The sequence below is a fragment of the Zootoca vivipara genome, chromosome 4, assembly GCF_965207765.1.
Source record: "Zootoca vivipara chromosome 4, rZooViv2.hap1.1, whole genome shotgun sequence".
NCBI lineage: Eukaryota > Metazoa > Chordata > Lepidosauria > Squamata > Lacertidae > Zootoca > Zootoca vivipara.
Window position 1 is genome coordinate 69,383,018 of NC_142587.1, and position 144,179 is coordinate 69,527,196.

Below are 144,179 nucleotides of genomic sequence, written 5' to 3' on the forward strand. Positions count from 1 at the left end.
TTGATTGGAATGGAAGCTGGTTAACAACAAAAAAAACCCCACCATTAAGTAGACGATGAGAATAAATGAATAGTTCTCACAATGGAAGGAAATAAGCAGTGGAGACCCCCAAGGATCAATAGTGAGACTTGTGCTATTTATTTTAATGATCCTGAGTCAGAAGTAATAAGTGAGGTAGGCAACTTTGTGGGTGACACCAAACTATTCAGGACTGCAAAGAGCTCCAAGAGACCTTGGCCAACTGTATCAATTGGCAACAAAATAGCAGGTGAGATTTAATCTATGAGATTTAATGTGTGTAAAGTGATGCAGGCTGGGGAGCAAGAGATCCCAATTTCACAAATATACTACTGATTGGATCTAAACTGACAGTGGATGTCCAGGAAAGAGATCTTGTGGTGATTAAATGAATGAAAACATCCTGTGAGGGTGCAGAAGTAGTGAAAAAGACTAATTCTATATCAGGGTTTATTAGGAGAAAGGTCACAAATTATATAGCCATTGAAATTCTGCATATAAATTCACACTGCCTTTTTGGGGGCTTGGTTTTTAAGAACAATTTTGCCAAGTTTTCTACTCAGTGAATTCCACAGCTGGCCCAAGTCAGGAGTTTAAACGAGACTGTGTAGCTTTGTGTAGGTGTAATCTTCTGTGGAATAAGCAAGCGGCTAAGACTAATCTCACTTTAGACCAGAGGACCTCCAACTCTATTTGAGAGGTGATAGGCCAGTCCATTAGTCAATTGCACCATCCATGGGGTTAAGAGAGATAAATTATAGTCCATGACACGAGAGAGCACCAGCTGGATCAAGGACATTTCTGTCCATTTTGGCTCATTAGAGGTAGGACAACGAGGTCAGCTATATTAAATTTAATCACTATCTCCACAAGGCTTCCCGGAGGGTATGACAAATATGTTGGTGTGTTTTTCATACAATACTTTACAACCTGTAATTTAAAAAGTGCCCATTTGCATTTTATATGCAACCTTGCTCCTATTGCAGTTATTACATTCAAGAGAGACAGTGGTGTGTGAGGGGGGTTAGGCATAAAGCATATGATTGTATATGGATCACGGTGCTTTTCTTAAAATAATGGTTCAAATTCAAAGCTGTTTTCACCCACCTTTGGAAAGAATGAAAACACAAAAGCTGTGGTTCATTCAAAAGAGTATAGCATTCTAAAGGAAATATAAAATGGACAGGTGACAATCAGTAGTGCTTCTTTTCAAATCTGGGCATATAGAATCAGTAGATAATCCATTGTAATGCCATACCTTTTCTGGTATCAGTGTGTGGTATCAAGCTGACTGCTCAGTACTTACCTGGGTCTTTTCCCCTTTTGGAGACAAAATATGCCTACTTCAAATTTGCAGGGACCTTGCCTGTTCTCTAGCCCTGGACCCAATAATCCATCTCCTCTTCCTGCCGTATCCCCAATATTTTTGACATCCTTTAAGAGTGTACAGATTTATTGAGCTTCCAGAGAAAGTACTGTTTGAATAACTCCTCTCTGTTCAGTTTAGTAATGGGGATATATTTAGTATCAGGGGGAAATCGGGGGGGGGGGTAGCATTTTATTTTGTTTTAAAGACTTTTACTGTACACTTTCTCATAATGTTAGCTCCAAATCTCATCTGGTTTTTATTTTATTTTTTAATCTAAGCCCTGGACACCAATGTCAGCTGAAACTGAGCTAAGTAAATACCCCTAGGCAAATCTGCATTCCGAATGGGGTAATTATGCATTTCAGTGACAACACTAAAGAGAAGTCCAGCTGCCAAACACAAGTCTTTTATGGCTCAACTCCCAGAGCCACTATGCTAAGAGTGCAATGCTCAAGGTGAGATGCAGCTATGAGATATGCTGGGATTGTGTTGAGGCACGAAATATTGCTCTATCTTATTATTTGTGTAAGAGGCCAGGACGATACAGTTTGATGGACTGGTGCAGTTGTGCTACCATCTCACACTGTCAACTTTTTTTGGTGTGATACTGCTTCATACAACCATTGTATCACTGGACAATTGGTGGAAAGTAGAAACAGGACATACTGGGAGTGTGATGGGGAACATCTGTGGATAACTCAGCTTTATGAAAATTGGAGCAAAGCAAAGCTTTGTGCCAGTTCAGCTTTTTAAAAGGATGCTGCTGGGCTATATTGGCACAATCTAGCTGTGTGTTCTATCACATTTATATACACTAATTTGGAATATCTGTAGTGAACAAAAGTAGATGTGTTTTACAGTCTTATGAACTGAGATATTACAGTTAGCAAAACATGCATATCTGATCACACACAGTGGGAGATGAACCAGCACTGATTCAGTACAATGTAATTTATTTGCTGAACTTTTCACATTACCTTTCAACAACTCTCTGGGTTTTCAACAGATGTTTCCAATCAAAAATGACTTTGTAACTGCAAAGAACTTTGATATCTCTTAAAGCTGGAAAGGAAAGAAACACACTAAGCTGCATTCCTGAGCAGGATATGTTCATAAACTCCCCCTGTCCACAATTGGAAAAAGACAAAAGGAATGCATTTTCAGAGCAGTTGATGAATACCATCGTGCTTTCGTTTTTTGTTTTTTTTAATATTACCTTGGTGGTGTTGTATAGTTCAGTGCATTTTCTAATATTGGGCATAACTATTCTGCACAGCCTTTTTTGTGTGTATGTGTGTGTGTGGGGGATTCAGCAAGGTGATCCCTTTCAAGAGAGCACCACACTTTCTGATGGAGGTGTACTTACTTGTCAATGATGTGGCCAATGTTTTATTTTTAAAACAAGAATAAACAACAACAATAGATAAGTCTCTGCTCCAAGCATTGACTTGGATGCGCTCCACAGCCTGTCTGAGCTGCCATTCAAAAAGAAGGTCAGAATGCTTCTGGGAATGATGTGATGTCATTTATTTTATGACATTGATATCCCATCTTTCTTCTGCAATGGTATCCCAGGCATCATTCATGTGGTTCCCTGATGGTCATCCATCCAGGCACTGACCAGATCCAGACCTGCGGAATTTCAGCAAGGTGATGGCTTCCTGTGCCTTCGCAGTATTATCAACATCATTTATGGTCCAACCAGAGTTCTCCTGAGCAGCTCAAACAAGAAGGACAACATTTTAAAAGTCAATGACCATAAAACAATAAGTTTGATACAGCATAAAAATACAAGAGAGTAAAAACCACTTAAAGCCAAAACACACACACACACACACACACACACACACACACACACCATATATATATATACCATAACCACATAACCACAGCCTGCCAGTGACCCATCTAGTCCAGCATCCTGTTCTCATAGTGGCCAATGAGATACCTTTGGTATCTTCCAGCGACTGGAATCCAGAACCATTGCTGCCTCTCACTGTGGAGGCAGAGCATAGCCATCATGGCTAGTAGCCCTCAATAGTCCTCTCCTCCTTGAATTCGTCTAATCCTCTTCACTGGCACCAAAATGACAATGGAGTGGAGCTGGGCGAATCTCTCTGGGAAGGGCATTCTGTTCATCTAGCTCCTCAATCAAAAAGGCAGTCTCTCCCTAGCCACAAATTTCACCTCACTTGGCAAGCCCACCTGGAGAAGAAGCTTTAAAGAAGATCTCAGTCTCCTGGTAGGAAAGAAATAACATATACCTTCAGGTATATGCTAATGACTGAATTTGCCGTTCCCAGCCAGAGAGTATATGGGGAGAGGGGGCATAGCACTGGATTTGTAATGCAGTGCGTCATGAGCTGGACCATCTTCGTCTCCAGCAACAAACACTGCTCACTTTTTGCCTCTGGCCGCCCTCATGTTTTAAAGCTGGGTGCTTTTGTGTATTGCACACAAACCAATTACAACCATTAACACCATCATGGATTAACAGCACTGAGATTTTGATCTGAGAAAAGCTGAAGGATTCGATGGCTAAACTAATAAATAGTAGTTTGGGATTTTGAAGGTAAAATGAAAAGAAGGAAAGACAGGATTGGAGGTGGACTTACCCTGGTCCCATCCCTACAAATTGGCCAGACACCCATTATTCTTTCTGCTGTTTTCTTTGATTGCTTCATAGAACGTTGCAGGAAGGAAAGGACCTCATATGCCGGCCTGTTTCCTTCTCTGTGTGAGAACAGACTTGCCAGTAGGCCATGAGATTGGAGTGTGTTACTATAAGGGCCTCTGTGTTTAATTTTAAAACGCTGTGGGTGATTCTGAAGTAAAAGTTGGGGTTATTCCAAAAATTTCAAAAAAAAAGCATTCCATATATATCTACATTTCAGTAGCATGAACTCCTGTTTGCCTCACAGAAAAAACCTCACCACAACCTCGGTGTCATGGTCCATTCCCCATTGTGTTACACTTTGAGGCTGTTATAGCAGAATTCCACCTCCCTCCTTTTTTATAGGCTATTAGTTTTAGTTCAGTTTTTCTAAGGGTCTCACTGTGAGGTGCTTTGCTGTGTTGACATGCTTATAGAGGGATGCTTTGGTTTTCATTTAACATTCCAGCTGGGTTCTTAGGGCATCCTTTTAATCACAGTATCCCCTCAGGAACAGTGAATACATAACTTTCATATATATATTTTAGAATTCTCCTTTCCTTTCAACCAAGCTCACTTATTTATCAACTGCCAATGCCTTTCTCCATGAGTGACTTCTTTGCTCCTTTTTGATGTGAACACAGAAAGGACAAAAACAAAAAAAGAGCTAAAGATTTGGGGGAGAGATAAATATCCCAGTTGGACTGTTGTTTTTGCTAAAACCTAAGAACATTAGGCAGACCTCAGACTAAAATACAGAAACACAGCAAAGAAGGAGGGAAAAGATAGGAAAAAGCTGGTACATAAGGACAATGCTGGGGGAAACAATTTGACCACCACAACTTAGTAGGCACTATCATTGAGACTTGTGTAAGCCATACTAAAGACTAGTGCCTATACACATCTCTCTCCAGTTGAGGTTGGCCCACTAGTGCAAATGAGGCACTGCCCCACCAGCCTTAGTTTGCCCTTAGCCAGCAACTACCTGCTTGTCTTTTTATAAAACCAGTCAGTGGGTGGCTTTGCCTGTCATTGGCTCTGGCTCCACCTAGTTGGTCTCCTGGCCTTCTGACCTGCCATTTCCATTGGTCACCAGCCACCACTGCCTCTGTACTCCATCCAGAGAAGAAAGAGGCATTATCAGAGTTCAAGGTCACATTACAGACACTTTGGAGACAGTGAGAGGAGTGGCCTAGGGAGAATTCTTACAGCCAGATAGAAAAGGATGGGGCAGGGGGGCACATTTGGCACCAGACCTGAAGTTTCCCAACCCTGCATTAGATATGAATCCTTTTCAAAGAAGGGCTCTGGTGGATTGCAGCCTTTCCATCTTCACTGAAACGGTCTTGCTAAGTAGGCTTTTATAATTCTCATTGAATAGCCAGGAACCTGAGCCCTTGTTGAAATTATTTTCCTGGAGGCTGTAAGTGAATCTTTCAGCTAATAGGATTTGAAGAATCTACATGGATCAATTCCAAGTTCAGTGCTTATACCATAGTGACTTTGCAGAGTTGTAGCTTTGTCCCATTCACTTATCATTTGTTCATTTGACATTAAGAACATAAGAGGGGTCAGATCAAAGGCTTGTGATCTCCTGCTTGTGATCCCCAGTAGCTGGTATTCGGAGGCATACGTCTGATATTCTGATGACCTGCATTCAGAGGAACAATATTGTAGAGCCACAGATATATTTGATGAGCCAGTTTCAGGCAAAGTCAGCTGAGGCAAAGCCAAACTGAAGCTAGTTGCTGAGCGTTTTGTTGAATAATCAGTTTAAAGCATTGATTGTCTAAAAGAAACACGCATAATTTATTTCTTAGCATCAGCAGATTGTTTTAAAATGTACAATTATTTTAAAACAATTGCTTTAAAAAACTGCAGATTTCAGAAACCAACTTAAAAAGGCATGACCTTCGTGCATGAGATGGCACTTTCAGTTACATATGAATGAATGAATATATTAGTTAAAAACACAGAATGAATCAAATAGAATAAATTAGTCATGACTAACTCGAGTCCCATTGATTTCAAAGGAGGTTAGGTATTACCACCAAGGCCCATGAGTATTTTGCAGTCTTGTTCAATAGGTAAATCACTTGCAAGCCCTAAATTATTTTACTTTTAATTAGGGAGTGCTGAAATGGAACTCACAACAGTCAGTATAAAAGGTCATGAATAAAACGGTCTATTGCCAACTTTTAAAGCAATACACTGCTGCTGCTAAACTATGTAGTGCACTTTTTACTGCTAAATCTAAATACATGATGCAAAAAATAAAAGGAAAACATGTCACTATTGCTTTGATGGGATTGATGGAATGGCATTATATGGCTACTCTGAATCACTCTGACATATCTCTTAAGGAAATTGTTTTTTGTCAGCCCACTACACTTTGCTGAAAAGAACGGTGGCTTCTATATTTACAACATCATTCCCAAATCCAGGTCTGCCCATGCCTCTATTTAGAACATGGCTGGGGAGCCTTTTATTAGCCGGCGTGGCCAGAAACAAATGTGAGCGAAGCAACAGATGTGATTCTTGCCTTTCTGCATCAGGCTGCTTTCCGGCCATATGTATGGGAAGACCAATTGTATATTGAGGAGGTAGTGATTCTAACATGATTACCCTTCAAATGAAAAGTGAATGGGACAAAGCTGAGTGTTTATTAATCTTAAAACACTTGGTGACTTCAGATGTAAGATTAAGGGTTACACTTCCTGCCTCCCTGGCAGCTGTTAAGTTTTTGAAGGTGTGAGAACCTTCTCTGATGTCCTAATCAGTTGGGAGGAGGAGAAGCCCCCCCCCCTCAAGCTGCCTTAATCATTCTGGGAGGTTAGTGCTGGGATCCTTCTTTAGTGTTGGAAATTGTTGTTGGAGGGTGGGGCATTGAAAGGAGTTAGCTATCTATAAAATCAGATGGTTTAAGCAGAGTGATTTAGAAGCTCGTGCATGGACTGATTACCCGCATGGCTGTGCAAACGGAGGCTACCTGGGGGAATCGCTTTGCCGCTTCTTGAGGGCTCCCAAGTGGCAGATAGAAGCGCATGCCTGGTATTGCTTGCTGTTAAGGAATAAAATCTTCTTCTCACTCACTTGTGATTGTATTGCCTCTGAATCTTTCACAAGAACCACCTTGCATTTGGCAAGACGCCATATAAAAAAAAGGTGTGTCTACATACCCACACACTCCTCTCAATCCAGATAAGCAAGAGGCATAATCATATCTGATGACTTGTTTTAGCTAGGCAAAAGCACTCCAGGAGCGTGTGGAGCAGAGTCATTGAATGATGTGGTCTGGGAAGGACCATGTCCTAAGAAGAGTCATTCAGCTCCTGGTCGGAAGTTCCCACACACATGATATAGGACAATGACTTTTTCTGCCATTCTGTTCCTTCATGAATTCATATTTCTGTGAGGGAGAGTGGGAGCATGCCCTCCAGGACATCACCTTTATCAACAGAGGGAGGAGTGACGGAAGATCCAAAGGAGATTAAGAAAACCTTTCAAAAATTCTATAAGGATTTGTATTGCAAAAAGAAAGAAGATGAGAAGAAGATCAGTGAGTATCTAGGAAAATATGGCTTGAAACCAATTCCAGAAGAAAAGAGGAAGAAGCTAAATAACAGGATAACGACACAAGAATTACAACAAGCAATAGGGAGAATGAAACAAGGTAAAGCTCCAGGACCAGATGGTTTAACGGCGAAATATTATAAAGTACTGAATGAACTGTTGGTTCCAGTTTTAGAGGAAATGATGAATGATATTCTGTTGGGGGGAAAGATCCCAAATACATGGAAAGAGGCATATATAACATTGATCCCAAAGCCGGATACGGATGGCTTAGAAGTCAAAAATTATAGACCAATCTCATTATTGAATAATGATTATAAACTTTTCGCAGATATAATGTCCAAGAGATTGAAAGAAGTTTTAAATCAAATAATACATAAGGATCAGGCTGGTTTTCTTCCTGGTAGACAGTTAAAGGATAATGTAAGACACATAATAGACGTAATAGAATATCTGGAGACCAAGATAGATAAACCAGCTGTTTTGATGTTTGTAGATGCTGAGAAAGCTTTTGACAATATATCTTGGCAATTTATGAAGAGGAATTTGGAATCAATGGTTGGGAAGAATACATTCGTGAATGGGATCGAGGCGATTTATTCAGAGCAAAAGGCAAGATTGATAATTAATAACACCCTAACAGAATATTTTGAAATCACAAAAGGAACTAGACAGGGCTGCCCTTTATCACCGTTATTGTTCATCATGGTCCTGGAAATATTATTGATCAGATTAAGAGACCTATCTACAATTAGAGGTATTAAGGTAGGTGCAAAGCAATTTAAAGTGAAAGCCTTCGCAGACGATTTAGTTTTAACATTGGAAAATCCAAAGGAAAGTGTTGCAGAAGCTATAGAAGTAATGGAGAAATTTGGCCAATTGGCAGGATTCAAATTAAATAGACAAAAAACCAAGGTTATAGCAATGAATATGACGAAAGAAGAAAAACAGGAATTACAGTTAAAACATGGACTCGACGTGGCTAAAAAGGTAAAATATCTGGGAATATGGATGACAGCAAAGAATATTAATCTTTATAGTGATAATTACGAACAAGTATGGAAGAAAATAAAGAAAGACCTGGAAAGATGGACTAATATGAAAATGTCATTCTTAGGAAGAATCGCAACAATAAAGATGAATGTATTACCTAAGATGTTATTCCTATTTCAAACTATACCTGTGGTTAAAGGTACGAGGCAATTCCAAGAGTGGCAAAAGATTTTATCAAGATTTGTCTGGCAGGGGAAAAAACCTAGAATAAAACATAAAATTTTGGTAGATAAGAAAGAAAGAGGTGGATTCGCCCTGCCAGACTTGAGACTTTATTATGAAGCGTCTTGTATCTGTTGGATAAAAGAATGGATAACTCTAGAGAATACGGACTTGTTAGATTTAGAAGGTTTTAACAATAGATTTGGATGGCATGCATATTTATGTTATGACAAAAAGAAATCACATACCGGGTTTACGAATCATGTGATAAGAAGATCTCTGTACGAGGTGTGGGAAAGAAATAAAAGGCTGTTAGAGACTAAAACACCCTGGTGGGTCTCACCAGCAGAGGTATTAACAGTTAAGAAAGTAAATATGGAGAAGAGGCGGGCCACGTATGAGGAAATCTTGACGAAAACTGAAAAAGGATGGAGTTTAAAACCTTTTGAGGACATTAAAGGAGTGTTAACAGGATGGATAGAATACCATCAAATAAATGATGTGCTTAAAGAAGATAGAAAAATAGGTTTTGAGGATAAAAGATCCAAATTTCAAATAGAAGTGCTAGAAGGCAAAACAAAGCTTTTGGCAAAGATGTATGATTTGTTGTTGGAGTGGTATACAAAAGATGAGTTGACAAAAGAAGTGATGATTAAATGGGCAAAAGATTTGGGGCATAATATTGAATATGATGCGTGGTTGAAATTATGGAATCAAACCTTAAGATTTACAGCATGTACTGCCTTGAAAGAAAATGTATATAAGATGATGTACAGATGGTATTTAACTCCGGTTAAATTAGCTAAAATGTATAGAATGAGTGACAAAAGTTGCTGGAAATGTAAAGAGAAAGATGGTGAATTTTATCATATGTGGTGGACATGCGAAAAAGTTAAAAGATTTTGGGAAAGTTTATATAACGAATTGAAAAAGATGTTTAGATATACTTTTCCAAAAAAAACCAGAAGCATTTTTGTTAGGAATAATGGGAGGAGAGATTAGAAAAGAAGATCAAACACTGTTTATGTATGCAACAACCGCGGCTAGGACTTTGTTAGCCCAAAAATGGAAATTACAGGAATTACCTACAATTGTGGAGTGGCAGATAAAAATGATGGACTATGCTGAACTTGCTAGATTGACATGCAAGATTCGTGACCAGGGGGAGACAAGGTTTCAAAAGGACTGGAGTAAATATGTGGACTATATGGAGAAAAACTGTAGATCATTAAAAACTCTCGCAGGATTAAAATAAACCTTACGAATTGACCAATATGTCAAAAAAGGAACTGCAAAAAAGGGAATTAACAAGAAACCCACATGAAGGGAGGGGGGGAAGTCATAGCTCGGCGGAGCAAGGTAAAAGATGTGAATATAAGATTTTGTATAAAAGATTGGTTTTGTTAATTTGTTGAATTTGGAAAATTGGAATAAAATGTATTTTTTTTTTTAAAAAAAAGGACATCACCTTTATCAGGTTTATGGACCTCCATGAAATAGGGAGCCTGCTTCTCAGTTAGGGTGGAGAAAGACTCCTGCATGGAACCCTGGAGAGCTTCTGCCAGTCAGTGTAGACAATACAGAGCTAGATAGACGAGAGGTGTGATTCAATATAAAGCATCTTCCTGTGTCCTTAAGAGTAGGATGTATAATGACAATATAATAAATCTACACAAGATTTGCTTAATGCATTGATACGATGTTGGGAAGGAGGAGGAGCCATACATTTTTCCTGAATTAAATCAGAATGCATGACTATTTATTTAAAACATATATCTCCTTTTTGCTGTAGTTATCTTTTTCCACTATAACCCTGAAGTTTGTTTTCTCTCAATAAGCATTTCAGTACATACTCAAAACAGCAAAACTGCTGCATGGCTCCAGGGGGCAGAAATATTTCCCACCCCTTTCAGGAAGCTGGCAACAGTAGAGGTAACTCAGCAACTCAACTATACACTTGAAGAGATCTTGCGGCATCCTTAACCCTCCCTCTCAAATGCCACCTCCCAATGTTCAAGGTAAGAGTGGTAATTCTCATCCCCTATCATCACTGCAGTCACCACAGTTTCACCAAGTAAACTACCCTGCCAACTTCGGAACAAGTCAGGTGGAATTAGAGAATGAGTTACACAGAGAAGGCCCTGTCTTTAAGAGCCACTTACCTCACTTTGGGCACTGGACTTTGATGAGAGGTTGCACTTAAAGGTGCATCAACAGAAGTATAGTGTCCAGATCAAGGGAAGTAATAGTACCACTCTATTCTGCCTTAGTCAGACTACACTTGGAATACTGTGTCCAGTTCTGGGCACCACAATTTAACAAGGATGTTGACAAGCTGGAATGTGTGCAGAGGAGGGCAACCAAGATGATAAAGAGTCTGGAAAGTAAGCCGTATGAGGAGCGCTTGAAGGAGGTCGGTATGTTTAGCCTGGAAAAGAGGAGACTGAGAGGAGATATGATAGCCATCCTCAAATATTTTAAGAGCTGTCACATGGCGGAGGGAGCATGCTTGTTTTCTCCTGCTCTGGAAGGTAGGACTCGGGGCAATGGCTTCAAGTTGCAAGAAAGGAGATTCCAACTAAACATCTGGAAAAAAACTTTATGACAGTAAGAGCTGTTCAGCAGTGGAACAGACTCCCAAGAGAGGTGATGGACTCTCCTTCTTTGGTGGTTTCTAAACAGGCGTTTGATGGCCATCTGTCATGGATGCTTTAGCTGAGATTCCTGCATTGCAGGGGGTTGGACTAGATGACCCTTGGGGGTTCCTCCCAACTCTAAGATTCAATGATCAGTTTGTCAGGATCATGCACCAATCCTCATGTGTCCTTTCAATTGTTGAATTATTTGTTTGAAACCCTTAATCTTACATCTGAAGTCACCAAGTGTTTTAAGATTGATAAACACTCAGATACATCTATTCCCTCTGCATGAGTCACTGATCTGGACTTTCCTGACAACTGGAAGGAGGCCACCCAAGAGCAATGATCCATGCAGAGATAAGATTCCTGCTGAGGCAGGTAATTCTGCTGCATCTCTGCCTTTTGAGAGAATGAACGATCCCATCGCCTCGGCTGCAAGGCAATGCAGCAACATAATCTGCCTTCTGAGATGCTTAATTGACCCAAGGCAAGAAGAGTGAATTATGCAGGAGTGAGAAATAGTAACATAGGAAACTGCTTTATACTGAATCAGACCATTAATCCATCTAGCTCAGTATTATTTCACTTACTGGCAGTAGGTCACTAGGGTTTTAGACAGGGTTTTATTCAGAGACCTACTAATAACTGCTATGCGGGTCTTTTTGCATAAAAATATGCATCCTTCCTCTGAGTCATTCTTCTTAGAGCAAAATTTCCTTTGTGGTACTTTGAGCTCCCATAAGCCTCTGTATTGTTTTTGGGGTTGTTCTTTTTTAAATAACTTTATTGATAATAGTACACTTCACAACACAAAAGTTTGGGAATTATTTGTGAAGATTGTAAACTCTCTGGGCAGCTGCTTCTTTGTTCTGCCTACCACTATTGGTATGAATAAAAATATAGTCAAAATTGTTATGTGACCTTTGATGTACCCCCCTATAGGGATAAAGGTGAGTTGCCTGAGTATATCCTGGAAGACATTCTACCATGTAGTGTTCAGATTTCGATCTCCTGGGACTCACATTTGGCTTGAACTTGGGTCAAAACATTTGAGGAACTATGTCAAGCGTTTCTTTTTTTTTAAAAAAAAAGACTTTTGTAGATTTTGTGGATCTTTGTCTTGTCTCTATATCCATTACACAATCTCACTATCAATTGAAATATCTCTAGTATGACAGATAAACAAACTTTTCCACTGCCGCAAATTTTCCTACCAAAAAAGGGAAACATGGAGGACATTATCCATAGTTTTGCTGATTCCACTGTCCATATGCATTCATATTCCTTATGTGCAGCTATACTATGCATATATCTTTTGCTTTTGATCATGTTTACCTTGCATGCCATTTAAAGAAATACTTTCGCTAGCATTTCACTCTCTTCAGTTCCTTTCTTTAAATCGCCACAATCAACCCTGTCAACTTGATCACTTTCTTGCTCAACAAAATCGTTGAGGACTGTTGTTTTGATTTGACCTGATGTACAGAAGCACCCAATTACAAATAGCATGAATTCCAGTGACAGAACAGTGGCTCTGAATATTCTTAAAGGAAGATCAATAGAAATTATAAGCAACATTTCAGAAATCATTCCCTTTCCCTTCCTCCCCTCCCCTCTGCCACCCCACCGCACCCTGAGATGCCAGGGAAAGCTTGGGTGTGCAGCTTTCTTGACTTCTTTTTTTAAAAAAGTTTGTGTACTCAGACTTTTTCCAGTGTTTAATATTGGGAGGTCAATCAATAGTGCCTTTTGAGTTACCAGCTGCATTTCCCCCTAGATATTATGATTATTGTCTGCATTGTTTTACTGTTTTAACATATTTGCTATTCATCTGCTGCATCCTTGAGATGGATTCTAATTGGAGTATGTAAATATTTCTGTAAACAGATAAAATAATGAGAGTACAACCTTCAGTCAGGGAGTAGTCAGATTTGGAAAGAAGATGAGTGACAGTGGCCCTACATGTCCATACCCTGCAAATGTTCTGGAAAAAAATTGGGGCAGCCCATTTTCCCCTGTGAGAGCATGGCAGGCATTTGGGTCGCTGTGATTTAGCATGATTTCATGCTGAGATATCTCTCTCTCTCAAAAAAAAGCCCTTTTTGAGTGTCATGAGAGCACAACCCCACCCAACCATGTCTTTTGGCTCCATGATCTCCCAGAGCACTGTGTGTGGGAGCACAGGCGGGAAGACATATATCTCGGTTTGGGGACTCAGCATGTGGGAGGGTATGCACATCTTCCATGTTAAGGAGGAGATGGGAATGCTGACAGGAATGAAACAAGCAAAAATGGAAGAGAGAAGAAACAGGAGGCCTAATGAAGGCATCCAAGACAGAGCAGCAGAGCACCTGAAATGTACATTGCAATGATTTAAATTGTAAGCTACTTCTTTCTCTCTGTGAGTGGTTCTTTCCGGAACCAAAAACATTTTCTTGGAATGGGATAACAAAGAAAAGAAACTGTCACAGGCGTTGGTGGCGACTACTCTAGAGTAACGACTCTCCAGACCTTTGCCTTTTCATGCTTTTATTGAATGCAGGCTATTTACAGTGCTAGAGCTATACAGGATACATCCGCTCAGTCTGACCCAGAACCTTGGAATGGCGCGCTCCGCATCTTCTTCCAACATAAGAGTCTGGGCACCCCAAATCTCCTCCCGCGTTTCCTCCTGCGTAATTCCGGAACCGGAGGGAAAAAGGGTCTCCTTTCCATGTTTTCCTTCTCCCCCTCTTCCCCCTCTCTCTCTTCCTCTCCCATGTGCAGCAGGGGCTCTCCTATGCTGCCAGAGCCCCATCCCCACCTTCCTCCTTCCTCACTGGACTCTTTCCCCTCCCCGCTGGCGCCGCTGCTGGTGGAGGAGCTGCTCCTCAGGATGGGGGGGGGCTCTCTGTACTCTTTCCCCCTCACAGAAACGTTTATGGTTGGATCCCAAAGGCCATAAAAGGCTTTTGACCCGAGTGGGGGAAAGCTGGTGGTGGGGAGGCAACTTTTGGTTGTTTCCCTTCCTCCTGCAACCCTCAGTAACACTCTGACACTGTTCCAGAGTTCTGATACAAGCATTGAACTCATGCAAGGCAGGTTTTGTGCAGGGCCCAAAGAGTTTTGATGTTGCTTCAGCAAGAACCAGACTGCAACTGAGTCTTAAACAAGAGCATCCACTTTCTCTGCATTGTCATCTCTGCCTTTACTGAGAGGTGTCTCTTTAATTAAAGAGATGTGCGCTACTCTAGCAGTGGGAAAGGCTCTGGTTTAATTAGGACAGATGCCCCCCCCCCCCCGCTGTGCCAAAGGACTACATTGCACCATCCTTGAGCCAGAGAGCCACTGCCCCATGGCCTCATCTTACAGATGCTTTTCTGGGACTAGCCCCACATGCAATTCCTGTTCTGACTCTTCAATCTCATATCCCGATGAAAGGGGATTCAAATCAGGGTCATGACATGCAGTTTTGAAAGTGCTGCTGGGGGGGGGGAGTGGAAAAAGTCCTCTTTCTCCTCCACCAGAAGGCATGTCCCCTGAGCAGAATTTGGCTGGGGGGCATGCACCTGCAGGCAGGACTGGAGTCTGGCTCCAACCCCCATAATCGTGAAAACCCACAGAGAAGAAACAACAGAAAAGGAAGTCATCATTGAAAGAACATCTGCAAGCAGAGAAAATCAAGACTCAAAAGGCCTTACAGCATTCTCATATAAGAGGGGCCACTCAAGATTTTAGCTCTGATATTTTGGGGACCCAACGCGGCAGGCAAGTAGCCTGATAGATGCTGAAACTAGAACAGATGTTTTACGTTATAACAACTATTGAGAACATGCCACTCTCCTTCCCATGATGTGGTAAACTCTAAGCTGTAATCAGGTGCCGCTTCATCCTATCCTTTAACTGAATTTCTCCTCCCTGACACATCTGGCATCTGATACTTGAATGATTTTATTCTCTCTCCTTTTAATTTTTTTAAATGTGAAATTAAGATACTGCTGATCTCAACAATGTGACGAAAATAGGTTCCTCTTTCTCAGAAGGCAATCAGTGTTTCGAACTCTCCCAAGAGGCACAGAAATAACCAAGGCTGAACATTTCAGGTCTATGCAAATAAGGAAGGGCAGGCAGAGATCATGGAGAGAGCCCCCCTGGGCTTGAGCTATAATGTCCTAATCAGAGGAAATATCATGGGCAATTTGGAATAGTCTCCTTATAGCAGAAGAATGAAGCATACTAAATGGAACTAAATCTCAGAAAGGAGATCAGGTGTCTCTGTGTGACTCTGAACTTTCCAAAGCAGGAAACTTTTGGGTGTTCCCCCCCCCTTAATGAGACAAGCATGGGAAAAAAAATAAAGGACAAAAATGGTGTTTGGTTATAGACCAATGACACAGATAGAATATTGGAACTTTACCAGATCTCAAAATTGCCTTAGCATGATGGGGTGAGAATTATGGGGCCTCCTGCTGCTGCCACCATGTGATTTCTGTTCTCATCCTGAAGCAAAGTTCTTAACCTGAGGTACTATTTCTGGGTTAGCGGAGTCTGTAATCTGAAGCGTTTGTAACCTGAGGTGCCACTGTATTGTAAATATCTTTGAACATGCAAGTTGAAAAGGAAAAAGATAGAAAGCTGGTTTATACCAAGTCAGATCATTCATGTGTCTAGTTCAGTGCTGCCTACATGGCGGCAGATTTAAGAGGTCTCTCCCTACCTGGAAATGTCTCCAGGAATTGAATCTGGGACCTTTTGCATGTGAAATGTGCATGTTATCACTTAAGGTAAAGGTAAAGGGGACCCCTGACCATTAGGTCCAGTTGTCACCGACTCTGGGGTTGCGGCGCTCATCTCGCGTTATTGGCCGAGGGAGCCGGCGTACAGCTTCCAGGTCATGTGGCCAGCGTGAGAAAGCCGCTTCTGGCGAACCAGAGCAGCACACAGAAACGCCGTTTACCTTACCTATTTATCTACTTGCACTTTGACGTGCTTTCGAACTGCTAGGTTGGCAGGAGCTGGGACTGAGCAGCGGGAGCTCACCCCATCGCGGGGATTCGAACCACCAACCTTCTGATTGGCAAGCCCTAGCCTCTGTGGTTTAACCCACAGCGCCACCCGCATCCCAACATGTTATCACTTAGCTATGGCCCATTTCTCCTCTTTTCATTGCTCATACTGTGTAGCTACACTGAGTCCAAAATGGATAACAAAGAGTTAATTTTACAACTGCCACAAACAAAACCAGGGATTATTTTGAGTGCTTACTTCTAATGTAATGTACAAAGTGGAAAGTTCCACAGCTCATGATGAGTTCTGGAAGATGCATCTCACTAGTGTGATATTCCAGTGAGATTAGATGTTGTGTGAAAAACAGGAATTCAGAAGCATGAGTCATCTATGCTTCTTCTATAGTGCCAAGGCTTCAGATATATCACTATTTAGATATTAAGACCATGAAGATAAATGAGGTGGACTTAAAGTAATTCAGTTCATGGCTCCGATATTCAGAGATTATTTAGATTTTATGTATCTCCAAAGCCCGTTATTTAGGATGTTTAAGGCATAATGATTACTTTCTTTAAGCTAACTGTAGAACATGGGTGCATCAGCTCAATTATTCTTTAGTTTTGCAGTTATTGGATACTAGTGGTATGTGACATAGTCTTTCTGTTCTTCTATTTAGGGTTGAAGGAAGAATAAATTTAAATGGATTTATTCATGCAATTTGAGGGTTCAACTTCTGACTCAATTGAACTTTGTCCCTATCAAAGGACAAACTTAGCTCCCACTTATGTTTTAGCTGCTTGTGCATTTCCCCCCTTTAAAATACTAATTACATGGAAAAATGATACCCAAAAATACATACATTATGTACTTAGTCATAGTGAATTTTAAGTGTATCAGACTAGGACCTGGGAGACCAGGATTCAGAACCCCACCCAGCCATAAAACTCACTGGATGGCCTTAGGACAGTCATTCTCTCATCCTAACCTACCCCTCAAGTTTGTGGTGAGGATAAAGGGTTACGATGGAGGGGAGATAGAGATCATGTACACCACAAATTCGTTACAATATTGCCTATTTCATAGGCATAAAGTAATTGGGTTCTCAGAAAAGAAATCTAAATTACAAGGAATGTTGATAGAAAACTTGAATAAACCATTAGCAAAATTATATAAATATATCTTAGAATGGGAACTCAAAGATGAAGTAGCAAAGACTACGATGATAAAATGGGCACAGGATATAGGGAGGCCCTTATACAGCAACCAGTGGGATAAATTGTGGAGGGAGGGGATGAGATTCACAGCATGCGCAGGAATAAAAGAGAATGCTTAAATTAGTTTATAGGTGGCACCTGACTCCAGAAAAAAATGCCAAAATATATAAGAGTAATTAGAACAAGTGCTAGAAGTGTCAAGAAAAAATTGGGAGTTATTATCATTGCTGGTGGCAATGCATCAAAATTTATGAATTCTGGAATAAAATATATGAAAAATTAAAGAAGATGCTAAAAATAACATTTATAAAGAAACCAGAAATATTTTTATTGAGCATGGTACCAGATGATTTCCCAGAAGACAGGAAAAATATACTCTTGTACGCCTGCGCAGCAGCTAGGCTTCTCATTGCCCAGAACTGGAAGGGTGAAAAAATTCCAACAATCCTCGAATGGCAAGAAAAACTAGTAGAGTTTATGAACCTCGCCAAAATGACTGCTGCAATTAGGAATACCCCCAAACAGAAGTGTAAAGCAGAATGGAAGTATGTTGAGGACTATTTGATTAAAGAGGATATAAATATTGAATTGGTGATTTGCTTGAATTGAAAGAGAAGTAGGGAAATATAGAGAATCTATGTAAATAATAACTTAGATAAAGCAAGATAAAGGAAGCTAAACAAAGAGAAGCGGTGTACAAACTTTAGGGAGTCAAGTTTAATTCTTGTTTGTATTATGTTTTGTCTTATATGTTTGGTTTTTTTCTTTCTTTCTTGGCTCCTATGTATTATTTGTTAAGGGTATTGGATTGGAATTTAATGTTCTATATGTTTATGTTTTCGTTATTATTCTTTACTTTTTTGTATGTCTTCTTTCGATTATTGATTGTATTTTGTTTTATTTTAAAAAACATATAAAGAGTTTTAATTAAAAGAGAGAGAGAGATCATGTACACCACAACTTGAGCATCTTCGAATACAGGTGAGATATAAATGTAATAATAAATAAGTAAAGAGGGAGAATTTATATTCTTTTCTTCTTTTGGTGATGTGGGAAAAATTCCAGTTTTGGTTCTAAGCCCGTAACAACAGATTTCCAATGAAAATCTCCCTGCTGTCTCCTATTTTAGGCCATTCTTTCTACCTATTTGCTGAAGACTTGAAAGCCCTGCATCATTCCTGTGTACTCATTGTGTGTGCAATGGAGTTCAAGTTTAAGGGGTCTGTCAACACCTCCCCACCCTTTTTTTAAAAAAGGGTATCAGAAATCTGTTGAGAGTGAAATTTCTCTCTTAAGGAATTCCAAAGCAAAACTAAATTACAAGTTCTAGTTACACTGGGCACAGGCGTATGAAAGTCCCTTGTAGAGTCTATCCATTTCTCCTTGACGTTTGAAGTCCATAGAATGATGTGCTAATGAAGACCTCATGGCTTAGGGATATAATGCTTCTCTATTATGGACATGCACACTCTGGTATCAGGGGGAAGGGAAGTTCTTGTTATCAAAATGCACAGACCTAATTCAATTTTCTACAAAGCAATGCTCTCAGGAGTGAGCAAATACTGTTCTGCTTTCTGCAGTGTGTAATTATCAGGCAACGGGAGTGAGAACATGATGGGAGATGTTTTTTAAAGAACCTCACTATAAATTACGCTATAGGGAATGTGTGCCCTGACCCTCCACCAGAAAATATGGAGAATAGGGAAACTAGCAGAGAATTACACGCATCAGGATTAAACAATTAATTTGCAGTGAAACAAACGCCTCTGTGAGCAGTTCCTTCACCAGAAGGCATCAATGTACAGTGAGAGACCACAAAAATAATAAAAAAATAAGGAGCTGGGGGCAGAATTACATCCATTCACGTTGTGCTAGCCTTTCGTTGTTATGTACACACATTCAAAAGAAAATGTTTCTTCCCCCAGTGGAAGTATTTACTATGATAAGAGACCACAGTCATTGGTAGTAAACGATGCACACTTTTTTCCTGATTGGTGCTGGCTGCTAATATCTCAAGTCCATACCTTTTCTTCATTGGATTGGGAGTAAAACTTGATTGTGAAAAAATAAATACATATTTCATTCTCTTAGCTATTATCACACATTGCATGGTCTAACCATTATGAATACTTACCAGACCATCATTAAGGCTATTGCTTCCTTGTTTGCCTATAGAAACAATGGCAAAATATTTATTCTCCCCACGCTTAAGAGAAGCACTCACTCACAAACAGGGAACAAGAAAAGCAATCACTAATGCCTTGTTTCCCTCCCACCCAGAACTATATAGGCCTTCCCACTGTTGACATACTTACTTCCTTTCTGATCACAGAGCCAAGGCCTTGGAAGTATTGAAAGAGAGGCTTTCTCTACTAAGGTGACGATATTGATCCAGATGAATTGTTTAGAACAAGGTAGCAGAGGTGCAATTCACCGGCTTAGACATTTTTGTCTTTATGCAAATATCCTTTCACCTTAAAAAGTCTTTAAATCTACTACTAATTTTCAGACTAGAATGAATATCCTTTGTTTCCCCCCCCCTTGACCCTTCACTCCTGCTCCCCAAAACCAAAAACTTTCCATTTACTTTGAAATTTCTCCTGTGTTTATAGGTAACAATCCAGCACAGGAAGGTATATGTAAACCCATTTGATGCCTCATTCTGTAGTGAATTGTTTCTAATATCTATGTTTGATTACAATCCTATCAGCAGAAAGCTTACCAAATGCACTTTGTCATAAAGTACCTCATTCTCCTTTCAGGAAACAATGTAGTTTTAAAAAATGAATACTAAAAAGAACTGAAATTATATCCCCCTTGATGACTATGTATCTTTAATCTCACTCTTCCCCACATAAATCATACAGATTTCTGGATATCTCCTCTTATATGGCAGCTGCTACAAAGTTCTTGAGGACGGTTTGGAAACGGCAGCTAGGGCAGAATGCTAGAGTGTTAAACCACCTATATGCATGAGATCACATAACATAAATTATCAAAGGTTCACACTGGCTGGCTGTTTGGCACGAGACCCCAATTAAATATGTTAGGATTTATTTACAAAGAAGTTTAGGGGTGGCCCATAATGGGCCTGACGGGAGGAATGTCCACGGCACCCCCAAGCTTGAGATATTTCCCTGGTAGGAATCTGCATACCCTAATGCAAAGCCTTTTAACACTATTTTTTTTTACTGATATATGCATTTCTGTAATATTAATTGGCTGGAAAACTGAACCGCAAAATTCAGGGAAATGTGAATGTTGAAGAATGGCTGTATTTCAGTCTGTGAATTGTTTTGAAAAGTGTGAGCTAGCTAGGTTTGCTTTTAAATGGAGACTGAATCTAATATCTTTCCCATCCTTGCTGGTATTAATATACCAGGATGGCTTTCTCCTATTTGTGAGCTTCCCAGGATATAGCTGGCTGGTTGAGACAGATTGCTAGACTAGTGCAACCTTTTGCCTGATCTAGCAAGGCAGTTCTTAATTGTTGCACAGGAAAACGTATAGACAAAATCCCATACATGTCTACAGATGCTAAGAAATATTGAGTGACTCAACACTACAAGTCTCAACCCTGCACTTCTCTTTCAGATAAAACTCCAACTGAATGCCCATCTTTTTCTGCCCCTCTCTATTGAGTGATATATCTTTGTGTTTATGCTGCTATAAAAGCCTCACCATTTTTGGAACTCAATCAAGTCTTGGCTCATGGGCATAATCCATTTTTGCAATGATCAATCACACTTTAAGGAACCAAAAGATGCAACTTTGTACATAAAGGAAAAACAAAGGGAAATAACCTAGAGAAAACTGCAGTTGTGGGCACAAGGTGGGACTATGTCTTAACGATGGGAGAAAAAGCCAGAATGCAATGATGTCTTGTTTGCCACAGAGCTCGATATTGGTGGACAGTATATATTAACAGGAAAGTTGCATTTTTTTAAAATAGAAAAGATACATTGTGTGTGTGACACACACAGAGAGAGAACCACAGAGCCAGTCTCTTAAGTGGTGAATGACAATTAGCTATGCATTTCCTGATTCAGGATATTCTTAGAAGTTTTAATTTGCTCCACACCAACCCATTATTTTGAAGATATGTTAGTAAATGGAGGAGGATGCTTCAAGCTGAATAGTTTTGCCTGTGGCAAATGAAAGCAGCTCTTCATGGAGGAAAGAGAGTTTTCCTTTATCTCTTGAATTAATCATTGAGACTTGATGTAATGAAGAGCAGCTGAAAAGCTGTAGCACCAAAATCCCTTCCCATTTTTTGTTGTTCTCTTTTCAATTAATTATCTTGCAACACAATCAACTTAGCAGCTTGCCTTTAGAAATCCCTTCACCGTAGCGCTTTACTGCAAAGGAGACAGTTTAACTAGATGATTTTATTAAGAATGCAATTAACAGATCCCAAAAAGCAGCTAATCCATCTTCTTGTTTAACCCAAATGAGCATACTCTGCAACAGGTTTCTGTGATAAAGTCAGTCTTCCCCCTTTAAGTGTTTCTGACAAGAGTAGGCAACTGAAGTCAGTTGTGGTTTCTGAGCAGAACGTTATCAACCTATTTAGTAACTAGAGGAAAGAAGAGGCGCCCATAATTTAACTTCTGCTAACATGGAACTGGTAAACTGTGAATTATATAGATTCTGGGATCATTGGTTATGAATTTCAGTTGTACATAACATGCAGAATGGATTCATTCAGAAGAGGCTGTGTGAGATTTAGCTGGACCAATATCATCTAGAATATTAACTTAGAACCAATAATGAAAAGTAACCATGATAGGAATTTTTTTTCAGCGTTAACATGCTTAGAATAGTGTTAGGAAATTATCCATGGGTGGTAAAATGTCATACTTAACATCATCTTTAAAATGGTACAGTTGTTCTGGCCACAATAAATAGCAATTGTAAGACACAGGATCACTTCTCGTTTTGTTTTTATTTTATTTTTTGACAGAACTCATGTTTCTATTGATTTGGTTGTCTTTGAAGACAACCAAGGCAGTTTCAGTGCTAAGAAATTAGCATGAAATGTCTGATCAGAATGGATCTATTTTTTAACATGGTTTCATTCATGGTAGTTTGACATTTCATCTAATTTTTTGACCAAAATTAATTAAAGCTTCCTGGTAGTTGCATCCCTTCCAACGATCTATGTAAGTCCTAATTACATGCTTGATGATGTTTAACCATTGGCTGAGGTTGACAAATTGCATCACTTCTATCAAATATCTAACCCTTTAGAACAATGCCATTCCTCTAGCACTGTGGTCGTTCTACCTCAATAACAAGCAACATTAAAGAATCTGTTTTACTGACAGTTTCAGGGTAGTAAATTAGAACAAATTGTAAAACAAGAAGCAAAGCTTTCCCTTCATAAGAGCAGGCTCCTGCTCTAATTATATGGTCCTCATCAGATGCTTGGATGTAAGGTCACATTCACACCATACATTTACAGCACTGTTGCAACAATCTTGGCTTCCCTCAAAGAATCCTGAGACCTGTAGCTTGTTAAGGGTGCTGATCACACAGAGCTACAATTCCCAGGATCCTTAAGAAACTGCAGTTCCCAGGATTCTCCACAGGATTCTCCATTTTCTTAGAGTTTAGAGATCTCCAGGAGTTTGAGGACAAATGTCTGAAACTGAGAGAGGCTCCCCACATGATCTACGACTGATTATGCAGGGTTCTAAGTCAGGCTTCCTCAACCTCGGCCCTCCAGATGTTTTGAGACTACAATTCCCATCATTCCTGACCACTAGCTAGGGATCATGGGAGTTGTAGGCCAAAAACATCTGGAGGGCCAAGGTTGAGGAAACCTGCTCTAAGTCAAGTAGATAGCCATAAGGAGAAACCTTTGTCCTCAAACTCCTATACAGCTGTAAACCTGGCCAAGCTGACATGCTGAAGACGAGAGGGCTTGGTAAAACACAATCACTTGCCTTCATCTGCTTTCTTACCTTCAAGCAAAAATAATGCTTGAGTAGGATTGGGTAAATGAATATTTCTGGCAAGGCATACTTTGAGCGTCATGAATCTTATCAGCAGACAGCCATGGTTCTAACAGGATACAGTGTGCTGTGTGTTCCTTCCAAGAACACAAGCAGAAAAGTTGTTTGTTCTTCCTCCCTAGCTCAGTAGAGAGTGTCCCCAGCTGCTCCTGTGGTTTCCCTTTATGACATTGTCGCCACTGAAGTCACCCTTGCAGGATCCTAACTCTCTTCCTGACCTCCCCTCTGCAAACTTCCATCAGGCTGGGCCATTTTAAAACTACCCACATGAGACTTTGTTAAAACCGCTACATTGATTTGACTGAGTACTTCAGGTCAGACTTCAAACTGTTCTTTAATTCAGGCAACCATGATTTATAAGGCCTGCCACCCCTCCTCCTTCTCTACACAAGGCTTGGCCTCAGAAGCCAGATACTTAATGCTCGGTAAATGATGTATGTCCATTTGGTCCCTTCACATTATCAGAGGCCAATTGATTCAATTACATTATAGCCACTGGAAACAAAGCAGCCATATGGTGAGCAATGCACCTTGAAATAAATGGCTCCCTACAACCCCTGAACTCAGATTTCACAGCATCTTCCCTGCCCTTAGATCATGTGCCTTGGATAAACAACTTTTTTCCCCATGACAGGGGGAACCTCAGAGTTCAAGGTAGGTTCAGAGAAGCATCTAAAGTTAAGATGCTCATCGCAAGCTTTGCCAAGCCACCAGGAGCTTTCTAATCTGCAGATAAATGTCATCACATTTTCATGACAAAAATATGATGGAGGCCGAGGGACCTTTTATCTTGCTACCCCCACTATTCTTATTTTTTTTTAATTTTAAACCCATAAAACAACAACAATAACAAATAATAATAATTTATTATTTATACCCCACTCATCTGGCTGGGCTTCCCCAGTCACTCTGGGCAGCTTCCAACATAACATTAAAATACAGTAATCCATCAAACATTAAAAGCTTCCCTAAACAGGGCTGCCTTCAGATGTCTTCTAAAAGTCTGGTGGTAGTTGTTCTCTTTGACATCTGGTGGAAGGGTGTTCCACAGGGTGGGTGCCACTACCGAGAAGGCCCTCTGCCTGGTTCCCTGTAACTTGGCTTCTCACAGTGAGGGAACTGCCAGAAGGCCCTCAGAGCTGGACCTCAGTGTCTGGGCTGGATGATGGGGGTGGAGACGCTCCTTCAGGTATACTGGACTGAGGCTGTTTAGGGCTTTAAAGGTCACACAGAATGATGTGCTCTATATGCTAGTCTGTGGCATGGACGAATAAATAAATAACCAAGCATATACACATTTGATAATTTAAAGAAAGATCACAGAAAACCAACTGAGGCATTCGTTAGTTGAAGAGATTTCAAACTGATGAATTAACTCAGTTTATTTGTTGCTTCTGTGATACCAGGGGTTCATATGAAATGCGCTTATTCTGAGCCAGACCAGTGGTTTATCTAGTCCAGGAATGCCTAATCTCATTGGCTGTAGCCCCTTGATGCCTTAGGAGAAGGTTTTTCCCTCCATCCTTACAACCTGAGCACCATTTCCATCCTTGCAACTGGCCTCCACTGCTAGAGAGAGTATGCTCCGAATGCCAGTTGCTGGGGAACATGACTGGGTAGAGTGCTCTAGTCCCCGTGGCCTGCTTTTGGGTTTCTCACAGACATCTGGTTGACCACTGTGAGAACAGGATGCTGGATTATATGGGCCATTGGCCTGATCCAAACAGCTCTTCTTATGTTCTTTATTGCCAGATGGAATCTGGGACCTTCTGTGCAGAAGGTGGTGGCAGCTTTCCCCTGTGAAGAACACTGTTCTGGTATGCAGTACCAGCACCTTCCCCCCCACCCCACCCCACCCATGTTAAAAGTGTGGTACTTTCTGTAACAACTTCATGGTGACTACCGGCACCTTTTTTCTAAAAATAAAAAGGACTGGTTATGTCTAATTTCACCTTATGAAATATAATCACACCCTTGTGGTTGGGCACAGAACATTGTGCACTAGCAAAGAACACATCCATTAATCTGCTGGGGATTAGCTGTTGTGAAGGAGATACACAGTTACAACTCCATTAAAAATGGTGGTTTATCTGCTTTGATTACAGAACTGTTCAAGCTTGTCAGTTTTGCCTCCACTGAATAGATTTGTTTCAACAAAGCCCACATGATACAAGTGTACTTCCTTATACCATACTTATATTTACTTAATACAGGAAATGCCTTGAATGCTACTAATGCTGAGTTGAAAGTTCCAAGAGTTGACATGTGGGTCTCAGAGAATGGTGAGAAAACAGCAATCACTTTTATGTGACCAGTTTCTGTTTGCAAAGTATTCACGCAGTGGATGGATGACAGAATGTCTCTGTCCACCATGCTTTTTGCTGTACAGTATCATTCAGGATTCCAAAGTTTCTTCAAACAGAGCTGCTATTTGGACTTGGGAAGTGGGAGATGGGCTTATTTTCAGTTTCTGAACTTGCTATTATAGTGCAAATTTTGGATGCAGAGGAATGAGTAAGGTGCAGAGAGGAAATGTGAGCCTACACAGGATTTGTAAGGGTTCAGCAGGGAGAGATCAAATGGCATGGTCCAAAGTAGGCAACGGTCAAGTCAAACAGAAGCAATTGAGGGTCCAAAGGGCCAAAGACAAGCAAACTGGTTAGAGACAGGTCAGCTGCCAAGTTCTATAAAGACAAAGATCAGACGAAGGCCAGAATCAAATGACATGTTCTGAGATTAGGATAGTTTAGTAGGTCTGGTTCCAGAGCAGGAACAAGCATGGTGGTGCCAGGTGGCATTAGCAGGCAAACTACTGCAGGATGCCGCCTCTCTTACAGCTGTATACTACCTAGTTCTTTAAATATGTGCTGTGGGCCTGGCTTTAAAATAAAGTTTGTTAAACTGATTTGATTTAAAAGGTTGTATTAGTTGTCAGATGCGGGGGGGGGGGGCTTTCCCTAAAAACGGGAGCCAAAATAGATCCAATCAATCAAATGCAACAACCTATATTTCTGAGCTGAACTTCTGGTGTTGAATCCTTGTACTTCACTGTAAATATATTCTTTTGCTCATCAATGGAATTCTAAAAATATCTTAAAATAACATCTTGAGCAATGCATTGTATTATTAATGCCTTGGAGGTTTAGGTTCTCTTTCTTTTCCTGAGCACCATTTCTAAACCTTCTAATGCTTGGTTTCTGCTGCTGCACAGCTGAGGCCTCTTGCATTATACTAAACCATTCTACATCCTGACGGTTTCTTTCTTGCTGCTTGTTAAAAAATATATGTTGAATTAAGCATAATTTCATTGTATCCTTGAGTATGAAATTCCTTTCTTGAAAGACTTGATGCAATACTGTACTGAAAATGAGTTTTAATAGCATTCAATCAATTGCCTAAACAAATTGGAAGGTGGTGGACTCTCCTTCATTGAAAGTTTTTAAGATGGAAGGGTAACTATTTTGGATGCTTTAGTTGAGATCCCTGCATTGAAGGGGATTAGATGAGCTGGCCCTCATGGTTCCTCCCAACTCTACAATCTATGATTCTATGAATAGCCTTGTGCATAAGCCACACATGCATTAGTCCAGGGGTCAGCAAACTTTTTCAGCAGGGGGCCAGTCCACTGTCCCTCAGACCTTGTGGGGAGCCAGACTATATTTTGAAAAATAATAATAATGAATGAATTCCTATGCCCCACAAATAACCCAGAGATGCATTTTAAATAAAAGCACACATTCTACTCATGTAAAAACACGCTGATTCACAGATAGTCTGCGAGCCAGATTTAGAAGGCGATTGGGCCGAATCCGGCTCCCGGGCCTTAGTTTGTCTCCCTATGAATTAGTCCTATTAAACTCAATGGGATTCCAATGATGATAGAGTTCGCCCTACAAAAAGGCTGCATTGTGTCACGCTTCTCAGACACAAACATTGCAATATAATCAGGCATGCTCCCACGAAAAGGACCATACTGTGTCTTAAATACATTAAAAGTTTTGCATTTTTTGGAAAGGAAAAAAAGGTGGGAAATCTGAAGAGAGAGGGAGAGGGAGAGGGAGAGGGAGAGGGAGAGGGAGAGAGAGAGAGAGAGAGAGAGAGAGAGAGAGAGAGAGAGAGAGAGAGAGAGAGAGAGAGAGAAGTCAGAGTTATATAATTGTTTCCTTCATAAAATATGGTACTACAGCACTGAGGGGGGGGGGGATGTGCATCTTGTGATTTATGTGATCATTATGTTTTGCTATGTTGTAGGATTGGGAGGGGGGAGGGAATGTCTTGCAGCTATAATCAACACAAAGCCAGCTTTCAATCTTTCAAGTCAGAATGAAAATGTGTATGGTAATATCTAAACTGATGCAGAAGCAACAGGTTAATCTGAAGCTCATTCCTTATCCCAATATGTGAACCAAGGAAAATGCTTCTAATTTCTTGGGTAATTGAAAGCCTGGTTCCAAATAAGATTTATGAATCAAGGCAAAACTGTCTTTTTACAGCTTCTTCCCAGTGTGTAAGCATTGTCTGCTGCAAGAATTTGCAGTATTAGTAGGGCTTAGTAGGGCTGCTAGTTACTTTATAATTATAAGCACAGTAGTGGTGGACCTTGGGGTTTCAAATTTCAATGTACGACGCCAAAAATAACCCTCTCAAATGTTATTGTTCCAGTTTCCAGCCAGCTAGCCATGCCTTCTTTCAGAAGGAGCGTCTCCACCCCCGTCGTTCTGCCCGGACACTGAGGTCCAGTGCCAAGGGCCTTCTGACGGTTTCCTCATTGCGAGAAGCCAAGTTGCAGGGAACCAGGCAGAGGGCCTTCTCAGTGGTGGCGCCCGCCCTGTGGAACGCCCTCCCATCAGATGTCAAAGAGAAAAAGAGCTACCAGATTTTTAGAAGACACCTGACGGCAGCCCTGTTTAGGAAGGCTTTTAATGTTTAATAGATTATTTTATTTCATTTTTCTTTTGAAAAGTGGCTGGGTAAACCCAGCCAGATGGGTGGGGTATAAATGATAAATTATTATTATTATTATTATTATTATTATTATTATTATTATTATTATTATTAAATACTCCTATTTTCCTTTCTTTTTCACCACTCAACGCTCATGCTCAGTCTTCATACCTTCCTATTTTTCTTAATTCCCCCATTTCGCATACATAGCCAGTGACTTTCAGAACCCAAGTTCACTATATATATGTAATGAATACTTTGCCCAAGGAGCCACCAACCCCCCAACTGCTTTTTTCACTGGAGGAAACAAATCAAAAAAGTGTGTTAAGGGTGTGGCACTTTCTTTTATAAATTGGCAAAAAAATCAGGTATTATTTGCTACCTCAGTGCTTCAAAGAGTAAATCCATAGTCTGATTTACTACTTGACAATGAATTACATCTAGTAAACAAAGTAGTCTGGCTGGTTTACAAATAGTAGCCTAAGCTTGCCATTAAAGGAAGAAGCGAATCCATCATTTCATGCAACTATTTCCCCATTTTCAGTTCACTTCCTTCTCTGAAAGAGCACCTTTAGTCAGATGGGGTTTGCTTAATGCAATATTTTGGAAAGGCATTTTATATAATAGAGCTTTATTTTCTCTTTATTCTGTTTCTTAGGAAGGAAATAGGTCTCAAAAGTGTCAGATGAGAATTAAAGTGAAAATAATGGAAACAACATTTTACTTCAAGATTTTTTCCTCTCTCTCTCATTTTAAACATTTTACCACAAAGCAAACTACCATCTACTTGGCCCACATTTCAGTGCTTGCTGGAAGCAGAAGGGGAAAAAAGGCTGAAAAAACTCTTTGACTCAGTGGAAATCCTATTCCAGAGTATTCTTATTAATGTTACTGCTTCAGCGGAACAAGGGAAAAATAAAACAGAGTTGTGGCATGAAGGAAAGCTTACATCTAATAAGCCAAAATGTATGTGCGAGAGAGAAAATGACGAGTAAAGAGGGGAAGAAAAATTAATTATGTACTACTACATGATTTAGAGTCCCCTTGGACCTCTCAATGGTTTTCTGTTACTGATTATGGAAATTTTTGGACCAGAATTTATTTGAATAAAAAAAAAAACCTGCTACAGTTTTATGTACAGTGGTGAATAAAAATTTCCGCTGCTTAATAATATCAATAAATATCAAGCACCAGCCCCACATTTGGCCTCAGTCCAGTGAAAATAAGTCATGCTTGAGTCTCATCAAATGGGGGGGGGGGAAATAGGCACTTTATTTCAATGGGGCTTAACTGTATCTAACTTTGCCGTGATCTGGACTATTATGTAAGGTGTATTTAGGGATATGTTTCTCACTTAATATTCAAGAGAGCCTCTGTAGATACATCTATGTGAATGGGGAGAAGAAGGTTGTGCCTTCAGGATAGGGTACGCAGGGGTGAAGGAAGCTTACCTTCCATGTCCCGGACTGCAGAATCCGGGACCGGCAGCTGTGTGACACCGGAAGTTGCGTCGACGTAACTTCTGGTGTCGCTTTGCCCTTCTATGGGCACCAAAAATGGCCACCGCCGACACTGGAAGTCGCGTCTATGCACTTCCAGACATGCGTAGATGTGACTTTTGAAGCCTGCAGCGGCCATTTTTGGTGCCCATAGAAGGGCAAATTGGAAAGAAAAAAAATGGCCACTGGCAGGAGAAAATAATGGAGAAAAACGGGAGATGAAGTGATACGGGGGACCACCGGGAAAAGGTAAGTAAAAACGAGGGTTTCCCAGGGAAAACGGGGTACTTGGCAGCTATGGAAGGAAGGCGTTGTGCCACCCGGGGTGGGCATCACTACATAGGGCGCATGTGTGGTGTCACTACATACAACGCATGTGTCGTACGTAGCGATGCCGCACATGCGCTGTATAGTGGTTTGCCACCGTTGCTGCTCCAGTGCTGTACGGATGGTGCCGGGATCCCTCCATCGCTGCTACAGCCACGAACGGAGGATCCTCCGTTCGTGGCTGCAGCCGCAAGCAGAGGATTCCGGCATCATCTGTATGGCGCTGGAGCGGCACTGGCGGCAAACCGCTATACAGCACATGTGCGGCATCGCTATGTACAGCGCATGCATGCACTTTACTTGATGGCTTGCCACTGGCTCTGGGATCCTCTGCTTATGGCTATAGCCGCGAACAGAGGATCCTTCACATGCGGCTGTGGCAGCGAGATGGCTGCTCACGCAAACACGAGCCCCCGCGGGGTGACTTCTTGTCAGCCCTGCAGACCTGGAACCCGGGTCGCCTCCCCGCCCCCCGTTGCAATGCCACTTGGGGTATGTAGCACAGGGACAGAGCACCTGTTTTTTTATGCAGGAGATCTCAGGTTTAAGTCCTTGCAACTAAGTATCAGCAGATGTGAAAGACCACTGCGGGCAGTCAGAGCTGACAACATTGGGGCAGATAGACAAAGAGCATAACCCTGATATAGGACAGCTTCCTATAATCCTCATTCTTTCTCTTTCCTGCCTATTTTTTCTCTGTCTTTCCTAATTTAGATCTTTTCAGGGCTGCTGCACACTTGACTAATTTGCGCGAGAATGGAATATTAGAGCCTAGCTATAAATTATCCAGTGCAATGGGTTTCATGGAGAATTCAATATTTTAAACTTAGATCTCACCACAGATTATTTTTTTAAAAAACCATAATGGAATCACACCTGCATGTAAAGAAACATTTGCCACTGCCCCTGGCCTACATATCTTACTGGATGAGCAAGAGTTGAGCACATGGATAGTATATGTCACCACTTCAAGGATCATGTCCACATCTTTGAGCTGTACAAATTGATGGCAAGTGGGCACGGGAGCCAAGGGTGCATCAAGTGGACCAGTACTTATCGTGGAATCCAAACTGGCATAAATGCAACGGGCTGTCAAGTGGTCTTCATCACCACATGGGCCAAGATGTAACAGCCCATGACCATTCCAAAAGCTCTGGTGGACAACTCTGTGCAGATTCAATTATTTCTTTGCTCCCATCACTGCCAAACAGTGAGCCTTATATCAGGTTCTATCCCATGTTTGGTAGGCTTGTCCTTTGTCTTCTGCCAGATTTACTCTAGCTGTTCCAATTTTTTTTATTATGCCCAATGCCCACCCCCTCAAAAATAGGCAAACAAGAAAACAAACAAACAAGAACACCTAGTGAGCTTGAATGGCTCACACTCTCTTGAATGGGAGATGGCACTCAGGAGCTATTTTATGAATTGGCTGTGCTACTTCCATTTCATTTGTTGACCAGGACTTCAACAGAAGAACCTGCCCAGGTGACAGGGAAATCCCCAAGGCCTGTCAGGAAACCAACCATATTTTAATATGTTCCACCATCCCTACAGAGGCTTGGTGTCCCAGTAAGCCTAAACCCTACCAGGTAGTGAGATGTCAACAACAGAATTATATAATGTTTCCCTAGACCCAGACCCAGGTGAATGTCATGCCAAAAGCTCATGCCTCCAGTGTAGGTTTCAGGAGGGGAGGGGAAATACTCTTCTTCCACCCTCCCATTCAATATCAAATATGGGATTTGGAGGTGAAATAGCAACAGGAAAAAATAAATTATACATGAATTTCAAACTAGACAGCATCTTAAAAAGCAGAGACATCACCTTCCCGACAAAGGTCCATATAGTTAAAGCTATGGTTTTCCCAGTAGTGATGTATGGAAGTGAGAGCTGGACCATAAAGAAGGCTGATCACCAAAGAATTGATGCTTTTGAATTATGGTGCTGGAGGAGACTCTTGAGAGTCCCGTGGACTGCAAGAAGATCAAACCTATCCATTCTGAAGGAAATCAGCCCTGAGTGCTCACTGGAAGGACAGATCGTGAAGCTGAGGCTCCAATACTTTGGCCACCTCATGAGAAGAGAAGACTCCCTGGAAAAGACCCTGGTGTTGGGAAAGATTGAGGGCACAAGGAGAAGGGGATGACAGAGGACAAGATGGTTGGACAGTGTCCTTGAAGCTACCAACATGAGTTTGACCAAACTGCAGGAGGCAGTGGAAGTCAGGAGTAGGGCCGTCACAAATAGGTCGGGCACCCTGGCACCGTGGCGCGGAGATCGCTCTGGCACCCCCGCCCTGGTGGACGGGCGCAGCATGGCTTCCATGTGACTTTGCCGCACAGCGCCCACCTGCTGGCCCGGCGCTCCGCGCCACCAAGACTACCCCTAGAGCCGGGCCTGGACAGGAGTGCCTGGCGGGCCCTGGTCCATGGGGTCACGAAGAGTCGGACACAACTAAACAACAACAACATTTGTTTTCAAGTATCCACACACAATCCACATCTATTGATTTGTTTCAATGATCAAGGTCTATTTTCATTGCAGGCATCTATTTTAGTGTTTCTAAAGCTACAAAGGATTTTAAGATTGTGTTTCAATACTTTATTGATATTGGTCTTGCTTTATTGATCTGTGATCCAGGTTAGATCTGTGTTTTAGAGAAAGGCACACACACCATGGTTTTACGGAAGCCATAGGCTATAATTACAGACTTCTCAGGTAGCATCCAACTATCTATTTCAGAAGAATCATGTCACTCTGATGCTCTAAGATTAATTTCCTTTGCCAACTTGTCTTGGAGTTCCAACTAAATGGTTCTCTTAAAAAATAGCAGATCCTTTTTGCTTATCAAGTGCCCTCAGTGATCACGAAATTTCAGAGCTAAGGAGACACATGATGTTAGAAGCATTTATTTAAACTGGCCATGTAGAGGAATATTACCCATGTGTTTGTAAATTAGATAGTTGTTCCAGTAGAATGTCTGCATTAAACAGAAATCTTGAGGATACTTATTTGAAATATTGCCTTTGAAATCAATGGGCTTCATCTCCAAGTGAATGTGTTTAGGGAAAAAAATGTTGTTTTTTAATATGTACTGTTAGAAATAATAGAAGAATCTCTTGGCAGGAGCATTTTCTCTGGCTGCAAAAAGACATTTTTGCATTTTAACCAGTCAGAGATCTACCGTGGCAGATCATGAACCATGGGAGATAATTGCTATCTTGTTTCTAGTGATCTGTAAAGAATAGAGGCAAAACCTTTATGGTGTGCTCCATCCCCAGAGGGCTCATTGAATCCCACCCCTCCTCCGCTCCTCCCTGGTCCATCCTTCCCTCTCTACTCTCTGCTCATGTAAGGAAGACAGGGAGTGTTGGCTGGTAATGTGGGATGTGTGTCTCTGATTTGCCATGATTCACTGCCTGTGAAGGAGAAGAAGAATAAAATGGCTTTGTGGAGTCTCATGAGACTTCACGCATTGGTGCTGTGTCTGCATAGCAACAGCTCATAGCTATGGTTATATTATTTAAAAACAAGAAATTCATAATGGAAAACTGAACTAAGGTGAAAACATCAAGGGTCAAGTCATGCATGACCCGCTCGGACAACATTTTATGTAAACATCATTTTTTTTACAGTTAAGTGGTAGACAAATTCGGCTTAATTTGTCTACCACAAATTAAGGCTGATCGCCGAAGAATTGATGCTTTTGAATTATGGTGCTGGAGGAGACTCTTGAGAGTCCCATGGACTGCAAGAAGATCAAACCTATCCATTCTTAAGGAAATCAGCCCTGAGTGCTCCCTGGAAGGACAGATCGTGAAGCTGAGGCTCCAATACTTTGGCCACCTCATGAGAAGAGAAGAATCCTTGGAAAAGACCCTGATGTTGGGAAAGATTGAGGGCACTAGGAGAAGGGGACGACAGAGGACAAGATGGTTGGACAGTGTTCTCGAAGCTACGAACATGAGTTTGACCAAACTGCGGGAGGCAGTGCAAGACAGAAGTGCCTGGTGTGCTCTGGTCCATGGGGTCACGAAGAGTCGGACACGACTAAACGACTAAACAACAACAAATGTAATAAGCAAATTCATTTATTTCCTCTAGCTGATCATTTTTAATTTTAAAAAGCTCTTAAGGGCAACATAGAATACTTATTGTAAATGGCATCTGTGTCCTCTATAACCAAAGAAGAACTGAAAATTGTGATAAAGAAATTTTGGACTTTCTATTTTCTGACTTTCCAGTTACCTTTAAATTCAAAAATATATATCCCATCTCATACAGTCTTTTGTTTTTCTTGTTTAAAAACATGATCCTATTGTTCCACATAGTCTTTTCCAACACCAGTTTAAGCTTCTTTCTGTGTTTTGAGGATTTAGATTCAAAATTACTTTCCCTTTAAGCTAATACAGGCATCCATCACCAGGAAGGAAGAACTATACTCACCTTACCTAAATGGCATGCATCTTACCATTGAATGGGAATTTGGGGAGAAATTTGGGGAGAAATAGTTGCAGATACCAAGTTGGGCAAGAGAAAGCACAAGATATGGAAGCAATGTGAAATGTGAACTATTGAGTGGGTTTGATTTTTGTCTTCAACCAGAAACCCATCTTGGAAAATCAGTTTGAGCTTGTTGTAGCATGCTCTGTCTTAACTTTTCTAAGCAAATGAATTTGCCATCAGGCTATCCATTGGAAAGAACAGAAACATACATTTCAGAAAGGTATGGTGTTGTTCTTTTGCTATTGTTTTAAATGAAAAGGAAGATGTAAGGATTTCCATTTAATGCAGCTTGATCCCCCCAAAATGTAGTGTGATGCACATCTGGATTTGTGTTCCGGTTTAGATCTCTAATATTTGGCTCCATGGATTCTCTAGCCTTCCCATTTCTTGCTGATGGATACTGCACTATTGGTTGCTGAACATGCTCATGAAGAACCTGCCATGAACCTGCCATTTGAAAACTCAGGTAGACTTTGTAGCTGAGGGGGCCCCAAGTTCCACACTGGAGGGGGTGACCCTCGGCACCCCCCCCCCACACAAGTAAAAAGCCTTGCTCGGCGGCTGGCTGCTCGCTCACTTGCTCGGCTGGCATGCTTTGCTTTTTCCTGCTGGGGTGGAGGCAAGGGGTGGGCCAGAGAGGGGCGTCAGTGGCCACTGACACCCCTCCCTGGCCCGCCCCTCGCCTCTGCCCCAGCAGGAAAAAGCAAAGCGTGAGCCGAGCAGGTGAGCGAGCAAGCTGCAGAGCAAGGCTATTGAAAAAACCTCGTTCCGCTGCTTGGCTGCTTGCTCGCGGTTTGCCGGCACCGCTGCTCTAGCATCGGGATCCTCGAGGATCATGGCACTGGAGCACTGCCCCCGGCAACCTGCTCCATAGTGTACATGCACAGCATTGCTATGGAGCAATGCATGCGTCGTTATGTAGCAATGTTACGTGCGTGTGCGCACTACAGAGCGGGTTGTCGCCCTGGGTGACCAAGAGGCTCTGTATGCCACTGACCAAAAGCATTTCCATTTGGAACCTTGGATTTAGATGTGGGCTCAGTCGTAGCCGGAGCCATGCACACAAAACTAGTGAGAACTGCAGGAGCTCTACAATATCGCTCAAGCTATTAGAAAGGCAAACAAAGGGTTTCCTCTACCCAAATCATCATTGATAGATAATCGTCCTATTTCTTTTTGTGAAATCATCAAAGGAAGGGAAGGGCAGCTTTGTCCCTGGGCAATGTTTCCCTTGTCCAGCCATTGCACTTTGTGGACATTTCCTGCCTTGATCAGCTGCATTTTCTTTCAAAAGAGAAATGGATGGTTCAGCACTAAGGTGATCTTTTCCATTAATATTATTCTCATTCTCCCTTGATTTTTTTGTTCCTTGCAGCAAGGTTCTACAAAATGGACTTGGTTGCTTCCCAAGTGTCTCTCTTTTTACCTGTTTCCACTACTTTGTTTCTGTCTGTGATATCCTTCCTTAGTCATAATAAATAAATAAATAAATAGATTCTCTTAATTATTAAGAACAAAACACTTCTCAGCATTGACTCTCCCAATCTGCCTGTGCTTCTCCAATCATGTTTGATCTTGAGATACCGGTAGATGCTGAATAGTACAGGGGACCATCTTACTTTGGGTTTCTCCTGTTGTAAGGCCTCCAGTGTCATGGTTTGCAGTGCTCTGTCATTTTTTGGCAGTTCAGAGGGAGGAGGAATAGTTTCGATCTCAGATACTAAAGAGTGTTTTTTCTCTGCCAAGTCATATTGACTTTGTATCAGTTTACTTCCCATATCTTCCTCCAAAGAATTCTGGTAACTGCAGTACAGTGGAAGGGTTCAGAATTCTGTTAAAGCCCTCCTGAATTTCAGTTCTCAAGGTTCTCTTGGAAGATCAAATTATTGTTAAGCCATTTTAAGTCCACTTTGCATGCCAACCCCCCCCCCCTTCAATCCCCAACATTTCCAGTTAGGGCTGGGAATTGAAACCTAGGACAGCAGACATTTTTACCCTGTTTCTCATATTTTAAGACATACCCATAAAATAAGCCATAGCAGGATTTTTAAGCATTCAAGGAATATAAGCCATACCCCGAAAATAAGACATAGTGATAGGCGCAGCAGCAATGCCAGCCGCGGCAGGAGGAGGAGGAAAAAAATAAGACATCCCTTGAAAATAAGCCATAGTGTGTTTTTTTGAGGAAAAAATAAATATAAGACATGTCTTATAATATGAGAAACACGGTAGTTCATTGATAGTATGCATCAAATAAAGTTTGTTTGCTCCCGCTTTAGTTTCCTCTGGAACCATAATTTTATGAGGTTTCCAGCAGCAAATATCTCACAGAGTGAGAGAGAATAAGATGTAAACGTGGCAGAAATCGTTATGATTTCATAGAAGATATTTGACACTGCACTTACGGTAGATCAGGCATCCCCAAACTTCGGCCCTCCAGATGTTTAGGACTCCAATCCCCATCATCCCTGACCACTGGTCCTGTTAGCTAGGGATCATGGGAGTTGTAGGCCAAAACATCTGGAGGGCCGCAGTTTGGGGATGCCTGTGGTAGATCTAACACACTTCCCCCCCAACCATTTTGCTATTAGTACAGTGGTACCTCAGGTTACAAACTTAATTCGTTCCAGAGGCCTGTTCTTAACCCGAAACCGTTCTTAACCTGAGGCGCACTTTTGCTAATGGGGCCTCCCACTGCCTCACGATTTCCGTTCTCATCCTGGGGCAAAGTTCTCAACCCGAGGTACTACTTCCGGTTTAGTGGCCTTTGTAACCCAGAGTGTTTGTAACCTGAAGCTTTTTAAGGTACCACTTTATATCATTCTCCAACTTGTGGTATATAACTGTCAGAAATATGGACCTTCTTGTACTCATGAGGTGCTCCCTGCACATTTCATAATAAAAGACCTGGGGAACGTCTCTGAGTATATGAGGCTGCCTGCTTAAGACTGACACCTTCAGCAGGGTGACAGGGATTATGAAGAAGGAGTGGAGCTAGTGTGGTCATGTCTGCTGTCCCCTCACATGTTTTCTGAATGCCAAATGGTAATGGCTGGATGGCGCTAGGGCCTGTGTTTCTGAAAACATGTTAGGTACTAAGATTTTAGTTTTATTTCAATATGGAATAGTATGAGCTTCAGTGCAACCCATCTAGGTAAAGAAGTAAAATCATTGGGCCAGGTTTTGAGGTATGTTTGCAAGCTGTATCCTCTCCCCACTTGTTTCACTTGGGTAGTTTCCCCTAAACTCTGAAAGGGGAACTTTTGACTGTGGCCACCTTGGGCTCTTTAAAAGATCTGCTTCCTAAATGGCATTGCACAGCAGTCCTTGAAATGTTATCATTAGCATTTTGACTCAAGTCGAAGGTCTAACATCAAACAGCTAATTGTAACTGCCGCAACTGACCGGAAATAGCAATTAACTTCCCAATATGCTGGGGGAGGCTGCCTGGATGTGTATTCTCTTCCCACACCTGCATTAGCCCAGACCACCAGGCTGTGAAGCCTTTTGAAGTCATTCAGCCATTTATGAGAATGAAAGCACATTAAACACTTCTCTATATTACCATTTTACTAGATCTGCTACCTTTTACCTACCTCTGTGACCTTGTATCTATATCTGTATTATCTATGTCTATTAACAGTGTTTATCTACTTTAATTCCTATTAAAGTATTCTACTTGCTAATATGTTGTGGAATAATAATAGTAATAAAAAAAAGGTAAAAGACCCCTGAACGGTTAAGTCAAGTCAAAGGTGACTATGGGGTTGCAGCACTCATCTCGCTTTCAGGCCAAGGGAGCCGGTGTTTGCCTACAGACCATAGCTGCCAAGTTATCCCTTTTTTTAAAGGGATTTTCCCTTATGCTGAATAGGCTTCCTCGCGAGAAAAGGGGAAACTTGGCAGCTATGCTACAGACAGCTTTCTGGGTCATGTGGTCAGCATGATTAAACTGTTTCTGGTGCAATGGAACACTGTGACAGAAACCAGAGAGCATGGACACGGCGTTTACCTTCCCACCACAGTGATATCTATTTATCTACTTGCACTGGCTTGCTTTCGAACTGCTAGGTAGGCAGGAGCTGGGACCGAGCAACAGGAGCTCACCCCGTTGTGCGGATTCAAGCTGCCAAGCTTCTGATTGGCAAGCCCAAGAGGCTCCGTGGTTTAGACCACAGCACCACCCGCATCCCTAACAATAATAATGTTATTACTATAGCACACACACAAAAACATTTTAGATACATAGATATAGATATCTCCATTAATTAATATTGCTACAAAAATTACATACCTACAAGATGTAATATTTGTTAGGGAGGGGGGAATACTTAAAAAAATTACATAACTGTCCAAAAATTTACATTTGACAACACAAAGGCCATCTCCTATCCAGCACTGACCAGATTCAGACCTGCTTATTCAGATCATGCCCTGGTACTGATAGGCAACAATTGGTCAAAGCTGTACTAAAATAGCTCTCACTAGTTCACCCTCCCATCCATGCACCCACACAATGTCTTTTCCATGTACCTGCTGTTCTTTGTTTCAAAGTGAGGGTGCCATCCTTAGACTCTGACACCAGCACACAGCCCATCATTAAGCATCATGCTGTATAATGCATGTTAGATGTAACTAGCTGCTGAGGAACACCCAACAGTTTTTACAGAAGCAGTAGGAATGATTGCAGTAGCAATGGAGGCAATAGGAAAGTATCATCAGGAGAGAGATAAGCAGCAGGGGGGCTGTGAGAACGGATCACCAACAGGAACCACTGTGAGCACAGATTTGAGGAAAATGGTTCCTGACCAATTCTGAATTATCTTTGGAATTTGGCGGGAATTGCATTATGGTGCTGCTGAAAACATATTTTTCTCCAAAACCTTCCTCTTTTGCCCCCAAATACAAACTTCATTAACACAGCCTTATAGTTTATAGTTGTTCTTTGCTGGTTCATGTGTAATGGATTAAAGTTAAGCAGTTTTAATGGTTCCATCATTAGTGAGAGCTAACTACAGTTTCTTTTAAGATGAACCAGGGAAGAATAAAACTGGGTTTTTTTTTATGCACAAAACAGCAGGAGACTGTAAAGAAAAAGCACCAGGATTTTGGGATTTGGAGGGGATAGATAGCCGTTGTTGCTCTGGTGTTTAGATAAATTCAAACCAGAGGTTTGATTATCACATTGATCAGCTGATTAAAATCACCCGTCTGGAACTTGGCATTCCCTGCCATGCAGAACTGCAAGAGGTATTGTCTGAAGCAAGAAGCATGAAAGGTTATATTGAATCTCAAATCTTAACTCCATCCTTAGACGATAGCGATGCCATTTACAAAATAGCAGGACTGGTATATTTGAATGAACCACATGTTCTGTATGGCTGCATGTGTTGTTGATTTAGTCAGGGCCATTGGATATGAACACTTTGGAAACGGCAGCAGTGTATGAGATATAAGTTATGTACAGTCAGGTAGAAAACTTGCTCTTGGATGATTTCAAGCCCAATTATGCAGACTCAAGAGATTTCGATAAGCTTCTCACATTATGTAACCTGAACTTTGGGTCCTTATCTGAACAGCACCAAGGAAAGGATTACTATGTGTTGTTGTTGTTGTTGTTGTTGTTGTTGTTGTTGTTGTTGTTGTTGTTGTTGTCGCCGTCGTCGTTATTGCTGCTGCTGCTGGAAGCTAAAATTGAATTTTTAACTACTGCCACTTAGCCATTTTTCTAAGTAGGCAGAAAAAAGTCAATGATTGCCCAGGATTTGGGTTATTGCCCAATAGTGAGAGCAGACCAACATTTTGTGAATCCTCATTTTCATTAACATCCATTGCAACCGACTCAGAAGAGGAAAAAACCTACCTTGATTGTAAAGTCGCAAGGCAGTGTGCAAAATGAAATATGTTCCTCAACATCAGGCATCCCCAAACTTCGGCCCTCCAGATGTTTTGGACTACAATTCCCATCTTCCCCGACCACTGTTCCTGTTAGCTAGGGATCATGGGAGTTGTAGGCCAAAACATCTGGAGGGCCGCAGTTTGGGGATGCCTGCTCAACATCCTGGGGGGGGGGGAACAGTGATAAGTGGAGTGCCACAGGGTTCTGTCCTGGGCCTGTTGTTGTTCAACATCTTTATAAATGACTTGGATGAAACTATTGAGGGGATGCTCATCAAATTTGTAGATGACACCCAACTGGGAGGGCCACTGTGATAACGAGATGCTGGACTGTATTAGTCATTACCCAGCAGGGCTTTTCTTATGTTCCCTTTTTTTTTTTTTTTTGGGATGGATCAAACACCTGAACTATCCAGAACTCATGGAAACAGGGAAGGGATGTGGCTACTTCCTAACTGAATAGCTATTGATTTTGGGTAACATACAAGAGTGTTATCCACTTACAGAACATATCAAGCAGTGTATGAATTTTATGAAATAAATAAATATTAAATAAATATGGAGAGCTGCAGGTAGGGACGAGAGGAAAGGGAAGTCCCATTGTACCCACTTGTGCAATGCTAAATATCACCCTTCTTTTAGATCAGAGAACCCATATCTGATCTATATATAATGGAGAAGAGCAGGACAGGGTTGAGTCATCCTATGTCTCCCTAAGTCCTGACTGACCTTTGTTCTACACATTTATTTTGCCTATGGGTCACCTCTCTGAGATACTTGTGTTGGGCTGCCAACCCTACATTTAATTTTCAGAAGTGGGTTTCCCTTTTGGGATTTCAAAACAAGACTTGCTTTTCCTAATTCACTAAATGCAAGGGTAATAAGGTTCCGTACTTGAGTTCAGAGATACAAGCTAGATGCAAATCAAAACCTTGTCTAGTGGATGTCACTTTATTGTATTAATGAAAGCAGTTATTGCTACTGAGTCATTTAGCTTTTGGGGGGTCCTAATCTCCATGCATCAATTGCAACCACTTAAAAGAATAGGTAAGAAAAATTCCATAGGGTCTCCTGTTTGCTTTCTGTAAGTACTAAGCAAACATCGACACTGAACTACAAACATCTATCTTTTAAAGATGTGACATTTCCCCAAAAGCTTGATCTTAAATGGGATACTATCTAACTACAATAATGGAAGTAATTTACCAGATTGGTCTGGATGTATGCGCAGGCAGTATCGCAACCATGCCCTGCATCGTTGATAATGTTATCCATGCACTTCATAGTCCATTAGCAGAGTGATTTGTCTGAAAGACTTGGAAACCATAAAGGGCAGTCCAGTCTTTTATACTTATTGACATGTACACAAAACAGATCTCTCAGGCTATCTGGGCCTTGACCCAACATACAGTGATTGAATTATTGGGCAGGGGGGCTTAAAGAAATCCACATGCCCTACTGCTGAACTCTGTCCCCGCCACACACACATTTTAGCCCAGTCTTTCCTCTTATGGTCTTCTAACTACAGTACCCAACAGAGCCACACAAAATAGCAAGGCCTGTTCTGGTACTCTGTACAGTCGTACCTTGGATCTCAAATGCCTTGGCTCCTGAACAAATTGGCTCCTGAAAGGCTGAAACCCGGAAGTGAGTGTTCTGGTTTTTGAATGATTTTTGGAAGCCAACATTCAGCATGGCTTCTGTAGCTTCCGATTGGCTGCAGGACACTCCTGCAGACAATCTGAAGCCGCACCTTTATTTTCAAATGGTTCTGGGAGTTGAATGGACTCCCAGAATGCATTCAGTTCGAAAACCAAGGTACGACTGTAATTTGAACAGCATTCAGTCAGCGTGGTGTAGTGGTTAAGAGCGGTGGACTCATAATCTGGTGAACCGGGTTCACATCCCTGCTCCTCCACATGCAGCTGCCGCATGTGGGGGCTAGTCACACTTCTCTGAAGTCTCTCAGCCTCATTCACCTCACAGAGTGTTTGTTGTGGGGAAGGAAGGGAAAGGAGATTGTTAGCCACTTTGAGACTCCTGAAGGGGAGTAGTCCAAACTCCTCCTCCTCCTCCTCCTCCTCCTCCTCCTCCTCCTCCTCCTCCTCCTCCTCCTCCTCCTCTTGATATCAGTGGGGTTAAGCACGCATAACTCTGTGCAGGATTGTGCCCTGTTCTTTTTCTTGCCATACCTGTTGCTTGCATTGACTTGAGGGACAATCAGAGGTCATTAAAAATATGGAATGCATTTACCATTTTCTTAGAAGTGTGACTTAAATGTATATCTTTCCCAAGGCCCCCCATTATAAAAGGTGTGATTCATAAGCACAGCACTTGTCTGGGAGGTAGTTCAAGGAAAATGTGGTCCTTTGAACCATCGAACGGATAACCTGATATGGTAAGTATGTACGATTCAATAACTTAATATAGAGCGGAATATTTAAGGACAAAGGTGATATGTACAGAAAATGACAGGAATGGACAGGAGAACTTGGTTTGCTGCATCCATGGATCTAACTGTGTGGTTTGAAGGTACATGAAGCTACTACCTTGCTGAAGCTAAGCAGGCCTGTGTCTGCTCCAGTACCCAGGAGCAATTGGCAGGGAGGGCTGATGCCACAAACTCAAATCATTGCCGCTGCATTCAGGGCCTGTACATCTGGCCCACACACATGGATGGCCCTGACCTCCCTGTTTCCCAGCTTCACCATTGGCCTGTTCAATATGGCAGTGATGGTGCTGCTGGGAGGCCACCACTTTCCACCAAGTGCCATATCTGGACAGATGACTGCCTGGGAATCATGGGGATGCTGCCTTGGGTTCCTTGATGGAAGGAAAGTGGGGTATAAATATAATGATATGGAAAAAATGAATAAAAATGAATGGTGGCCTAAGAAAAAAATGATACATTTTCAGATAATTTAGACTCATGGGCACCTTCTGTTAGAATTAGACCACAGATCCCTACATTAGCTTCACTACAACCTCGGCTAGATTGGGATTTACTAGCCTGCTTTTCCTGGGTAGGGTTTTAAATTTGTAAAAGCACAGAAGGAAAGGATGAACCCCCATCCTCTGGCTAGGGCTGGGCCTTGGGTGGAAGTCTGAGATCAACCAGAATCTGGAAACTGGTAGCCATGTGTGATGAGACCAGTAGCCGGGAACTCATTAGGCAGACCTGAACAATGTATTACTTTAGCCATACCACATTTCTGTATCAACAGGATAAAAAAGGCAAGATTACCATAGGACAGGGAAGGGGACCTGTGACCCTCTAGATGCTACCTTTATCCCTGAACATTGGCCATCATGGCTGGGGCTGATGGGAGCTGGTTCCCCATTGCTGACATAAGGATTATTAAACTAATGTACATGAATAACTTTATGAGCTTAGGAAAAGAGCTGCATGCATTATTGTAAGCTTAATTATTTTCTCTCTCTCTCTTGCCACTTTAATATGGTGCCAATTATTTTTCACACTATCTCTGTCAGCAGTACTAACTCAAAGATGGTGTTTTAGGGAAGAGTCTTTTTTTTTTTATTACTGTACTTACATACATGGATTTAACTAAAGCTTTAGAAAACGTAGATGACAAACTTATGGCAACTGGGTTGAATTTTATTGTACTGAAACACCATAGCTGACAGTATAGGAGGGTAAGGAGTGGCCAGGTGTCTCCTCTGAAAAATGACTTGGCCTTCTACTGCAAAGTACTCCTTTCCTAACACTTCATATGCCAGATGGAATTTGTTCCCTCACACATACATAGGAACCAGTATGGTGCAGTTCAGCAGTCTTCAATCCTTTCAGACCCGACCCACCAGTTGAAGGCCAGTGGTGTAGTAGTTAGAGTGTTGGAGTAGGACCTGGAAGACCAGGGTTCAAATCCCTACTCAGCCCTGAAGCTCACTGAGATTTGAACTTGGGCCAGTCACTATCTAACCTACCTCACAGGGTTGTTGTGGGGATGAGAATCATGTTTTCCATGGGGTGGGAGGGATGCAAATACAAGAAAATAAATAAAATAAATAAACATAGAAGTCAGATCATTGGTCTATCTTGCTCAGTGTTATCTACCCTGACTGGCAGCATTCTCCAGGGTTTTGACAGGGGACCTTTCTGGCACTATTTGGAGATGCTGATGATTGAACCTGAGACATTATGTGTGAAAAGCAGGTGTCTTGGCACTAAGCCATGGCTAGGGATGAGTGTATTTTCCCAATTGTGTTTACCTCAGTTTCTCATTTTTTCAAATCTTGAGTTCATTTATCTACCTTTTCACATCAATCCCCACAATAATTTGTTGGAATGTTGCTGCACATTTTTCGTAGCATACATGAATTGGTTTGCACTTCTGTTTCATATGCACATTTTTGCAAAGCCTAATATGCACTCCCATGTAGACTTTACTGTTCTTTACAGGCACACATTTCTACAGCACTTTGGGACACATCACTTGGCTGAAATACCACATCTGCAAAATTTGGAGATGTGTGGATTTTGAAAGATGGCTCTCTTTAGGTTCTCATGTTGTTTCAGAAAGTATGAATTAGGGAGGTTCACATTTAAAATAAAAGTGAATCAAATTAATCCTCCATACCTAGGTATGTCCCTTACCGATGCAGGTGGCACTGTGGTCTAAACCACTGAGCCTCTTGGGCTTGCCGATCAGAAGGTTGGTGGTTCAAATCCACATGGCGGGGTGAGCTCCCATTGCTCTGTCCCAGCTCCTGCCAGCCTAACAGTTTGAAAGCACACTAGTGCAAGTAGATAAATAGGTACCACTGCAGGGGGAAGGTAAACAGTGTTTCCGTGTGCTCTGGTTTAGTCATGCTGGCCACATGACTCATAAAGCTGTCTGTGGACAAACACTGGATCCCTCGTCCTGAAAGCGAAATGAGCGCCACAACTTCATGGTCGTCTTTGACTGCAGTTAACCTTCCAGGGGTCCTTTACCGTACCGTTTTACCTTTTTGTGTCCCTTATCCTAAGGAAAAAAGGATGAGGAACACCTGACACTAGGAACACAGGAAGCTGCATTGCATTGAGTCACACCATTGACCTAGCTCAATATTGTCTGCACTGACTGGCAGAGTCTGTCCAGGGTTTCAGACATGGGACATTTCAAGCCCTACTTGGAGATGCTGGGGACTGAACCTGGATCCTTCTTCAAGAAAAGCAGGTGCTCTACCGCTGAGCTACATCCATCCTCTGCTCAATTTGCACTTATTTTCCCTCTCAAATATTTATCCAGTGCTCACTGTCATACACAGTCTAGATGCTCTGGTTACATGATAGCCGAATATCCTCTAGATATACTTACAGAAAATGTCGATCAGGCTATGTAATTCATTTGCTTAGCTCTTATCGGGGAAACTGGAGACCTGCTGGCAGGGAAATTATGGCATAATCGGTTTCATAATTTTCTAAATATCTCTGGCTTCCAGAATTGGAGGATGAGAGCAAACAGAGCAACTGCAGTTTTAAGCTGAGGATATGCTGTTAATTGTGCTTTGTCACTTTTGAGACCAAAGGCCTGCCACTCTGATTGGCTATCTGGCTTACCACTCGACAAATTCATTCTTGGCACAAGGTTGATATAAAGCTGATATTCCCAGGGAGTTGGAAAACATTTCTTCCCCAAATTTTAACATATCAGTCTGAATTGCTCTCTCATCTCTTCAGGAACATAGAAGATAATCATTGGTACTGTGACTCAGTTTTATGGACTTTTTCATTGGCAAATAAAAAAATGTGGAGAAGAGCTTGTTCACACATTACACTGAACACAGGTACAAGCTGTGTCCACACGTGCATAGTTGTTTGTGTGAAAGGGTGCACATGCATTGCTTTGTGCAGCTCAACTATTGTGCACACAGGCACACAGACTTTGCAGACATGGAATGTTACCTGTAGATAACTGTATGAATATACAATTCAACTATCTGTGTACACAGATTGTACACATGTTGAATTTAATTTTTGAACCCCAATGTTGTTATCCAGTCTGAAATTTTTAGGTAGGGTAGGATACATAGAAATAAGTGGTTAACTATTTCTAACTGTACTCTTGAGTCCTACATTTTGAAATGTCAAATGAGAAACAGTTTGTGTCCCAAACTACAAAGGTTATAGATGCCAGAAATATTTAACTTCTGTAGGCACTTCTGTAGGTTTTAAGTTATAAGTTCTCATCATCAGCTTCTTTTTCTTAAGAAAACTAAATGCAGGATAGCACTTTTTTTAAAAGTCTAAATCTGAAGTGAGAAAACAGTCCAAGATATAGTTCATTTGTAAGTGGAACTAATAACATTAAAAACTCTTACACACATATCACACACACATTGGGGATATGTGTAAAGTCAGCTATTGACCTGTTCCAATCCTTAGCAATAAGCAAAAAGTCAGCAGCTGTGTTTTATACGAGGAGGCAGCTCTACTGAGTGTGAAATGATTCTTGGAAATTCAGTACATGCCAAGATCAGGGTAACAGAAACTTCTTACAGCTCTAAATAGCAGCATCTTGAAAATAACCTCATTTTGTAAAACAAAAATGAAAAAGATGTGTTGTGTGAAAGAAGAAAGGTATCAATTCCATGGCTGAATTGGCATTCAGACGCTCGGCTCAAAGGCTGCAGTTCAGCGGCATTTTTTTTAACTCTATCAATACTATCATTAAAAGACTGTAGAAAGGTTTTTCTTTTCTTTTCTTTGGCGGATGGGAATTCTAATATGTGGAACTTTCAGCCCAGCATTGCTGCTGGTACAGATTCGATATGCTGCCCAGATGTCAAGTTGCCCTCTACAATCAAGAAATTGAAGTCTCACAGAATTCTGTCACTGTGTGATATTTCACACAGATGAATGTTAACCGCAAGCTAGTTAACTAGCAAGTAAGTTTTCCCTGAGTTCAATTCAATTGTGAATTTGCTTTACCAGAATGCATTTTTCACAGCAATCAGGGTACCTGTTACCTCTCACCCAAGCTACTGCAATCCTGTATACCATAGCCTATAATATTCTGAAGTGTGTTGTTTTTTTTTTAAGAAGGAACATTTAAAGTTTCTACCCTGTTTCTCATATTTTAAGACATACCCATAAAATAAGACATAGCAGGATTTTTAAGCATTCAAGGAATATAAGCCATACCCCGAAAATAAGACATAGTGATAGGCGCAGCAGCAATGCTGGCCGCAGCAGGAGGAGGAGGAGGAAAAAAATAAGACATCCCTTGAAAATAAGCCATAGTGTGTTTTTTTGAGGAAAAAATAAATATAAGACATGTCTTATAATATGAGAAACACGGTATTTGAAATAAAACAGTCTAAAACTTGTTAATTTCCTGTCGTAATCAGATTCAAATTGCAGGCATAGTCATCCTATGGGAAGTAAGCAGTTCTACCACAAGGGCAGAATCACAGTCAAATCTCAAGGGTGACCCACATGTATCTTTCAACATCCCTCTCCTAGATTAAAAGGTGCTGCGGAAATTATTTACTAAGATAAAAAGCTAGAGCTGTCCATCAAAACAACATATACTTTAACCTCTCCACCCCTCCCATCTTGAGCTCTGAATATTTCTCCAGTAACCTTAACATCATTTTGGAGGGGAGGAGGCACTTAGCTTTACGGAAAAACCAAGGCAAAGAGTGGCTGGAAAAGTTTGGACACTCTCTGACCTGTCTCGACGCACCTCATGAATTGTGCAATCTGACACAGTAATGTGAAAGACTCCCCTGAATTACTCCAATTTACTTTCTTATTTGGAATGCGCACAGAGTTGATGCATACTCCTGGCATGTACATGCTAAGTACTCTCTCTCTCTCTCTCTCTCTCTCTCTCTCTCTCTCTCTCTCTCTCTCTCTCTCTCACACACACACACACACACACACACACACACACACACATTTCAACTGTAAAATTTGGTTAAAGTGTTTTGTTTTCAGGGAAAAGGGAGAGAAGCAAATTCTCCTTTTGACATTCATCTCAGCAGATGAGCCTTCAACCTGCATGCTTTAGAATTTCACACTTTCCCATTGTTGGGCTGAAATCTGTAATGCACTTGTATTTTCCTACGGTGTTTTCCCTTATCTCCTGCATAGCTCACTCAGGTTTGCTCTCCTGTGACCACAGATGATAGCCAAAAATGTTTCATAGGCTTATCTTATTTCTTCTGTAGATTTCCAGCACCTCCACACACTATTCCTGGGGAAATGTTTCTCTACAAATGAAGTGAAGTTGTTCACCTCTTCCTTTCCTCTTTCATGAAGATGCATCATGTGAAGTTCTTTTGTTCAGCTGGAGGAAGTAGCCTCAGGGGACTATGTGAGGAAAAAAGCCTTCCTCCATTACTGGTCAGGCGTGTCAGCCTTTCTCTCTCTGGTTTAATTCCACACACACACACACACACACACACACACACACACACACACACAAACACACACTTCTATCTCCTGGCTCAGGTACACTGAGAAGTTAGGTAGATCATACTTTATTTTCTCTCTGCATTACTCTCTTTACTTTTTAAAAAAGTACCCAAGTTGTGTCTATTGTGATTAATCAGACACTGCAAATATCATCCCAGCCTACACTTTGTTCTAGCCTGCAAACTGAGGTGCCTGGATTGTATCTAATTAAACTCTAGTGGTGGCAGTTGTGTGTGAGTTTTCCTCCCTAAAATGTGGTCCTCAGCTTGTGACAATGCTCTCTTCCTGTGGGAGATTTTAGCAGTCAGATCTAACAATGTATATTTTCTAGTTAGTATATGGAGGGGTTAAGGACCACTGAGTTTTAAATTTCTCAGTGTAGGCTCAGTGAGGTCCTGTAGCCTCTTCTCCTAAGAGGGAGGAAGTAAAGTCTGTTTCCTGTTCCATTCTCCCATCCTTCTTTCATGCTGCAAGCAGTGGAAGCAGGTGTGCCTCAACTTAGCTCCCAACCTCAGATACTTGTCTGATGCTGCTTTACTGTATTTCTCCTTAAGTATTTTACCTGCATTATGCTGCTGCATCAAGGAAAATGCCTGCCTGAGATCTAGAAACTGTAAGTAAACTTTTTAAAACTTATTTTGCAGTCTGTGGTCTGATTTATTGAAAAATGCGTAAAAGAGGGGCAGCTGCTTCACCCAGCTGAATGAAATAAATAAGGCTTAATAGCCCACTCCTATATATAATTAATCTGCCTAACAGCAGGACAAAATGCTCTGCTTCTGGGGCTCTATGTGTCCTAGCCCCACATTTTAAAAACTGGCAGCACTTGATTTTCCTTTGTTGTTAACCCACACACGGGTTTTTAGAGGTTTAAATATAACTAATACATCCTCTTCCCAATTCCCAAACTTTCCAACACTAGCAAAATTGCACAGTGCTATCTGCAGACATTAGCGTTTCATTAGCATACATATTCCCAGAATGCCTTACTCTTCCTCTGCTTCAAATGGAGCAAATCTAAGATTGATTTTTTGTCTTTCAACAAAAGTTAAAATTAAAATGCATTGCCTCTGAAATAAACAGTATATGAAAAGAAATATTGCCTCATGTGACATTTAGTCGCTCACTATCATCAAAGCTAAAATACCAAAGGAAATTTGTGCCGCCCTCCTTATTTTCTTGTGCACAGAACACAATGAAAAAAATTATTTCTGGCTTTAGTGCTTGAACAGCAATGAATTGCTACCTTAATGTTCTCACCTACAGTTTTATTTTGAGATGGTAAATCATAGGGCTGGATCAGAACAGAGATGTTTCTGTGTGAAGTTATGCAGTCTAAGCCCCACACGGAAATTAGCATCTATGCCTTCAAAGAGCACAGAGGGAAGTGTGAGACTGAGCATGCTAGACTTATGCCTCCACTGCCAGAGCTTCATACATTGCACGGAAGACCAAAATTTGCAAACATTTGGCTAAACATACATAGGCTCATGAATGCACTCATATGGAGGAACCTATATTTATTTAGGTAAATTGGGTTCTCCCTTAAAGAGGGCACGTGTTGCAGTGAGACCTGGCCACCAAACCCTGTGTTGTGTGGATGGGTACGATTGGATAGCCACAAAACCCAATTGGCAGGTCACTTGAGGCAGGGTTCAATCAGGCCAATGGGACACAGGCTAAATGGATCAATGGATCTATATATACCCATGCATGTGACCCAGAGCTTCCTCTTTCACAACGTACATTGGAACACCCACCCACCTCTTCGTACTTAGGGCTTTGTTGTGCTTGACCTTACTATGCCATTGTTTGTTGTCTGTCATTGGGACAGGGGCACGACAGGAATTTTCCCCACTTGGCTGATTGGCTGGTGTCATTTGGGTTTCACCTGCCACGTAGCAAGTAGTCACAACGTGTAAGTTTGTGGATAGGCTCTGGTTCAGGTGATAGGGATGGGGGAACGCTCTCACCATCCCTATGTGAAGGGTATTCCATTAAAGGAATCCAGGGACTCAATGGTTTGGTCAACCCTGTGAGGGGGTTGTGCCCGTGCCTGAGTCCAGGGGGACATCTGGGTGGTGGACATAGCCTGTTTCCAGCTTTCTGCCTATCCAGGTGTTCACCCTTGGCTGACCTATGCAGGTGCCCTGGGTCAGCGCTACCTGCAACAGTGCAGGGAGCTAGTTGAAACAGAGCCTATGCAGTATGCAACCACTCACTTGCTGTAATCAATAAAGTTGTGGCCTAAATTCTGCCAAAACCCAAACTAAAATTTGAGTCTTGTCTGAATTTATTTAAGGGGGGGGGTTAAAGGTCTAAACATGCAAATGCATGACGGTTTCCCCTTCAGACCGTAGATAATGTGCAAAGTTCTGAAGTGGAGCCAGCAGCGTCAGTGTTGTTGAAAGGTATGGGCAGCACTTTATTTGGATGTTTCCCCCACTCCCTTGCAGACATAGTTGAATGCATAGAAGCTAATTTCTGAAGGGGGTTCAGAAATCCATCTCTTCTGCAGCCATAAGGTAAAGGTAAAGGGATCCCTGACCATTAGGTCCAGTTGTGACCGACTCTGGGGTTGCAGCGCTCATCTCACATTATTGGCGGAGGGAGCGAGCTGTGGTGATTATGTTTAGTTGTTAAAGAAACAATGGGTCATATTCAACTAAATTCGACTAAATGGTTGCATTTCTGGAAGCAAGCAAATGTATCCCCACCAGAGCAATAGGACTTCACCTCTCCAGAACAGCACATGAACCGCCATGAAGAGGATCTGTGGAAATATTTTTGCCTGCTATGTATTTGGTTTTAATATGCAGACAAGAGATCATTTCCAGACAGGGAGACTGGAAGCAAATTTGGAGCTAAATGGATTTGGAAATGGTACCATTTCCATAGGAACACGATGGCATTTTAATGCCAAAGCCCAACTTTATCTGAGTTACATGAGGGATATTAGAAAGCTTCTTTGCATGCAAACATCTGGATTGGCCTGTAGGAAGAGCAGCCTAATTGCTACCACAGCTGGATAAGCATCTTCTGTGGACATGAAACAACCACATACTTGGTCTGTACAGCTTTTGTGCAAGTGTCTGCAACCAGGCCGCACATAGCCACTCTCTGGTGGCTATGTGCAATGAAAATTGCAGTCTTCATTGCCCCATCACCACAGGAGCTGCTGATATCTGCTGTTCTCATACATTCCAGTCTTTTGCTTTGTATATGCACCTGAACTGGAGATTTGCATAAGATGAATTAAATGGGGATATGGTGGCACAAGATGAAAGGACAGGTTAAAAAGGTCTCTTTTGATGATGTGAGGTACTAATTTCTGTTCTGTCAGGTCCCTGTTGCGAAGCTTTTGAAATGCTTGCTAACTTCCATGATTGCTCAGCTAAAGAAATACAATATATCCTGGATTTGCTTTGATGAGATTCACAGGATTCACTGCGTTTCCTCGTATTTTCATAAAGCACTCATTAAAGTCATGGTTCCCACTGAAGTTAATGCAGGAGGCTCCACTATTTTTCACAGCTATTATAGCTCTACTAAGGCAAAACCAATGTTGGATAGCTTCCCACCGGTAATATCGCATTGATATGTTGCAGATGTTCAGTGGAGAGGGCACCGCATGTGCTCCGACAGAAAGGCACTTTAGCTTTGACTAAGGGCATATTCACAAGGCCAATCTGACATGGCAATTGGACAGTGAGTTGTGTTTATGATGAAGCAGTTGTGTGATTCTTTCACCATGACTACAACTTGCAGCATAACCCCAGCTTAGATCACTTTAATCAGGGAGGGCTTTGAAGCAGCAAAGTAAATGTTGGCTGAGTCATGAACTATATTGTATGGTTTTCTTCTGTACCAGACACCCATGTGGTGGCACTTGCTGAAGTTCCATCTGCTGGTGCTAAATGTGAATTTGATGTCTGCCACTGCTGAGCAACAACTGAGGAGGGGTTCTGCTGCCTTGGTGGAGTTAGTGCCACACTACGCACAGTTATTGGTATACACCAGCATAAGCTAGCTTCTCAGCATGATGTAGGGGCAGGAGGAGACAGGAGAGAGCTGGGAATGTGGAAAGTAAGACTAGAGAAGCTAGGAAGTGGGAAAGGGTAGTCAGGAAAAGCTGATTTTTTAGTCCTAAATGTCAGAACTGCCTGCAACAGGTGTACAGTTCTGACAAGGAGAATGTTAATTTTATCTGTGATGGCCTTCCTTGTACAGAATATATTTTCTGCTTACAAGAGGGTGATACTAGAACAGGACACTCTATTTGCCCCCCCACACACACACACAAGCCACATGCAGCAGGAGATAGTTTGGGACTGCATGCCAGTGGGCGTGACTTTGACGGGCAGTAGGTGTGGCTTGGCCTGGCAATGGGTGGAGCTAGTCACACATGTATCCACATACCCTTCTGTAGAGAGGAAAGGTTAAGCGTCCCACCACACCTCTTGTGCAAGAGTCTGAGGAACAGCACTGGCACTATTTTGTGCTCATGGTCCTTTGGATCCCAACTTTTTAATCTCTAACATTGTATTTTTAAACAAATGATAAATGTCTGTATCCTTGCAATATGTTTGTACCTCTCTGTGTGAATACATTCTATTAGCTTTCTTACCTGTCCTTTGCCATAAGGTCCCAGGGCAGGATACAACAATGAAACTTATAATTTTAAAAGAGTCGCTATCATGATATGAGTAAAATGTGAAAACACAGTTCCATATATAAAGCGATGAAAAATGATGCCATATCTAGAGGCAATACAAACATTTAAAACCAATTCCACATCTAAAGCTGTTTCAACACAGATGCAGACTGGAATAAATATATGGTCATAGATATCTGTTTCTAAATGATGAAATAATCACACCACAAAGTAGCCTGTGGAAATGTTTGCTGACCTACATCTGTTTAGATTTTAGTCACACCTATAAAGCCTTTGGCTAAATCCTTACTCCTCATCCCAAGATGAAACAAAAGCTAAGTCTTGGCTCACACCTCTTTCTTGTTTCCTTGTTCCTACCCTCTGTGAGCATGAATCCAAAACTGTTTTTTATTTATAAATGTGGGTGGGTTGCAATTTTTTTAAAGGATCAAAGCATGTTATGTTAGCTTGTAAGAGAAAGCTCATGTAAGGGCAACAAGGATGTACCTATTTATGGTTAGATAGAGCATTTCAGTCCCAGGGCTGTCAATCAAGCAGTGAATTCATTTCAGGAGGACATACTTGTAGAGGGGCTTCCATTTCACAATGCTTGTTTCTTACTTCACGCAGCAGACATTCCAATATGCAATCACTTCATCTTAGGAGATGCTATTATCAGATGGCTCTTGACGGTTATGGCTCTTTCTACCTCTCAGGCAAGTCTAGCAAAGTTTTAAGAGATTCAAAACACAGGCGTATGAGACAGAGATGTATTTGGTGATGAAAAGAAAAGAGCCTTTCATCTGAGGAACCGCAGCTAATTTTTGCAGTGCAATAGTGTGACTAAGACTGCATTCTTAGCCCCACTTACATGGGAATAATCCCCATGGAATTCAGCCAGAGTTCTCAGTATGAATGGTCAGGATTAGTCCTATTAAAACAGAGTGATCATATGTATTTTGTTGGGTAAGTGAACTATAGGGTGACTGTGATTCTACAGGTACCATCAGACTTCAGCTCCTATTATATTTGACCACTGTCTGTGGAAAATGGAGCTGAATAAAGTTGGAATCCAACAATATTTGGGGGAAAGTGGGGGCATAGGTTTTTCAACCCTGATCTTGGGATCCTAATTGAACACTATATTTTCCTTATTGAAGTATGATAATGGTGTTCACATAGCAAATAGTCTTATTAACTATATATTCCAACTGAATGAGTGTCAAGTTTATAAAAACTGCATGGGATCATATGTGCATACCAAGGGCATAATTATGGGTGATATTCAATGAAATATTTTCACTAGTACAAGCATGAGCATTAGCACAATGGGATTCCCCAGTCTCTTTTCCCTGCACATGCCACACATAACCCCCAAATCTGCTTTGGGAGGCTTAGGGGAGCCCCAAACTGACTTAGGGTGCTGCAGAGGAAGGAATGGGGGAATGGGGGAGAGCATTCCATTCCACAAGGAACATTCTCTTTAGCACTAAACTGAAAACAAAATATTTTCATATGAGAGATCTATGTGGCCATATGAGAAAAAGCAAATGTCAGTCAAGAAACCAGTCAGCAGCTGAGGAAAACATGGAGGCAAAGTCAGGCAAGAACTGCAGACATAGCAGAAGCCACTGTCCAAACCTAGAATGTTTCAGTCTGAATTGTTGAATAGAACTAAGAAATGGGCTGCTCAGAATGCTCAGAGTCTATCTGAGCCTATAAAAAAATGAGCTGTGGACTCAAGGGGCAGCTGTGAGATAAATGTATTGAATGAGAAAAATCTGAATTTGAACCTTATGGATACCAAACATCTGACAATGTGGTTGATATTAAGAGAAAAACCTCCCGTCACCCCCTTATTCCCAGTGAAATTGCCCGAGGACTTGAGAGCTCCCGGGAACGCGTTGGGTAGCGACAAAACTGGAAGTCCACCGGCTGGAAGTATGTACTCACTTAGTGTGGGTGGAGGGATGCTGAAAAGATGTATATTTTGATTGGATTGGATGTTATTAGAGGAGACTTTATTCTATTTTGTTTCTCTTTTCTTTTTTCTTTTTTGTGCGGGTAGTTATCGCAATTACAATTGAAAAATTGTTTTCTATGTTTTGCTCTTGTTTTGTCTCCATTTCTATTTCATCCTCTCTCTTTTTGTTTGTTTGTATTTATATGATTTATATGATTTGTAACGCTTCTATTTAATCCTTTTTTGTGTTTATATGATTTGTAATGTTTGAAAGCAAACAAATAAAGAATAAAAATAAATAAAATAAAGTGCATTATGAAAATGAAAAAAATGAAAAATAAAAATAAGACATTAAGAGAAAAACCTGAAAAACAAGCTACAGTTCAGCAGTATTTTCCCATTGACAACCATCTTTAATGAGCACAGCTCCATACAATGGTGACAAATGCCAAGAACTCATGAAGGATTTGTATCTGAGCATAAGGAGATACAGTTATTGGCACTCCTTGGAATGATAGGTGGTCTTAAATTAATGCTGGCACATAATGAGTTGGCAAAGATTAGGTGGATTTGTTATTGTAGATATCAGTCTCTGACTCAGAAGGATGAACCAGGACTGAAGAAATATGAGGCAACAGAGCCTTCTTATCACCAAGAGGAAAGTCTGTTATGTCTGAGAGCTAATTTAATACTGGGGGAAGGTGCTGTACGTTTTCAAATTGGAGTTTACTTTGCTTGCATGAGGAATGAGATGCAACTTTCTTCCACTCGTCTGTTAATGTGCCTCAAACCAGACTAATGGGAGGCTGCTTCTGGGAGCAACCATCCAATGGTGATACTTTTGTAATGGATGTGGTTAGCACATGAAATGGAAATTTACGAACAGTTCTGAATAAAGCCATATGCTAAGTATGCTACAGGATACTGCTCGGTCAAACCTGGAGCCCTGCTCTACTGTAATATTTAACTGCCTTAGGACAGGAGTGCAGGAGTGCCCCGTGGCTCCTTACCACCCTTCTGTGGTATGTATTTATTGCAAAATACATAATAAAGAATAATTAAAACAGTTAACAATACTAAAGTTTACAAACTAATAACAAACACATTCCACAACAAAAGCCTCTAAACCAGGCATCCCCAAACTGCGGCCCTCCAGATGTTTTGGCCTACAACTCCCATGATCCCTAGCTAACAGGACCAGTGGTCAGGGAAGATGGGAATTGTAGTCCAAAACATCTGGAGGGCCGAAGTTTGGGGGTGCCTGCTCTAAACAATACCCCAGGCCACCAGGGGTGGCCCTGTCCCCACAGCAGACAGGCTTTATAGCGCTGCCCCCCAGCAACTGGTGCATATCTATCTGGGACAGCATGTGTTTCCAATGCTGCCTGCCTGCCCAGGGTGCTAACAACAACAACAACAACAACAACAACAAATAGTTACCCTGTTTCTCATATTTTAAGACATACCCATAAAATAAGCCATAGCAGGATTTTTAAGCATTCAAGGAATATAAGCCATACCCCGAAAATAAGACATAGTGATAGGTGCAGCAGCAATGCCGACCGCGGCAGGAGGAGGAGGAAAAAAATAAGACATCCCTTGAAAATAAGCCTTAGTGTGTTTTTTTGAGGAAAAAATAAATATAAGACATGTCTTATAATATGAGAAACACGGTACATACAAAGTAGCCTTCGGGGTGGAGCATAGATTTCTAATGAATAAACACCATTCAGCAATGCCAACTTGGCAGCTGAAATGGTCTATAAATGGAAATGAATTTGAATACTTCTTATCTTTTACACTCTAAAGGCAAATTGAGGGAAATGTTCAAAACTATTCATTTTCTTACATTTATATTTCAGTTTTCTTCTATTATGGCTCTCAATGCAGTGTGCTCCCTATGTCCCCACTGTGGAAGGACATGTGGATCCAGAATTGGCCTCCACAGTCACTTACGGACTCACTGTTAAAACTGTGTTTACGGAAGACAATCTTACTTGGATATGAGTGATCGAAGAAGAAGAAGAAGAAGAAGAAGAAGAAGAAGAAGACATGTGCTTCCTTTTTTTTTAAATTATATTTTATTGATTTTATACAAAACAAAAACAAAAACGAAAGATACTACATTACATGTTTACCACTGGCTTCCACCCACCCTCCCAGGGCCCTCTTCTCCCACCAGAGGGACCCCCGAAAGGCAGGCAGCCGGCAGTGTTTCCTTTTATGGCTGGGTTTCTCCCCCACTCCTCCCTCCCCCCCCCCAGAATCCCCCCCTGCCACCGGGAGACTCCAAGAGAGGGAACGAAGAGGAGGGCATCCGTCCAGCCAATTTCCAAACAGAAAAAAGAAAAATCAAAAGAAAGAAGGAAAAAAAAGGAAAAATGAAAGAAAAATGACTTCCCCAACCTCCCCCCTATCCCTATTTCCATTTTCAATTCTTATTTAACAGTATTCTTATTCTTATTCCCATTCTATTTCTACAAGAAAAAATTAACCTTATATTATAAAAAACTGTCCCACTTTTTAAATCCTCTTTAATCAAACTAGCTTGATCTTTCTAAATCTTTTTCATAAACAAATCTGCTCATTACTTTTATTTTTGACCTGCCTATTTTTTATCCTCCAAAGCTCCTCTTTATTATTCTTATTTGCACAGATTAAACATCATAATTTTCCCCCTCCCCGCCCCGATCACGGCCTTTCCCTTCCAGTTCAGTAAGTTCCAAAGTCGTCAGTCCAGTTGTCAGTCCTTTTTATCTGTCCTCAATAATTGATATTCAGTCTTCCTTCAACCCACCCCCTTCCTAACCTGTTTCAAAAACCAACCCCCTCTGTCTCCCCCTCCCCAGTCTTCTTTTCTTCTTTGCTGGCCATTTTTCTCATGGGTGTTCTCTCTCTCCTGTAGCTCTTGCATTATTGACTCCTGTGATCCATCTTTGTTCTTTAAATTTTCCTTTTTCCCATCGCTCAGTTCATACAGCCACTCGTCGTCTTGTGCCTTTTTTTCGGTTGAAACCTTTTCCTGTAATTCTCGTGTTCCTTCTTTAACCAAGTCCTCTTTTTGCAAATATTGCTCCTTTTCCTCTGGTAAGTCCCGTTCTCTGAGCTCCTGTAGATCTTGATTTATTTCCAACACTTGTTGCTGAGTCTTGTACGTTTCTATTCTAAATTCCCATAAGAGTTTTATCACTTTGACCTTGAATGCAGATGTGCAGTCTTTTGTTGCCATTGTTCCAGCTTGCTGAGGATGGCGCGAGGCTTGAGAGCCAGGGGGTGTTTACAAAAGAGATATATTATTGCAAATCCAAACTGGAAACTGTATATTGTCCGTAATATCTAACTTCAACTTTAAATTTGTTTCAAACATTCAATCAAAAGGTTTTTAAGTATCAAATCCTTATTGACATCCATCTTCACAGTCAGCTTACCGTCCTCTCCGGGCTGCCGATTTCAGGGCAGGGAGAAGCTCTCCCTTTCCTAAGGTGCAGGGAATATCAGCCTTAAAATAAGTCTCTCTCCTTCACCCTGCCACCGGAGGTAATTCTTTACATTTAGTCTCTGAAGGAGTTCATATAATAAGCTGCTTTTCGCTGAGACTGGTCATCATTTCAATTGCACTGCTTCTTGCATCAATCAGTGGGAGAAGGTGACTTCCGTTCTTTTCCCCTTACTCCCGTTACCGAATTACAGTCCAATATTATATATTCAAACTTTACTCACGGGTTTTTCCAAATCAAAAATTTAGAAGAATCTGCCGCTCACCACCACCGGACTTGAAGCTTCACTTCGCTGAGGTAACGCTGTTCTCCAAAATGGCCCCCGCGACTGCAACCCTTTCTCTCCGGGACTCTTATTAGAGCTCACCAGAGGATCGGGGAATCGCTAAAAAATGGGGCACCGCCGGAGCTTTGTTTCCAGAACTCTCGATCTGGAACTCTTTTGGGGCGCTGCGGCCCTTTCGCAGCCTTCCCCCCCCCCTCAGCGAAGCCGGGCTGTCTCGGAGCTCGAGACAAACCCCGCCGGCCAGATCGGGCGACAAACCGGAAGCCCAAGACATGTGCTTCCTGGGCAGTCACTCAACTAGGCACTGACCAGACCTGCTTCAGCAAGGTGGTGTCCACATGCACCTTGAGACCATACCCTGGGTTGGGGGGTGGGGTGGGATTGTTCTCAGAAATACATCTATTGATTGGTTCCTTGAGAAGATTTGTTGCCCAGACAAATAATTTCCCCAAACTAGTTTTTTCAGAGCATAGGAGAACATATTTGAATATTATCTTCACTTTGTTGATTTGCTTCTACTTTTGCTGAGAATTAGTATGCTTTCTGCCCTCTGCTTTAGGGATTCCACTGGATATGAAAGCTCGTGGGCAAAGAGAGGAGGAGATACTAGGAGAGGGATATTAATCTCAACTTTTATTCCCAGATCCAATCACAAAGAGTAATTTACTATTAACTCGAGAGATGGAAGTGATAAAAAGATAACTAAGGTAGCAGATAATTAATTAGACATGGAATATGGGGTTTTGGAAGGGGGCATGTTTTATTAAAGAATAGCATTAACGGACATGGTTGCTTATTATGTGAATGGGTTAAATTACCTGATTAGAAGGAGAAACATAGCTGGATGAGAAGACTTTTTCTACAAAAGATCCATCTTAGGCAACATGCAGGTAAATAATTTGCATAAAAATTTATAGTTTGTTTTTAGTTGCTATAGAGCTGAGGTGGGGAACTTATGGTCCCAACAGAATCTGGAAGACCACAGATTCCTGACTAGTGCTGCAGAGATAAAAATGAAGGGGAAAGCACATTGAACAGAGGGCAAAATGAACACTGAAATTAAAAGGAATGTAATTTTATTATTTTAGAAGGCTTTCTGGGAATTCAGAAAGCTACCCTCAACAACGTATGCAAACCAAATTGACCTTTAAGAAGGGGTACGGTTTTTGTTTTGTTTTTTAAAAAGAATTTCATGACTATAAAGTAGTTCTGTTAGCACAAGGATTTCTGGCTGTGCAATGGAACTTATCTTCCCTCTCCATCCCCCCCCCAATACCCCATAATCAGTTTTTTTTTTGGGGGGGTTGCCGCAACCATAGCTGCCAAATACCCTGTTTCCCCCGGGAAACCCCCGTATTTTCTTACCGTTTCCCGCTGGTCTTCCGAATGGATTTATATCCCGTAAATCCCCCGGAAAGCAGCTCCTGCTGGCAGCCATGTTTCTGGTGCCGCTCTGCCCATGTATGGGCACCAGAAATTGGGTGGTGCCGGCATCGGAAATTGCTTCTACGCATGTCCAGAAGTGCATAGAAGCGACTTCTGGTGCTGCCGACATTTTGGAAATGGGCAGAGCGGCACCGGAAGTTGCTTCTACGCATGTCCAGAAGCCGCGTAGAAGCGACTTTTGGTGCTGCGCTGCTGCTGGTCCTGGATTTTTCAATCTGGAACTTGGCAGCTATGGCCCCAACCTCTGGAGCAGATTTGAGGAGGCTCTGGGGAGAGAATGAGGGAGGTGTTCTGTGCACAGAGAGAAATCCAGCTGTGCATTTTCTATTCTGATTGACTGCCTCTCTCCAGAGTCTCAGGCAGAGGCCTTTCATATCACTTGCTACATTTTAACACAGCAGGGAAAGACCTCAGTGGGGGTGGGAAAGAGGGAGGATGTTTCCTTGCTCTTGAAACTTCCCTTCCTTGGTGAGGCCTGAACAAGCTAGCCAGAGCCAAATCATTGAATAGGATCATTCACCTTAGAGTCTGAAATATTTGCTTTCAGATCCCACCTGTCTTCCCATTACAGTACATTAATAAACTTGGACACAGCCAGCTCTACACTAGTCAAAGCAGACGAAGAAGGCAATGAAAAAGAGAAGATTATTAATATATTTTATTGTTTTCTGCCTCTTAAATTCCTTTCATGAGATTAATAAACTCATTTAGCAGATGGAGCCAAGTTCAAGGCATGAGAAGCCTTCCTGAGTAATTTTTTTTATTAACTCTAATTATGCCTACAGGTGAAGAAATAGCTAAGTGACTCAAGTTTCCCTGCTGTTTAATTTTATCTAAGGAACCGTGACTCCTTTAACAAGTCCTTTCTAGGAAAGGACAAAGATAATTTGCCACTTTTATTGGGTTATATAAGAGACGACGAATCCATTACATACCATCTAATATAGAGTGTATACAAGGAAAATGTCGTGAAAAGTAGGAATGTGACTCAAAACAAAAGCTGGGCAAAAAAAGAGAAGAAGGTTGGGGCTTTGGGCTTTGAATTAGGCATCCTCACTGGATTTTCTTGTATAATTCATTGCCATGAAAGTAAGATTTGTAAACCAATTTGAGCAGTTATTGAATTCCGGCGGAAGAGAATACAATTTGAGTATTGATTGTAGATTTATTTCAGTAAACTTTCCTGGAAGAAGAAATGTAGGCTTAATCTGATGAACATTTTTGCATTCATTAAAATAATATGTCCCAATCTTAAAATGTTCAGTGTTTACATCTCCTATAATGTGCATCTAGATGTGGGTCAGACTGATTCCTTCTCAATGAATCTAAGAATGTCATCACACAGGCATCATTGGAGGATTTGTAGTGTCACACCACAATCTGGGATTTGCATAAAAGCAGGTTGCACAAAGGCATAGGCCATGACATGGAAGCAAGAAGTAGGGACACTGAGAGGGGGAAAGTTGTGATTCAAAGCCGTATCAGAAGTCTGAATAAAGTAGGAGTGGAGGTTACTGAGATGAAAATTTCAGGTTTAAACCATGACAGAGGTTTGAGGACTCCATATCCTTTATCTTTCTCACATGAGGAAGGAAAGAGGGAGAAGTTTGAGTGCAATACGAAAAAAGGAGACACTGAAAGAGGTGTGTGGCTATTTTAAACAATAGTCAAAGTTTGAGTAAAACAGGAATTGAGAGTTATTGAGAGGAAAATGATAGTATTAAACAATAGCAGAGGATTGAGAAAACAGAGAAAGGAAGACAGTTGAAAAAAGTGGTTGCTTTGTACCATGGCACAGGTTTGAATGAAGCAGGAATGGAGATACACTGAGAAGTGGATAACAGTGAGGGGGCAAGTGACAATTTAAAATGAAGTTTGAGTATAGCAAGAAGGGAGTTTGGAAATGCTCTATTGTGTTAGCTTTTTGGTGTTAGCTTTTTGGTGTTAGCTTCTGTAATATACCCATCTTTGCTATTTCTCTTGGTAAAAACCAGTTTGTTTTTTTAAGAAAATCTCAGTACCCAAAGTGGCCCTATGCCAGGTATTCTGGCCCATTGGGGATGCGGGTGGTGCTGTTGTCTAAACCACTGAGCCTCTTGGACCTGCTGATCAGTCCCAGCTCCTGCCAACCTAGCAGTTCAAAAGCACACCAGCGCAAGTAGATAAGTACCACTGTGGCGGGAAGGTAAACACAATTTCTGTGCACTCTGGTTTCCACCACTGTGTTCCATTGCACCAGAAGTGGTTAAGTCATGCTGGCCACATGACCCAGGAAGCTGTCTGTGGACAAAAGCCAGCTCCCTTGGCCTGAAAGCAAGATGAGCGTCACAACCCCATAGTCGCCTTTGACTGGACTTAACCATCCAGGTGTCCTTGTCCTTTACGTTTTATTCTGGCCCATCATGATTAAATGGTGGCTGACTTCCAAGATCCATCTGCTGTCATTAGATAAGCCTATGGCTGAGAAAATGGGCACTTGGAGGGAGCACAAATTATGCATCTGCATCAGTGGGCCCTGCTGGATGCCATTTGCTGCCTGAAAAAGCCATGTGTTGACACTGGGCTGACAGCAAAGTAAACACTGAACAGACACATGCACATGGAGACTACCTGGCAAAATTCATCCCTCATGGCTTTGTTGGCATCCGTATCTCTTGGGAGCCAATGGAAGAGTAGAGCCAATGTAACCATTAAAGAGTTACAGTGCCTACTGTAGCTGTAGAGACTGATACAGGAGAGACATGTTTCATTGCAGGTGGTACAGATGAAAGTGACCTGTTTTGCTGCTGCATTCCTCAGAGCTACAGATTAAACATGTTGGTGATTCATGTGGGACCCTGCTAGCCAGTAAGGGTGAGTGTAAACACATGGTGCTGATCTTGCCACTCCTACCCTTCAGTGCTGTTGGCTGGTGGAGAACCAGAAAGAAGAATCAAACCTGAGATTCCACACATAATTTACCAGATGGTGGAATCTGGCTGCGTTTAAATACTTCCTTGTGACTCAGGTGCCATGGATTCTCTCCCCCCCCCCCACCATGGGTGTAAGCATGGAATGTGTGGCCTCTACCACATAATTAACCATTGTACCCAGACTCCAGTTTGTTTCATTCTTTGATCTTACTCATCCTTTTCCTCTAGCATTTGTTCCAGGCACTGATGAGTAGATAAGAATGTAAGAATTGACTTGTCGTATGAGATCAAGGGTCCATTATGTCTAGCACTGTTTTTCAACAGTGTGCAGTCTCCGAAAGGTCACAAACAAGCCATGAGAGTGAAAATGAAGGCTACTCACTACTTACTGCTTTCTTCCCGCACCTCAACTTTACTGATATATTACCTCAGTACAGGAATGTTCCATTTTAGTTTTAGTGACTTATAAAAACTGCCCTCCCCAAATTTTTCACACTATTTGGGAGCAGGCAGTAAGTAACTCAGATGATATGTCAAGAAGTTTAGGCATGTTGGTAGTTTGGTGGCTATTTGCACATAACACAAAAAGAAGATATGCAACAGTTGTATATGCTAATTGATAAAGATAGATGCAAATTTTGAAATGATTTCTATAATTTCATTGTAATTCCATTGCCTCTCACCATAGTGCAAAAGACTGACAAAATGACCCATATGCAAGATACTAAGTCTTGATGAGCAACTTGCTCTCCCTTCTTATCTTTAAACCAGACTTGGACCAGACAGACCTTCAAATAGAATACCCTTCAAACAGAGGATTTCCCTCTGTCATGTAGAACACATGGTCATCCTGTTGATTGATGGAGTAAGCAATGGACTAAGAAAAGAGGACTAGAAAGACCACTGGTTACTTCAACAAATATTATTAAACAATCTTAAAAATTGATCCATGGTTGCACCTGAAATTCTTCAGCCAATTCATTAGGGGGGGGCATTTTGCTGAGTATTTTCCAGGGGTGGGTGAAACTTTTCTAACTAATTATAGGGGGAAAGAAATCTGAACAAATTAGACTTAGTCTTTGGTGTGGGTAGGAAAGTCTAAAAAAAATAAGTTTGCCAGGTGAAGGAGAGCAGGGAACTGTACTCAAGGATGGAAAAAGAAAGAGAGGGAAGGAGGGAGAGGGGGGGGGGGGAAATGAACCTATTTTTTATTAGTTTGATTGTGAATGTCACTTTTACAGTGCAAAAAGAGATGAGCAGAATTTGAGCCAGGGCTTTTCAAGGCTTAGTTCCAGAACCTGTTTTCAATTCCTGGAACAGGTCACACTCAGCAAGCAAAGGAATCTGACTCAGCAGGGAGGTGGTAGCAGAAACATCCATTTCATTCCCCCCCCCACACACACAAAAAAAAAAACCCTGCTGCTGCCGAGCACTCTTGTTTAGTTTGGCAAAGCATATCAAACATCCTGAATTCCCCCCCGAAGCTCCATAAGAGTTCCATATCATTGATACTTGCTACATTCAAGCTGTCTGAAAAGTGACAGCCCCAGAATTGAAACTTTGCATTCCAGAGCTTTAATGCAACGCAGGGAGGAGAGTCTTCATGGTGGCTACATGTGCGCGAGGTGTTCATTGTACACAAAACCACCTTATTCATTCATGTAAAACACCTTGTCTATATATAAACTTCAAGCAATATATTGAGGATGCAGCAGAGGAAGAAATGAAGGCAAGCAGGCACCCGTACAGGGCCGGCCCTACGTGCAGGCTGGGTGGCGCAGGGCACCATGGCGCCGGCCCGCCAGGAGGGCACTGCGAGCTGCGCCCACCCACTGGCCGACCGGTCCGCCGCGCAGCTGCGCCTGCCCGCCCGCCTGCCACGCAGCAGCGCCTGTTGCACCCATGCTGCGCGTGGCGCCCACCCACCCACCGCGCTGGGAAATGGGGTGGGAGGGCGCTGGAACGGGGCGGGAGGGCGCCGGAGGGATCCGGCAGGCACCGGAGGGATCTGGCACACCACAGCGCCAGGAGCGCTTAAGATGGCGCTGCACCCGTAATCTACATAGGTATTGTGCTGAACATACCTCCTGCATCCCCAGTCCCCGATCCTTCTCCATCAATTAATGAGAAAGAATTAGAAAATCACAAAGGGTAAGAAAACCATGCTGAAATTCTCATGGGTGGGTGCTGCCTCCTATGCACCCGACAACTGTTCATTGTTTTTGATTTTAAATGAAGTTACTTTCCTTTAAAGGGGACGCAGGTGGCGCTGTAGGTTAAACCACAGAGCCTAGAACTTGCCAATCAGAAGGTTGGCGGTTCGAATCCCTGCGCCGGGGTGAGCTCCCATTGCTCGGTCCCAGCTCCTGCCAACCTAGCAGTTCAAAAGCACGTCAAAGTGCAAGTAGATAAATAGGTACCGCTACAGTGGGAAGGTAAACAGCGTTTCCGTGTGCTGCTCTGGTTCGCCAGGAGCGGCTTTGTCATGCTGACCACATGACCTGGAAGCTGTACACCGGCTCCCTCGGCCAATACTGCGAGATGAGCGCCGCAACCCCAGAGTCGGTCACGACTGGACCTAATGGTCAGGGGTCCCTTTACTGCAAACTCGTGCATAAATATTTTTTCAAAAGGTGAAAGGAGGACTTTTTAAAAAATCAGCAAGAACACTGATCTCAGCCTTCCTTCTTTCCCACGTATAAGTTAAAGCTCCGGAGAGGAGATCATGAAATCTCCTCTTCCCCATTAGAACAGAATGTGCCCCAGGAAATTAAAGGAGCTGGATAAATGCTTAACAGAAAGATGTATGAAAGCCATACACCACCCACAGCCACCTCACCATGATAAAGCAAGCTCAACCCTGCAGCCACCATAAGTCTGAATAAATTCTAAATGAATTTTAAAGTGACTCAATAAGAAGAAATAAAGAAAAGTCTCATTCCAGGCACAATCTTCATGGGGTGAATATGTCTCATGGTATGTGATGGTATGTGACCCACAAAACAGCAAATGAGGTGGATTTCTGCCCATGTGTTGACTTTTGTGGGTCCTCACAGGAGAAGGAGGGGAAACATTTATAAGAGTTCAGGGCCATTTTGCCCTGGAAGCTTTCCATGCACCCACCTCAGGTTAGAGCTGAGAGATCTAGGTTGCTGGTTGATAAGGATGGGAAGAAGTGCTTTTTTTCTGAGAGTACTCAAAGATATGAAGCGCAGGGACCCTTTTTTTCTAGAAGAAAAGCACTGGTTAGAAGTGTGGCACTTCCCGTAACAACTTCACAGTGAGTACCAGCACCATTTTTCTAGAAGAAAAGCATTGCCGAAAAAAATTCTTTCTCTCAACTTGTTGGGGTTTTCCCACCTTTCCTTGAGTGAAACTTATGGCTATTTCTGCAAAATCAAAGAGGCCTGAGGGGAGCATTGGTCATGGCACGTCCCATGCTTGAGTTGGGGTCTCTACCTGCCTGGAATCCTCACCCTGGTTGCCCAGTGACACCTTGCCAGCTTGACTTGCACCACAGCAGGGTTCAGAACTGGGTGATTCCCAAGGAACATATTTGATATGGTCCAACCCCAATGGATCCCATTCTACCAGCAAGGGGCACGTGGAATGGTGAACTGATCTTGGTCCTACAGTCATGCCAACATTTACCCTACCTGCTGCAGTCGATCAAGATTTGGTCCGATTTCATTCTAAACCCTTGTGTCCTGCCTGGTCATTTACTTCTCTGATGGGTCACAGAATGTGCTTGTCAGGGGAATGGGTCTTTTGATAAATTGGAAGAGAGGCTTTGGCATAGTGCTAATTTACCATCTGCTATTGATTTGAACAGGCTTGGCATCCTTAAGATACAAGCATATTATAGATGATATGTTGTCTCCATTTACTAATACTCAGTTTCTTTGTGGTTGAAAATCAATGTTTTAAGGTCTATACCAAATCTTTAATAATCACCACTGCCAAGTCACACAGAGATGAGGAGGCATGTGTAGGACTATGCTATACCTGTTTAACCAGGAAAGAAAATTAATCAAAAGTAAATAGGAAATAGTTACTTTAAAAAAATAAAACCCAAGAAAATTATAATCATAGTTGTGTGGGGACTTGATGCATCAATCCATTTGTTCTAGTATTTCCATCTTCTAACCTAATGAAACTAGATTTTTAGCAGAAAGATTTCCAAAGAAAAAGAAACTTCTGCATTTTGCCAGTGCTGATTAAGGGATTATTTTTCTCATTTATGGTATGTATCATACATGTAAAAAAGACTACAAATACACATGCACACATTAGGAATTCTGATTCTTAGAGAGAATTCAGGTGATGAGTGCCAATAGAATGAATACCTGGCTTGAAAGAATGCTTGGTTGGAACCCTGAATGGAAGCACTCCTCTTAGAAAAGAGGATATATTGAAACACTTTGTTGCAGTGCCCACTTCTGTTACTCTATATTGTGTTAAACAATGGAGAAATCCACTGCTTCTGGATCTTGATGGGGGACACGATTATGCAAGGGGAATGTTGTTGTTTATTAAATTTGAAAACCCTCTTCATCCGAGGATTACAGGGCAGTCTACAGAATAGCAGAGCCACTTCCTATAGTGAACTGCCTTGTGCCATCCTGTGAACTATGCGCTCAGAAACTGCTCAATCAATTATAAATAATTCTTTAGTCTCATCATTCTATGGTGCTTCCACTAATCATCCTTTCTCACCCCAGACTCCTCACGTACATGAATTCAGAAGAAATGGAGATCAGTACAGATAATAGTAATGCAATATGTGTAGAAATGGGTTGGTAATGTCAATGTTTGAATTATGGCCAGTCGTTGCATTAGTGTAATACAGCCTTCCTCAAGTTGGTGCCCTCCAGTGATATTACAGCTTCCTCAAGTCCCAGCCAGCATGGCCAGGTCGGTGATGACGTAAGATAAAACACCAGGAAGCACCAGGCTGGGGAAGGTTGGCATAATCACTCGCTGCAACATGTGTGTGTTTTAGAGTTGGTCTACAAATGTAGAACAAGCACTTGGTATTTACTCCTGGACCACTTTAGTGTGACAGTTGAACTGAGATGACTCTGTGTCTGGGAAACGTTTATGTCTTGGCCATTCTTTAACACTCCTTCAAAAAAAAATGACAACTTGTCCTACTCTGTGTACAATGGCTATAACACTCGCCTACTTTCAGTATGAGGGATGGTATTTGAATCTGTGTCAGGAAGATTCCACCCAAGATATTGAAGTTCTGTATTTCCATAATTGTTTCTAGATCAGAACTTGGTGGAGCAGGGAACACCCTGGCGATGCAGAATTGAACTTTTTGTTCAGTCTTTGATTGGCCTGGGAGGGGCTTGCTTTGGCTAACTGAACAGTGAAGCGGGAGTTGTGAATTCCTATATCTCCCATGTACAAATGTGAAATTTACCTCTTTGTGGTATAGATCTTTACATGTTGCTTTATTTTCATTGCCTTTTCTGTATAAAATTGGAGGTGGGCTGATTATTTGAGCACCCTAGTGGGTTTTTTTTGGGGGGGTATTTCAACCCCATTAGAATTGCTAATTGCTGACCAAAAAGTAGAGGAAGTAGAGGATATTTGACACCGCTTATTCAGAATGAAGATGGGGAATTGTATGACTGATGTGCCCTGATGTGCCCAGTTTGTCTTTGATGTGAGAGAGCATCCAACTGTGTGATTTCCCCATGTATATTCCAAATGGTGTTGAATGTCTTACCTGTGAAGCAAGATTTGGGTGGCATGAAAGATTAACAAACGGCAGGCTGAGTAAAAATAGCAGGCAGATCTGTCTTAGAAGAATCTGTAAGCAATCCTTGTTTATCCTCTTCTCAAATGGTAACATTCTGAGCCTGGTAGTCCAAAGTGCCCATTTATGAGTAATCGTAAGTTTGTCAGTGGTTCAAGTCAAAACATAACATTAAAAGACTACAGTTTCTGGCTGCATTCCACCTTCCATTCCCACTCACAGAAACATCCCAACAGTTTGTTGTTCATTCTGTTCTCTCACTGCAAAATATGCTTAAGTTTGGTTTCAAAGATAACAGCAATGAGATCCATGTCCTCAGAGGGAGAAGAATGCCTGGCACTCTTTTAAGTAGCACTGGCCATTGATTAAAAGCTACCTATTATGAGCAGGGCCAGCCCTAGGGCAAGGCTGGGTGGCAAAGGGCCACCAGGGGGCGTCGCGTCGCAGCGCCCGCCAGCCAGCCGCGCTGAAAAATGGGCCGGGGGGGGGGTGCGCTGGAGGGATTGTCGCACCACGGCGCCAGATATGCTTAAGATGGCCCTGATTATGAGCACAGTCTCTGCCCACAGTCTTGAGAGTACTGTAAGTCCAGGGGCTTTGGGGGCACATACACACACCCCATCCAACTCACCCGCTTCCACTGACACCAATAAAAGCTTCCCTCTCTGGGAACACGATGCTGGATTCCCCCCTACAGACTGTGGTCCCAATCCTCATAAGTTGCTAGGTACATTTTAAAAAATAGGTATGTTAATTTTTTTTATAGAAATAATTTCTATTTGGTTTTTCATATTTAAAATTATAATCTCACCACATCATATCCACAGTTAAAAGATTCCTCCGAATCTCTGGACTTCCCACCTTCCCTCCCCTGGGTTCTGTTGTTGAAACTTTTCTACTGCATCTTTTTTCGGTAATCCATGTTTTTTATAACTCCATTATGTCCATAGTTCTCATTACATTACAAGTGTTATTACAGTCCTGCTAATGTTTTCTGCTTACAGTGGTCTTCAAGGTAAATTATATATTTTTTCCGATTCCTTATTAAAGTTTTGGTATTCCTGGTTCCTGAACTTTCCGTAGATATGTTAATTTAAATCATGCCATTAGCATTGTGTCTAGTTTGGCCCTGAATTCCTACCCCTTTCTCTCTCTCTCTCTCTCTCTCTCTCTCTCTCTCTCTCTCTCTCTCTCTCTCTCTCTCTCTCTCCTTGGATGATGATAGGCCAAGGTGAGTGGGTAAATGGGTTTGGCTCTGTGGAAACCAAGCCTTATGAGGGCCAGTTGTGGGACTTGAGTATGTATAGCTTGCAAAAGAGGAGATGGAGAACAGATATAAGAGCCATCTTCAAATACCTTAAGGGTTGTCACATGGAAGATGTTCAAGAGGGAAGGACCCAAATCAATGGCTTCAAGTTACAAGAAAGGAGAATCCAATTAAACGTCAGGAATAACTTTCTCAATGTAAGAGCTGTTTGACAGTGGAAAAGATTCCCTCAGAAGGTGGTGGACTCTGCTTCATTGGAAATTCTTAAGCAGAGGATGGGTGTCATCTGTCCTGGGTGCTTTAGTTGGGATTCGTGCATTGACCCTTAGGGTCCCTTCCAATTCTACAGTTCTATGGTTCTATTACTCTATTTGATAGTGTGACAGAGATGAATGAAAACTACTTTGAAGAAGGCAAGGAATTTGTTGCTATTAAATGTCTGCTTTCATATTTTATTGCATGGCTATTAAATAAAAACCCACTTTGACAAAACATGAAAAAGAAAAGATAACATGGCTATTGGACAGAACAGCATAGAATTGCAATGGTAAAATGAAGGCTATGTCTTTACAAAGTATTCCAGCACCGAAAGCGAAGCTGTTATTATGTGCAAATCAGCTGCTAAGAAATGGATATTGTTAGACACGTTTGAAAGAACAAAGAGGATCTAGACTCTGCAATTAAATTATATTGCTCAGATTGCAGGAGCCCACTTGACGTGTCACCCTTACCATTAGCTTGGAAACAATGCAGCCAACAATAATAATAATATAAAAAAACACACACCATGCCCTGGGGATTTAGTGGCTCAGTGGTTTTCACACTCCTCTGACTGCTCACAAGACAGCTGTTGAAATCCTACCCTGATCAGATAACTCTTAATAAGTCCTTAGTGAAAATTGGATCCCTGCACCGTTTCCATTTAACTTACACATCCCCATCAGTGACCTATCAAATATTTGGCAGGGTACTACAGCAATGTTGATTTATGCTCATAGCAGACAGAAATCCTCCCTTTATTATCTGTATCTCAGAGAAACGATGCCCTCCCAAGAGGGAACATGCTGCAATAAGAAAAAGAAACTGGTGCCAAAACTGTGGGTAGGGTTTGGTGTTTGGACAGCGTGAACTTCATCAGACGGAATATTTCATCAGAACATGAATAAACAGACATTTGCATTCCATTTCGTATCTCAGTTTAGTAAGGTGAGATATGTACTGAAGGGTGACATTCTAAGAAAAAATACTTTAAGATGACTGTTATTCCACATACTGTGGTATTGAGGTTTTGCTAAAATTGTTCATTGGATAAGTCCAAGGACACTTGAAACCACTCCTGTTCTCCAGACAAGTATAGCAGCACCTTCCCAGGGAAGACGAATTAAGAACATAGGCTGCTGAATCAGTCCAGTGGGTCATGTGACACAGCATCATATTCCTATAATGGCCAACCAGATGCCTATGGGAAGACCGGAAGCAGGATCTGAGCACAATAGCCCTCTCCCTTCCTGTGATTTCCAGAAACTGGTTGGAAAACTGCATCACAAAATTTGGAGAAATGTGAATTTCAAATGACAGTGTGTGTCAGTTCCCATATTGGTTCGAGGAATGTGAATTAGGTAATTTATCATTTAAAAAATTAAAACAAAAATTGAGTTTCTCCTCAGCCCCTGATGAAAATCCCATTCTTTGTTGATGTTTTGTTCTTATTCTCTTCTTATGTCATTTTTGTGCTTCTAATTGTCTGGCTTATTGGAATTAGGATGTTGAGTGTCATTTGCCAAAGAAAATATTGTTTCTCCCATACCGTGTCACAGATTAAATAGAAGCAGGCACTTCACAGCCTTCTTTCTTGTTAGAAGTTCCTCCCACTCCCTTGCTATGATGGAGTCTTTGTTCCTGTGTATTAATCTGTCGTTTCCTGCTTTGATGCAGTTCAGTGGTAGAATTGTTGTTCTTTAATAGCCTTCTAAACAATTTCCACTCTTTTATCAGTCGTTTAATGTTTGATTGATGTTGGCCTCTTCTTAAGATGCTCCTTTAGAATATTCTGTCTTCTTTTCAAATCAGTGTTCACTCCTGCTCAGATTTTTATTCAAATATTTCTATGTGGTTACGCATTTTATACATTAGTGTGTATTTGTGCATTTATTGATGCGTATGTGTGTACTGCTCTGTGAAAATGCCACCTCCAGGCATACACATTATTTTATTTAACTCTAAGAAGCAAAACAAAATGTAAGTCCTGGCCCAGAAGTCCTCTAGAGAGATATTGATGTGTAGTTTCAACAAAGATCTTCCCTTTCTCCTCCTCCTCCTCCTCCCTGAGCAAATGACTTCACAGATAAACATGGGGAACTAATACCTGATCAGGCTGCTTAGAGACCAACTAAGTTTGTCATAGGTATGAGCTTTCGTGTGCATGCACACTTCTTCAGATACACTTCATGCACACGAAAGCTCATACCTATGACAAACTTAGTTCGTCTCTAAGGTGCTACTGGAAGAATTTTTTTTTATTTTTTGTTTCGACTACGTCAGACCAGCACAGCTACCTACCTGTAACTAGTACTATGGAAGGCACCACATTGAGCTGCATGAAATGGAAGTCCATCAACCTCACCAAGAAACTTGCACAGGTACAGACTGACATCTTCTTTCTGACTAAATGCAAGAACCTGGACATTATACCCAAGGGTCTTAGAATTAAGAAGCCTCTGCAATCCACTTATCCTACTGAATATGCAAGGAAACTATGCCACACTTTTTCGAAGAAAACATCTGATTGGCGTTCTATACTCCAAACAGAAGCTAATAAAGGAGGAACTCAGTGTATCTGAAGAAGTGTGCATGCACACGAAAGCTCATACCTATGACAAACCTAGTTGGTCTCTAAGGTGCTACTGGAAGGATTTTTTGTTGTTGTTTGTTTTGACTACATCAGACCAACATGGCTACCTACCTGTAACTGATCAGGCTGTCCATCACCCAGGGTGCTTTCAGATGTGGGAATTAATGCATTAGCTTTCCTGGTTATGATGCTAGCATTTCATTCCTGGTTTCTAATGCTCCCTTAACTCTTCACTACCTGTTGCATTATGGAACTGTGATTTATTGGTCAATATGTCACATATCATGCTAAATTTCATTCTCACAAGGGGACACGGTGTGACACCAAAGCATACATTATCAGATATGCCACCAGCACCATTCGTGCTTCTGTTCTGCCATGATTCATCCGCAAAAATGGCAAGAAAGAATTGTATGCCAGAATACCACCCCAACCTTCTGGTGTCTGCATGCTTGTGGTGGGTGGAGCCAGAAACAAAAGTGAGGGAAGCAACAGACTTCATTTTTATCATACTCAGGAAAACGCTTCATACATCTGATTAAGTGGACTGCATGCAGACCACAAAAGTCCATGCCATAATAAATGTTCTGGATTTTAAAGTTCCACAAGACTGTTGGTTGGTTTTGCTGCAAGGGACTAATACAGCCACTCCTTTGGAAAATTTTATGTAGAAATAAGAAAGATCACATTGTCATTAAGGACATGCAAAATGCTATTTCTACACTACCACACAACCAGAACTGGCCCTTTACATCTTGTACGGGAATAGGATAGATGTCTTCAATGTGGGTTTTAAGTCCTTGCTTTTCTGTTTGAAAATAAAGCAGGCAGTGATGTTAAAACCACACACCAAATGTAATAAGGGTATTGTGGAAGGCACCTTGGCAAGCTGTTTTTTGTTTTTTAAAGTTGTTGTTCACCAAGGAGATAATCTGAGGCAGGTGAACTAAACTCCTGACTAAGAAGATCTGATATATATAAACCTTTATTCCAACAGAGCTTGCTCGTCTTTAGTATAAACGGTGCCCTGAAAAATGATACTACACTTGTTACTGAATTTTTAGCACCCTAACTCATCATGCATTGTTATGTTCAAGTCTTCTTTATGAGCTTCATGCTTTGAGACATGGTGGTAGTCAGCAAAATCTATAAAGATGGGAATGATAAACAGAAATTCAGTTTTGTTTATATTTTTGAATAAATCTAGCATGTTTCGGATCCCACACACGTTGCTGTAAACAAGTCTGAGACCACTGAAGTTAGATTAGCACCGAGGTGGCTTTTGAAGAAATAAACACCCTGGTACAAATGAAAATAACAATTTCCCCTGTGAATTCTAGTTATACATAGTGCTGCCCCAACAATTCCAACCTGACAGTTCAATTAAATGATTGAAATAAGCACAAACAGTGCTCAACTTAGTTTCCAGTTCTTGCAGCATATTTTTGATGTCTTCTCTGCTAGATCCTGCAAAATGTTGAACACTTCAGAGGACTAAATAGAACAGAAAAATTAAAATGAGCAAAGTTTCAGTAGAAAACCTGCATGTTTAGTTGTGGGGAAATTTTGGAAGAAAATGACAGTTCAGCCACAATGAAAGGCCAACACCAAATGGATGCCATTGCCATGTGCAAAGTGATATTTTTGATCTCAACAATTATTAATATAAAACTGAAGCAAACATAAAATTTGGAGGGAGAGACTTATGATGAACAGGTTGAAACAGGCTTGCCTCTTTCACCATAGTACTTCCTCAGATCATATATATATATATATATATATATATATATATATATATATATATAACCTGCTGCCTTTTTCATGGTGGTGGCCATTGGTCTATTTCCGAAGTGCATGATCTAATCATGACAGTGACTGTAGTCACACAGTCAAAAATTGTGGGAATCCATTATATATAGATACACAAGCTAAAGACAGCAGTACTTACCCCCAAACCCAATTTGTTAGAATCAACATGGCTGCAGTCTTATGTAGTTTCTCAGGATTAAGCTCAATTGAACTTAGTGGGATTGTTTGCATTCTTTATTAAAAGTTAAGTTTATTATTTAAACTGCTAGTGTGAAGTAAGAACCTCATAAAAAAACCAGACGTTGTTAGAGCAAATTCCCTAACTGATTGTATACTAATTTGTCATGAACTAGAAAGCTTATTTATCTCTTCATTTACTTGCCTGAGTAAGGAGGGTCCCCTGTGTTCTTCATCTACTGTAACACTTGTTGTAGCAGCAATCATTCAGGCTGACAGCCAGCATCCCCCCACATTGCCCTAGAACAGGCATCCCCAAACTTCGGCCCTCCAGATGTTTTGGACTACAATTCCCATCATCCCTGACCACTGGTTCTGTTAGCTAGGGATCATGGGAGCTGTAGCCAAAACATCTGGAGGGCCGCAGTTTGGGGATGCCTGCCCTAGAAGATCCCCTGTCAACATAGAAGCTCCCTTTAGCAGAGTTGCACCAGTTGCCCTATCACCAAAGTTTCCTTAGTCCTGCCCCTGACATCCATCTGCTAGGCATTGATGTCTGAGCTCAAGAAGCCTACCTGCTTCCACCAAAGCTGGAACCCTACATTATCAGGGTTCAAGATCCTGTGGAAGTGTGCATGTGTAGACTTCCCTGGTTCAGACCCCTTTCAGCATTTCAACACTTATTCCAAAGAGATCTGGAATGGATCCAAAAGATGTCAGAATATTAGAACAATTACAAAAAACAAACAAAAAAAAAAAGCCAAGGGAACCCTGTCGTTCCTTCTAAACTATAGATCTGGGCCAAAACATACTATTTAGTTTTAGTTTCAATATAGTCAAAAACTGCCTCAATTTTCTGGTGTGCTTTTGAGTTGCCCCTCAGAATTAATTTTCAGACCAATTCCTGGACACTAATTGCAGCTCAGAAAGAATCAATGCTAGCCTTTGGGGGTTTTGCACAGCTATATCTGAGCTATAATTGATGTCCGAGACTTGTACAAAATGCAGAGAAATACCTCAGATTTTCACGCAGTTTGCTTAGTTGTTCCACAAAGGGTTCTCCCTCATCTAACATGCAGAGTTGGATGGAAAAAAAATAGAAACACACAGTGATTCTGCTCAGTTCTCCCAAGTAGTTGGATACTAATTAACGTACTAAATCCAGCCATTTGGTGTGGGAGGCGGTGATAGCCACAAAGTAGAAAGGTCACACAAATGATATTTTGTATGCCTTCTGCAAAACCTTGTTATCTTTGTGTATTCCTCACAATGATGGTGTTAACTCGTCAAAAGGTCCAGATAAATTAGTGAAGAACACTGTTGGGAAGTAGCAGAAGGCAGCTCTGGTTGCTGTGCCTCACTAGATCAGACATGGCTGGTTGCAAACCAGGTGAGTGGGGCACTGCCTCACCAGGCTCAATCTGCCCTCAGATGGCCCTCATCGACCTTTCTTCTTTCTTACAACCAATCAAGGGGTGGGGATGGCTCTTAGTCTTTCCCTGCTTAACTTCAGTGTTGCCTACATAGAACTCAGTGGGAAGGAAGATGGGGCCAAGTTTGGAATTAGTTGGTTCTGCTCATCATTGGCTCTGGTTCCACCTGCTGTTGACTTTACCTTCTACCCTACCTGTCCCAACGGACACAAGCCATCATGGTATAATACACAAGATGGGATGGTGGGAGAGAGGCTAGCAATGGACGGTAGCAAGTGACCACAACCTCAGAGGAAGCAGGGAAAGCTGAGAAGATGCAAACTTAAGGTGGGGGGACATCTAAAATAGAGGTCTGTGGTTGGAACAACTACACAGTTTCAGTCACTGGATATACTTCGGGGGGGGGGGAGCAGCTAAGGAACTGTAGAAGGTGATAAATGCTGTGCAACTAAACCCCGAAGAAACTTTATGAGGAGAAGATTCCAGATCCCCTTTACAATGGAATAAGGGATTCACCAAGTCACCTCCACGAAACTGGGTAGAATTCAGGCACGAAAAGAATCCTGTTAAATTGCTGCATCCTTCTGGGGCAATAACTTAGGACATTGTGGCAAATGCACCAATAATAAGCTTGTCTGTGTTTTCGTATCTGTGCCTTGTTAAGACTGGGCCACATTCTTTGGGATTCCACAGACATGTTGAGCAGGATTTCTGAGAAAGTCCTTGCCCATTTCTACATCTTTCCTCTCTGCTCTTTAAACCTAGCAAGATGCAACTGCTCCTTTCTCAGGTCTTCTGTTGCTGAGTAACACCATCAAACAGGGCTGGTTTTATTTTTGTATATTTCCTCAAGTTCTAATAAAGTAAATTGAGCAATATTCTCTGTTTATTGTATTGATAAACAGACGGTAAAGTGTTTTATGATATTGTACTTTTGGTATGAAAGACACTAGATGAACATAAATTGCCACTGTAGCTGTAAAGTACAAGGGCGGGGGAACACAACCCTATATTTCCCCTTTAGGGCTTTTTACTATGTTTGGCTCCAGAAAAATAAAATAGACTTGTTTATTGTGTATATTTTTAGTGTAATTAAATGTTTGAACAGTTTCCCCATGGAAGCTAATAACTCCCTCACACGCCCTCTTCACTCTTAGCAGGCTGTTGTCATGTACAGACCACCACCTTTTCAGAGCCATAGGAGCTCCTTCTGGTTGCAGATGCCCCAAATAGAATAAGAAAATGTTTTCAGGAAAGCAGGACTTGGTTGCATGTGACAGAGCAAATTTGCTTAACAAGTGATAATAGGGTAGGTTTTGCAAGCACTCTTTCTTCTATCTCTGGGTTTTCTTTCTGTTTGGTGACCACACTTGGAATGTGACTTGCCCCCTCCACTGTCTTGATGAGGGCAAACCTCATTTTCCCCCAAGCCCAAATCCTACCCTGCTCTGGGTGCAAATCTCCTCCTACCCTGAGTCAAAAAAAGTTATGCTCAGTCACTTTAATTTCATCTGGTCACAGAGGCCACTACCATCCCAAAGACTCTAAGCCAGACTAGCCACAAAGGATTTCCTCTTCGCATTCCAAGGTTTAGGGCAGATATGGGGAACCTTTGGCCTGCCAGATATTGTTGGACTTCAACTCCCATTATACCTGGCAATAGGCCATGCTTGCTGGGGCTGATGGGAGTTGTAGTTGAGTGATGTCTGGAGAGCCAAATGTTCCCCCACCTGGTTTAGGGAATCCCTTTTCATCTTCTTGGTGTCTCTCCAGGTGCTCACCAGTGCCTCTGCTTCTCAGTCTTATTTGCCTATTCTGTTTAAGACACCATATCATGAACAATATGCCAGAGCCACTGAGATGAACAGTAGAGTAGGTCAGAAACAAACAAACAAACAAACAAACAAACAAACAAACAAACAAACAAAAACAGCTCTCTTCACCAATTTGGCTGAGAGAGAAAATAAAAAATCCTATTCAGCCCTTTATGCAACCAGTTGCTCATGCAGTGTGTCACAAAGCCAGGGAGCTGGGCAGATGCTTGGCTTATGAAGTCCTCTATAAACCCTGCCCCTGCATTACTCAGTGTGTGGCTGTAGCATATGTTCACATGCTGGCACCCAGCTGCGCTACTTCTCCAAGTGTAGACATAATGGCCAGTGTGGTGTAGTGGTTAAGAACGGTAGACTCCTAATCTGGGGAACCGGGTTCACGTCTCCGCTCTTCCACATGCAGCTGCTGGGTGACCTTGGGCTAGTCACACTTCTCTGAAGTCTCTCAGCCCCACCCACCTCACAGGGTGTCTGTTGTGGGGGAGGAAGGGAAAGGAGATTGTGAGCCGCTTTGAGACTCCTCTGGGTAGTGATATAGCTATAGCTGATCTGGGACTGATAGTGAATGTCCAGAATTTGGGGGATGTTGGCACTAAGGTGAATGTTTAAAAGTAGGGGGTTTTTCAGATTTTTGAGACATGCATCTAGGTATGGCAGCATTTGTCACTTTTGGGTCTCCGTTTTTCCTTTTTCTAGCCTTAAATTCAATTCTCTGAATTTTTGCAGCAATCTATAAATTTGTTTTAAAACTAATCCTCATGAAGATTATTCAACATTTTAGGGCAATTTTCTCCTGATAATTGTTTTTTTGTATGCTGTTTTGACTGTTGTATGCATTTTTGGAAGAAAACTGAGTGTCCTAATATAATGTAATTTGCATGTTATTTTCAAAAATGTATTCATTTTTATGCACAATTTCCCCAACATGTGCATTTTTTGTAAGCATTGGTTGGAGAACAGTATCACAAAGCTCTGAAAGTGTGAATTTTTAAAGATGGCTGTGATTCAATTCTAATATTGTTTCAGAAAGTGTGAATTTGATAAAATCAGCTTCAAATGCAAACCAAAATCCCTATACATTGACAATCACATTGAGCAGATGTCAGGATTCACGTGTGTCATTCACAAAAATTATCTGGGATTTTCAATATTCACATCCGAATGTCAGGATTCAACAAATTATGGAGCTGTACTATGGTGGAGAGAGGCATCAGAATCCAAAAGGTTCTCATAACAACCACACACAAAATGTACATAATATAATCCAGTAGCATCTTGTAAGGATGTCCAACCTGTTTGAAGAGGCTACTGGTCCTGACTGGGATTTAAATGAGAGGGTCCTGTGGACCTTGTGAGGTAGCACTGTGCATTGAGCACCTGAATCAGGGACACAAAAAAAACGGTGCCATGGAGGGGTGTGGCTAGTGAATACCCAAGCACACTCAGTAGATGTACTTATGTTAACAGTTCACCTCTATGACAATCAGCAGTCAAATGCCTGCATGGTCTGATTCAGGTTCCCTTCTAGACCATAGCTATGGCTCAGTGATAGAGCAGGTTCTGTGTGTGCGACACACACACACACACACACACAGAGAGAGAGAGAGAGAGAGAGAGAGAGAGAGAGAGAGAGAGAGAGAGAGAGAGAGAGAGAGCGCATTCTAAAAGCTACTGTGGTAGCTTTCTGAAGGCAAAAATGAAATAATGGATCCATAGAAAAATGGCAGGTATCAGGTATTTTTTACAACCAACCTCCATTGATTGCAATTTCCTTTGCTTAAAATGGTGCCAAATCCAACTCATTCTGTAATGCTACCTCTTTCACGTCACACATACACTGGAGAACACGGAACCCAATTACATTTATGTCCTTTGTGTTTTGGATAAAAAGGAAGATCATACAGACTCATTGGAGAAAAGGAATAGAACTTTTGTTGTACAAAGGCTCAAACAGTCACAGTCTAATCTCTACAGGTACCCTGTTTTAACTATCTAAGGCATACTGTTCCTCTCTGCAAGTTCTTCTACTACTGAGTAACTTTGCAGTATCTTTGATATTCTCTTCTCCTGATATCCAGCCGATCTTCTAATGAAGGTGGTTTCTTTTTAAGTTCTGTGATACACCAAAAGATCCCCATTGTTCCGTTCACCTTGCCTACATCCAGTGTTCTGATATTGTGCCTCTCATAATTCACCACTTAGTATTTTCATATTACATGTTTACTCTAGGAACAAATTGGGGTTAGAGGACTGCACCATGATCAATTATGATATCTATTTATTCAGATTAATTGCTTGTCAGTTCTTTTAAAATGTTGGGTATATTTCTATCATATGAATGTTTCTATCATATGAATGTTCATATGATATCCCAGAATGTATCTTGCTTCATCCCCCCCCCCCTTGTGCTAACAAAGCAGAAATGACAAATGAGAATCTGGGTATGAAGGTTTGGCTTCTTGGACCATAGTGTCCACTTCTTTGAGGAAGAACTTCTGGCAAGAGATGGGTTATACCAGGCATCCCCAAACTTCGGCCCTCCAGATGTTTTGGACTACAATTCCCATCATCCATGACCACTGGTCCTGTTATCTAGGGATCATGGGAGTTGTAGGCCAAAACATCTGGAGGGCCAAAGTTTTTTTTTGGGGGGGGTGTTTGCTAAGGTTCTCACAAGCATGATCATGAGAACTTTAAACTGATTATAGAGGAGAGGGAGACGATATTACAGGTGACATGGAAACATGTGGTACTGGGGATAATAGCTTCATTGGTGTACAGGAATCTGAGGTGGTGACACAGAATCCTGCCAGGAAACTACAAGAAGAGAAAGCAGCTGAAGGGAAAGGCAAGACAAATTGGAGCACAAAGCGTGGCAAATATGACCTGATAAGCATTACTGAAACCTGGTGGGATGAGACTCACAAGTGGAATGTAGAAATTGAGGGGTGTAACCTATACAAAAGGACCAAACTGGAAGTGAGGAGGAGCAGCATTATATATAAAGCATATGTACACTTGTGGAGTGATCTATGACTTGGAGAATGGAAGGCAGATGGAGTACATGGGTAAAAATTGTAGGAGAGGGAAACAAAAGTGACCTTACTGTGGATGTCTGCTATAGATCGCCAAGCAAGACTGAAGACTTAGATGATGCCTTCCTGCAGAAGATTACCAACATTCAAAGATCAGAGAGATAGTAGTAGTGAAAGAATTCAGCTACCTGCCAAGTGCCTTCCCAGAAGGTAGAAGAAGCAACATGGGTGGTCATCTGTCCTGGACTTGGTCCTCAAGAACCAATCAATGAAATAAGAGCCATTTGACAGTAGAATGAGCTCCCTCAGAAGGTAGTGAACATTCCTTCATTGGTGGTTTTTAAGCAGAGGTTGTATGGTCATCTGTCATGGATGCTTTAGTTGAGATTCCTGCATTGCAGGGGGTTGGACTAGATGACCCCTGGAGTCCCTTCCAACTCTACAATTCCAGGATTCTATAAAATAACTGAGAAACAGAGTCAACACTTCTATTTCCTTCTCCTAATCCACTTGGATGACTTAAATAGTTAAGGGTGATTTTAAAACAAGTGTGCAGAGAAACATGTCCTGATAAAATCAATAGCCCCATAATTGCAAAGCACTCAGTGTACCCTATATCACACAACCTACCTTTAAGTCATCTTATAAAAAGACACCTTGTCAGACGCCCATCCAAAATTATTGGTTATGTGACTTTGGTTGTTGAACTTTTATGTGTTTTGTACTTTTGTCACAACTTTTCTTCTTTTGCCAGAAGGACCAATGTGGACATAGGAAAAGCATCATCTAGAGATGGAGTATGAGAAAGTTCCAAGGAAAAGCCATCTTGCTTGAGGATGGGAAAGACAGGCTACTCACAAGGCTGAGTGTTTCTTGATTGACAGCGCTATCTGTAGTTATGAAGGCATCATACAACTATCAAGGGTTGCAGGCATCTCCACCATGGAACCTAACTCACCCATTTCTCCCCACAAGGGGATAAGTATGTATTGCAACTTCAGGGTGAGGTGAGTTAGGCTGGAAGAGGAAGGGTACCTCACCTGGCTGTCCAAGCCAGTCCATCTGGGAACCACAATAGGAAATGTTGTTCTTGTTATTTTATGAGTAGCCACTACCTCTGCACTGTTTGTTTATTTGTTCACTTCAATTATTTCTATCCCACCTTTCAGAATGTTACATGTAATATTCAATGACGTATTTTTTAAAAAAAACAACAACACAAAGAATATTAACATATTGAAAACACGGCAGTTGATCTCCCAAAGATGTGGCTGGTATAAAAAATAGTCTAGGTGGGAAAAGCCCTGAGGTGGCCTCTCTCCCCCCTGAAATCCTTTCCAGAGAACAATTGATGTTTGTTTGTTTGTTTTGCAAGACACATGGAAGTTGCTGACACTGCTAAATCTCAATCCTGAGTTTTGTGGATGATCCTACCTATATTGATGAATATTATGTGCTGCTGTTGCTGAGCAAAAATGCTTTATCTGTTCCTGTCCATCAAACATTTTCCAAAGGCATAGAAGCACTGCAATAACAAGCTAGTGTGTTCCACCATCTTCCTTTATTAAACTTTCTGACTTGTTGAATCCCAGCAGTTTATAACTGCTTCTTTATTTCTTCCCCCACTATGTAATTTCTGCTCTTTCTCTTTACTGTATATATTTATTTTTTCCCTTATATCCATTAGTTCTCTACAGCTCTATTTCCAGGAGGCTCCTGCCTTAGCCTGCAGAATGGGAGGTCTGGGAAAGAAATAATAGTAGGAAGTATGGGCTCAGAAAGAGAAAGAGAGATCGGAGTCAACACCTTATTTACTGAAACCAAAAGTCAAGGCAAAAATTGCATTTTGTTGATATACAATCAAGTGAGGTTTGCACAAGAAGACAATTCACTGCTATCCCCCCCCCCCACTCTGGAATGCACACAATACACTCATGGAAAGAGGTTCATTGTGTTAAATAATGGACTGTATGAGTGTATTTAATCACCATTGCCATTATATTTTTTATTTTTATTTTTTTAAAAAAACCATTTTAATTATTCTTCATGGTAAATGAGAAACATGGGCTACTTCACACATGTGGAATCTGGACTATGAGCAAGTGAAAATAGCTTAAGCAGGGAATTCATCCAATGAGAGAGATTAATATCACTGTAAGTTCCATGCTTAAGTAGGGCTCTGGCTTTTATAGCCCTGATGTTTTGTATCATGGAACTGTAGATAAGTAAGACTAAAATGCTCTGCCTGACAGTTGCTGCTCTTATCCTGAAATTGGAGGCATCTGCTATGAATATCACAGGGGAAATGTGAACATCATGACTTAAGGGAGTATTCTCTTTCATTCTGTCAGATCCAATGAGGATAATCATGCAGGATCGTGGTGATTCTCCATTGCTTGCTCATAAAAGCTCTTGATTCTACTTCTTCTACAAGAGAGTTAAGAATCACATTATTGAGTAAATCTGATCTTGATGGTGGCTTAGAGTACATTGCAAAAGAAAAGAATCCAGCTTTTACTTGAAGTAGAAATACTCTTCTACTGACAACTTTTTATTATAAGAATCTTTGAAACACTGTTCATCTCAAGACACATCCAATTAAATGCAATTAACAGATTCCCTTTCTTTTCTGAATCTCAAATCTAAGCAAGCTGCACGGAAGTGCACTCTGCAAATCAATGCTCAGAGGTGAAGGCAGCATCAAAGGTGACATTATCTTCCCCTTTTCCTCCAAAGTTGCTTGCAACTGAGCAAATAGGGGTAATATAGCTGCACTGTGCAGTACACAGAATACAAATGCTTCCCTGCCTTGATCAAGCAGGTCTCTTACATTTAATGCAGAACCACAAATAGTTGTTAGCCTTTGACTGCATCATGAGATCCACACTCATCAGTGTGGAGACCTTTCTCTTCCCTGCAAAAGTGCTACCTTTTTATAAGGCTCAAATATAATTCTCTTACTGAATAATGTTGAGAGCAAGTGTATACTTATTTATATTTATATAGTACTATCCAAAAACAGTATATATGACTATGATGGGGAGTGATGGTGATAATGTTACAGTCTCTCTTTCCAGGAAGTAGCTGAAGAACAGTTAATGAAGACACCTCTTTGATTAAGTTACATAGCAATTTGCCAAGCCTATTTGCTCTTAATCTCTTAGGAGCGTGGAATATGGAACAGATGGTCTCTGGTGCCATCAATTTTAGTATTCCTCCTGTTTCCTTCCTCCCAATTTGTACTTCAAGTATTATGGTTCATGTTTCTCTCTGGAAGATGAAGTTGGATTCTGAACCACAGTAATTCTGTTTCTGGAGAATATGTCACTATTTTGTTGTAAGAGACATTAGGTCACAGGGCTATATATGATCTTTTGGCAATATCTGATTGTCCCCACATTTAGAATGAACTTAAATCTCATCCTTCATTTTCTCCTCTTCTCCCATGACATTGATCTGTATCTGATGCCTAATAGCTTTCTGCATCTCTGTTAGCCAAAAATCTCCTTCACTTCTGCACACAACACATAAAGGTCTATGTTTTCTCTCCCACAGTTGCAAGCATTATACTTTTCCACATTACCTAATTGCCTAATCACATTCTGTACTCCATCACTGGTAAAAAGGTAAAGGGACCCCTGACCATTAGGTCCAGTCGTGACCGACTCTGGGGTTGCACGCTCATCTCACATTATTGGCCGAGGGAGCTGGCGTATAGCTTCCAGGTCATGTGGCCAGCATGACAAAGCCGCTTCTGGCAAACCAGAGCAGCACATGGAAACACCGTTTACCTTCCCGCTGTAGCGGTTCCTATTTATCTACTTGCATTTTGACGTGCTTTCGAACTGCTAGGTTGGCAGGAGCTGGGACCAAGCAACGGGAGCTCACCCCGTCACAGGGATTCGAACCGCCGACCTTTTGATCAGCAAGCCCTAGGCTCAGTGGTTTAACCACAGCGCCACCTGGGTCCCACTCCATCACTGGAGGATGCCCAAATCACATGTGCTGACAACAGATTTCTTTTCTTCAAAACCCACACCTACCTTGTAGCTGGTCCTTCAAACTATTTGGTAATGCTTTTAATTATTATCCCATTTAAACCTAAAAGTAGATCTCCTCTTCTACATCAATGTGCTTCTGGTAATCCCCACAACAAGTTGAAAAGGATAAGTGAAGGATTAGAGGGTAAGAGTATTAATGGAGATAAAACTTCAACCAAACAATCTAAGTCTCTCCTGATCACTTTCCCCACCTTGATGATGTGAGTTATCATGCAAATTTAAATTTAAGTGAGGTGGCCTTTATTGGAGCAATGTCTGTCTCTCTCTCTCTCTCTCTCTCTCTCTCTCTCTGTGTGTGTGTGTGTGTTTAATGGGACTATGGAGTATATAATTACCTTTGTATTTCCAGCACTGGCTCACTGGGTGGTAGGGCAAGTAGGAAGATAACTAAGACCCCATTGTAATGTGGCCACACTGTGACGTTCTTTAATTGCTGACTGACCAGGAATGCACAATGAGGCCTGCATGATGGTGAACCAAAGCTTTCTGTCTCTGCCACAGTTTTAAAAAAATGTTCCAGTTAAATAAAGTCAAAATCTTGATCTGCCCATGCTTCTTAGAGTATTTCCAGTTGGGTGCTTCTTATGCATGGAAGGTTTTTTTGCAGCATACACACAACAGAGTTTTCATCAAAATGCCAGCCTAGATCCACCCTGCCCCATCCCAATTCAGAATTATCCCTTCTGCTGAAAATTCAACAACAGGATAAGACACTTGTTGCCAATATCCTGTCTACAATATCTCAGTGACTTATTTAGAATATTAAGCCCATTTGGAAGCACCATTGTTGTTGTTTAGTCATTTAGTCGTGTTCAACTCTTCGTGACCCCATGGACCAGAGCACGCCAGGCCTTATATCCCCTGAAGTTCAGTTTGAGCAGCTATCCTCAGCGGTCCAGCGCACAGATGGACGACACACTGGTCCCAGTAGAGGCTTCTTACACACACCAAGCTCTGATACCAGCACAGCATTGTCCTATCTTGTCTTGAACGTTTAGCGATGGTCTGTGCTAAATTGGAAGTGGGACAAGCACCTTTGGAGATGGGTCCTCTAGAGGTAAGATGGACACAACAATTCCTGTAGTTCCCACTCAAATCCACTCCTTATTATAGAAAGAAATTAAAATCTGCATGGGTATCATTATGTGGAGTGGCTTGATATGAGACACAAATAATATATGCTCAATTTAAAACACACACACATGCACACACGCGCGCACACACACACACACCCCATACATACACAAACACAGAGAGAGAAGCAACAACCAAAAAACAAAACAACTGGACTAGTGTAATGTAATCTCCACTTTCCAGCCTCATGCAGGTTTGCCAGTGCTCATTGTTGAAAAGAGAAGGAAAGATGAAATGTAATGATCTTTGCTCATCGCTCACAGAGAAGATTATGGACCATTTTGAAGCACACCTTCTCATTAATTGTTCTAATTGCAACAACATCATTCATACTGAAAATCCATTGTCAAAACGTGTACACGCTGGAGGTTTAACTCCTGAAGGACACCATTTAAATAAAATTTCTACTCCCCCCCCCCCGCGCCATCATCCATTTTAATTTCGGAGGATGATGGCTCATATTTGTTTTGAAAATTCTGTTCCTGCCGATATTTATGTATGAAGGGACGGGAGGGAGGAATCAAGATAAGGGAGATGTCAGCAGAGTATTATCTGTCTCTACCTATACTTGTACTTTCTGACTGCCAGTAAAAATCCCTTTTATGTGCTGCCTTTGTCTACCTTGTAATGTCTAACATTCCACTACAATAATAGGAATGAAGAATAGTTTCACTTGATGTGTATTCAGAAATTACAGAGTCTTTAAAGTCAGTCCATTCAATTGGATTAGACAATGCTCTGCATTCAATGAAACCAATGAATGTTATGATGAATAGTGGGGGGGACAAAGAAATGCAGCAGCATCAACCAGTAGGGGGAAAAATGTGACGCTTCCAAGTTGATGCCTCCACATGTCTTTGGTGTTTTGTGTGACTTTCTACCTTGGTTGCCAAATATACACATCTTTTCAATATCGTTTGAATAAGCTGCCAAAAAGAATGTTTCCCTCTACATTTCAGTGGTTTGGGTGGGCAGAAGTGAACCAAAACACATTTTCTCTGGGTTTTTAAAATATAGGTAGCTTGGTTCTAATTCCACACTGAGGTATCATTTTGAATAAAATGGGGGGAAGAAGGAAGGAAGGAAGGAAGGAAGGAAGGAAGGAAGGAAGGGAGGGAGGAAGGGAGGAAGGGAATAATCATCTGATGAGCATTGTCCATGGCATAATGGTCCATTTTGAAGCATGGGAGCACACCATAGAGGTCCTCTCAGCTGCATCCCCCAAGCAGTATCCAAAAATTGCATGCAGCTGTGCTAATTCAGATATACAGATGCATACAAACCTACACTCCCAATGGTTATACATATACCGTCTTGGCCTGAATATAAGCCACACTTCTTTTTTCCAAATTCTGACCTTGGAAAATTAAAGTGCAGCTTAAATTCACGACCTTACAAAAATTGGCTTTTGTGGGACTTCTGTTGAGGCAGGATGGCGGGCGCCACAGCAGTGCGCAGCTCCTAGGACCACCAGCACCAGCATAAGACACAAGATTAAGGGAGCGGCTTATATTTGGGTATTGTCTTTTTCTCTCTCCCCCCCCCACTTGAATTTTGAAGGTGCAGCTTATTTTTGGGTACGGCTTATATTCGGGCCAATATGGTAATAGCCAGTGTATTAGGATCAATGGACAGTCCTGGAACAAATATTTACAGAATAAATTTTACTTGTAAAACTCCTCGAACTTCAGCAAAAGATCAGGTCAGGCAGTTAGCCTGGCTCTCCATCGGATGATGTCTTAGAGCCGTGCTCTCCCATATCCCTCTCCACTAGAAAGCTATATATCAGAATGGTTTTGGTCAAGCTGGCATATGAAGTTTTGGAGGGATGAAAGAAAGGTAAGTGTAGTTTTTTCTATTAAATGTTCCCAGAACTTTACTTATGTGTATCTAGTCACACCTTCAGCTGCATTGTTGTTAACATTTTCTCCTGCCCCCCCCCCAACATTACAAATTTACTTTCCTCGGCAAGAAGCGCATTTAGCTGCAGCTTGATTGCAAGTAATTTGCCCAAAGTATGTCTGTTTTTTAATTGTTTGCGCCTCTTTCTAATCTATAAACTGTAACTTCAGGCAGGCCATCTTTGCCTTACCGTTTCCTCTTGCAAAGGCATATCTAATAACCTTGCTCATATCTTCTGGCTTTATGCATGTAGAATCTGATGAACAGAAGGAAAAGACTTTCTATTTGACTCAAAGTCCATTAAGACAATAATAAAAATCCATAGCATCTCTGATTCTGAAAGAGGAAATTTAAAACTTTGTCCATGAAATTTTGTTCCATTTTCACCTGCAAATTAATGCATATTGCTATAATATAAAACTGACTTCCTATTTTATTCTGAAAATTTGTTTGTGTAACCTTTGAAGTATGCAACTCCAACTACCAATTTGTGTACCTTGAGTTAATCAGAACCTGGTGGATTTCATTCACACATTTTGGAAATGGCACCATTTCTCCCACTGGAGAAAGAAAGTATGATATAATGAGAGTTTCTGGACTTGCTCAAAGTAGTTGCATGAGACAGACTTCTTAAAGTAATCTCATTAGAAATTCTTCCAAATATGGTATCCATGCCAAATCTCTTTAATTCCTTCCACCCAATCCTCTTTGCCTCCAAGTGCAGCATAAATGCATTTATGAGAGATTAGCAATGGAGTAGAGAGTTGAGTGATGTAAGCTAGTAGTTAGAAGAAAAGCTGCAGACCAAGAAGCTTGAGAGAGTAAGAGAAATGTTTGATTTCTGTTTGAATCTTAAGGCTGAAGCCATGGGGGAAGTAAGCTCTTGGGGTGTTAATGCTGTGAACCCCTCCATCATAGGCTCAGGTTGTATTTGTTGTTGTTTAGTCGTTTAGTCGTGTCCGACTCTTCGTGACCCCATGGACCATAGCACGCCAGGCACTCCTGTCTTCCACTGCCTCCCGCAGTTTGGTCAAACTCATGTTGGTAGCTTCGAGAACACTGTCCAACCATCTTGTCCTCTGACGTCCCCTTCTCCTAGTGCCCTCAATCTTTCCCAACATCAAGGTCTTTTCCAAGGATTCTTCTCTTTTCATGAGGTGGCCAAAGTATTGGAGCCTCAGCTTCAGGGTCTGTCCTTCCAGGGAGCACTCAGGGCTGATTTCCTTAAGAATGGATAGGTTTGATCTTCTTGCAGTCCATGGGACTCTCAAGAGTCTCCTCCAGCACCACAATTCAAAAGCATCAATTCTTCGACGATCAGCCTTCTTTATGGTCCAGCTCTCACTTCCATACATCACTACTGGGAAAACCATAGCTTTAACTATACGGACCTTTGTCGGCAAGGTGATGTCTCTGCTTTTTAAGATGCTGTCTAGGTTTGTCATTGCTTTTCTCCCAAGAAGCAGGCATCTTTTAATTTCGTGACTGCTGTCACCATCTGCAGTGATCAAGGAGCCCAAGAAGGTGAAATCTCTCACTGCCTCCATTTCTTCCCCTTCTATTTGCCAGGAGGTGATGGGACCAGTGGCCATGATCTTGATTTTTTTGATGTTGAGCTTCAGACCATATTTTGCGCTCTCCTCTTTCACCCTCATTAAAAGGTTCTTTAATTCCTCCTCGCTTTCTGCCATCAAGGTTGTGTCATCTGCATATCTGAGGTTGTTGATATTTCTTCCGGCAATCTTAATTCCTGCTTGGGATTCATCTAGTCCAGCCTTTCGCATGATGAATTCTGCATATAAGTTAAATAAGCAGGGAGACAATATACAACCTTGTCGTACTCCTTTCCCAATTTTGAACCACTCAGTTGTTCCATATCCAGTTCTAACTGTAGCTTCTTGTCCCACATAGAAATTTCTCAGGAGATAACCATATATCATAAAGACACCACAGTCTCTGCTGTTGCTCATTCTGAAGGAAACCAAACCCTGGGTCTGGAACCTGTGGAATCTCACAGTGCTGGGAGATTGGGGTGACATAGATGATATGAACATTTTACTTGTGTTAATTATAGGGAAACTAGCTATAATAATGAATGATATTAATATGCTGTCTAAGGAGAGGTTCACCCTCTGCCGCCCTGGTAGAATATTTTATGGACCCATTCATCAGCCCACTATCAACTGTTAGGCTGTGCACGTATGTGTATATCTGTGAGTAATGGAGGTTTTTTTTCTACTATCTGTTGCTTGTAAGATGCCTTGAGAACCATTTGACTGAAAGACAGAGTACACATTTTCAATATCAATCTGTCAATAATTATTAAATTTATCAGTTACTTTTTTCTATGGCAAGTGACTTACAATATTTTAAGCAAAAACAAACAGACTCCTCCTACATACATTAAAACCAGCATTAAAAAGGCAATCTAAAATATAATTCTTCTTTAAAAAAATAAAACATCTCACCCATGCAAATAAAAGGTCAAAGTTAATTAAAAGCCACAGGCCTGATGAATAAGGAATGTTTTTGCCTGGTGTCTAAATGCAAAATAGCAAGTCAACATTGCATTTCCTTCTTATCCCTCATCCACCACACCCAGGGACAAAAAATATGCTACATTCTTTATATTCTTCCACTCATCTGTACGGAGTGACTTTGCAGACGTCACAGGACAATTTGAGAGGCTTGTTGCTTCATGCCACTATCTTTAACAATACATCTAGTAGCCTTTCTGGGATAGGCCAGAAGGGAATGCAATGGCATGGACACTGAAACTGGCCTCCTCTCCCTTCATGTGATTCTAACCATGCAAGGAGAGAATGACCAATGGATGCCTCTCTGTACCAAAAGCAGAATAACTCCTAGGTTCAGCAGGCGGATATAAGCACCAGACCAGGCTGCAAAGGGTCTGCATGTGATGATTACTTCAGGAGAAATGTTCCTGTTTTCTTGTAAATATCTGAGACAGTCTCACAGTGAGCTATAAAGTTATTAATGTTTCCTGATATTTGCTTTGACAGCTGCTCTGTATCCTCTTTAATCATCCCCATCATGGTTCACAGCTCTTTTTTTCCTCGTCATTTTTTTAAGCCAGTTTCTTTGGGACAATGATACAACCCATAAGCTGATAAATCTTGAGGCCTCCTGCATTTCCTCCCATTATTGTATCCTGGGTGTCAATTTTTCTGTATCCTGTGGGTGGGGGAAGCCACCTAGGGAGCCTTGGAGCAATGTTAGTTTAAAAGATGCTTAGATGCAGGAGAGGCCATTAGCTTGCAGCCCACATCTGTTCAACAGTAATTTGGTTATGCATTAAGAGGGCTCTATCAATACTTTAGAAACCCTTTCAGGGAAAAAATCATATTACATGTTAGCTGTAGGACTTTATTATATTTGTCTGTATTTTCTTTCCAGTTATTGATAGTCTTTGGGGGAACCATTTCTGTTTTAACAAACCCTTCCCTTTGCAAGTCATGTCTCTGAATGATCTCACACTCTCAGGAGAGCCAGTTTTCCAGGATTAATAATCAACTATGCTGTGGTTTTTGTTATATATTTATTAAAAGGAAAAGGTAAGATGAGAGTGATTGTCACCTGCATATCAGTTCATTTTATTCTTGCTTTAAGTCAATCTTGAATTTTATGTACAATGTTCAGATGTATAGAGAGTCCATGTCCATAATGTGAGGAGAATTTCTCTTCAAAAGAAACACATTTTTCCCCCTTTCCTGCAGAACCTGAAAAAATGGTCATTAAGTAGCATTTCCCAGCCAATATTAATTAGTAAGAATCATATTACATTTGTGTGCTTGAGGGAAACTCTGAGGAATAGTGTCATATTATTTAATATTTCTGCAGTACTTTTACTATGCAAAATATTTTCCACTTCCTGACTGCAATTAAAACTCATTTGCTTGAAAATAAGACCCATTAAACTTGAGTAACCATGCTAAGGGTCGTTCTGCTTGTTGTTGTTTAGTCGTTTAGTCGTGTCCGACTCTTCGTGACCCCATGGACCATAGCACGCCAGGCACTTCTGCTTATCTCATGAATTTACAGTCCAACCTTGGTCATATATGTTCACTTTACAGTCATGTAATAGAGAATGGGGGGGGGGGAAGTGGCACTCAATTGCTTTGTAAGGAAGAAAGATGCGACTAGCACCGCCTAGACTGGTTTTGCAGCTGAGGAGGAGAGGAGTTCCCCGATTCTGTTCCTTGATTGTCCTTCTGGTCTTATCCCTTGTTGGCAGCAGTCGGAACAACTTCTGTTTGGCTTCTCCTTCTTCCCACAGCACCTTCCAGAGCAACACACTTCCTTCCCCAGAGCAATTCCTTTCTTTTTTGACCAATTCAGTGTATGAATCATGTATCCTGACTGATCATAAGACAGGAAAAAATTCATGCCTAGGGAGTCACTTTCTTCCTAATCTAAAGTTTATCACTATGTGATGACGTCTGTCTGGCCAGCTTTGCAAGCCACATACGTCAAAAGGCCCATTTCTGTGTTGATAAAGCCACAAATACCTTTGAAACATGTATTTCTGGGGGAAACCTTATCTATCCTTTTTCAATTACTTTGAGTAACTGGACAAAGAATTATCAATAGCTAATTAATCTGATTAAACAAACTGTTTTGGTTTTCATAGCTCTCGATGCTTTTTGTAGGTTTGGAAAAATGAGTGTGTGTGTGTGTGTGTGAGAGAGAGAGAGAGAGAGAGAGAGCTTGCAAAGCTAAGCCTGGTCTAGTTGCTGCATTCTCAAAAACAGCAACAACAACCCCATCTCACCTGAGTTAGAAACTGTTTTACCAGAACCTAAAAAAGGAATCATGACCTGCATTTCACAAACCAGGCAGGACAACTATAAGGTAAAATTAGATCTGAAATAATGTCAGTTTCCAGGTGACTACAAAAAACAAGACTCGTTGCTACAATAGTGCCGCCATAAGCCACACAGCCCTGACGGTATTGGACTGGGCTTGGCAGGCTCAGACAGAAGAGGAAGAAACAGACAAGGGGAGCTGAACCGTGGGAACCTGGGATGCCCCAACTTCAGCCAGTTTAGAAATGGAAGCACAGGTGCCAACTCTTCCCTCCTACCCTCCTGGCACAGCGAACAGCCTTAGATCAAAATCAGCAGAAATTTGAGATATCCACAAATAGCTCAATATTTAATTATTTTCAGTAGCATCCTTGAAACTCACTGAGAGAGGGGGAAAAGTAGAGGAGATTTATTTTTCCACGAAAATGAGATGCTGCTTATAGCAAAAAGCCTGGTAACACAGAAACTATTAAATGTGGATTTACTCATCTACAAAATGACTGGAATAATAGAGTTGGATGTGGTTGAAATATAATCCAATCCAATCAATTGCTGCATATCTTGGATAAAGCTTCTGTTGATGAATCATAATTTAATGTTATTTGCATCAGCATTATGTTCCTAAGCTACAATGTGTTTGTAAATAAGCTATAACACATAGATTGAAAAGTCCATATTATTGTAAAGAGCCAAGGATCCCATGGGACGTGGTCAGTTGGGGGGGGGTTCCACTAGATCTCATTATTTTAAGTTTAAGAATAAGATTCCCTCCCCAAAACACCCATCTATCTATAAACAATATCACATTTTCTCAGTTTGTTTGTGATAAGACAAGACACTTTTATTTATTAATAACATAGGACAAATGTTGTTCTGAAGTTCACTGTCATTCATACCTGGGCTGATGTGTCTTCCCATAGTTGGAGAATCTCTACTAGTAGGAACAAGGGACTAATATTGTGTGTGCTGCACAGTGCATACTGCAAATATGGATCTATATGGCTGAGTACATAATAATATATTTTGTTTTTGTGCATATAATGATGAGGAAATATATATCCTGGAAGAAGTGAGCCAGTATAGTTGTGGACTACAACGTGGAAGACATATTGTGAAACTTGTCATGGATTTTATAGGGTTCGCCTGGCCATGATGTGAGTAAAATAAATGCACACTGAAGGACATTTTATTCACTGAAGGGTTCATTTCTATTTATTTGAAACTAATTATTTGGACTAAATATAGCTATTAGAACTTAGCTATTCAGTTTCAACAGGCAAGGGGGAAATATGTTTTCCTGTTTTAGGGTGCAGTCTTTGTTTATCTTTTCACCTCGTAGTGTTGATAGAATAAGATAAAGAGAAAAGATTTTGCCCACACCACACAAGAAATATGTGAATGGAATTTATCTACCAATCCAAGGTATGAGACATATCCAGGAAGATGCTGGGACAATGCCAGCTCTGGAATTCTTTGGTGGGGCTGTGAATGTTCATCAGATCCTCAGAACCTCTCTGGTTTTTGCTGTGTACACCCATCACATCAGATGCATTAAGGAATGTATCCCTGTTGGCAACTGATGAATTAGGCTATAGTCCTTGAAATATTATGCCACAATGAGCCTTAGTCATTAAGTCCACAGGACTCTTTGTGGAGTTTGGTTAAAGGATTATCATAATGATATGTTGAATTTACAGCTGGACTGACATAGAATTTTTCCCCCATGGCATTTGCATGAAAGAAGCAGTAATTACTCAACATGAAAACAAAAACTAATCCAAGTCTGCAATCCTTTCCAAAACTTACATAGGAGCCAATCCATTTTAACTCAATTAGTTTACCTTTGAGTGGATATATGTAGGATGGTATACCATTAGGTATAAATGTTGAAAAAGCATTTAAGGCTGAAATCCTGTTCTCACATTATACTGGCCATAGGAGTTGCATGCTGGCAAACTGGTAGTATAGCTAGTTCCCCACACTCCAACAAGCAGTGCAGTGAAGGAACTTCCTCTGCTGCTCTTGCCCAAATTAGGAGAGAGATGTGGAGTAGTGGGTGATGGGGATGACCTTTGTAGAAAGGAAGGTGAGAGACATAGACGGAAGCCAGAAAGATTCAGATTCTAATCTGAGCCAGAGAAAACTTTGGGAGCCTGTAAAGATCACCTCTTATTTTGAGATAGGCTTTACAAGCCCCATGAAATTTGTTTTAAGCTTGAACTCAGATAGCCTTGCTGATATTTGTAGAGAATTCGAGCTACTGAATTCTTGAACCTCTTTTTTTTTTTGCCTCATTGAGAAAGCATTCAATGTGATTTTCCCCAAATTTGGATGATGTGCTTTCATGTTCTTCCCCTGAAAGTGATGTAGCACAGAATAAATTCAGGAGCTAACTTATTGATGTGCTTGAGGATCACAATTGTTTGCCCTTGCAATTAGTGAATGAAAGACTGAGTTGTGCTCCAGTTTTCATTTAGATATATTACCAGGGTTTACAATTAACAGCCTGCTGCCCAAGGTCAAAGACACATTTTACTATATTGGCCACATACCTAGATATTTTTAATAGACAACATCACTTATAGGCTTGGAAGGGCAGATTCCGCTTTCAGCTCAGTCAAAAACTCTGGCAAGAACCTGGGTCAATTTGATAATGAAAGTTGCTGTATACTAAGCAGCTGTGCTAATGTACAGGTCAGAGTCATGGCCCTGTTGTTGTCACTACATTAAACTAAAAGTATTTTTCCCACATGACATGCTTGAAGGGAAGCAACGGCAATGACCTGAATACTGATGTACTTGGATATTGCACTATAATTTGTGTGGGCCTTCCTTGTAATCAGTTGCAGCCCACTGGCATAATGAATGTTTTTCTCCCCGACTATCTATGAGCTTGGGGTCCTCCAGTTCTTCTGGGGCAGCATCACTTAGAAACAGGATACAGAGTAGCAAAAACAGACATACCTAATGACAAGAAACAGCATGGCAAGCAATCGTGCCTCACAGTTTCCAATAGGAAAACTCAGCAGATTTGTGTCAGACTTCTACATCATCCTTACAGCATAATTGACACCCCCTCAGTCTTTTCAGATTAGAAAGGCAAGGCTGCGAGTTTGGTGGGAAGATAGCCCTGGTTCTTCCTCCCGGAGTCTCTGGCTTAGGTGTAGGAACACTTCCTGTCCTTCCTTGATCTTTCTGTTTGAGCTGACCATTGTCTGCCATACTTCCTCTCTTCTCTGATTCCCTCTGTTGCATAGCTGCCAAGTCTCCCGTATTCCCCGGGAAACCCCCATTTTTCCAGCCGTTTCCCGCTGGCAGCCCGGATTAAAAAAAAAAACGTAAATCCCCCGGATTCTTACCAGCCCGGGGAGGCTCCTTCTGCGCATGTCTGGAGTCTCTGGACATGCGCAGAAGCGATTTCTGGCTCTGCAGCCATTTTGGAAATGGGCAGAGCATGTGTAGAAGCGACTTCCGGTGCTGCTCTGCCCAGCTCCAAAATGGCTGCAGGGCAACTTCTGGCACTGTGGCCATTTTGGAAATGGGCAGAGCATGCAAAGAAGCAACTTCCGGTGCTGCTCTGCCCAGTTCCAAAATGGCCGCAGCCGATCCCGGACTTTTCAATCTGGGAGTTGGCACCTATGCTCTGTTGTTTTCTGTGGAGACTAGCCTATTAAGGCAAATGTGGCCTGCCCCACCAACCTCAGCCATCCCCCAGTTCTCTGCTTTTAACTAGTGAAAGGGTGGTTCTGGATCTTAGTTTTGTCCTCATTCTTCTCAGTGTTGCCTTTGAAGAACACAACAGGGATGAGGAGGATGCATAGCTGCCAAGTTTTCCCTTTTCTTGCGAGGAAGCCTATTCAGCATAAGGGAAAATCCCTTTAAAAAAGGGATAACTTGGCAGCTATGGGAGGATGCAAACTAGAATTAGTTGTCTCTGCTTCATAATTGGCTCTGAATTCAGTTATGGTTGGTGGCCCTGCCTTCTGCCCCACCAATCCCAATGGACACCAGCTACTACTGGCTGCTTTTAAAAAGTACTTCAAACACAGAAACAAAACTCCTCCCTGCTCTCCTGTCCTAATCCCGCCTCAGCCCAATTGTGTTTACTTCCTATTAGGTTGGCAAGATCAGAGAGCTAAACTGTGATGAAGCATCTCATAACTTGCTACTGCAAAATTGGTTGGCTCATATTTGATTTACGATTTTCACATTTGGGATTGGGAAGGAATGATATCCCAAATCAGATTAGCTAGATACACTGGGTGTGTTTTTGTTTTTTTAAATGTATTTATCTGTTCATTTGGTCTTAGTTCACCTTGCTTTACTTACCTGGATCTTACAGTTTCCAGGTACTATACCAGAGCACACAGGTTCTCTGCTATGGTCTAGACTGCAAAAGTTGATTAGGGGCTGTGTCTTTTGGGAAGTAGTTCATACAGCAATATCAAAGAGGACAATTGAGACACTATAAACATTTATTAAAGAGTACTCTTCAGTTTTGACCTAAACACTTGAGAGGACAAAACTACAAATATCAAATGTGTCATTATTCATGTCAGTTTGGCTTGACTCATTTTCAGGCTGTGAGACTATACTGAAATGATCAACATCTGCAACTGCATACAAACATCTGGTGCTCATTTTTCTCTCATCTATTTTCTACAAGAGCATTTGGTTCAATGGACAACTTCTGACTCTCTCAGGGATCCTGCAGTTTGGGAAGTGGGGGGGGGAGATGGGGAAATTTCTTTTGCACTTAGAACTGAACCATCAGAGTTCAATGCAGCTGTTAAAATGTTCAGCATAAAAATAAAAACATTTTTTCCTGACTTAATTGGATGCTGGTTTTTGTAAGACTAACTGCATTGGACCCTGCAAAAAAAAAAGCTAGCTGGTTAAATACAATCATTTTATTTGCATAAAACCATAGTAACCTGCTTGGTTACTATGAGAGCCAGTATGGTGTAGTGGTTAAGAGCAGTAGACTCCTAATCTGGGGAACCGGGTTCGTGTCCCCGCTCCTCCACATGCAGCTGCTGGGTGACCTTGGGCTAGTCACACTTCTCTGAAGTCTCTCAGCCCCACCCACCTCACAGGGTGTCTGTTGTGGGGGAGGAAGGGAAAGGAGATTGTGAGCCGCTTTGAGACTCCTCTGGGTAGTGATATAGCTATAGCTGATCTGGGACTGATAGTGAATGTCCAGAATTTGGGGGATGTTGGCACTAAGGTGAATGTTTGAAAGTAGGGGTTTTTTCAGATTTTTGAGACATGCATCTCAATGTGTTTGTTGTGGGGGAGGAAGGGAAAAGGAGAATGTTAGATGCTTTGAGACTCCTTAGGTTTCCACTGAACAAGAGTTCATTGAGAAATTTATTTATATATTTAGTACATAATTTGGCCCTCCCCTTTAGTTTGCTTGTGGGGTATTTTTTATTGTATTGTCATCTGTCTTAAGTAATTTTAATTAAGAAACAGAAATAAGAAATAACAAGCAGGTATTGCCAATTCAAAGGTAAAAGTGGAATTATACAAAGGAGAGAGGTGCTCTTGTGCCTTGTTATAGCCGCGGTAGAACCATGAATAAAAAGTGATCACAATGACATCAATTGTCCAGAAACTACAACATATTTATATATAATTTTGAAAGTGGTTTCTAAAGAAATGCAAAGTTCAGATTAGGTGAAGGTTAAAGACAATTAGGATGATCAAAGCTTGGAGAAGCTTTAAACCACTTGTGAAGGGGAAGCCTTGGACAGATCAGAGGAGGAGTCTGATTATTGCAGCTGGTTCCTGTAGGCTCAGAGGAAACTGTAGGGCAGGAGTGAGGAACCTTTGGCCCTCCAGCTGTTGCAGAACTACAACTCCTATCAGCCCTAAATAGCATATTATCCAGTGTCCGGAGATGTTAGGAGTTGGAGTTCAGCAACATCAGGAGGGCCAAAGCTGCCTCATACCAGCTGCAGGGTCAAGGCATAGCCCCACTGTAATGATGGCTGTGTCTGAGAGGATGCTGAGTGATCACAAGGCACCACGATGGCAAGGTGATGGTGGCTTGTAACACTAGCTATGAATGGGTTTGGGTCAGAGCTAAAAGCAAAGCAGGGAATTAGTACTGTGTGCATGCATGGATTGCATGGGTGGGGTTGGGTGTGTAGGAAAAAGGGAGAAGGAGATGGAGTAATAGAAGTGATAAAACCTCACCAAAAGGGATTGGGTTTTGTGGAAGAGAATCTGAAGAATGAAGGCTAAATGTTCCAGAAGGATTGAGTTGTATATTAATTCCATGCAAGAAGTTCAGTGGAGTTAATAAATTGTGTTGACTTTGTTTGTGTCTGTGAAAAACAGATCCAAGGAGTTTTATGATGATGCGAGTCTCTATTCCCTTAGGGTATTAGTGTTTCACCAGTCAGACCCCCTGAGTAAAGGGATTGACCTGGCATTCTCTAGTTGTAGACTTACAGAACTGATGTTCAAATAAAATGTAAATGGCACTTTGGGACACAGACATGCCAGTGGGCTAAATAAAAATGCTGATGGTATATATGCATATGTAAAAAAATATGTATGTATGCATAAGAAATCTTTCCTTTATAAAATGAAATTTCTGTCCAAAAGAATAAAGAAAAGCCTAAACTCTGATGTAGGGGGTTCCTCTTCACTTAAAACTTTATAAAGCCATCTTTTACAGACAGTTCCTTGTAGGCTTGCTAAGTAGTTCTCTGTTTATACCATAATTGTGAAATATGATGTCTTGTACTCTAGCGAGCAGCAAGATTTTTTCCACATCTATTACTGTGAAAGCGAGACTGAATACTCCTATATCTCAAAGCATACACACATATATCTCAAAAGAATGAATCTACCTTTTTACTCCAAGATTTAGATATGACTCAATAACTCATGACTTATGGAGCAATTTTGAAACACTGCTGTAGCAAAGACACGAGCCTTTCCAAGAATGTTTGGCACAAGGTACCACACAGATGCTTTTTTGAGAGAATGAAAAATAGATGTTTCCATGTCATTACAGAATAATTCAAAGCAACTTTTACTGCCAAAGAGGGAAGGGGAGCGGTGATGTCTACTTAATACTTCTTTTTTTCTTCCAGTACACGCTCAGTACTGGCGTATGAAGCTGATGAAAATAATGAAACTGTTGTGGAGTTTTGCTATACATATACATGAACCTATGATATCCGTGCCTATGAAATCAATACGAGGGCCATAAAAATTGTAAGAAACCTATTTGTTTAAACATAAGAACCTAGCATTTCTTTATGTGCTGGAAGAGAGGGCCCCCTCTTCCCAGTGTCAGGCCCGAACTGCAGGGCAACAATAAAACAATACAAATGGCAGATACATTTTCTTAGTGGTGAACGGCTGAAGATTTATAGAGATCTCTTATAGAAAGATCTATTGGGAGGCACATAATCTAAAGTATAAAATTTATAGGATGGAGATAAATTGTGGATAAAAGAACCATTACCTAACAATATGAGTCCTACTCTCGCATCCTATTTGAATACTGTTTAATACAAAATGCCTGCCTATTTTGGTGGAGGCAGCCATTGACTCAAAATCACAGTAGTGATTTGGAACCTAGTTATAAAAGTAAGACAGGGTGTATTAAAATTTCATGAGGTTGTGCAAGTACATAGATTTTAATATAAAAGAGACAGGATTTTTATTTTTTTTAGCTTGATAGGATTTGTCTTTGTTAAATAATTCATACCTGCTGGCAAATTTCAATGCATTTCATTTACATCTTAGTTAATTTGAACTCTAAAGCCTAGATACCCACACAATATGTTTATATTATTTTAAGCAGTGCTTTCCTTAAAAGGGGGAAGGGAAGTATTGCAGTGACCTGAGCTCAACTGTCTTTTGCTGCTAGAGTAGCTACTATGCCTGCTATAGAACTTAAAAGGGGTTAATACAATAATGTATTTTTTTCTTCTGGTCATGTAGGCTAAGCATCATATTACAAATGCTGCCCAAGTATTTTGTCCTTAATCAGATTTTTGTTTCCCAAAATCATTACATGTGAAGCATACATAGTACCATTAGCACATGCTTCTGCAGTGTGAGCTGTGAGGGAACTCTCAGAAAATACAAAAGCTCACTGAGAAAGCTTGTTAATACTGAGCCAATTCCAAATGGAGCCAAGAACAGATCACACATCACTGATACTCATTTCCATCTTAATTCAGTTTCCCTTCATTGATCTAAGTGAATGAACTGGCTCATGGAAGAGGAAGCAGTATTTAAGATATCCCGCTTCCAGGCCACTTAGAGCTTTCAAGATAGCGATCATCAGACTGAACTCAGCTTGGAAATGCACAGGTAGGCAGCCAATCCTGATAAGCCGCTGCCATATTTTACCTGCTAACCAGGCATTACCATGTGCGCTCAGCACACATGTATTCTGTGTAGATACAAGCTCCTCAGTCAACTTCTTACCAAGGACCAAGTCCTTCTGGAATCTGAATAGTTGGCACAATTTGGCTTGGGAAACAAAGCCAGCCCTACCGTTTGGTAAAGTGAAGAGGTCATGTCAGGCAATCATGGATGTCATGAAAGGGCACAAACTATCAGTTATTTAAATGGTTATTATTGTCCTTGTAACTGTCATGAAGAGAGAACGGTATGTCTGGGATTTTCTGCCTCAGGAGCCCAGTTAAGTTTTGCTTCCTTTGGTCCTAGGCATCTTGATCTGGAATAAGAGGGTACACTTTGCTTACCTTATGAAGCAAAATGTGTTAGACGCCCCCGGGAATGACCATGGCTCTATAGAGCTTGCATGGAAACCAGAATGCTTACCAGAATAGAGGCGTAACTTCTAGTCATTTAGTCAAAGCAGCTGAGTGTCCATGTATTCAGTGCTCAGCAAAGCATTTAGAAATAAAATCAGAGCATTTCTTCCGAAATGGTGTCTTATTGGGAAAACATAGCAATTTACTGGATGATTGTGAAAGCCAGGGGTCCTCAGACTACGGCCTGGGGGCCACATACAGCCCCCGAGGCTCTTTTATGCGGCACCCGGGGACCCCCACCGAATACTGCCGCCACCCGCTCCCCCACCCTCTGGCCCACCACGCAATCAGCACGGCGGGCATCCGGCCTGAAGCCGGGTAAGTTTGGGAACCCCTGGTGAAAGCTGTCTGACAGTTTGGAGAAAGAGGGCTGATGAAAAGTGATGACTCTGAGAAGGCCGCGTTGAGATTCTTTAGTTTAGTTTAGTTTTTCAGGGGAAAGGGGACAGGATTTGTAAAGCTAGTAGGAATGATCCCTGCAACAAAGAGATCCTTTGTATCATGCTAACAAAAAAAGAAATAAAATGAAGGTATTTCATTGGTTGCAGCAAGGCTTTACTGGCTGGCTTTACTGGCTTTACTGGCTGACCACTGCAAGTGGGGGTGCATAACATAGGAGCCTAGGCATTGTGGGGGCTTCGGCCCCCACAATAAAATATTTGAGGGGATTGGGTTCCCCCAAAGTTGGTGGGCATTCCCATAAAAATGGTGTGTGTGCACTGTAATCATGTGATCCATTATGCAGGGTGAGGCTTACCTGGGCCCCCCACTCATTTTTGGCACACCTGGTGCATAATGACGCCTGAGCTTGAGTTGTGGCTGAAGGAGGCAAGCATCTTTCTCCCCTCAACAAGTCACCTGAGAATGATCCTACACCATAAAGTGACAATGTACCCAAGAAAAAATAGCACAACCAAAAAGCTCCTTGAAGCAGCAACAATATTCCTTTTCTCATAGTGAAATGAATGAAGGAAATCTTCCCTCACCTCCTATTTAAGATAACCAAAAAATTCTTTATTTTTATTTATTTTACATGCTAAGCCCCCCAAAAGTCCATGAATATCCCACAAACATTTGATGAAATGGTACCATGAAAGCAGGGTGCAGGGGTCTGTGACACATCTTGACGTCCTACTCTGCTACATCGTTTCAACCATTACTTCCACACAAAATAGAAACTTTTGAGCCAACGTGATTGTGACAGGACACACAAAATGGTGGTTGCTCTCTGGCAACACAGACATTTTTGAGTCTCTTGTGTTGAAGGCCTATAGAATTAAGGAAGTATGAAGCATGACAAAGTGAAGTTGTTTGTTAAAACTTATGATAATAAGGAAAGGAATAAAAACATTTCTAAATGTTCATAATTACTGGAATAAAAAGACTTAAACAAATATAAATTGCAAATGTATTTTTCCATCTCAAAAAAGAAAAAGAAAAAAGAACTCCAGTAAGAGCTTCTTTTGAAACTCAGCATGTGTAATTGTTAGATTCTAATACCAATTGTACCAGGAATCTGTGACTAATTATATATTGATTTCTCATTTAATCTTTAGAATTTTGTGTATATTGATTTTTCCCCCTTTTGGAATTATAAAAATACTTTTATTGCTGTGTTTGGAGCAGCTCCCAATTTATGCTGCCATAAAGTGAATTACAACCAACTGTATGCAACTTTTGCGTCTCATTAACATCTTACATATTGCTTCAATTTGCTTTATTAATTATCTGATAAATCTTCCAAGCATGGAGAAAACAAAATGAAAAGAAATTTCATCATTTAAAAAGCTGTGCAGACTGTTCTTGGTTAAACAACATATTTCGTGAGTGAGAGAGAGAGAGATTCTGATCTAGTGAGACACTATGGGTCCACAGAGATAGGCTATCCAGCTATATTGTACATTTGTTACTGCACATGCCAACTTAACATCCTCCAGATGTTTTGGACAACAATTCCCATCAGTTCCAACCATCATGCCCATGCCTGCTAGGACAGATGGAAATTATAGTTCAAAATATTTTATACGCAACAGGTTGATGAAATTTGGCTAGGGATATGTGGGTGGAAAGTCTGCTTGTGCGCTCGTGGTGTCTGGATAGTTTGAGGGTTGATTATGTTATATATCTCTTCACAATACACCTGAGGCACACACACACACAGCTAAAATCCTGCCAATCAGTGGCTTGTGAGAGAACCAAAATTGCTTCTTCATTGATGCCTTCTTTATATCAATTTCAAACAACCTTAAGCAGCCATTATTAGTGGTAGTGATTTTTTAAAAAAAAGTCATACCATTTTGTTTTTTGCAGGTGATTTTTTTCCACGAAGAAGAAGATGATGAGAATTGCCAATCCCAAGCCCCCAAACTTCACTTTCAGTGCAGATATAGCAAAGTTTTGACATGGCAATTTTTCTCCTTGCCATCATTTTTCCCTGCTGTGATTCACATTTGACCTCAAAGGGTAAAAAGGAAACACGATCTGCATGACCTTGGTCACCTCTGACCATTTTTGTTGGAATTTCCTATCAGTGGTAATTATATTGACAACATTTTTATGTGATGTTTCTGAAAATGGGTGGCTGGTGACCTACTCCTTCCAGATGATTTCCTAAAGACCAGGCACCTGCTGGGAAGAACCACTAGTCCAGATGGATTTGGAGCCAGATTGTGACCCAAAGGCATGACCCAGAGGAAAAGCATTATCTCATATTTCCCATTAATTGTGTTGGCCATAGACATTTCCATTTGGACCACCTACTCTAACTCTCTTCCATAAGTTCTTTTTAAGCATATTGTTCTTGTATGCAGGGAGGGGTGTTGTGCTCCCCACTGTAGTCTTGATGACCCCCTTCCCTGGCTACATCTTATTGGCTTACCCTATGTTAGTTTTTCATCCCTTACTATTTTTGTTAACATTGCCCCTCTATCTTGCATGTTCTGCCTCCATGGTTGAAGGCATAATGCTTCTGAGTACCAACTGATGGAAACTTCAGAGGACAGCGTGTTGTCCTCAAATCCTGCATCTGGTTGGCCAAATCCTGCATCTGGTTGGCCATTGGCCTGATCCAGCAGGCTCTCTTGTTCTCATATGATAATTTTATTATGTTTGATGTTTGCAAAGTCTGTTTTTGTTGCTATTTTATTTAATATTTCATAGCATTTTCTGCAAAAACACTTTTAAAAATTAAGCAGTATATAAATATTGCTTAAAAATGCCTCATTTTATATCTATATTTAGTTTTCAAAATTGTACAAATAAAAATGCACACCAACAGATTGCAATAACAAATACCCATAATCCCTCCCTGCCCCCAAGTGGGGATGGGAGAGTATTTTTAACAATACATGTTCCAAAGTTGCAGATGAGTGTTCAGAGGATGGCCATGTTGTAGGATTATCAGGTGAGAAGGTAATGAAGGGGTAAAAAGGTAAAGGGGCCCCTGACCATTCAGTCCAGTCGTGACCGATTCTGGGGTTGCGGCGCTCACCTCGCGTTATTGGCCGAGGGAGCCAGCATACAGCTTCCAGGTCATGTGGCCAGCATGACAAAGCCGCTTCTGGCGAACCGAAGCAGCACACAGAAACGGTGTTTACCTTCCCGCTGTGGTAGTACCTATTTATCTACTTGCACTTTGACGTGCTTTCGAACTGCTAGGTTGGCAGGAGCAGGGACCCAGCAACAGTTCACCCCGTCGTGGGGATTCGAACTGCCGACCTTCTGATCGGCAAGCCCAAGGGGTACCAAGTTTCTATAAAGTTACATTCAGGGCTTTCTGGCATTTGGTAAGCTTCATCCATTAATGTGATTGTTCACACTTTTGGTCTCCACAGGTATAGGTGTAGATCATCCAGATTTTTTTTTTCCAGTTTTTGAGCAATCAGTTGTTGTGCTGCTATAAGTAAGAACATAATCAATTCTTTACATTGTACATATTTTTGCTCTTCTTGAAAAAAAAGAGATAATAAAATAAGTTGTGGTGCACACTGGACCATTTGCTGTGTGAAGAGACTCATTTCCATAAAGACTTCTGATCAAAAGTGCTGAACTGTATGGTGCACCCATCTACTGCACAAGGCAGAGTGATTACCTTAGTTCTATATGCTTGTTGATTATCCATGTGAATTGTCCATTTTTATTTTTTATTTTAAGAAGAGGGAGAGGAGGCTAAATCGGTGTTTTCCTGCTGTAAAACTAAATATTTCTCTTTTGCCTGATCCCTTAAGGTGCATAGTCACTCTAGACTATTTCTCTGATTCAGCTGTGGGTCAGTTGAATCACTGTCCTCCAGATCTCTACCAGATTAGCCCTAGCTAGTGAGGCTACAGGGACAAAGGACATACACAGGTCCTCACTGCTCACTCACCCACCAGCTGCTCACAAACCCACTCCCTCAAGCTTCAAATGCTGAATGCAGCTGCACATTGTCACCAGCACCCTAAGACTCCTAATATGAGCAGTGTCTTGATATTAATAACTTGCTGACTCAAAGATTCCATTTGGGAGACCGCAGAGGGCATGAAAGAAACTAGAGAAATGGTTAAACTAATCTTGGGGATAACTCCAAATTTCACAATAAAAAGACCAAGAAATGAAACAGAAGAGCAACAAAGACACTGAACTAATCTGAAGGAGAGCGCTATATATGGAGAGAGAGAAAGAGAATCTTGTTGACTTTGGTTTCTCTCAGTTTATCATTTTTGCAATCTTCAGCTCAGCTATTCACGTTTCCACATCAGTTTACCTAAAAAAGAAATGCTCCTGAAAACCCATCAGCTTTTTAGTGCATTTCCCCCCAATATGCACATTTGTATACAGTTTTGTCTAATATGCTTTCGTCTGCTGTGTTCACTAATGTTTGCATTTAGATGCACGCTTGTTTTGCTTTTTTGCAAACAATACTTGGCTGGAGAACTGCAAAATTCAGAGAAGTGTGAATTTAAAAGGTTGTCTATGTTTTGCTTCACCTATTTTTTCAGAAAGTGAGAATTAGGTAGGTTCACCTTGAAAAGTGAATGGAATTGAATTTCTTCTCCATCCCATCACACACACACACACACACACACACACACACACACTACATTGAAGGAATGAACTTTGAAAAAGGCAACACAGGAGTATTTTTAGAACTGTGAGAAAGTCAGGCTTTTATAGAGAATCCTTGGTTCAGCTGAAGTAGTGGATATACCATTTAAAGGGAAACACTGGTGACTGAATTTTGTGTATGAGATAATTCACCATGTGTAAGTAATATTATATTCTCACCTTTGTTTGCAGCTGCTCTAGGGCAAAGAGTTTTGATTCTCCCCTTTCTTCTATTAGCAATGCTACCTACTGTTTTATCATTAATAACAATATGCACAATTGAAGGACTCAGCTGAATCTTTTTCCAGTAAGCACTCAACTTTTCTCATTTTTACTAAATGACTAGCCTCAGATGCACCTACGATAAAATAAGGTCTTAAGTATAACCGCCCTTTTAGCATTGCTTTGCTTTGGTGCCAAACATTTTTCACCTCTTGATGAAGCATGCCTGCCATATCACATTATACGCAGCCTTCACTTTATATAAGACACAGCTCTGCTCCCATATTCTTTTCTTAAGAATAAAAATCAAAACATATCCAGACCAATAATTATAGCACGTCTTTTAAAAAGCAACATGGTATCATCAGCCTTCTCTGAGTTTTGACCTACAATAAAAGAAAATGTGAGTGCTGCTGTTGCCTGCAGAGCAGCATGCAATTAATATGGCATAAAAGAGTGATCATTTTCACTGCTGAATTGGCATTCTTCAGCCCAGGATAAATTAATATTCTAAAGGAGAACTAAAGGCCCAAAGATACATGACAATACTAATTGGACATTGTGTTAAAAACAGCAACAGTTATGGGGTCCCTGGTCCAAATCAGGACTGTGCGTGCCATGGGTGGGTGGGTTAATCTTTATCATCTGCCATTCTTCCAATCTAGGCTGGTTCTCCATGGCTGCTATTTGCATAGGGAGAGAAGCTCCCATCTCTACAAATGGGAGCTTCACTGTCAATGCAAATAGCAGTGGATTAAGTCACACACCACATGCTACATTTTAAGAAAGAAAACACCCAATGAGAAATGAATAAATAATATCTGTTTTGGACTTAATCCAGAGATGAGGCACCTTAGGTCTGACTCTTACCCTCTTTATGATGCCCAGACTTCTCTCCAGGATATACGCCTCGCTGGGTCTGCTCTACATCCTACTTATGTGCTTTTACCTAACTGGAATGTTTCCTTGAACTGTGATAAAGTCTCTTGCTTGCCTAGAAGGAGAGTAGAGATATCTGTGTTTGAATGTATGTAAAAACCTCTGGAGTTTGTTTGGATGGAATACAACCTACTGTAGAAAGGCAAAAATCACCTCCATTGCTCCTGAAGCTGTATTCGATGGATGGAAGGATATATGATTTCTGACATGATTGAGAATCGCATAACCAGGGACGGAGAACTTTAAAGCATTAAGATCGGAATGTGGCAAAAATGAGAATAACAAGAAGAAGGCAGGAATGAAAATATTGGAGATATACTTCAAGAGGTTCAGACTATGGGGAGCCAGGAAAAACTAATAATAATTTGGAGTGTAATTTGATTTTTTTTAAATTTTAGATTATTGTGGTTTTTTTTGGATTATGATTATGGATATGTTAATTGGCTGTTTTTATTGGAAAATTATTTTTTTTAAAATAATCTGGTCAGGCTTGCCTAAAGAGTGTTTTAAGCAGATGCCCAAAGGAGGACAGTGAAAGTCCTGTCTGATGTCAGTAGGCAAGGAGTTCCAAAATGTAGAATCCATCACACTAAAAGTTTGATTTCTTACATTGGTAGAATGAATATTTTGTGGCACCTGTACCAGTGACGGTTCTGCAGACTGAAGCAGTCAAGTGGGCAGATATCTATATCTATGTCAAAGTAAGTGCATATCTATTGATCTATTGATCCCACTTTCTCCCTCTTTGTGAAGGTGCCTAGAGTGCCTCACAGAATCTAATAGAGAGAAGTTGGCTTGCCAGGCTCCCTGGTCCATTAATCTGATGTCTTTATCTTGCAATGTCTCTGTTTTGAGTTTTTCGTATAATTTTGTGCTGTTGTATTTTTTATTCTTCTTTCATATCCCCCCCTTTTTTTGGTAATCCTCTAAGTCACCTTGAGCACTTTTTACTGCAAAGCAAGATGAAAAAAAGAGAAATGGATGGAGACAGATGGAGCAACAAGGAGACAGTTATTGCAGCTGATGAAAGGAGGGCGGGAAGGGAGGGAAAGTGACTTGTCTAAAATGTTGCTGAACTAAGCCAATGGCCAGAATAAAGAGAAAATTGCAATAGTCCAATCTTGAGCAAAATAGTTTGAAAAAATAAAAAAGTCCTGACACCATACACAATGGCAAGGTAGTAAGCACTTTAATGGGTAACACTGATAAGCAGTAACAGCAAGATGGTCAGGACTTGTATGGGGGACAAGGATAAGCCACAGCACTCTGATCATCAAATTGATAAGGAACAATGACAAGGAGCAACCACCCAGCACAGTGCATAATGCAAACCTTTCCAGCACTTTAAATGGAGAATATGTGTGCTGAAGAATGCCATTCTCAAAGCGAGGCAGGCAGAGGTGGGGTGCCATCTCAATTTGTTTCACATGGACCTAAAACCATCCTACTTCTCTCCCCATACATTTTTTCCCTCCTCCTCCTTTCCTCCTTCCTACTGTATTTTTTTAGCACTGAGGGCGATGGACCACAGGCTAAATTGCCTCTGGATCATTTCAAAACAGAGCCATCCCCTGCCCCGCACTTCCTAGAATGTGAACTAGCCTGAGGATCAGTATGCAAACTAACCACAGATAAAATCCTGTCCCCAGAGAATATTACATTTAACTGTGGTGGCAGAGATCTGTCCCAAATATGCAGTTTCACTCTCGGTAAAGTAGAAAATCTCAGTGGAAATACTAGGGAAGGTTTCGCACATCCCTTATTCAAACCCCACATTACTGTTGATTCTAATTTTGTTTGACTTGCACCATCATCTTTCTTTTCATGGCAGAATTCTCTTGTTTATTACCTAATGGGACTGGGGTTTGCAAGTGTTTATTCATCGACTCATAGCATATACACTTCAGGATTGGTTGCTGACAGCTTATTTTACAATGAATCCACAAATGGTATTCCTGAGCTTATTTTTTTTACCCCTCCAAGTTTATTTTTTGTAATACTCATTTACACTTATTGCAAACAACATTCCATTCTGTCATTCACTAGTTGGAGAGAATTGGAATAGTTTCTGGGGAGTCAGAGCTGCAATGCAGAACTGTATTTTGGCCTTACTGAGAAACCGATTCTTGAGTTACCTTTGCATACATTTAGATCCAGTCTTGTATACAGGAGTCTGTATTTTTGTGTGTGATGTGGAAATAAGCATGCCATCTATTTTTGCCTCCCAGCACGTATATTGGTGGGCTCAGTTTCCTGATGTGTGTGTGTGAGTGCGTGCGTGCGTGCGTGCTTGCGTGTGCCTATGCAGCCCTGATTAGTTTTCTAAGTAATTGGAAGACATCAATCACAATGGAACACTGGGCCTGAGACTCACACAAAAATAAGTACCAACTACTTATTTCTGCAAACACCTACACTGATGTTTGATGTAGACCTCTTATATCTGTGGTTCATTGTGAATTCAAAATTATTGTTACTGGGAAAACATCTGCCCGGCTTTTTGGGGTTTAAATGTATATTTGAATCTTTTCTTGCCAATTATTTATGCCACCACCAAGAGATTGGGCAATACATATGAAACATGGCATATATTATATGCATTTCCATTATTCAGCAAAGTTATTGAGCAACACTCCTGTGCTCAGCTCCTCTTGATAGCTGACTTATGAAATCAGATGTTTAGGCGATGTTAGGGCAAAAATACACTCTATTTGATATGCCATTCTGCTCAGAATGCATACTTCTTCTATTCAGCTCATCTGATATTGCAGTGTCAAGCCAAGAACCTATCTAGGAGGGAAGATTAAACGTATCTCAGAGGAACGCACAACATCATTACCATGGAATCATGAGGTTAAAATGCTGTGCGGAGGATTTCAAAGCATCAGATACAGAGCAGGGATTTGAAAAGATAAATCCTTCCTCGTTTACTGCAGCTTTTGCTATCCCGCTCACTAATGAAATTGGGTATGGAAAGTGCACTGGAACTGAGGAGCTACATATTATGAGTTCTAACAAACATTAAGTTACATTCTGCTGTGGAAAATGCTGGGCAGTGACAATAGTTCTTCTGTCTTATTTTCCCATTTTAGATCAAAGGAACGTCCCTTAAATGGAAAGGTAATCATCGTAATTCATTCTTAAACAGACATTCAAAGAGATGCATCCTATGCCATATCCTCTTCCTAGAAAAAATAATTGCGAGACATTTTGCATGAAATTGTCCCTTCATTAATGCACTGTTCATTCAAAATGCTTTTACACTTCAGCATGAATAAAGCAATAGCATGTTCATCTTGTAGAAGTAGCACAAGTTAGCCTCATCTCCTGATGAAGTGCTTTTATTTACAGTATATTTTGCCTCTGGGGGGGAAATGTGCTCTTTGCCTAGACAAATGTATTGAATTCGCTGACCAATCACTGACTTCAGTGGGACGATATCAACAAGTGTTTTAGTTGTTTAAACATCTGTTCATCAGCACAGAGGCTTGCAAAGATACTTGGACTTTTGTAGTAGTATTCCAAACACCACAGGGGAAGGGTGAAATGAGATAGAACTCTCCCTGCTGTCCCTGTTGCCAAAGTCAACTAAGACAGTGGATGTTAGGTGGATATTTTGTGCCCACTTCCTGAAGCAGTGTGAAGTTCAAAGTACAGTGCTTCTGGGTTTAGTTTCCTTTCTTTGAATTTGAGAACAGTGGGAAACGTTCAGAAAAGGGCAACCAAAATTATTGTGGGGCTGATACAACATTTTTGGTTACTACATTTAGGGCTTTAATTTTTTTTTAGTTAAAAACAGTGGCAGCACCATAAAGAAATGGGAGAGGGGCAAAGAAGGGACAGAGTACATTTCTAGATGGGAAAGTTGTGGCTCACAAGTTAAGATCGCTGAAAGAAAAATAACTGTATATGTTAATGATAGAGCCCAACAATGAAGAGGCAAGTGGGGAGGAGACTTCTTGTTCAGGAGGCACTTGTCTCCACCTCTCCTGCACAGCCTATGGTGAAAAGGGGAGAAAGGGGGACATCCAAAGCCTTTGTACCAGTCAACAAGTCACCATACAGTGTAAACACATAAGAAGAGTCATTTGATCAGGCCAATGGCCAATCCTGTTCTCACAGCGGCCAACTTGGGAAGCCCCCAAGTGGGACCTAAGTAATAATAATAATAATAATAATAATAATAATAATAATAATAATAATACCCCACCCATCTGGCTGGGTTTCCCCTGTCACCCTGGGTGGCTTCCAGCAGAATACTAAAATACAATGATTCATCAAATATTAAAAGCTTCCCCAAAACAGGGCTGGCTTCAGGTGTCTTCCAAAAGTCTGATAGTTGTTTATTTCTTTGACATCTGATGGGAGGGCGTTCCACAGGGTGGGCGCCACTACCGAGAACACCCTCTGCCTGGTTCCCTGTAACTTTGCTTCTTGTAGTGAGGGAACCACCAGAAGGCCCTCGGCGCTGGACCTCAGTGTCCGGGCAGAACGATGGAGGTGGAGATGCTCCTTCAGGTATACTGGGCCGAGGCCATTTAAAGGTCAGCACCAACACTTTGAATTGTGTCAGGAAACATACTGGGAGCCAATGTAGGTCTTTCAGGACTGGTGTCATATGGTTTCGGCGGCCACTCCCAGTCACCAGTCTAGCTGCCGCATTCTGGATTAGTTGTAATTTCTGGTTCACCTTCAAAGGTAGCCCCACATAGAGCGCATTGCAGTAGTCGAAGAAGGAGATAACCAGAGCATGCACCACTCTCTATAACACAATAACACTTCCCTCTCATGTGGTTTCCAGCAACTGGTATTCAGAAGCATTACTGCCTCTGATCATCTAGTGTCAGGGACTAGGCAGAGGAGGAATGGTGGAGACTGCCTCCCCAGCCTGGCGCTTCCAGAGAAGAAGACAGTTCAGAATTACAACAGGGTTTTGAGGGAGGTCACAGCTCAGAGGAAGATGAGGGGGAATGCTGGGAGATAATCGGAGAGGAGGAGGAGGCAGAACCAGAGCAGCTGACTGACACGTTATCACTAGAAAGCATTTCAAGACTCACCATCTCCCAGAACCCAGCGAGCCTTAAAAGTAGGAGAACAAAGAGCTTGAAGACAGATGTCTCTAAGTGGCAACCGTAGGGAGGGGTGCTGTTGACGAATGAGGAAGTGGGAGAGAAGGGAGGTGGAGATTTACTCAGGATAACACCATTATTCAAAGAGGCTGCATTCCCAATATTCTTTGAATATTGAATAAAAAGCAGATGGTGAGGACTTTTCCTTGTCCTTTTTGTTCCTGGCAACCTGTCATGGGTTCCTTTGCCACCTGACATAGAGCCTAGCCATCTTGGCTAGTCGCCTTATCCTCCATGAATTTGTCCAATCCTCTTCTAAAACCATCCAAGTTAATGGCCATCACTACCTCCTAGGGAAGCAAGTCCCACTGCATGAATACATCTTTCTTTTATTGATCTGAAACTTTCCACAGATAGATTCATTGGATGAAGACCCATCACAAACTCATCTCTCTGTGCTTCAAATGTTTGAGGTGTCACTACTACAAGCCGCCTAGCCTCCTCATTATTTCACTAATTATTACTTATTTATACTCCACCCTTCACTTGAAAGTTCCAGGGTGAATAATACATTCCTATTACAATAAAGCCAACCATGAAACCCTAAAATACCGCAGCATTGACAAAGCAGCAGAAAATATTCTCGGTACTTAATGCACATTACCCCTTCTTGACAGTATGGACAAAAGGTGCACATTTAGGTATATCCTTAGAATGAGGGGATAAAAGTTCATCCCAAACTACTGGGTTTCTTCTAAGAGATCACTTTACTTTCTTAAGCTTTCATAAGACCCTCATTCTCCATGACAGCAGAGGAACTGTCACAGTGGGAGTGGAATGGCACCATTATGAAAGGTCACATGGGACATTTTTGTCTCTTTCACTTTCTTCAGGTCAGCTACCTTGGCCACATTTCACTGTGTGAAATGTGAAACGTTCATCTCAAAATGGTGAAACTCACTTGTTAGACTGTTGACATCTACTGACAGTTTTGATTTTGGCAGTCATAAACTTCCATCCCTCAGATATGGTCAACTATGAAATCCCATTCACCTCTTTTCAGCTATTAATATTGTCAAATATCAACGACTGAAATCAAATGTCTTTGGAACCCAGGTACTTAATTATCAGCGAATATTGTAACACAAATATTTTCATAGGAGAATGCTGAAGACAATTTTGAGAGCAGGGAAAGGTTTACCATCTTATATAGGTAAAGGTAAAGGGACCCCTGACCATTAGGTCCAGTCGTGACCGACTCTGGGGTTGCGCGCTCATCTCGCATTATTGGCCGAGGGAGCCAGCGCATAGCTTCCAGGTCATGTGGCCAGCATGACAAAGCCGCTTCTGGCAAACCAGAGCAGCACATGGAAACGCCGTTTACCTTCCCGCTGTAGTGGTTCCTATTTATCTACTTGGATTTTGACGTGCTTTCGAACTGCTAGGTTGGCAGGAGCTGGGACCAAGCAACGAGAGCTCACCCCGTCACAGGGATTCGAACCGCCGACCTTCTGATCAGCAAGCCCTAGGCTCAGTGGTTTAACCACAGCACCACCTGGGTCCCATCATCTTATATAATGTCAAGTAAAAACACTTATGACTAGAGATGAAGTAGGGCGATGAAAACAGCATTGCAGCCAGACTGAAGTTAGTGAGAAGGCAACAACAACCTTCCCCTATGTAAAGCTGTTGGGTATGCTTTCAAATTGCTATTCCTACACAACAGACATATGTATATGAAAATGCCAAAATCATTATTCAGTATTGACAAGGAATATAGTTAATGGAGCATGAAACTCAAGACATTGCTAGTGAATATTCCCCATAAATTTGTGTGTAAATATATAAGTCAAACTTTATTCTAGCTACTATTAACATAAGCCACTAATGAAACCATCATAACAGAACAGGGGTTTCAGAGTAAAACTTGGTCATCATTAACGTTATAAGTATAAAAGAAGACTTTAGGAATGAGAGAATCACTGGAAAAACTTACTGCATTTTGGCATTATGAGATCTTATGTTCAACAACACTGAGGAAAAAGAACACTTGAACTTTGGGACTTTCAAATTCCATGGAAGCTTTTGCACAAACATACAATGTTCCCCTCCCCACATGTCAGGGAGAAGTGTGCAGTACTGGAGGCCAGGGAAACTCTACATGGTTCCTCACTTATCCACTTTGCTGTTGAACATAGGAGTTCATAGCACCCCAAAAGGGCTTTATGCATCTTCATTATTGGATCTACATATTTATTAATGGAGTAGTGTGTGTTTTATTTTGCTAGGTTCTCATTATAAGAGGAAGAAAGATATTAATGTTTGAGGTTAAGATTCTCTCCTGTCCAGCCCTAATTGAGGATCTGAATATCTCTATAACATACATGCCACAATAGCATAATGCTAAACTGTTGGACACTGTTTCACAATCATAAGCACTTCCATATCAGCCTAGTAAATAATTAGATATTTTAGTCCGATATTACTCACAACGCTTTCTCTGCTTTCTTTATTTAATAATACAGAAGACATTAAAATATGTTAACAATTTTTGCAACATTTAAAGTTCAGATCAGGGCCCTTAATTTAGGTCTGAATCACTGTGCAGATATTAAAAGAATGTATTCAACTAGTGCAAGCATTTACTGTAGGGTGAATGGTACTAGCTAACTGGGAAAAGTGGCAATAGGAGCATATGTTATCACTTTCAGAATTATAAACCAGCAGGAAACCAACAAAACATCAGTGCAGTACAGTAACTGTAGAAACCAATACAAAATCAAGAAATTAACACTAATGCTCCTCTTCTGATTCTGAAAAGAAAGCATGCACATTGCATTATAACTACAATATATTTTGGCTATGCAAATATATTTCGCAATGCATTTGGATACCTTCTTAACTTAGTGTAACCATATTTTGCTTAACGATGCCTGAGATCGTGAAGGAAGTTTTCAGCTTCCAAATCTGCACTGATTTTAACCACTGATTTCAAAACTGTACTGATTTATTGGTTTCTTGGAATCTCCAATAAACACCCAGTATAAGAATGTCAGAGAATTGTCATGGCTTTTGCCAGTCCACTATTTTATTCATTGTTACCCAATCTAGTACCTTCTAAGTGTTGCTGGACTACAATTCCCATCATGCCTAACAATTGGCCATTCTGGCTGCAGGTAGTGGGCACTGCAATCTAAAACATTTAGACTCCACAATGTAGGAGAAGTCTGATTTTGGTTGCATCCACGCCATACATCTAAAGCACTCTTATAACACTTTTACAGTCATACCTTTCCCCCAAAATCCTTGGAACTACAATCTGTTGACGTTGCTGGGAATTGTAACTCTGTGAGGGGTTCTCCTAACAACTTTCAGCATCCTTAAGCAACTAAACAGTTATGGCGAATGAAACAGGTCTTGTGAGTGATTTGTGGAAAGGTGAATAATTAAGAGAAAATAGCAATGCTATATCCTTCTCTTTGCTCCCTTTCAAACACAATTTATTGTAAATGAAAAACAAGTATTCTTGTCATAGCTGAGAATCTTCTGAGAAGCACACATGATCCCTTAGAGTGACAGTAATTAAATATGCAAGGAAGGGGTAAAGAAGAATATAATAAACAATCTTGTGTTGATCTTGCAGATACTTTTGTATCCAAAACAAGAATATGAATAATTGAAGGTGTAATTGAGTAAGCAGTTGATGAGAAGCTCAAGGGGGTGAATTTTTTTTAACGTCTCCCCAAGATATAATACTTGAAGAACACAGAACACACTGAAATATTAATTTATATTTATTATTTATTTGAAGTGTTTTTACCTTACTCTTCAGGCGAAAAGGCTCCCAGAGCAGCTCAGAAACAATCAGTAAAAAAATAAGACAGTCTCTGCCTTCAGGATCATCTTCAAAAAGAAATGATACAAAAGGATAAAGGGATGAGGAAGGAAGAGGAAAGCTGGAAAACTCAGACAACAATTCTTAAGGTTCCTTAATAATCCTTATGACCAACTGGAATAGAAGCCATTCGGGAAAAGAAGCTGGCCTTTCAGCAGATACCAAAATGCCCCTGATTCCCTTTGCTGCAGCCTCAAAGAATGACTGCTGCTATGTGGACAGTTGGGAGAACAGAGAAGAAGTTCGCCAGAATTAGACAGAGCCACAGGGCTTCCTAGCCTGGGAAAGAAGTTGCATGGTTTGGAAATAGATATGTCCATCCTTAGACATGAAATGGTGGCATTAGATTCCCCATGTATGAGCATCCCATTTTACACATCCCCACGTGCATATTCTTTGCAATGTGAAACTGCCACATTTGCTGGAGCCACCACCATCTCTAGAATTCTATCGGCAGAACACAGTAGAACAAGCATGTGAACTTTCCTCAATGCAAACTTGCTTGCAGGATTCCCACATGCTTCTGGTTGGCCACTGTGAGAACAGAATGCTGGGCAAGATAGGTCTTTGCTCTGATCCAGCGGAGCTCTTCTTGTGTTCCTAACTATGGGCAAGTGTGAGACTGAACATATGTTCACTCTGCCAAATAACAGTCAATTATTATTTTTTAAAGTAAATATTCCATCAAATAGCATTGCAGAGTATCATCGTGGAATGGTAACAATTTAATAATAATTCACCTACCTTCAGATGTGTTTTGGTAAATCTGGGTAGTATCTTTTTTTCTGCGAGTTTCTCTTGGAAAGCTGTCATCTACACCCTTTCTTGGAAATTGAGTAATTGATCAAAACTGGGGAGTAAGAAGGAGTCAAAATTGAAACAGAAAATATTTTGATAATATTCGTATGAGTCACCTTGCACATGATTTGAAGGCAGGAAAGTAAGTAAGAGGAAGGGAGGAAATGCACAAAAAAGATGTAGAATGATTTAAGAATGTTTCTTCTCCCCTCATTTTTATCCACACTGGAAATTTAGAAGCCTTATTCAGATTTTGTGGGGAAATAGTTCTTCCAAAAGCATCTTAGCTGTATTCTTACTGATTGTGTCGTTTGCTGTACATCCTTCAATGGAATGATAAGCTAGGAGCCCTAATAAGGAGAAATTATAAATAAGATACATGATAAGAAATAACCACAAAGCTATATTTCCTGTTTGTAGAATATGCTTCCTCTCTCTCTCTCTTACAGAAATATGTCACATAGTGGCAGCACTAAATAGTACATCTCATTACTATCATTCAAAAGAGTATAGGTGGCAGAATACAGGAAGGAGGGGGAGCAGCAGCAGGCAAACAACCAAAGCCCAGCTAGGGTTCGGAAAATTTGTCAATTCTGGTCCCCTCCCCCACTCCCCAAGGCTTAATTCCAGTTATTCACAATTCACATCATCAGCAGTTTAGTGCACACATTTTTAACACATCTTTGTACGCAGTTTTGCCTAACCCACACTTTCCCCTGTATATTTGTATATCTTCACCAATATATGCTTTTTAGTGTGTACCTTACCCTAGTAAAGTGGTACCTCAACTTACGAAGACAATCCGTTTCACGACTGTCTTCGTAAGTCGAGGTTTTCGGATGTCGAAGCGCTGTTACGGCACATGCACAAAGCGTAATTTCACGCTTATGCACATGCGCCGACTCCATGCGCCACTCTGCGCAGGCGCAGGATGCATGCGCGGGGAAAAATGACTTCTGGGGGTTCAGAAGTCGAAACCTTCGGAAGTCAAAGCGTTCGGATGTCAAGGTATGACTGTATATGCATCCTTGATCACAACACTTGGCTGGAGAAATGCATTGCAAAATTCAGAGAAGTGCGACTTTCCAAGGATGACCATGTTACCGTTGGAGTACAGCTTTTTTGGGGTGTGTGTGTGTGACTGAAATGGCTTCTCCTTTAAATGTAAACTGAATTTCTTCTACATCCCTACCCAGAACATAGCCATTTCTTCCCTTCCCTCAGGAAAAAGATATCAAGTTCTAGATAAAGTTGGCTTGTGGGACAATAACCCTTCTCTCATCACCAAGACAGGCAGCTTGTATTACTCAGAATTCTTTTTTTAAAAAAAAAATTGTCTGGGAACTCACAGTCCTTCAGTTTGAGCAAGTTTGGCATTGCTTGCATTTATGAGTGAGACTAGACATTCAGACTCTAGCTCCAGGGTCTGGTCTTTAATAAGAACTCTGAAGACTGTGAATGAGCTCCAGAGATGTTGCATTAGTTGGGTTAATTTGTCTCCCCAGTGCCATCACACAGACTGGTGGTGAGCAGATGTGCAAGGACTGGCACATCTCCTAGGGCAGATATGAAGAGTCAGACCAAGGAGATGCTTTGGGATGAATTTCAAACCCTACACAATCATATCCAATTGGCCCTTTTTATTGCTAGTTGCTTGAATTGGCCAATGGGTGGTGTGGCAGGACAATGCGCTCTTCCGGTCTTCTATCAAGTTACGGTGGACTGGCCTTTCAGACATCTTACTATTTCTACCCTTTGATGGACTTCAATTAATTGCTTCTATTTCTATAGGATTGGGAAGGACTTTTCCTGGACAGCTACAGCTGGCTCAATAATGTAGTTCCAGGATAATTTGTTTTCCTCATTCTGAGCTTGCTAAATGTGTTAGGGATTTGAGATGAAGCACAGCTTTCATATGTGGTGGTGGTGGGGGGTCGCCAGTTGGGCCTGAGTTCAATTCAATAGGAATAGAAAGGGGGAGGGTTTAAATTCAGCTCCAAAATTGAATCCCCCTGAAGTACTTAAAAATTGGGTGGGGAACTTTTCAACGCAAGGGCTGTGTTCCCTCATGGGCATCCTTCCAGGGGCCACATGCCAGCAGGGGGCAGTGTCAAAGGTAAAATGGGCAGAAGAGCTGGTGTGACTTTTACGCTCTGTAGTAGACTGCAAGGGTGGTGCTGTGGTGTGAACCACTGAGCCTTGGGCTTGCCAATTGGAAGGTCAGTGGTTTGAATCCCCGCAACGGGCTGAGCTCCCGTTGTTCTGTCCCAGCTCCTGCCAACCTAGCAGCTCGAAAGCACATCAAAGTGCAAGTAGATAAATAGGTAACGCTCCGGCGGGAAAGGTAAACGGCGTTTCTGTGAGCTGCTCTGGTTTCACCAAAAGTGGCTTGGTCATGCTGGTCACATGACCCAGAATAACTGTCTGTGGACAAACGTTGGCTCCCTCGGCCAGTAAAGCGAGATGAGCGTCACAACCCCAGAGTTGTTCACGACTGGACTTCACTGTCAAGGGTCCTTTACCTTTACCTTTTAGTAGACTGCATGCCAGCCATGCAAAAGTCAAAGCTGCTGCTGCTGCTGCTGCTTCCCTTCATGAGGAGGTCTCAGGGTGGGTTTCCTTCATCCAGTCAAGGACTTGACAAGGACAGGTTTAGGGAGGGATGTGTGGCATGGCAAGAAACCCATGAGCTGGATAGAGAGGCCAGAGTTTTTCCACTTCTGACTTAAATAGTTCAACATGGGAGATGGATCCATTTGGTGTCTTGGAAGCTTCTTGCCACTTATTTATTTAATATCCTTACTTTTCACCCATCCTTCATCAGCTGATCTTGGGGTGGGGCAAAATGCAACGATTCAAGCTCAAAAAAAAAAAGGAAAAAGAAACTGCATCCAATTTTATCAGAGAGAGAGGAAACACACTTCTAGCAGTAAGCCTTACTAACTACAATTGAATATCCTACAAGTGCTTGGACAAACAAGTAAGTTTTTAGTTGTTGCTCTAATGAAGGAAGAGCTGGAGCAGAACATGCCTCAGATAAGGTACCACAAATGGAGCAGGGGCACTGAAAATGTCCTCCAGTGATAATTTCAGCTAATAAATTGTGCGTTCATAGTTCTCTGCTCCAGGAATGATTTTAGTACATAGCTGTCTTCCTAGGTTACCACAAAGCTTAATAAAAGGTTCATTGTGATCACATTCTTGTGAGATGGAGCATAGGATTCCAGACCGACTCTTGTTATGCTGTGGTTATGCTGTGCTGTCTAGTGAACTGAGACATTTTTATATCCAGCTGCTTTACAGGAATTAATGCAAAAGTCTATAATAAAGGTGGGGGCAATTTGCACATATTTTGTATTCCTTTCAATCTTGCCTACAAAGTGCCAGAGATAAAAAAAATTCAACCTGGCAGCAGATGAGAAAATAGTCTCTTCATCTCTGTTTTGGAGGGGAACTTGAGATCTCATTATTCACCCCATTTTTAGTGTAGATATGCCTTTGGCTAGCTTAGTCAAAGCAACCCTAATTGGGTCCTGTTTTCTGTTCTTAAAATACTGCGGGGTAAATGTCTGGGGAGCCACTCCCTGGCTGATATGGAACAATGCAGGTCATAGTTTGGCTGCTCAAGCAATGAGCAATACAAGCTTATCATGAATATTTGGCAGACTGCCACTTGAAAGCCTAAGAGCTCTTTTTTTTCTTTTTAAGCAGAGATCTGATTTGGTCAGAAGGGGTAGTTTATGAGTAGTTTCTGACACCATCAAGAAAATCAGACCCCCCCTTGCTTGCTTGTATCCTGTTATGCCTTCCAAGTTCTATTTCAGAGCTCATGCATTTTATTTCTGAAGTCACCTTTATGTGATTTCATTCTTACTCTATACACAACCATGGCTGTCACATGGAGAATGGAGCAAGATTATTTTCTCCTGCTCTGGAGGCTAGGATCAGTACCGGTGGCTTAAAGTTACAAGAACGGAGATTCTGACTAAACACCAGGAAAAGCTTTCTGACAGTAAGAGTTGTTTGAGAGTGGAACAGACTTGCATGGTGGACTTTCCTTTCATGGAGGTTTTTAAGCAGAGGTTGGATGACCATTTGTCATGTATGATCTAGTTGAGATTCCTGCATTGTAGGGGGTTGGACTAGATGACCCTCAAATCCCTTCATACTCTACAATTCTATTATTCTATGGTTTTATGTTGGTAGGCTGGTAGAAAACAAAGATTAATATTATTTCCCTACCTTGTAAAAGGGAGATGGGGGAGAGAAAGAGATGTTTATTTATGCACAAGTATAGGTATATTTGACACTAAATGTCAAACTGGCTGGAGTCCTAGAACTTGTCAGTTATATAATTGGACTCAGCTTGATCCCTGATTTGCTAAACAATGCAAGAGATTAAAGAGACATTTAAGTGAATGGGGTGGTGCTGGAGGTTATCACTTCTAGACAGATCAGATACTGGACTCTCCTATCTTCCATCCTTGGATTAACTGGTCATGTAAACAATAGCAGTATGTAATTCATACAAGAACAACATCTGTCTATAGCCCTAGGCAATGGTGGGTGGTGCCCATTGGGACTGGCAGGGCAAGTAGACCAACAGGTTGTAAGAAAAAAGGCAGGCCAGTGGGGGCTTACTGGGAGCAGACTGAGGTTGGTACAGTAGTGCTCCATCCTAAAGGACCAGACTTTACTGGCCCTCAGAGGTTGTAGAGCTTCTTTATCTGTGGGATGTAAGCTCTCATCATGCGTTCTCACCCCATGCAATCCCAGTCTCTCTACTCTCCGAGTGACTTCGAAACTTGGAGACGGTCAGGTTCACATTGAGCTAGATAGTGCAAGTGCATTGGAGCACAGCCACACATTCAGTTTACACACAGAGGCCACTTCTGAAAGGGCCTTCTGACTTACCTACAGTCAAGGTGATTTAGTAGATTCCCCCCATCTTTTTATTGTAAGATGGAGATGAAATGGCAATTCAAGTGAGGAATATTTTGTACGAGAGCCTGAATTGTCCTCTGGAAAGGCATTCAAAAATTTAAAAGCAGTACACTTCAAGGTGTTCTTGAATGACATCTGTTGAAAGGAATGGAAACACTTAGGCTTCCTTGGTTGTGGCCATGGTGATTAATGGATCGACTTTTACAACACCAATCAATGTATAATGCCTATATTTAGATCCAATGCAAAAAATGAGAGGAATGTAGATATGCTTGCTCCAGTTCATTTTCAGGGACAAGAATGAGTTTCTATGACTTTGAAATGCTTTTGATTTCTGTTTGTTCCTATTTACACTTCAAAAATAACTGAAACCACAAGGATTTCTTTTAACAGATATAAATCACATCTACTCAGGATCTTTATTTTGTGGGAATGCCATGCCCACATGTCAAAATATTTATTTTCACTTAGTTCAATCCTGCTAAATGTGGAGGTTTACTTTGCTAAATTAGTGTCTTGTTGCAAACACATTCTAATATAAAGAGCGGGATGGAGAGAACATGGTTTCTAGCACTTCATATTTGCTCAAAAGCAAACCAACAACTGTGGATCAAGGAGCTTATATTTAAATGGTAGGAAAAGGCCAGTAAAATATATAACTGGCAAAATCAACCTAAACATGCTGTTAGAATGAGAATGCACCCTTACTTTTCAAATAAAAATATTTTAATATTTTGTTTTAAAAATAGATGCGTTAACAAAATATGCAGCTTTCAAAATAGATAGGCAAAGCAAGCTATCCTTTGGAATCAGAAATCTTTACGCAGCTCATGACACCTCATTTGTAGAGAGCAACGTGGAATGAATGGCTGGGGATTACATAGGCCACAGGCCTAGCTTCATTTGGCCTCCAAAGCAGAAGTATTAGCAGATGAAACTGCTCCCCAGTTGCAAAGCTTTCAGGACTTTTGCCGTGGCTTGGGGAGATACACGGCGGGCCTTTGCTTGCTGGATGCAACGATCTTGTATTTGCCAGAGAATGATGCTGTGGGGCAGAGATAAGGCACCATTTCCCGAGCATGTAGCTCCGATGTGCCATTCTCGATTCATAACTTCATTGCCTAAAATGACATGTTCATTTGTGCGGCACTGAGAAATGCTCAGCATGTTGGAAGTCTCTGCTGCATAGAATGAGATGGTTATTGTGTGCACACTTTACATTATACTGTATAATGTTTGCGTGAACATGGTGCAGGACTGGTCACTAATGGCAAGCAAATCTTTCTGCCACCTGCAATGGGTAGGAGTTTCAGTCGAAAATGTTCAATATATGTAGCTTCTATGATTTGCTTTTCAGGTACTGATCCTCTTAAAGATGGCATATTTCTGCTATTCAGAAGATAGAAATTTAAGTGTTGACCCAGACAGTTCCTTATAAGCATCAACAGGTGTGTGCAGCTTTCCCACAAGCACAACTTTCTGGTCCTTAAATAGCTGTTATTGTCAACAGGGTGAATTGGGCCACAGAAGAAAACACATGCCGTCAACTGCTGGTGATGAGCGAACTCCTTTCTGATTGAAGTGGAACTAGGTTGATTTTTTTAACAAGCCAAAGTTTGAGATTCATAACACTGCCATACTCCCGAATATATAATCAGGAACATAACATGGACCAAACATCTGTCCCCACCCTGTGGTCCACAATACCAGGACTCGTTAGTCATCAACTCCTTTCTGCCGTGAACTTTATATTCCATTCCCTTCAGAATTTACCAGATGACAGAAGCATCACTAGAAATTGTCTCTGTGAGTCTGTCATTGCTGGTGAATGAAACTCGGAAAAATCAATGTCCCAGGCTTCATGGGAAATATAGCTTCCCATAGTGCCTGAGTACAGATGTCAGGTTCCATGGAAGATACGTGTTATAGTGTTCTTGGCATCAGGGAATCTCCTGAGCATGACAATGTCCCGGATATCAAGATCTGTGGTTGCTCTGATTCTCCCCTTTTGAGTGGAGAAGAACCTCCGGGCAAAAGGAGCAATGGATTCAAACTACAGGAAAGTAGATTCCACCTAAAGATTAGGAAGAACTTCCTGACAGTAAGAGCTGTTCGACAGTGGAATTTGCTACCAAGGAGTGTGGTGGAGTCTCCTTCTTTGGAGGTCTTTAAGCAGAGGCTTGACAGGCATATGTCAAGAATGCTTTGGTGGTGTTTCCTGCTAGGCAGAGGGTTGGACTGGATGGCCCTTGTGGTCTCTTCTGACTCTATGATTCTATGTTTCTATGATTCTATGAAAAGGAAATTAGAAGAAAGACTGAGGGGGACAGGGATTGATCCCAAATCATAGTCATCCAGATCAGGGTTCTCCCACTTGAGTAAGTATATTTAAAAGCCATGACAAAAATCTGGAGGTGATATCCTCAGTTCTATATCATCCCCTGCAACATTTCTCCAATGAAAAAAGGGATGCCCCATTCCATAATGATAATTTTACTATTTATATCTCGCACATCTCACTGGGTTGCCCCTGCTACTCTAGGCAGCTTCCAACTTATATACAGTATATATATAAAAACCCATAATAAAACATTACACATTTTTTTAAAGAAAAACCTTCCCTATGCAGGATTGCCTTCAGAGGACACTGGGGTCAAATAACTCCATACCCTCCAACATTTCTCCAATGAAAATAGGGACATCCTAAGGAAAAGAGGGACATTCTGGGATCAAATCAGAAACTGGGATGGCTTTGCTAAATCAGGGACATCCCTGGAAAACAGGGACACTTGGAGGGTCTGCTATATAAAATGTTATTGTTAGAATTGAGTGGTAACACAAGGAGCTGAGTGAAGTGTGGGAGTCAGAGTACAGCAGCTGGCCCTATTTTGAGGGGGCGAAATAGCAGGGTAGAGTGTTGAGAGGTGCTCTAATGTGGCTGCTTTGGTTATATTTGTTTTCCTTTGGCATTTTAAATTAGCACAGGCTCATGGAGCCAAGATGTCCTTTGTGGACTTTGAAGATAATCCCTTCCAAAACCAGCAGGGAGCAACATGTTGGGTCTACTGTCATGCTTGTATACCTTATGAATATTGTCATGCCATGTGTGCTGTATGTTATCATCAGTTGGCTGTACTTTCTTGTTACTGTTTATTGGAAAGCAATGTGTTCTGTGCTACTGTTTATTGGAGAACAATAAAAACTGTCTCTTTGTTTTAAAAAGAGAAGAACTTCTTTGAGAAATGGCACATAATTCACAGTGCAGCCAAGCATTACAAGCTGGAGAAATTCATATTCAAAGGTAAATGATGTTGAACGTTGACAACATCACTAAGCTGCACGCACATGAGAGGGTAGGGAGACAGATGTGAATGGAGGGCAATTGAATCATTCCCCTATTTCAGGCTTCTTCAAACTCGGCCCTCAAGATGTTTTGAGACTACAGTTCCCATCATCCCTGATCACTGGTCCTGCTAGCTAGGGATCCTGCGAGTTGTAGACCAAAAACATCTGGAGGGCCAAGGTTGAGGAAGCCTGCCCTATTTTATTTTGGTTTTAAAGGGAGGTTGAAGTCTCAGGATTGTAAAATAAATATTCAGTGCCATTAGTGGACAAATCCAGGCAAAGGGAATGACAGACTTTTATTTTAGTTTGGATACTATATTACTTGATGTAATGCAAAGCACCATGAATGCCACTATTTCTGCAATAATTATTCCCATATTTCCAAAGTGCTACAGGTGTTTTTAGTACAGTGAAGGTGAGACAATGCAATAATAAATAAATAAATAAATAAATAAATAAATAAATAAATAAAGCTAAAAGGGGGAAGAGGCTCTAAGGGAACTGCCTAAGTGACTGGAAAAGCTCCAAGTCCACTATGGGTTCTCAGATATCCCAAGCACCCTTCCTACATCCTGTCAAAAGGAAGAGGGAGAAAGAGTCACTGTCTTTCTAAAGGTCATCTGGACACTCACTACAGTGGAACCTCGGTTTATGAACACCTCGGTTTACAAATTTTCTGTTTATGAACGCCGCAGACCCATCTGGAACAGATTAATTCACTTTCCATTACTTTCAATGGGAATGTTCGCTTCAGTTTATGAACGCTTCAGTTTATGAACAGACTTCCGGAACCAATTACACCCATGCTTCGGGTTAAGTACGCTTCAGGTTGAGTACTCCGCAGACCTGTCTGGAATGGATTAATCCACTTTCCATTACTTTCAATGGGAAAGTTTGCTTCAGTTTATGAACGCTTCAGTTTAAGTACTCCGTGGACCATCTGGAACAGATTAATCCACTTTCCATTACTTTCAATGGGAAAGTTCGATTCAGTTTATGAACGCTTCAGTTTATGAACAGACTTCCGGAACCAATTGTGTTCATAAACCGAGGTACCACTGTATTTGGATTCTGGAGGCATGCTTCTGGATCCAGACCACAGTGGCAGCGCATCTGCTTCGTTTGTTTGTGGTATTTATATGCCACTTAATATTTAGACTATCTAAGCAGTACCTAAAAGGCTAAAATGAATTAGATGAAATCTGAGATGAGCAGGGTGTCAATAGTCACAACATCACCTGATGGCCTGGACTTTTAGAATGAACTTTTGGAATTGCTTTTGGACTTGAGAAATGAATTGCAGCAAAATAATATATTGTTGTGTGGAAGTAATATACAGTTGCGTGAAATGCGTGAAAGGAATCAGAATTGTGTGGACAGTGAAACCTCGGTGTCTCTTGACTACTTCCTCCCTCCCCAGGAGCAACGCCTCTTCCCTGCAAACTGGAAAAAGGCTACAATTTCAATAGAGAATGAAGAGAAGCAAGAAGAACAATAATCAGTCTTGGACAATGTAATTGACTTTAAAGAAGATGAGGAAGATGCATGGAATATTGTTCCCCCAGTGAGGGGGGGGGGGGCAGAACATATGTCTGATCCAAGGAGTCTCCAAAGAAGAACTAGCATGGAATTATGTCCTCCCAGTGAGAGAGGGAGGGCAAGATCCATACTGGGGCCAGAACTCAAAGGGGGGAGGGAATTGAGATAGGGTTGGAAAGTGGAAATATAACTGGTTGGTTTTGTACTACAGTATTTAGAGAATTGGGGAGGCAGCAGGAAGAATGGGGGTAGGCTGGGACAGGGTGGGAGTGTGGTGAGGGGTAATAATGGGTGTAATTTTTTGATTGATCTAGATGGTCCGGAACTGGAACGACTTATGGAACGTGCTGAAGTATCTGGGAAGCCCTGAGTCCAGGGGAAGGGGGGCTGAATTAGTTTTAAGTGTTTGAATGTTAGAATGATAGAAGAATTAATATTAAAATTTATGGAAAATTCTTGGTAATAAATTTTAGGCTAAGGGGAGAAATAGAAGATAGAAGGACGGGAAAATAAATTTTGATCTGGATAAATTGATCAATTATTGGTGAAGAATAGATGATGCTTTTAGAATAGAATATTTGAGTGATAATGATAAAATGTGTTAGAATGATTTAAGATATAAAATGGAAATTGTTTAATTGGAATTTTAAAATGGACCCAGTGAGAGGGGAATTGAGGAAGTCAACAATGTTAAGTAAAAAAATGCAAGAATTGATATGTTTTTAAATGTTTTTTCTTTGTTTTTTTCTTTTGTTTTTGTGATTTTGTAATGTTGGAAAATGAATAAAAATTATTTGAAAAAATAAATAAAATGAATTAGATGAACTAAAATGAAAGACAGAAACAGAAAACTACCTTAAAATGCTTCTGCTGCCAATGACACCATCGTTGAATTGGGAGATGGTGCCCGGGGTCCTCTGCCTGCCGCAGGAATTCCAGTTGAAATATAAAAGGTCCACAAGGCGTGGACCTAACTAATTTCAGCCAGGAGGGAATTCCACAGGATTGGGCCCACAATACTGATGACACGGATAATATCATTTTGCATACAGAAGATCCGATATTCAATGCTGCCGGATCCAGGCTGGGGTGAGAGAAACCACTGCCTTCAGATCTGCTGCTAGTTAGGGTCGACAATACCAATAGATGGATCAATGGTCTGACTCACCAGCTTCCTAAGTTCTGGTGGCCCACAGATCCCTTGGGTAGCAGTCCTCTCTTCCTGCTCTAGGGAGGGCAGATAGTGAATTGCTGGGGTGCACTTCCTGAAGCCACCTCCATCCACTGCTTTGGAGGCAGATATGCCTGGTGGGTGAACTCTTTGGCTTTCAGGTGCCAAGGGGTCGTGCCAGCTGGTCACTGTCTCCTCATCACCTATGTTGCTCCTTTTATGGGGGCTGGGGCTAGAACCTCACACAGCTACAAGCAGGCAGAACCAGGGCAAAACCCTGTCTGCTCCCATTTCTACCAGATGCAGGCCAGTAGGAATGTTGCCACCTGGCTCTTGTGGTGGCAAAGTTTCACCTTTACCATGAAAAATAGAGTTAGCGTTAAAGGGAAGCTGAGTGAATTAGGGGATGAGATAGCACTCACTGGAGTACTTTGGGTTTTTGATTACTGAATACTTTAGACTCCTTTGGACAACCACAGCCTTTAGGGAGCCATAATTAGATTCTTATTGAAGACAAAAAGGGTTTTAAAGCAACCTAATGAAGGTACTTAAAAATGATGGAAAGAATGGGAGACAGATACTGTTCACACCATGAAAAAGTACTAGTAAAAAGCAAAGAAAACTACAAAAAGACACCCGAAGGGATAGCTAATATTCACTCAGAAGCAACAAGCAGAAATTGTTCTTCTTCTTGTTGTTGTTGGTTTGTTTTACAAATTAATTATCACCACCATACATTCACTTCATTTCTTCCTTGCAATAAAATACAGATATTATGTATTTTAAAAAGCATATTGTTAAGCAGACCACACTATGGTCACATCCACACCTTACTTCTTAAGTACATTTAAAGGATATGGCTTTTCTCAAATAATCTGTGAACTGTCTTTTGTCCCTCACAGGACTATGCTTCCCAGCACCCTTAACAAAGCACAGTTTGGGGTAGGGAGCCATGTGCTTTCACTATATGGTATGAATGTGATGATATTTAATTCATATTAACATGTAGTATTTCCGATACTCTATACTGAAACTGGAGCTGTGCTCAAAGAGCATCTCAAAATCATCCACCCCATCAGTGGACAGAGTTAGAATTTCATTAAATTTCTCCTAGGGAATTTCAGAGAATTTCACTTAGTGCCATCTTTGTGGAAGTTTTCATTCCAAATGAAGATGAGACTGTTTAAATAACTTAGTTTTTTATGTTTCACGTTGATTCGACATGTGTGTTTTAATTGTGTTTTTACTTCTTAATGTATTTGAATTGTTATATTTGAAAATAAATGTTATGAAGTGGCCAGATAAATTCAGTGCATAAATAAAGTGTTCTGGGATTCATGGTTGTTGTTTTTTACAAGTTCCTATCCTGATACTATTTGTCCTGAGAATAAGTAGCTGGAAAATGCTGTGGAGTTACTGTGGTATTGCCTATACCAGGCATCCCCAAACTTCGGCCCTCCAGATGTTTTAGACTACAATTCCCATCTTCCCCGACCACTGGTCCTGTTAGCTAGGGATCATGGGAGTTGTAGGCCAAAACATCTGGAGGGCCACAGTTTGGGGATGCCTGTTCTACATTATGTCACACTGGAGGCTACCAATGCCCCCTTATGGTGTCCTCACACAGCATCACAAAACAGAAAGACAAAAACAAGGAACACTCAAGGAATGCTAAAAGGCCCAATTCCCACATCCACAGTGGTCATCGCCGCAGGGATGTGGGTGGCGCTGTGGTCTAAACCACTGAGCCTCTTGGGCTTGCCGACTGGAAGGTCAGCAGTTCGAATCCGTGCAATGGGGTGAACTCCCATTGCTCTGTCCCAGCTCCTGCCAATCTAGCAGTTCGAAAGCACACCAGTGCAAACAGATAATTAGGTACTGCTGCGGAGGGAAAGTAAACGGCATTTCCGTGCACTCTGGCACTCGTCACAGTGTCGCGTTTAGTCATGAAGCAGTTTAGTCATGCTGGCCAAATGACCTGGAAAGCTGTCTGTGGACAAATGCTTCCTCCCTTGGTCTGAAAAGCGAGATGAACGCCACAACTCATAGTTGCCTTTGACTGGATTTAACCATCTGGGGGTCCTTTACCTTTACTTTACCTTACCTTACATGTAAGGGTAAAGGGTACACTGGAGCTGGCAGGAAGCTCCAAATGCAGCAGCTGTAGATAGCATATCACTCCAGAAAAGGAGACAGGGTGCAGGAACAAAAGAGGAAAGGCTTGGATTTGAGAGAGCCTAACATAATCTGTAAGGGTGATTGCAATATATCTAGAAACCCTTTGAAGTGCAGACATGACCACCGTGCTCCTGTCCTCTTTGCAGGTTGTGGGTTGCACCCCACAGCAAAATTTGATTTGTAAAAAGGTATAGCTATACAAAGCTTTAATATGCTGGGGGGGGGGGAGTTTTTATCCACAAGAATGCCATCCATTTTCTGTATTCTGGGATAGAATAAAAAATTGCCTTTATATCCAAGGCAGTAAAGTCTTACCTTCCAAGTCCCGGACTGCAGAAGGTCGCTTCTACGCTTCAAAAGTCGCTTCTACGCATGTCAGGAAGTGCGTCAACGCAACTTCCGGTGTCACTCTGCCCATCTATAGGCACCAATAACGGAGAAAATAACGGAGAAAAACGGGAGACGAAGTGATACGGGGGACCACCTGGAAAAGGTAAGTAAAAATGGGGGTTTCCCGGGGAAAACGGGGTACTTGGCAGCTATGGTAAAGTTTTCCTTGCAGAGGTCTTGTATATTTTTCAGGAAGGCACCGAACAATGAGCAAGGGCTGAGTGGTTCTCTTTAAATGCTGCTTGATAATCAGTAAGTATGTTCTCAGTCATACAACTTCCCCGTAATTGATAGAAAACTGATGGGTCTATAGTTGCCTGGATCATTAATTTGAATTGACTCTTTAAGGAAAGGGGGAAAGTCCTCATGTGATGACTCTCTTCCACCCAGACGGGATCATACCTATTTACTATAGTAAAAAGGGCATTCAACCCTAATGCACCATTGTGGCTAGTTTTCTGTAATAAGCTCCGCAGGGATATAATTAATCCCAGCAGCCTTCCCACTCCTAAGCTGATTAATTACAGATGAGACTTCTTTTAACAGGGCAGAATAATCCCTGACCTTCACAGGACATTATAATAATCATTATTATAGCAGACAGTGTTTATTAAGTTCATTTCTGTTAGTTTGTTTTGTGTTTTGTCATCCTTCCCTCTTTAGCTCAAAGGCCAGTAGGTGGTGCTGTGCAAGGGAGGTTAGACATTGGGAAATAAACTACTTATATTTTACCACTCCCCACATGTTGTCCTGGCTCTCTGTCAAGCCTGCAGTTACAAGTGCCTCTCAAACAGCTCTTTGCTAGTACGCAGGCCAAGAGGAGCAGGCTTGAGGACAAAGGGGTCTGGCGCAAAACTTCTCCAAAAGCAGCAGCAAATCAGGCTTTAAAGTGACACACCCTTAAGCCACATCGTCTGCAGTCAACAAAGCAATTTCAGCAGGACTCCTCCAGCAGCCTTTTGAACTGTAACCTGAGGAAGGTAATAAAAGGGCAACAACAGTTCAAGACATTCTCACATCTGGGTCTCAAGGAAATGATCGGAAGACGAGCAGAGGGTCTGGCGAGGGAGGTGTCACAAGGAGCGGCCACCACAAACTTGGACTTTGGACTATGCTGTGATCTGAAAAATGCTTACGGCCCTTCTTTGTTTTGAACTGAGAATTGTTCTGACAGTTGACAGGTTGTTGAGGCACAGACTAGCTGTCTGCAGTTGTAAATTCCTCTGCATTCTTACATTTTCTGCTCTCCCTCTCGTCTTCCTCACCTGAATGGCATCAGTCACTTTACTGTTTTGTGTTCCTAAGGAGGAGAGGGGAGAAATTCCATTCTGTTTGCATTTAAAGGTTAACCTATCCAATTCTCGCTTTCTGAAACAATACAGCCTTCCTTATAAATCTGCACTCTAGATTTTGTAATGTAGTTCCCCCACCCAGTAATGTGCACAAAATGCACATAAATTGGTACTGTGTATAAGACTAGGGTTTTTTCTTTTAAAATTATGCTAAAAAGTAGTGGTCATTTATACATGGATAGTGTATAGGGTTGAAATTTGATTGGTTGATGTTGCGGCTGTCAGCGGCTATTGGGCATATTATTGGTTGTTGCGTCAATGGTTGGTGTTGATTGGCTGATGCTGCGGACAATTGGCAGCTGGGTGGGCGATTGGCAGCTTCTGCTGGCAAGGGGACAGGCGAGAGATATTTTGCAATGTGTGGGGGGGAGTGCTTTTTTGCAACCCCCCTCCCAAAAAAAAGCAAAAAAAAAAAAAGAGCTCAACAACTCTGGGAAACCTCCCCAACGAAACTCAACAACCCTGTGCCATCTCCCCCCATTTTCTTAAATTTTCCCCAAAATAGGGTGTGTCTCATACATAGGGGTGTCTTAGACACAAAAATACGGTATATTGGTGGAAATAAAAAATAAAAATGGATTATTTTAGAGAAATTGCTTGTAAAATCTGTGTATTTGGCAAAACCATGTACCCAAAATGTGCATATGATGATGAATTTTCATGAGCACTTTTTTTAAAAAAAATGCAATCTGATGTGGAAATATGGACAACTAAATTTACCGTAAGATTAGAAAATTAGGGGAGGCTGAAGTTGACAGATTGGCCTTTCCTAGTTCATAATATGAGGAAGAACAACATACATATTGTAAAATCACAGGACGCTGAGCCAAAACTCTCATTGACACATTGTGTGACTTGCATTAAGTCACTAAACAATTCCTTGGCTGCATGTAAGCAATTTGTAAAATGATTATGGCAATAATAATACTTATCCACCTCTCCAGACTCAGTTATGAGTCTTAATGAATGCCTGTACTGTGTATTGTGCTCTTTAGGTGACAGATTTTCTATAGACACTAAGGTTTATGTTATGCAGGCAATAAAGAGAAAGCGCACCCAGGAGGTTACCCAATAAGGTTAATCTGAAAGTGCAAAATGGAATGGCAGAAGCATCACTCGATAAAGCAACCCAAACATTAGATGTTGACCACACTATCTGGGGTTAAGAGAAATAAAAAAAAGAAATTGCTTGCCTATAGTCTTACCCATCGATGCCTTTCTTCAATTGGAAAGGCTCCCATGCTCTTATAGCTTAATGACATGTAGTTTCATCAAAACAAGTGTTATGGTTTTGTTCTTTGAAAATATGTCAATACTGAGAAAACAGCCAAAAGCCTTCCTCTGGCACAGCTTACAGCTACTTACAATTTATCTTCTAATTTCAAGGAGAAGGGGAAAGTGCTGGGCACTATTTACTCCTCAGAGCTTCTGTGGAATAAATTTATGCTATCTCAAAGTTTCCTTTGCTTGGTAAATAGAAAGCCAATTAACTGCACCTGAGCAACCTTTTCCTCCCAAGAAGATGACAGTAGGGCAAACGATGGCTTGTATTCAATGCTGCTATTCTGCTTGGCCAATGTCTTCCACTGTATTAATTGTTGTTGTTGTTGTTGTTGTTGTTGTTGTTGTTTATATAACCCTTCACCCAAAGATCAAAGGGCAGTTCGCAGCATAAAAATACAAAATGAGCAAACAAAATCTCATGTCCTTCCCCCCCCCCCTGCAGACTCCCCACATGAAAACTGCTCCAGAGGTTTGGTAGAACCTTTGGAGCAAACTTTGGTGGTGTGCAGAGAGAATAGAGAAGAGGAAGTCTCACTGTATGAGTGGAATACTGCTCATTCATTGATGGATATAACCCTAAGAATCCAAATCTTTTGCTTTTCAAGTCTGTCTTATCTTCCCAGTCTCAGCCATCATTTCTTCCTCCCCTTTTCCAATTCTCTGAGGTATTGAACACACTCTAAACTATCTATCTCCAGCACTTTTTTGAACTTGGATTGCTTGCTATATGTACAGACTCTATTTCTTCCAGTTGAGGAATGTTGGAGATAGACACAAGGTAATCTTCTTCCCCCCCCTTGTGTAACACCTTAGTTTAGTAACTTTAAAAAATGCTCATTCTTGGATCACTCAATGAATATTGTGCTGAATGTTTGTCTTGCTTTGCTGATGCAGCTATTAGGGAAAAAATTGATCAATTGTGATCCCAGAAGTCTCTGCACAAGTGCTTAATTGCTTTCACTTCGTTTAAAATGAACTTTGCAAATTATTGTTGCCTAAACTGTATGGCTGCCAACCTAGCAGTTCAAAAGCACGTCAAAGTGCAAGTAGATAAATAGGTACCACTCCGGTGGGAAGGTAAATGGCGTTTCCGTGTGCTGCTGTGGTTTCGCCAGAAGCGGCTTAGTCATGCTGGCCACATGACCTGGAAAAACTGTCTGTGGACAAACGTTGGCTCCCTCGACCAAGCGAGATGAGTGCCGCAACCCCAGAGTCATTTGTGACTGGACTTAACTGTCAGGGGTCCTTTACCTTAAAAAACAAAAAACTGTCTGGGTAGTAATCTTCTCTTCATGACTGTATTAGTGCCTATGAGTTCATAAAATATTAAGATAAATATCATATATCCACTTGCATATTAAGACTGAGTTACTGTTGCTACCTCTCCCTTTGCCCTTTTCACACTTTCTTTGTCAACTACGTGTTTCATCTTAGCTAAGTGTTTTTTTAAAATCAGTATTTGCTAACCAGAGGCGCCAGCTTCTCAAGATGATTGAGAGGGTCCAAAAATTATCAGGTAAGGAAACATCAGGAGTATGGAACAAAGTGCCACCTGAATGCAGTCTAGATCTTTGTTCACTTACCTTTACATCCAGAAGAGTACAGAAAGATGTTGGAAGGAGCTTAAGAGGAAACAGGATCAGCTTGAAGCGTTTTTCTACCTGAAGCAGAAAAGATAGCTATCCCTTTATTCCCAATACAGAAGCCGACTGAACTGACCATTGAACTTTATTCCAAACCTAGTAATATGGCAGTATCATCCATAGCACCAGCAGACTAGGGCAGGATGAATGTCACTCACAGCTCTGGTTTCCAACATCTTGCCAGCAGGGCTGTTTCCTCTGCTGAATGGTAGAGGTGGCCCAGAAAGAAAAAAAAAACTTAGTTTACTGGTATTATTTTATGTCCAATCTATAGAGGCAACTCTTCACCTTACGTGTTGAAGCTAGTATTGACAATACTGCTTTCTAACAATGGGGGATGAACATGTGAAGTTATTTTTGAAGTCTCAGAGCAGTTATATTAGAAGGTCACAGACATGACTGAAAATCGCAGTTCATTTTGAATCTTAGTGGAAACCCATTGTTTAAAAATTTCTGACATGTAGATAGCGATGGCTGGGAAATTCAATTCAGTTCACATTTAAAGTCAAACTTAACTAATTCCCTCTTTTGGAAACAAATGCATGAATTGAAACAGCCATCTTTTGAAAGCCACACTTCTCTGAATTTTGCAATCCAGTCCCCCAGCCAAATAATGTGCACAAAAATGCATATAAAGTTGGTATCCACCTGTCTTGGGAGACAGTGGAGGAGTGCGCCTTTGTGGGTGAAGTCAAACCATTGGTAGGTTACAACACCTGCTGTGGCTGTAGAGACAGATGAGGGAAAGACATGTTTTCTTGCAGCTGGGGCAGATGAAGGCATCTGGTGGTGGTGGTTCAGATGCACCACAGCATTTCTTCTCTCTGCACTCCTCTCAGCAGTCATTCCTTCTCTGGTTACTGCTGACCTGTCTGTTTCCAGGCACTGTGGTTGTCTGCAAGAAAGAAGATTCCACCTAAACATTAGGAAGAACTTCCTGACAGTAAGAGCTGTTCGGCAGTGGAATTTGCTACCAAGGAGTGTGGTGGAGTCTCCTTCTTTGGAGGTCTTTAAGCAAAGGCTTGACAGGCATATGTCAAGAATGCTTTGATGGTGTTTCCTGCTTGGCAGGGGGTTGGACTGGATGGCCCTCGTGGTCTCTTCCAACTCTACGATTCTATGACTCTCACACGGTGGGGTTGATGTTACAAGCCTTCCTGTCACATGTGCATATAAATGTATCTATTCATAAAAATGACATACAAAAAAAAATGTTATATTAGGAGAAATCCTCACTAAAATGCTGATTAATTTCCATGATGACTTCCCCTCTCCCCCAAGCAAACTGGTGTGGAAATGTGGAGAACTGAATTTAAGTTTAGAAAAATGTGAAACTACATGCAGATGATGACCTGGCCTTCAGTCAGTTCATTGCTTAAGAGAAACTTAAAAGAGAAAAGAAATAAATATGTTTAAAGTTCTGTGGGGTTAATATTAGAGACACAATAATGGGAAAAAATATTCGTCTTAAGCTATAATCAGAAACTCAGTCTATTATTTTTAAAATTTCTAAGTTAGGAATGAACTATAAATTGTGGTAGGGTTGAAGCATTGATATTAACCAATATCTAGGTTAGTTACATTTCTGTAAATGATGCTACTGGCAATATCATGTTATAATAATAGAAAATGTCAGCATTTAATTGAAGGAAGGAGCTCCCAAACCAGAAATGAACTCCTGACCTTTTAAAGTATGTTTGTCATGGTGGGGAAAGATGAAATAATTTAAACCAGAGCTAAGCTGTGGTATGCAAGAAAGAAAATGTCCCCATTATCTTAAAGTCATCCAGTAATGTGTAAGGCTTTTCCCCTGAATGACGCCAAGAACTTTTGAAATGTCAGTTCGTTCTAGCTACAGGCACTTGTGTCTGCAAGCTAATAAAAGACTGAGGGGTCTGGAATGCTAAGACTGATCATAGGCTGCTTTCAGCGGAGCTTGTATTGGCCAAGTGATGTGAGAAAGGAGAGATATAAAGAGTTGCATTGCTAATCTTTCTCATACAGTGTCTTTTGGCATCATTTATAAAAAGTATGCCTGTTGTCTTTGTCTATGGAGTTTTTTTGTTTTTGTTTTGTTTTTTGATAAACATTTTTATTAAATTTTCCAATTTAAACATCTAATCAATTTTCAAATTATACAAATATCAATTAAACAATTAATCCAAATCTTCTGCCAAATTATACTAATTTAAATTTGACTTCCCATGCTTCAGACTCAGAAAGCTTATTCCTCTTACAGTCGCTGCTTTCTAATCAATGAAATCAAGATCTTATCCAATAATCTGTTAAAATCCTTCTATCTTCTTTCAAGCCCCTGAGTATTTTCGAGCAAGCAAGTTTAACCAAACCAATATGTTTCTGTGTGAATTTATGCCTTATGATTCCTCTTTAAATTAGCACTGTCTCTTCACACGCTGGTATCTTGCCACGTCCGTCCAAAAATCTAAAGATCCTTCTCACAGCCAGCAGCAGCCATCTTTCGAGCAGTCCCCATAAATCAAATCTTTAAGCTCCTGTGATGTTTCTCTCCAGATCGCTACTCAATATAGTCTTTCTAGGGGAAATTTGCCAGACCAAAACTATAAACGCGCATCGAATGTCTTATTTATGGCTCTCTCCCCCTTTGGCTAATATCGTAGCCGACTTTATTACCAACATGGCGGACTCTAAATTATAGCTGCATCATAACTCAAAAGTTTCTTGACAAGTTTCCAACCGCTAATGAGAAAGCTTCTCTTTGATGTCCATATCTTGAGGAATCCCCAACCACATTCCAAGCGAATCCAAGAATACAACTTTGATTATTTAAGTTTTCAATTCACATAATTTATATATTTAAAAAGACCATATTAATTCAGTAAACTTCCCACTTTCCAATCTCGCTTGCTTTATAACTGTTATTTACGGTTCTTCAGGTGAGAGTTTTGCTAAGTAAAGCACAATAAAGCAGAATTATAAAGTTCTTGCTCTCTCCTTCAGTCCGTCACATACCATTTCTTGCTGATCGCATTCCTCTGTTATCTTTTGTTTTCTCAGTGGCTGAGCTTGGCATTATAAATCTTCTTTCTTTGTCTGAAGCATGTCCATGGCTTATATCCAATCTTTCTCTTGTCATGGAGCCATCTCCCATGGGGGCTTACCATCCAGAGCCTCCAGCTTCTCCCTCCTTCCGAAGTCGAAGCTGGTAGTGGGCAACTGCAGATGAGACTGCATCTCCCCATACCCTGGGGAGACTTCGGGAGGCTGCATACTCCCCTCTACAGCCTCGTAAATTTCCCCATGGGGGTCGGAGTAATTTTCAACCATCTTCTACTGCAATCCAAGCGGAAGTCTAATATGGAGTTTTCTTGGCAGGGATACTGGAGTGGCTTGCCAGTTCCTTCTCCAGGTGGATCACGTTTAGTCAAAACTCTCCACTATAACCTGTCCATCTTGGGTGGCTCATGGCTTCTCTGAGTTGTTCAAGCCCCTTTGCCACGACAAGGCAGTGATCCATGAAAGGGATCATGAACATGAGTCTGACCAAATTGCAGGAGGCAGTGGAAGACAGGAGTGCCTGGCGTGCTCTGGTCCATGGGGTCACGCAGAGTCAGACATGACTAAACAACAACAACAACAACATTAAAAGTATTTCCTCTTTTATACTTTTTTTTGCCACATTTGTACAAATAAGCTCCAATAAATGCAAATAGCCTGGTATCCTATTTCACATACACCAGAAAATATTTGTGTGTGACTCCTAAGTTTGCTGTAGGGAATATATCCTCACAATCTCTGATGTAAAAAATTTTCTGAAAAACTCAATGCCAAGCTTATCTGCATTGATTTTCTTTTCTAATTTTCATCTTGCTCCTTCATCTCAGCGATAAGTTATCCCCCCTTCGGGTTCTGCTAAAAATATAAACAATTGTTTCATATTACATACCCATTACTATGTATGTTACATGCATTGTAATATCTATAATATTGTACACATACTATATGCATATCCAAGCTTCCTGAAGTAGCCTGCACATTAACAGATATAACCATATACTGTATTAGCTAAACTATATCTTAATTTAAATGATGCAGATAAAATACAAAAACTAAAGACATATAAAGGCAATCATTAAAAAGTAATTAAACTCTAATAAAATCAAAACATTATAAAGTATTTTAATAGACTTTATGCAATACAGTATTTTCTTATTATTTTCATTCCAGCACAAGTCTATGCATGTTTATTCAAAAGTAAACTCTCTTGCACACATTCCTTTCAAGTAAGTTTGTACAGAATTACAGGCTTAGACAGCAATAATAAGAGCCTTTACATGGAGGTAAATTCCATAATCTTAGTGGGGGGATATGCATAGCCTTGCAGTGTGCATAATGTTAAGCAATCCTTTGTATCTTCCATTGATCATTGGAATTATACCACTATAGAGACTGTCTGATACATATCTGTTATCATGCCCATTTATCATTTTGCTTTCTAATTATTATCGATCAATTAAATCTTGAACTTGCATGTCATTCTTTTAATGAAAATTTCTTCCTGTTGGCAGCATGACATTTTTACCCTGCCATTAAGAATTTAATTAAAGGTTGTTGGAAGGTGGTCTGTACTTCTTTTTTCTAAAATCATTCTCAGCAATATTGATGCCCACAATTACACCCACATTATGGAAAAGAAAAGAAGAACAGTTTGGGTGATTCTAAGCAACTTAGGGAATGAGTAGGCCAAAACATTTTCAGAAGTTATAAAAATAGTATTAGCAGTGAGCAGGTCTACATGCTCTTGATATGCATAGAGTTGTATCCTACATTGCCCTTTTGTGAATGAGAGGAGTCTGGAGTTTACAGAATAGTCTTTCATCTGATGGGGGTCTTCGCAAACAGAAGAGAAAGGATTCCCCCTTGCCCTTGCAGCGTCCTACACTAACTTCCAGGTTGTTCTGGGGTAGATTTTCAGGAATTGCAGGACAAGGGAGTAATCAACAATAATCAACTTCCCTCCCTCTACTATCAAAAAAGCTATTCCATGATTGGAAGGGCCCAACTGGCTTCAGCCAGTCCATTATACTTTAAAAATTTATATGCCTTACCTTCAATGCCAATCAGTATTTTTTTTTCAAAACAAAAACAAAATACTGCCAAAAAAGATAGAATGATTCTATCATTCCCTACAGTCTCTCTTGGGCTTTAAGGTGGACAGAGAGGGGCCTCTTGGTAGTTCTGTCACCCTTAGATGTGTGAGGAAGCCCAAATGAGAGATTTATTTGTGGCAATCCCTAAAACAGATGGTGGTCATTCTGTGTGAATCCAATTGATAAGTGACCACTAATGTGCAGGTCATTTTGGACCCAGAAGACAGCAGAATGGGGAGGCGGAAAGGTAGCAGGGGGGCTTAGGCATGCTTTGCCAACACATGCAGAGGCCAGGAATGGAACCCCCATGAATGCTCACTGCCCGTGGTGGAATCTTCCCACCCACAGCAATCAGTGTGTCTAGCATTATGATTGTATAGTTTCTGCAATATACACTTTTCCTGGCCTATTAACACATATTTTTAAGACTTACCGTATTCTGGAAATTGACTGGAAATTGTTTTTAGTGATTTTTTATATCGCATTTTAATAATATTACAATTCTTTCCCCTGGACCTTATATCAAAGAGTAAGAAATAACAACAACAACAACAAGAAGAAGGGTCTGCCAACCCTGCTTGCTCCACTTGCATCCACTTGACTTTCCCCCACATCTGGGAGACCCTTCCTTTTTCCACCACTTCACCCCCTTGCCTATCCTTCCACAGCTTACCCCACTTTATCCTTGCACAGCCCACCACAATCTCCTATCCTTCCACTGAAGCCCCACCTTGATCTAAAGGAGGGAGGCTTTCTTACAAAACTGCTGTGTGAAGTGCCTCCACACCATTCGCTAAAAATCACTTTAAGTACATTTAACAGAGGGAAGAAGCACTTCACAGCTCACCTGGACCTGCCTACCATTCTTCATGCTGCAGTTGGTACGCCTGCCTGTTGGTGGCCATACCAACTGCAGGCTGTGATGACTACCTTACATTTTAATGTATATAGGAATAATAACAATAATAATCACATTACCTCTTATAACTATACCACTTCAGAAACTCTCTAAGGTAACACACATATCATTATTCTCACATTTTAGAAATTGAAGTGCCTAAGATTTTTTTTTTTGGGGGGGATGGCTTTTTAGCTCCTCTCTCAACTACTATATTGCAGGGTTTGTTTGTTTGTTTTTTGCTACTAGAACTTCCTGTTAGTGTATCATTGACAGAACAAATGAAAACACATATCAGTTTTATGCTACACAGATTAAATGATACCATACAACTTGACAAATTCAGTGAAGTTTACATTTTAATGCAAACCTGTCTAATTCAGCATTCCTGAAACAATATCCTTCCTGAAATGCTGTCCTTTGAAATATGCACTTTTCTTAATTTTGCAATCTAACTCTCCAGTCAAATAATTCCTGCATTGCTGGGGATTGGATTAGATGACCCTTGTGGTCCATTCCAACTCTATAGTTGTATGACAGGCTACATAAGAAGTGCGTGTTATATAAAAATTTCATGCAGAAATATGTACAAAATGAGAAATACACACTAAACTGCTCATGGATTTCCATTACCATTAAAAATAAATAAATCAGAGATGTGGAAATGTTGAGAACTGAAGATTGAAAAAATGAAAAGCTGAGAGAAATAAAAATTGACAGATTCATCCTTTCCTAATCGTGTCTTACTTCAACAATTTGAGGGAAGGCTGAAAGGGAAAGGGATCAAACATAGGAAAGAGAACTTAACAACATGAAGTTTCACCCTCCATTGTATGATAAAATTGAATCTTGACTTGGAGAAGGAATGTCTAGAAGCAAATATTTTTACTGCTGGGAAGCCTTGCAAGCTGTTGATCTCTATTCAGTTTCTGAGCCAGACACACATTGTTCAAGATATACTAAGGCCCAGAAAGAGAGTGCAAAGGAAGACATCCCATCAATTATTGCTGAAGATGCACTTTCATTCCGAGCCTCTGTATTCAGATACCTCTAAGTTTCTGCAGGAAAAATATATATTGCTTTTGGGCAAAACTTTCCTACAATGTTATTAGTCCAGAGGGGGTATTTTAAAATTCTCTCTATAACACTTTTCAAAAGTTTCTAAGCCAAGTTGAGTTTTATATGCTAATTTGTTCCTTACATATTTGTGGAGGTGTCTCCCTTCTTTTATTCTGCTCATTAAGATTTAGTAGACATCATAGAGCCAAGGACAATAGCTGCTAGCCATGCACATTCCAGCTGCCTTTGGCCCTTTCAATAATTCCCCCGCTATGGTTCCTTTAGGCA

The 144,179-nt window shown here is 41.2% G+C and overlaps 1 long non-coding RNA gene across 1 annotated transcript; it reads right to left on the reverse strand.

Moving 5' to 3' along the window:
• Positions 1–2,753: 2,753 nt before the first annotated feature.
• Positions 2,754–118,242, reverse strand: LOC148685994 (uncharacterized). The gene is made up of 3 exons (XR_015949659.1): positions 118,087–118,242; positions 5,534–5,691; positions 2,754–3,107 (listed from the first exon to the last, which is right to left on the reverse strand). It is a non-coding gene; the product is annotated as an uncharacterized LOC148685994 (long non-coding RNA).
• Positions 118,243–144,179: the final 25,937 nt, after the last annotated feature.